The sequence below is a fragment of the Aythya marila genome (genome assembly GCF_965140915.1).
Source record: "Aythya marila genome assembly, chromosome: Z".
In the NCBI taxonomy this organism is placed as follows: Eukaryota; Metazoa; Chordata; class Aves; order Anseriformes; family Anatidae; genus Aythya; species Aythya marila.
The window spans coordinates 27956214-28074980 of record NC_139080.1 but is presented as its reverse complement, the minus strand read 5'-3'; the positions used below and the strand labels follow the sequence as shown (position 1 = coordinate 28074980).

The following is a 118767-nucleotide window of genomic DNA, read 5'->3' as shown; positions in this document are numbered from 1 at the left end:
CGATCTCTGTGAGTATCTTCCAAATTCTGTGATTCTAAGATATATCACAGGTTATTTAACATGCAGGAAAGTCAGAACAGGCAATCATATAGCTATCTTTTTTGACCATAAGAACATATGTCTTTTTTTTTTCTTTTCTTTTCTTTTCTTTTCTTTTCTTTTCTTTTCTTTTCTTTTCTTTTCTTTTCTTTTCTTTTCTTTTCTTTTCTTTTCTTTTCTTTTCTTTTCTTTTCTTTTCTTTTTTTTTTTTTTTTTTTTTTTTTTTTCCCTTTACCTATCAACATTTTTTAAGAATTGAATTCTATAATTTTGACTGTAAAATTGTCCTGGTTTCAGTTAGAACAGAGTTAATTTTCTTCCTAGTAGCTGGTAGAATGCTATGTTTTGGCTTAGGATGAGAAGAGTGCTGATAACACCCGGATGTTTTAATTGTAGCAGAGCAGTGCTTATACCAAGCCAAGGACATCTCAGCTTCTTGCTCTGTCCTGCCAACAGGCAGGCTGGGGGTGCAGTAAGAGCTGGGAGGGGACAGACCCAGGACAGGTGACCCAAACTAGCCAAAGGGGTATTCCATACCATCTGACGTCATGCTAAACAATATATAGGGGTGGCTAGCCATGGGAGGTGCCCCGGACTGCTTGGGGTTAGGCTGGGCATTGGTCAGCGGGTGGTGAGCAATTGCATTGTGCATCACTTGTTTGTACACATTATTATTAGTAGTACTATTGTTATAATAGTATTATTATTATTATTATTATTATTATTATTATTATTATTATTATTATTATTATTATTATTATTATTATTATTATTATTATTTTGTCTTATTAAACTGTCTTTATCTCAACTCACGGGCTTCACTTTCCATTTCTCTCCCCCATCCCAGAGAGGGAGGGGGGAGGGGGAGCGAACGGCTGCGTGGTGTTTAGCTGCTGGCCAGGTTAAACTATGACAAAAATACATAAATTACAGTCGTCTGAAAAACAAATACTGACAGGTTCATGGGGTGTCTGACATCAGTGTTCCATGTTGCATCTATTAGCTACGGGGGAAAGGAAAAAAAATGGTTTTACTGTGAAAAAATACACTACATAATTCACAGTAGCCAATTCAGAGTAAGCACTACAATACGACTAACCAGAACTCCAAATCTCTTCATCCCTGTGTTCCCCAGGAGTGGTGGGAGCCCTGTGTTCCCCAGGAGTGGTGGGAGGAGTAGTATCTGCTCCCGTGCCCCGCTCGGGTCGGTAAGGAAGCCCACCACCTCATTTTAATCAGAAGGTGCCGCATCACTTTGCATTTCTGCTGAAACTGATCTTGGCCGCTTCCTACCCTCCTGTCTGTTGGGTGAACTGTTTTCTTACCTGGTCCTCACAGTCTTTATGTTACAAAAGACCTCATGATGCAGAGTGTGATGGAGGGGATGAGAGGTGGGAGGAGAACGGATTCCGGCTCTTTTGCTAACACAGCATGGGCAGCTGTGTTTTCCTATTGCTCTGGTTGAGTATGTCAGAACACCCATTCCCAGAACTTTGTTATTCAGCCCAATAAAATGGGCTTACAGTCCACCCGCTGAGGAACACCATGTGCCCCCCCCAGCTGGAGGGGTGCTGCCTGCTCCCAAAACACACCATGCTCACACGGGTGGGCACTGGCTGTGGCACCGGGCTGCCAGGGCCTGTGCTTCTTACTGCCACCGACTGGTGTTACCCTCCTTCTTCCACATGTGCCCCAGGATGCTGGGCCTGGGTGGGACTGAGCCCTGTCCATGCCTTGGGCTGTCACCCAAAGCCTGGGCCTTGTCCACTCACAGATCTGCAGCCAAGAAAGGCAGGCTGAGCCTCAGTGCCAGAAGAAGGAGCTTGCACGTTTTCTGTAGTCACTTTAATGGGACTTTCAGTCTTTCTACACACACAGAGAGACGTGGGGCAGTTTCACGAGGCCCTTGGGCCTTGCAGTGGCACTACTTTTCTTAGTGAAGCAACTTGCTCCTTCTTCTCCGGAGGTGGAAAGAGACCGCCCATCTGCCTCAGTCACCCTTAGCTGAGGAGTCAGATGAACCTCTGTACATCATAAACCAACAACATTCATCATCGGGGAGCAGCACCGGTTGCTGTGCAATGCAGCGGCCGTCAAACATTTTCCTGTAAAGGCCAAAATGCCGCTGCGTGACAGGGCACCTCTCGTTGTGAGGGCTGCTCCGGCCTTTTGGAACCTGGTTTGGGAACCTCATGTGCAAGAGGAGCAGCACAGAGCTAGGAAATCAAGTGTGTTTGTGAAACTGAGCTTTTTAATGTCATTCGCTATGATTTACATCGTTGAAGACTTAGAAAAAAAAAAACTTTCTCCATGGGGGGGGGTAGGAAGGTTGGGGGAGGGGAGCGTTTTTGAAGATTATACAGACCAAAGAAAATAAAATATGGCAGAAAACTAGTATTTGCTGTCATCTACTGGTAACACTTATTTTAGCAACTATTTGAGCTTAGCTGCAGCAATGTTCCTATGTTTTCTCATACAGGGTTCTAAAGCTGATCTTGGATTTACTGTCTTTTTCAGGCAGTAAAGGTGAGGGGGAGAAAGCCTACGTCTTTTTAGTGGTAATTATTATCATTATTTTTTTCTTATTAAATGCTTTCCTCTTGTTATGGTTTAAATCCAAAACACAACACCATACCTCTACTAGGAGGAAAATGAACTCTATCCTAGCCAAAACCAGGATACCGCTGTCTTGTAAAACTATGAGAATTCTGACCAGTTTTTTGATGAGCAACTTTACTGACCTTATTGCAAGAACCTCTGACTGCATCAAAGGTGCCTGAGAAGCTAAGCTTTAGCTTACTAACATGAGCACCAACAGAGGAGGGATAACTTTAATCACAACTAAAAAGAACTGGTCGATATTGTGAAGAATTTAAAAGCAATATTTTCTCAGTACAATTGAACTCATTCCCCCCCTCCTCCTGAAAGGAAGGAAGGAAGGAAGGAAGGAAGGAAGGAAGGAAGGAAGGAAGGAAGGAAGGAAGGAAGGAAGGAAGGAAGGAAGGAAGGGAGGAAGGAAGGAGGGAGATGTATCCAAAACAAAACAAACAAAACCCTCTATCTAAAACCAAGCAATTGCATGGGTAATGTTTATATCATACCACGAAAAGATTAGGACTTTTTGAATATATAATTCCTAAGGAGGCTTCTAGGTGATATTCTTGCTGCTACTGGGTGGATGCCGCTGTGTGAATTCCTGAGGGATCACTCGCATCTATTACATGCCATGGATGGCGTGCTGAGTTACAGCTGCTCTTCCTTGCTTTAGCTCTGTAGGTACTAATCAATAGCAATTTGTACTCTTTGAGGAACTGCCAGATCAGGCAGCCCTGCTTCACATCACTGGCAGACATTTGTGCTGAAGGCTGCTAGACAACACATGCTCTGAATGAGGCAGTCCAATAACATAGCAGAAAAACAGGAAAATCATGGATGTTAAATGTGTGAAGTTGCATTTTGTCCTTGTTTAAGCGTGCAGGAAATGATGTACACATCACTGCTGGGAAAGGGCAGGATGGAAGACAAAAGAGACTATTCTGCAATACACCCTTGATTAAGAGACACCACTAAGAAGAAGGGGTGCGGTGTCCACAGGCACCACTTCCGAGTTTGTCCTAACCTCTTTTTAACTATCTGTATTTTAACATTGTGTGTTGTGAAGGGGAAGGATAATTTGTCATGTTTTCAAGTATGCTTCCAGTCCTTTTCACTCAAATGTGATTCTGTGAATAAAAAGTCATTGCCGTGGGGCTGAGGCTGAGAGAGAAATGCTTGTGAACTATGGTTGAATATTTTTGTATTAGGTCAAGACTGGCTGAAGAAAAGCTAAAATATTCAAAGTCCAGAAACCCCAGGACACCAACACTTTGGTAGGACATTTACTTGTTAATTATCTGCAAGAGAAGCTGGAAGGGAAGTAGCATCAAAGACAATGGGATTCAAATTAGAGCCTTATGCGAGCAAGTCAAAACAGCTTAGTATGCACACACAGACCTTCACTTCTGTGCAAGGGGAGCCTCCCAGGAAAATGAACTTGTAGCTCTAGAATGAAGAAATTAAGCAGCATGTTACTTCTTTAAAAAAGCTTCATGGACTAAATAAGACAAACTTGCTCAAGGCAGATTTATTTCTGAAACATTAGGCTCTGAAGACCTCAATCCAGACCTAGACTGCTTGCATAAAATGAATTGTTTTATGTTTAACAGGAATTAAAGGAATTATCCCCCATGGTCGCACAAAGGTCACCTGTATCACCCTGCTTACAATTTAAGCTGATAATTTATGGTCTGTTGCTCTATTACGTGGAAACATGTTCATTTCTTTCCTTAAGTGCTCAGAGATCCTCAAACAGGAAACAGAACAGCTGAGTAGTTTACAGCCCAATAAAAATAACAATTCAGCCTTCCAGTTGTTTGGAAAGAGAAATTTTATTATTTTATTCTCTCTGTGCCTCTACAACCACAGAAACACTAGGTACATTAACTCAGTGCCTTGGAAATCTGCAGGGAAACTACCTATTAAACACCTGCAATTGATACTTCGCTTATATTAGTATTTTAGTTTACTTTGTATCGCAATTGCCAACCACAGACTCGTTTTCCAAAGTGCATCAAATATTGATTCCACTTGTGCTTGCAAAGCATCTAGACAAGAAAATCTGAAGTGACCCTGGATTCATCTGAGGCCAAATGAAAGGGCAGGGAAGACCGGGAGGGAAGAGGCAGTGCAATGGAAAAGCTAGCTTTTCTGACTGCAAGCGCCCGGAGGCGCTCCTCCAAGCGGGGATGCCCAGCAAAGCACCCTGCCGGGCTTGCGGGAGTCTCGGGGACAAGCAGCAGGACGTGGCAGGCTAAGGAAGGGGAAAATAAAGCAGCTTTTCCTGCGGAAAAACGGGCTGTTGAGGAGCAGACACAGGGAACGACTGCAGAAGGAGGCGCTGCTCGATCAGTTTGCGCATCACTGCTAAAAGCTGGCTGGGGTTCTCAGGTCTCGAGCAGCTCCATGTATGTCTGAAGCACCTCGGAATTACGCCTTTGACTCGGTTCTGTCTGATTTTTCTGGAGTGTAAGGTCGGTTCAGAACTTAAACTCAGCATTTTTTTTGTCTGGATTATTTTAATCCCTTTAAGGTACTGCTTTTATGTCTATCTAAGCTTGTTAGTGGTCAAAGAAACAGTCAGAGCCACCTGAGTTCAGAGAAGCTGTGTAACAGACACAGCACATTACCATAAGACATTTCTCTTCTTGCCACCAGTTATAGTGGCAGATAATATAAACGACAGATGATAAAATACATTTGCTGTGAAAATCTGTCTGTGAGCTAGAATTTAGAGTATTTATGCTGAAAACTTTCTTGATCCTTGAGACGAAAGAGAGGGAAATTCATAAAAAGAGAAAAATCTCCCATGCTTTAACCAGTAATATTACCTGGAATGGCAGGGCCAGAAGCAGCAGACAGTGAAAAGTGAAGTTAACAATGTCGTTTTCACTAGGTTCAAAGAGGAGCAGAGAAATTCTTTAATCAACTATACAAAGTGATCTAACCATGATATTGATACTTTTTAAGGAATTGATGGAATTCTGCCTGGGACCCTTCCTGAAAATATACCTAGGGTGGCTTTCTAATCCCAAGGTCTTGAAGAGCTTTCTAAAGCATGTGAACTGAGGGACTTAAACAAATGTGACTTTACCCAAAACTCAGAAAGTAAACTTGGTATTATTTCCCCCCCCCTCCCCTCATTCCGAGGAGCTGGTTTTCCATGTTGCTTTCTCCTTCCATCTCTGTTTCATTCCTGAATAGTTTTCAAGTCTTGAGCCCTTGTCAGAGAGACTGTGACTTGGAGCAGAGATGACAACCCCTTCTTTGCTTTTCCTACCTTGATACCTTGTTGTGGAAGCCAGCGTATATACAACAAGGAGTCCCTGAACCAAACAGTCGTAATATTGTGTATCTCCCTTCAAAGGTGTTTGCTTTCAGAATGGCTGAGGAAGAGTCTTTCCTGCTGTGCATTTTTCAGCTTTATATATGCTTTCACTACAAGTTAAAAATTCCAGAACTTTTTAATTGTGTGGGCAGCAGATCTGTACTATAACTGGTGTCTCAGCTTTGTACACCAATCTGCCAGAACAGTGAGAAAACCAGTGTTTTCTCTGTTAACATTATTAATCAGCATCTCTGGTGCTGGTGGCTCAAAAAGATAGCCAGAATATATATCAGAATGTACATTTCACTTCTCTGTTATCACCGCCCAGCTCCCAGTATCAAACTGCTGGTCCTCAGGTGAGATTTTGGTTAGTTTTGTTTCATTTTACTCAGCAATTCCATTGAAAAGCATCAGCATACATAGAGAATATGCTAGCTTGTAAGGAGCAAACTCTGGGCCATGAAGCAATTTATCTGCCAGGTTTCTGAAGTGCAAAAGTGGGAAACGATGGTGAAGAGGCCATCCAGTTGGCAGTATCTGTGCGGATTATTTGGTAACAGTTATAGAACATGATGTCATAGCATAACAGCTTGGTCTCATGTCATTCTCATTGGTTGCAGTGATAGTACCTATTTCTTGCACCTTGGAACATCGGACCTGAAATCTGCAAGTCTTGCAGTCAGAGCAGTTTGCAGGTGGTGCTTTATTCTTTGAATGTCACCTGCCAGAATGTCAATCCTATGCATGAATTTTTCACTCGTAACTTGTGACACAAATGGTAAATAGCCATAAATGGAAGTGGAAGGCTTCCACAGCATATACGGAGTAAGCTCTTGCTAAATCAGGACTTAACGGCATGTTGCTTACTTGGCAACACAAACAGTTTCTTAAACAGAATATAAGGATCTTTACTACACAGGCTAACAAGATTGTGGTGATTGCACATGTAATCTTACATGTAGAAGGATTAATTAACTTACTTATTTGTGTTAGAAAGACTACAAATCTCTTAACAGTGGGCAAAACTAAGAGTATGAAGCATTGCTCCATATTAAGCACTTCCAGAAGGAAAAGACATATTCCTACAGAAACAAATATAGGAAGAGTTTCTGCTGGACTCAGAGAATCTGTCACTTCCTGAACAAGAATTTAATTAGGTAATTGCAAAATGTTAACATTTGATGACATTAGTGTTTTAGATAGTTTAAATACATTTCCAGATTCTGTGACTAACTTCCAGAAGATCCATGTCAGAAGTCCTTCTTTGGTTTGCATGTGGGCTTTGTTCATTCTGGGCACTGACTGCCCTGAAGCATTTTTATGGGGTAGTAGGAAGGACTTGTACTGCACAGTGCCTTCTCTCAAGTGCCCTCTCCTGCTGAAAAGAAGGAGACCACTGTTCTGCACAGATCTTTCTTGTCCCTAGCCTTTCTCTTCCCTATCCCCATCACAGCTCTCTCTACCCTTGAATCAAGTGACTTCCCATCTGTATTTAATTAAAGGACAAGAACAAACATTGAATATGTTGATGGTTCATCATTTCATGCTGAATTTTTTGGTATACATTCATTTTTAATTCCCACACAGAGAAGAATAATCTCACATCTCTACATAAACCCCAGCACGAACTCAAGTTAAGAATACTGAAATGTTCCCAGAAGATGTCCTCTGCAGATGTCCAGACTCCTAATGTTGGTAGCTAGTGTGTGCACAAAGAGTTATACACATTTTAGAGCTTACTTGAATGATTGAATCTAGCAGCTGTTAAACAGGAGTTATTGAACAATACTGAGAAAAACTTGAACAGTATATTACTTTCAGTCTTATTATCAACACAGCATTTATTCCACCCCTTTTTCCTGGGTGTATGAGCCCAGCCAGGCTGCCTAATGAGAAGCTGTAATTTGTTCAGAAACATATCCACTACATCCTGATTTCAGACATCTAGCCAAATCGTCTGTATGGCAGCACTTGTTTTGGACTAGACAGCAAACCTAGCATGTATGCAGACCAAGACTTGAATACATTTTAATTCTTTTAATGTACATGGAGTGCATAATAGTTGATGACCTAAGAAGGCAGTGTAAGTAAGTATAATGGTGTTCTTGCAATACATGCATAGCATGGCAATACATGCACAGAAGCTTTGCATGTCCCCTTGCAGGACTGGAGAGGGCTTACTTCGACTCCCAGGCATTGTATTTTGTTTCCTCTCCCATGCTGGTGAGTCACATTCCACGTCCCTGTTAAGGTAATAGGAGAATTAGTTTCAGCTGCTTCTCCTGCTTGCTCCAGTCCTGACAGCAATGGAGCTTGTGAGCTGTGGCAGAGTGGGGACAAAGAAAGTTGCTTGGGCCGACATTCAGGTTCTGCCTCTTCCCCAGACTAGCAAGGGCTGAATGGGTAAATGCCCTTACTTTTCCATGACTCATGGACTAGAATTCAATGTGCATGCCTGAGTGTTTATGGATTTATTTATTGAAAATATGAATAACTGATTGGTCTATTCATAGTACTGGAAAAAGAAAAATTGCTAGTGATGCCAAGATACTCAGAGAATTGAAAGCTCTAATTTGAGTAGGCATATTGTTATAGTTTTGAAATGGATGCTTATCCTGATTTTCTCAGTTATCCACAAAAATATTTAAATAAACTTTCCACATTTGAGGGGATGTTATTTTTACAAAAGTTTCTTTCTCTGTTACGTTAATGATAAGTGATCTTCCTTCCTCACTCCCTTGCTTCCTTGTTTTTCCTAATTTGATGCTTAGTGATGGGCAATTTTTTAAGTCATACCTGGTCTATACAACATTGTGAGTTGCTGACATAGCAGTAAAGTAGTTGCCAGTTATGAGAATTATTTTTTTTTAGGGAACTTTTTCTGTGTGGACTCTGTAAATCAATTTGCATGTGAGTTTGTGTGAAAATGTCCCTTAGAACAATAGCCCTGTTTCATAATAATTAGAAGCTTACAGCTGTGGTGAAATATAGCCTTTTCCGGTGATTAAGAGTAATTTCCAGAAAACAACTTCACTGAGTTGTGATATCCACACTATTATAAATACAATTTCTCAATAAAGTTCTGCTACAAGGGAACTCGTTTTCCTACACGTCTATAAAAATACACTTTTTGACCTTTTCTAAACAGTTTGTAGCAGGGCTTACATAGAAAATCTTCCATTTGTGAACTCATTTTCATTGTTTATTGTGAAAGAAAGGACAGCTCAAGCTACTTAAAAATCTTTCATTTTGATTTACTCTTTTATTTTTTTTTAACTCCAAAGTGACTTACATTTTGAAATGAGGTCATTAAAGCCAAAGAAAATGAAGTACTCAGAAGAATAAAATGCCTCATCTAGAAGCACTGTGTTTTAAAAATTGTTTTTGCTTTTATTTGCAAAACAGTACACAGATTGGAATTAACTATTTTCTTTCTATGTTTTGATTTTGATGTGCCAACATTTTATGATGACTTTTCTGCAAAATGTTTTTTTTTTTATATGTCAGATTAGCATTTTTCATTTGATAATAAGAAAACTGTATACTGTTCTTCAGATGATCACTGCACTTTAACAGTAATTGGAAAATCCAGCTGCATGCTAGAATAAGAATTTGAAATGCAAAATATGGCACCTTGGTGCATGGCTTAATTTTGAGTATCTAACTGCATTTCTATCACAAGCACGTACTGCATGGAACTGTTGTAAAAGTATGTTTCTGTCCAAAACTTAGGTATGCAAGCACTGAATTACAACTAGTAATGCAAATGAAGGAGCAAAACTTGTTTGCTAAGGGTACTAACAGTTCTGCTGCTGAAGCAACGTTTGCAAGTCAATAAAAAAGAATATTCTTTTTTTTAACAGGAAATAAGCATCAGGTCCATAGCAATTTTTTTGTATATTTGCATCAAATCACATCTGGGCTGGGCTTCACTAACCAGCCTTTAAGCAGATTCCTTTGCAGTTTCTGTTGTCTTGCAGAGGGGACACTTACGTTCACCAGGCCACTGACGCAGAAGTAATTACATGGCTACAGAGGACTTCTGTGGGAGTGATTTCTTTCCTGTGAGTCAACCAGACAAGAACCCAGTGTCCAGCTAAGTCGATGAAAAAATTGGAGCTGAAGGCACAAGAACAGACATCAGTATAATGCTGGAAAAAAATAACGAAATGTAAAAATTACGTCTCTTACAACATTGACTCATTTAATTGCAGAACACAAGTGAGTTATTGTAAACATTATAAGGCCCAGAAATTAACAAGTGTTAATCACATTAAAGGTTGAAAATGCTCCTGAGCTGGATAATGTATGTCAAAGCCAGCCTCCAAAGTTGGCAGTCAGAAAGCTAATTGTTTTACTTGGAAATGGAGCAAACTGAGCATGTATTCTATCACTCCATTAAGTTGTTTCTCATTTTACCACCATTTAGAGACTAAATCACAACACACTATGGTAATTCTAAGAATATATTTAGCTGTTGTTTTCCTTGAAGGCATTCCAAGGATTTAATATCATTCCATACTGATAGTTGTTCCTTTGTTAAGAGATACGTAACAGTACACTTAATGTACTGCAACAGAGGTCATTTACAGAGACCTCCACTTTTGAATGAAATTTGCTGAGAGCAGAGCCACTTGTGGGACTCACATTGCTATAAAAGAGAATTTGAAGAGCTTTCCCAGGTATAAATACACCAACGAAATGCTAATCCAGGTGCTTGAAAAAATTAGGAACTTATATATAAAAAAGGCTCCTTTTAGTCAGTTCTTGTGCTAGAATGTTTTCTAGTTCTATACATTCTCTAGTTCTCTGGGCTGGTGAGTTTTTTAATTTAAAAAACAACAACAACAACTGAGCTTCTCAGGAAACAGTATGACTTCAGGAACTTGAGTTTTGCAAATTATTAAAGGAATCACAGGGATCATGAAGACTTTTGCCTGAAGATACTTTTCTAGGAGAGACTGACTTTGAATTTAAAAATTTACAGTGCTCTTTATAATCCATTATACTCTTGGTAGAGACAATGTCAAGGTGATACCTGAAAAAAAAACAAAAACAAAACAAACAAACAAAAAACCTCCAAAACACTATTTTTCTTTATTTTTTAACATTGTTTATGTAGAGGAAATGACTGAAGACAAACACTTCTGGGAAACTGTCACTAGCAGTGCCTCTAAAACATGTATATTCTGGGAATTTCAGTGTTTGTGGCATTCTTCAAATTGATGTATTTTTTTTTTCCAAACGGTGAATGCATTTCCCCTACAAGTACAAAATGTGCCGTCATTTCCCTGTTTTGGAGACTAGTACTTTGCTTCTTACTTTGATCCTGTGTATTCCTTTATTTGATATTTGGAACTTATCATCCATTGTTTCTAACACTTTCTACCTTTGTTGCTGTTTCCTCTTTGAGTTGTTGCTGTGATAAATGTCAGTTACCTGATTCAATTTCAGTTCTCACTATTGCAGCCTATATATTGTGGCTGCATTAGTGGTAATGCCCAAAATTATTTAAGGTGTAACCACCTCATCTATAACTGTGCCTTGTTTACATTAGGGGTGTGAGAACTGGCATTTCTATACTTTCCTTTTGCTATTTAACATGCATTCTGATTGGAACAGACAGCCATAAATGTCACTATTTTCTGCGGAATTAGTATTTCTAAGAAATACTGGATACATTTACTTTTCTTTTAGTTTTTCTTCCATTGATTTCTGAATTCAAAACAAACAAACAAACAAACAAAACCAACCAACCAACCATTAACCTAGTTCACAGGCTTAAACGCGTGGATGACCCTCTGGAAATATATTATTACCGCATTTCTACTGTTGTTCCAGAGCACGGGAGCACTAGAATTTCTCAAGCACTGGTATATTTAGGACTTTTCTTAAGGAAAAACATTTTCTCCTTCTTCCCTTTCAGAAATGATTTATCTATTAAATCACCCACTGTCACAAAAAGGCCAGCACATGGGCTCATCTAAACAGGGAGATCCCTGCAATACTGGCTTTGCTGACATAGCTGTACTATAGACTGCAGTACATAAGCTCTAGGAGATCTAACAGAGAACAGATGACTGCTTCCTTCTATCTGTTCTGCAGTACTGGCCCTCTGCCAGAATGTAAGTGACCCTTCAAGAGAGCTAAAATTCCTACCTGCTTCAGTGGGTAAGTTTATTTAAACTGTTAGGCCTTGCCTACTGTGGCATGGAGAGCATTCTGCTGTGAAGGTGGCGATCACTCACAATGGCATGGATGAGTAGTAGACAATCATATTTTAAAAATGCCATACACTGTCTGCCTGATCCACCAAGAGGTCTGCAGAGATGGCTCAAAAGTGTGACTGAGTTACTGCAGTTCCCATTCATCAGGTGAGTCTCCCTGAGTCTTACTCTCATGAGTCTCACTTCATGAGCACTTAGACTATGTAATAGACAGAAGTATTTTACTCCTTGTTCACCTGGTCACCTCTTGTAGTGCTGCTAGCATGTCTTGTTGAGCCTTGACACTCCGTCAAGTTTCTGAGCAGTTTCTGAGCAGCCTCTTTAGCGGAGACCTTGAGAATACTTCCATGAAAGTGAGCCCAGTAAACTACAATTTTTTTTTTATCTGCTCAGGTGCACTTACCCAGGGATTTCATAAGCACAAGAATGACATTTAGGTTGCATGTCTCTCTCTCTCTTTTTTTTTTTTTTTTTTTAATTATTTTTATTATTATTTTTTAACAGTTCTTCAGCCAACAGAGCTGCCCTGGCAAGAACAACAAAACGAAACAAAACACACACACACACAACACTGTTGTGTGGACCTAGTGTGAAGCAAGCATTTGGATGGAAAATTTCATCTGATGTTTGACAGCCATAGGCATCTGTAAACACTGCTTTTATACTGGGAAATGTCAGACATCCCTGCAATAGTTCTAGCACCTCTGCATTTATTTTAAGCAGAATGAACACTCACGTGAATGGAGCGAGTCAATGAACATCCCTAGGAAATGCATAATATCTGACATTTTTTTTCAAAGTGAAAGACTGTTTCAGAGGGATGCTTAGCCTCACAGGAAAGATGCCTGGATGGAAACTTGCATGCTCGGTTATCTTTCTGTCAGACCAGACTCTTTCTGTGGTACTCAACTCCTGCTGTGAAAACAAACAAAAGAAAACCCTTCTGTGAACTTTCTTATTACACAAAAAACTTGTTCGTGAGTAACACGGGGGAAAAAATCCCTTCGCCTCACTTCAGGCGCTGCAGAGACAGAAGGTTTTCATGCGTTAATTCCTCCTTGCTCCTCTCTTTTCTCGCCCGTAAAACGGGGCACCACCACCTCCAGCGGGCTGGGGCTCAGATGCAGGTGCTCCTGGCACCCGCAGCGGGCTGTGCTCCCCCGGGCCGGCTGCCGGGGGTGCCTCCCGGGGCTACCCGTGCCTGCCGGGGCCGGCTGCGGCGCTGACAGAGCGTGATCCCCCCGCGCAAGTGTGCCGCGCTGGCCGCCCCTCTGCCCCCCCAGCCTCCAGTTACAGCCCTGGCAGGAGGCGGCGGCGCCTTGCAGGGCTATTTTTGGCCGGCGGCAGAGGTGCCGCGGGGGCCCCGAGCCCGCCTCCGCCCCGGGGGGCCGGCCGTGAGGGAGCCCGACCCCGCGGCCGCCCGGGGGAGCGGCACCAGCCCGGACGCCAGAGGCTGCCGCTCGCCAGCCGAGCCACAGCCGGGCGGGCGGCGGCGGCGGCGGCGGGGCGCCGGCATGGAGAGGACCCCGATCCCGGTGCTGACCGTGCAGACGGCGCCCTACGAGGACCAGCGGCCGACGGGCGGCGGGGGGCTGCGGCGCCCCACGGGGCTGTTCGAGAGCCAGCGCAACTACCTGCCCAACTTCGTGCAGAGCCTCCTCTCCTCCGTCGACCTCCGCGACCGCCAGGGCTGCACCATGGTGGTGGGCAGCGACGGCAGGTACTTCAGCCGGGCGGCCATCGAGATCGTCGTCCAGATGGCGGCGGCCAACGGGGTAAGAACAGCGAGCCTCTCTCTGCGCGGAGGGCTCGGGCTCGGCGCCGTTCAGCCCCGGGCTGTGTCGGCCCCTAAGGCTGCGGTGCCCCCGGGTGTAGCCGAGGGGTCCCTGAGAGCCCCGGGGGGCGGCCGGCCCCGCTTGACGCCTCGCCCCGCACGGGAGCAGGAGAACGCGTTTGACCCCGCGGCAGGGAAATGCGGCGGGATTAGAAATATACTTGTGTGGGAAACGGAGGTGTCAGGCGTGTGCTCGCGGTCTTCTAGAGACATAGCGGGAAAATGTTGCCGAAACGGGAGAAATTCAGCACCTTGGGTGCATTTTAGCAAAAAATGTTCTTCACTGTTCACCTACTGAACAAATCACGAAATGTGAGAAGACAACAGTGGCAGATAATTGTAATCTGATGGGTTACAGCTTTTTTGGTTCAGTTTTGAAAATAAGTAAGAGAACTGATATCTTCTGATAGCACACACTCAATTTGTATGTATTTGTACTTATTTCCAGCTTTCTAGCTGGAAATATCAGCTAACATAGGCTCCAAGTTTTCACTTCAAAGCAGAGTTAAACTGCTGTCTCTTTGTTAGGATGGCCAATTTGATTCTTCAGGTCAGGAAAAAGAAGAAATATAATGCTATTGCATTTTTTTTTAGTGAATTGATTTTTATTTTTATTTTTTTAATTACCCCAGAGGTCTTTACTTCAGTCCAGTTTCACAACCAGAAGGTCTTCCAACATCAAATTTCCAGGTGTCTGAATCTTCCCTTCTCATTACTGTCAAGTGCGAGCTGTGTGGTGTAGCCAGCCCAGTGCAAACAAAGAACACTTTTAATTTATCCCTAAATCATGGTCTCGCCAGTGCAATGCTGCCAAACACATGCTGAGCAGCACCTGAGGTTCCAGGGAGCCTGGCTGCCTTGCGTATCAGGTGCCTTTGTAAGCTTGCTGTTCACGCAGGGCTTGGCACGGGACAGAGCCTCAGTGGCACCGGGCGTGAGGAAGGCTCTCAGGGCACTCGCCGCGGTATGTGGCACAGGGAGCGAGCACCGGCTGTGGGGAGCAGCAGGGTGTTGCAGCTTGATGCTGGGAGGCCCAGAGGAGCCCTTTCCCCTGGCCCCTCTCCCAGCTGGCTCAGCGAGGGAAGCCGCTGGAATTGTCTGCTGACAGGGCAGGGTAAAGCGCAGTGAAAGCTAAAGTGGCAGCCCTACAGCGAGAGCTGCTTTGCCGGTCCTGAGGTCGTGCGTGTCCCTTGTGCGGACAGTGTGAGTTAGGGCTGCAAGGTGACCACAAGGACTGAAGTGCTGAGGGAGGCAAGAAGTTGAGGGCTTAGGAGAGCAGGGGGTTCTCAGCCAGACTGTGCTGTATTCCAGACTCCTTCCTGGCTAATTTTCCTGTCAGCTTGCCTCCTTCCAACTTCTGTCACATTCCCCATTCCCCTGCAGATTAAGCCTTTTTGACCTGAGGAGGTTTCCAGTTTGACAGATCGCTGGCACTTTGCTGTAATAGTACTTCCTCTTTTCTTAAGTTACTGCAACTTTCTTGGAAACAGTTTCTCCTGACTGTTTTCTGAAGCCAAGAAACAAAGTTTTTGTGCTCAACAGTTCCCACAATATGTGAATTAAAGCATGATACTCTTACTAATGATACAGTCCTTAGAGATTCAGGAAGCTGGTTGGTGGGGTGACACTGACATTGAAAAGTCTTCCTGTTTCTGTGTGCTCCATCCCCTCTCTGCCAACCCCACCTTGTGCACCCTCTTCCTTGTCTCTACAGCACACTGTAAGTGCATAAGCCTCTTTTTTTTTTTTTTTTTTTTTTTTTTTTTTTTTTCTGTTTTAAATTTCTTTTCCTCAGTGAATACTAATTGCACATTTTATTCTTTGACTGTTAAAATGTTACAGCTGGGAAATTATCTGAACCTCCCTTAAACGTATTGTTCAGTGCTGTGCTGTATAACGGGAGGGAGAGAGAGGGAATACTCCTGAGGGCAAATATCTTTCCCTTTGGGTGAGGTGAAATGTCACTAAAAGGAGTGTGGCCAATATCACAGGGGGAAACAAAGTGAGCTGGCATAGACAGGATGATATGAAATGTGTGGAAGCCTTGAAGCTGTGCTTAAAACCTTTACCTGCAGCAGAATTCCAGCAGAGTGATGGCCAAATAGTGCTCAGAAACTGAACCTGAGTCTCTGTCCTGCAAGACATGTACTGAGATGTATGGTTAGTTGTGCCTGCTGAGTATAAAAATAAAGGGGATTTTCCATTATCAACTGTAAATGTATTGCCCTTTAGAGTCACTAGGTTCCCCTTGTTCTAATTCGGTGACTCACCCCGCATTCTCCCTGTGTTAGCAGCCGAGCACAGTTGGCATCGGCCCCAGGACAAGGAATGAGCTGAGGCCCCCTGCCCAGTCAGCTGCCACTGCTTGCCCTGCCTCCCTGTCATCGGTGGGCCCTCGCGCTCACACCCTCCAAGTTGGGGTTGCAGGTATACACTCCACAGCTGCAGCTTGTTGGCAACAGCTACAGGGTGGTCTGTGCCATGCAACTGTAGTCTGCACACAGTTCACCGCATCTTTCTGTTCAGAAAAATGGGTATAGACTAGCTGGAAGCGGTCGCCCGTTGATGGAGTGCACGGATGGGTTTGCAGCAAACTCATTTAGGTAAGGGACTGCATGTCACAGGAGCGTGGGGGAGTATAAAGAAAGCCAGATAGGTCCTGTCTTATTCCAGGCTGCAGTAGCCACTTTTGCAAAGTGAGATTGTAGGAGAATATCTGAGGTTCTTTCTTCCTTTTTACCCGTGTCCTGACAGTAGCAGTATCTGTGTGTCTTATCAGAAAGAACTGAGGCAGAAAACTCCATGACACGTAACACAGTTCCACTACAAATTCAATGCAAATATTCCATTAGACCCATCAACTGCATGTGCACTTTATTTTTGGTGCAAAACTTAGGATAAATTTAAATGCAAAACAATTATATCAGGGTCTGATCAGAAGCAGATGAACTGATGATCATAATTTGTCTATGGAAAGTCATAGCAACATTGCAGAGAAATCACAGAGTACTGCTAATAACTCTGTGAAGGTTTGAAGTGGCAAAGAATTTTCCAGTTGTCTTTATAATATCATGTTGTTTGTATTTCCCATGGTCTTCTGTGCAAATCTTGCCTTTCCTCCCTGCACCTGTATGACTGACATATTTGCTTCTTTGTTGAGCCTGGCAGTCAGTTATCACTGAGATATTATACTGAAAGATAGGACAGCATTGCCCCATGCTGTTCAGGATATAATCTACTCTCTTATATTCTTTCAAGTTTAATTGACTGCGGCATGTGAGGGAGAGATTACTGGAAAAAGAAATAATAAAAAAGCATTAAGTGACTCCATGTTGATCTACTGAATTGTCTGCAAATGCACAGCTGCACGTGGTGATATTGCATAAAAATGTTCCTGTAAAGTACTTGTTAGGGTGACTATTCTTGTGGCCATTTGAGTTTGCTGAGGATCATGGTCTTTGTTGCTGCTGTTGCCACTAAAAGCAGAGTGACAAAATAGAATGTGGCGTGGGGCACAGTATTAGAAGAGCCATTACATGCCTGTGATCTTGTAGCCATGCAAGTTTTTGAATTCCAAAGATAGTATTTCCCTGCTATGAAACTGTCCAAGATTTTCAGAAGGATATTGCTGGAACTTTAATTGTGAGTCAGTATACAGACACTATTTCATTTCTGTTCTAGCCCAGCTTGTGTGAAGTCTGTAAATCTGAGTCCATTACTTAAAATTAATTAGATGTCAGTTTAATATTTGATTCAGAGACAAAATGAACAGCAACTGGGCCAAGAGTGGATGAGGCTGTGCATTCCTGCCACCAAAATGAAGAGAAGAGAGGAAGATGTGTACACTTAGAAGGAGTGTCTTCAGGGAATTTCACAGAAACACTGAAGACATTCATATAGACTGAAGCTCTTTGCAACAGTCACCACAAAAAAAAAAATCTGTGTACTATAACATATAATTTCACTTTCATCTTTAAATTACAATCCTAAATATTACAGTATTTTTACAGTATGGAATTCAGTCTAATGAATAACATTTCTAATTAGAATACGCACAATAACATTGTGACAAATGCTGAAGGAAAAGCAAAGTAGTCCTGTTCATATTAATTTGTGGCATCCAGAAAAATGAGAAAGATAGTTTCTGTTGAACAGGAAAAAATGGAGATACAGTGAAGAGAGAGTGCCAGGTAATTTGTGCATTCTGAATACTCTACATATTTTGCGTACTTCAAAACAGTAGTTTCTGTGTGCTTGAAAGCACAAATCTAAACCTTGCCTAGAAGTACAGAACAATTCATGATATACCCTATTTTCAAATATAAATGCATTTGTACTTGAATACCTCAACATGGATTCAGCTCTGTTGTTTTCAAACATTTTTCAAAATATAATTCTTGTCCTTTTGCTTACCCATATACAATTCTGTTCTAAGAGTTGGCACCCATTTCTGACAGCTGTATTTGGAAGATTGAGTCATTGCTCTAGTGTTCTACATGCTTCATGGTTTAAAAAAGGGACAGAAAATGTTCAAAACATTTTTTTTTCTTTCAATATTTATTTTCATTATGCTTTCCTTCTCATAATAAATGTACTGGTATAGTCTGGAAGAATGTTTGTTAAAGCCTGTTAACTAATGTTCTGTGTTTTTTCCAAAGCTTTGGTACAATTGGCAATAATGGTTAAATGACAGTACTAACACAGCAATCTTGCAAGAAATGACATCTTGTCCAAAAGCTGCTTCATAGACTGAAAAAGAACCCATAAAAGGACACTTTCAAATTCAAAGTAATTTGAAAAAAATCTGTATTTCTCTTTCAAATTACTTACATGGCACTGGTATAAATAAAACAGTAAGTAATGTGGCTAACTGGAAGTTTTCTGTCTTGAGCTTTATTTTGAAAGTGCCTCAAGGCATGTGCTTGAGCTGCTAGTTATTTCAGTGCCCCTCCTGGAGGAGTTTTGAAGGTGTTTTACCCTATGTGTTTTCTGAGGCTGACCCATCAAAGTCAGCCCACAACAACTAGAAACACTTCTGCTTTACAAAAAAGAGTCTTCCTCGTTCCACAACATTTCTGCAGTAACAAGTAGCATTGTATAGAAAGTATTTTAGAAGTAGTTCAGTATTCAAAACAGTTGAACAAAGGAAATGCAAATGTAACATTGGGAGATTTAAAGTAGTTGTAAGAGATGGTAATAACATTACATGCATGCTATGTTGTCTAATCAGTAAGAGAGATACCAGTTTTGTTCTGTAATCAGTGAAATAACGTTTAATCAGCCACTTCACTAAGCCTGGGGATAGAAGCAGAAGAAAGATACCTTTATTGTTGCTCCTAAGATCTGTAAATTGTGATAAATTGAGAGATTGACAAATACATGTACTGTAAATTGCTGTTTAGTTTTACCTGCAGGGAGAAGCATGAGTGGGAAGGCCGGAGAGCCAGAGAGCCAGGAGCAAATGCTGTCACAGTGCACTAGCATAACATTTAGTCTGTTCTCCAGGGAAAGCTAATCACTACTGTGTTTTGTTCTTTTTCCACGAATAATCATATGTTGGCCTCAGGTTCTGCAAATAGGAAGACAGTATTGTTCTTAATCATTCAATCTTAGGCTAATGAAACCATATTATGAGTCTTGAATAAGAAATAAGATTGTTCAATACCACTGAACTGAGCAAAAATGAGGTTCAGCCATCTGGTACATGTGTTAACCATGTGTATGCTCCACCCTGACCAATTGACCATGGCTATGGAATAATGAATTAGAAAAAAATATCTCTTGAAACACAAAATGTGGATTTTGTTATTTGGATAATTTTTCCCCCACAGCATACATGTTTCCCTGGAAAATATTGTAATTAAAGTAGGATAATGAGAAACCATATTTTTTGGTTTCTTACATTTATTTCTTATCGTTTCCTTCATAATTGCCCCTACTGGGGATAAAAAAAGGCAGTGAGACAAAACATTTTCCTAGTAGTAGCAACAGTGAATCAAATGAACCCTGAAGGTTTTCAATTAACTTTACTTATGATTTAGATAGCTTTCCTGTTTTCTAGCAAAAAGATCCAAAAGCATCAACATTATCTGCAAAAACTGTGAAAAGAGATCAGGGTGGATAAACACATCATCCTAACATCAGATCTTGAGATAGAAATCTCAGTTAATATTTTTTCATATTTGAAAACAGGTCTTGTCATTCTCAGTTGAAGAGAAATAGCTAACCGTAGTTCTGTGTTTTGTGAGAGTTAGAAAAAACAACAACTTATTTTTCATTTAGAAGCTGATTGTTTCAATTTGGAAGTCTTTCTTAATTATTAAAATGGTTAACAGTAACAGGCTTAATAAATTGTCTATCCTTTGCTTTCCTGAAATTATTTGGAATCCCACCTGTAAATAACTGTTAAAGGTCTCAAACAAATGCTGGACCCAGAAGAAGATCATCTATGTAGGGAACAGATCTTTCTACAGAGGAGTCAGGTAGTGACATCTCATGTGCCGTTGCTTTTCCACACAGACTGTAAAGCCATCAAATCTCCCTTAAAGTAGAACAAGAAATCTGAGGTTGAACTCCCTGTTTTTAGGTAGTGAGTGTGAAGTATTTGGAATTCTCCCTCTTTCCCTCCTTCTTTCCCCCCTTTCTGTTTTTAACCTTCCTGAACTGTTACAGAATAGTTTTTGTTTGTTTGTTTGTTTTGCTTTGTTTTGTTTTGGTAAGGCTATTAAAATATTTTGCAGTATCTTCTTAAGCTCTATATAGAGCTGCCTCAGTTCTCATCTTTAATATTAACCTTCCCCTCTCATCAATGTTTTTTTTTACTTGCCTGTTTCACAGGAACTAGAACCTTTCCGTATTTCTTTGTAAGTAAATTTCTGGTCGGCTCCTAGTTTATTTATGTTGAGTTGAAACTGCAGTATGTGTAGGTGATGAAGGCAAGGTTTTGAAATTGGAACCACACAGTAGGGCTGCACATAATACCAAACACATTGAGTCAGTGTTTAATAACACCACCTGAAAGCATTTTTTTTTTTTAGTTTAAGAATGGTGAGAACTTCTGCTCAGCTCTGCCCTGGGAAATGCAGCCTGTTCATCTGGAAAGAGTAAATAATGACTGAAGAAGAAATCGTATTTTCTATGGGGCAGGACATCTAAGGGTATTTGGGTTACAGAGATGTGATTTAGAGATTACAAGTTTTAGTATGTTCAGTGTTTGTGATTGCACTGAAAGGCTCCTCCATGAAAGGCAAGTTGCTTGCTGTTCTCTCTTAGCTTGTTGAAGCTCCAGCCCTGTACACACTGTATCCACACAGTCAGCCCTAAACTATAATGATATTTGAAGGTCTTTGCTGATTCATAGGGGTATCTTGAAAAGTCTGATAGCAGGATTGTGCCCTGGTACTGTGCTTGGAAGCTTTGCAAATCACTGTTGTGCCTATGCTCATGCTTGCTGCACTGGGGCTACAAGATACAATGTTTGTTCACACTCCAGAGTAGCATCCAACCAACCCGTGTATGTGTTTTTTTCTGCAAGAGAATAGGTTCCATAGCAGGAATTTAAATTTCCATCTTAGCCAGTGTATACATCTATACTGTGTGTGTATATCGTGTGTGTTTGTGTTTGCTTATTAATGTTCAAGAATTTAGTACCATTCAGAATATTTTAACTTCTTTTTTCACCTAGATTGGCAGATTGGTTATTGGGCAGAATGGTATCTTATCCACACCTGCTGTTTCATGTATTATTCGAAAGATCAAAGCAGCTGGAGGTATTATTCTAACAGCTAGCCACAGTCCTGGGGGACCTGGAGGAGAATTTGGAGTCAAGTTTGAGGTTGCTAATGGAGGTGGGTCTTCTTTTATTAATGTGTTTACCACATTGCATCTCAGTTTGATGAAACTAGAGTCCAACTGATTTTAACTGTGAGTGCTTTTGGTTATTCTGTTAGAACTATAAGGAACACTATATATTTTATTTTTTTTCCTCATGGGTAGGAGTGTCTTTGTTAGCATGCGTATGTACAATAAGTATTAAGCATTCATTAAAGTCGTTGCAATATTGGTAAGATTTCTACAATGGAGGTTTACTGTCATATTTTTATTACATTTTACTTAGTCTGCCAGACCATTGTAACAATTTTCTTCCTTTTATAAAGATGCCTTTGAAGGAACTTTGTTTTGCTTGTATTTCTGTATTGCTTGTCTTGGCATTTACTTTAAAGCTTTTAATTTCAGAAGTGCTGTAAGCAGCAAAACTTAATGTCTTATATAGAAGAAAGAACTTCTCATGTTTACCCAGAAAATAACTGCATTTATCAAAGGAGAGTTGTACCACTTTAGTTAACTATTGTTTAACACTATTGTTAAATAGTTAAAATTTCACTCTTGAATAATTTAATTTGTATATACAACTGATGTCTCATTTTCTGAAATCCACAAGTTGACACATGTAGTTATGTTACACATTGTATATGTTTTATGTTGTAGATCTGTGCACACGCATAAAGCACCACAGTGACAATTGCTGATATAATGTATAATTCATAAACATAGAGTGCGTTCCTTTTGAAAATCTCAAAGTGCCCTTAAAATAGTGTTTTCTTGCCTATTTTGAAGCTGGGAAGACTTGACAAAGGGATACTTCTCCCTTGTATGTTGTTTGACTGAAAAACATGCATAGTTAAACCAGTGGGATTTTATAAACAGAACAGGCTTGAATCCTAGAGAGATTAAAGGGACTATGTAAGGGCAGGCAGTGAGAAAGCCAGGGGCAGAGCATGAACACACCAGAACCAAACTGTTAAATGCTTTAGCACTCTGTGAACTTCAAAATACCATGTACCACCTAAAATCTGTTTGATAAGTAAGTAGAAGTTGATGGGGCATTTTTTTGTGGTGTATTTTGCCTTTTTAAAGAAAATTCAAACAGGCTATTAAACTTTAAATGTAAACCTTTATAAGTATATAAATATATATACCTGTATATATACCTCAAGCACAGGTCACAGGGTTCAATTATTTATGATAATCTGTGAGGACAAAATGAAAAGTAGTTGGTTTAAGTTGCCATTGAGAAAATGTGAGTTAAGCACCAGGCAAGACTTTTTGTCTCAGAGAATAGCTGAGCACCACAACAAGCTCCTAGGGGAGGCTACTGTTGCTCAGTGTTCTCATGCAGTCTATTTTGCAGATCCTGGCTAGGCAAACAGGCTTATTTCTGTAGTTGTAGGAGAGAATGCAGAGCGATACTATGGGATTGCCTTAGCTGGAAATATTACTAGATGAAATATCCATTCATTGAGAATGATCTAGAGTGAATTAAACCCTATGGGTAGGTTTGGAATAGACCAATAAGAAATCATTTTCTAAGCCAAGTAAAGAGTTAAGTGACTGTTACTTGTATTGCCCTGGACTGTCTGATGTACTGGATCTGAGATGTGGCAAGGCAATTCATGTGGCAAAACTGCATTGAATACAGCAGCATTGCTAGAGGAGGTGGGAATTTAGTGGTGAAAAGACTGAGACATTGGATCAGGAGAGAGTGAACATAAAAGAGAGTATAGGAAGTCATTTTCACAGTGGAAGTGTAGGAGAAGAAGAGTCAGATAAGCCAGAATGGTCTTTTGTTGTAACTTTGACTGAAATCTTGCATTACATGCAAGATTTTTTTTATTACCATTTATATGGTAATAAATTTTTCAAACCTGTAATTTTTATCAGATTGTCAGTAAATTTTGTAAAATACAGTCAATCTTCAGGATTTGGTAATAAAAGTGCTTCACGAGTAAGATGTGATTTCTCTTTTTCAATTACCTACCTGTAGCAGGTCAGAATTGCTTGTCAAGCGATTAAGTTATTTTGAATTCTAACAAAGATACATGTATATTTCATTAAGCCATTGGAGGAAAGCTGCAAGAGAATAACACTGTTAATCTGGTAAAGTATTCATTAATGATAATCTATGCCTAATGAAATTAAGTGGAATCTCCTTCTCTGGAGATATTCAAGAGCCATCTGGATGCCTACCTGTGCAACCTGCTCTAGGGAACATACCTTGGCAGCGGGGTTGTACCCAATCATCTCTGGAGGTCTGTTCCAACCCCTACAATTCTGTGATTCTGTGAAGTGTAACATGAAACTACCTTAGCTTCACAGGTGTGCATTTACAAAAAGCCCTACAAAATACCAGAAACTGCTTCTGGCAGTTTGTCCATTAATGTATATGTTGAGATTTGTTGTAGAAGAAAAAATGTCAAAATCTTTGAGCAATAAAGCCAAGGGAAGTTGGCTGTAATTGCTGTAATTGTTTTTCCCTGGGTAATTATTGACTTAAGTAAGTTTTATTAATGTATTGAGTGAGATTATACTGTATTTCCTTTTTTTTTTTTTTTTTTTAAGATGTGTTAAATGTGTTACAGTGTAAGAGAAGACCGTATCTTACTGCAATGTCCTTTTTTGGGGCTTATTCTTCAATAATGCTGATACAATATTGAATTTATTTTTAATGTAGTACATTTTTTTTTGGTAAATCTTAAGATTTGAAAAAAAAAAAAAAAAAAACACATTTTCTTTTCTTACAGGACCTGCTCCAGATGCAGTTTCAGACAAAATTTATCAAATCAGCAAAACCTTGGAGGAATATACCATTTGTCCTGATCTCAGAGTTGATTTATCTCGCTTAGGAAGACAGGAGTTTGATCTGGAGAACAAATTCAAACCTTTCCGAGGTATAGGCATAGGCTTTTATGCATGCTACATTTGTTTATTCTAGATACTGCAGTTGCTGCAGAATGCTTATTGGTAACTATTTAAACAAATCTTAATTTCTTCAGAATGCTTTACTACTAGCAGTTCTCAAAATATTAAGCAGTACAGGTAAGTGTTGCATTTATTTTGCACACAAGGGAGCTGAGGCATGGACTGCAAGTGCATTGGGACTTACCATTTAGTCAAATACCTTTGCGGAATATATGCGCTAATGGTTAAACTAGCTAACTAGTGGTTAAACACAAAGCACATTTTTGGGCTAGGAATAATTTGCTCATGTAAATCTTATTGGCAGAACAGTTCATGAGAATCTTTACTCATTCTTTGCTCATGCTTCCTTTCTGAAAAGTTGTGAGATGCAGAAGGAGTAACTTAAAATGTGAAGTAACATGAAGCACATGTTTAATTTTAAGCATATTAATAATTTTACGCCTATGTTTAATTTAAAATGAGATAACACTGCCATTTTGTTCTGAAGGAGTCAAAAGCAAAGGAAGAACTCCAGAAGAGGAATATTCCAAATAGCGTAAAACTTCTGTGTGGCCTTGGGAACTATTCCTCATTCTTGATGGTCTAGAATTAAAGCCACTTGCTTTTCCAGAAAACATTTTCAGAGGGAAAGTACATTTTGATAGATGAAGTTTGTGATTTAAATACAAATTTTAATTTTTTTTTTTGTTTGTTTCTGTTGTCCTTTAAAATAACATGTTCTTTTTGGCTTCTATGGCAAACAAAAAGCAAAGAAAATTCATCTCTTAACACCACTCTAGAGTCATATTAGATTGCTAAATTTTGACTTTCCAGTATTTTAGTCTCTCCAAATTGTATTTTTCAAAATGAAAATTAAAAGAAACACACTACAAAATACATGACAAGTAGCATAAAAATAGATTAAAAATAACTTTAATTTTATTGAATTTTCTTCTGAGGAAAAATTGTTTCCCAATCATCTCTCCCCAGAATGCATCATTCTGGGACAATATAGCTGCCAGAGAACCCTCCTGCAATTGGCCTACAGGTACATGAATAAATATAATTTACACAGGTCTGAATGCAAAATCAAATTGCAGAAAGAATGAAAATAATTTAAGAAGTATTTTAAGATTTTATCTGATGTATTTCGAACTTCTCATTACTCAGTTGTATGAACTAACTCCTGCAAATCAAGGCTACAGAGGTGTTGAAACAACTGAGAATAAGTCAGTTGGATTCGGCAGGAATGAAAATAATTTTTAGATTTTAAACTTACATGCACCTTACCTTAATATGTGTAAGCAGTTCCATGAATTTGAGGCATTTGTTCATTTGTGGGAAGCTTAGATCCTACATATGCTTTATTAGGAGCAGGGCTAAGAAGGTATACAAAACTGTCTTTTAGTGAATTTTTGAGAATGTAACTTTATACCACAGAATTGACTCTTTTTCAAATAGGCTTTACAGATTACTTTTCAGCCTTGGGAACTTTTTTTTTTTTTTTTTTTTTTTTTTGGTTCGTTTCTCAGTTCAAGTGTATTTTCCTAATCTATTCTAAGCTTTTTTCTTAGGCACAAAAATATCTGTGTCATTTTCATGTTACGCTGAAGAAGAGCAGTGGGGTGAGGTCAGTGTTTCTGAGGAAAACTGGCTGATATTCTAAGTAATAATTTAACTTGTAACTAAATTATTTCAAGATACTCATTTAACCAGATAAAAAGGCATTTGTATAACATATGCTTTTTAATTTAATTAGGAAAAGTAATATGTTCCAAGATGACTGAAAAGCATGGCTTTTGACAGGTGCTTGATAACTGCTTTGATTATGACAGACTTACTTTCATTAATTCATTTTAGTTTGATCTGTTTTACATCTGACAGAACTAGAAAAATTGTATCTCTGTGCCTTTATGAATTCACAATTCAGATTAGCAAGACCTTAGCAAAAAAACAGATGTTGTGTTTGAACCTAACTTTCCCGAATCAGTAAGATATAAAATGCAAAAGTATAGTAGTGAATTGACAACAATCTGGAGATAGATTTTCTAGGTGCCAAAAAAATGAGAAGAACAGTCTGTATGTCTCTCCTGATAGGGTGATACAGATACTGCTGTCAGACAATAGAAACTGTGACTTTATATCCACACAGACATCTTCCATCTTCTGCAGTCCTTTAGTAGGTAAAGCTGCTAACCTGTGCAAGGCTTAAAGCCTGATGGAAGCCACACTGAAATCAGTAGAAATCTTTTTCTTTGCCTCTGTGGACTTCAGAGCAAATCTATATAATATTAGAGGTTGCACGCTCCAATTGTTGTTCAGGTGCATGGGTTGTGAAACTGTTCTGGGAGATGTGTTCCCATATGTGAATTGTACAGTTTTTTAACCTTATTTTTTCCAGTGGAAATTGTTGATTCTGTGGATATCTACCTCAATCTCCTCCGAAATATATTTGACTTCAATGCAATCAGAAATTTGCTGACTGGACCCAACCAGATTAAAATAAGGATTGATGCCATGAATGGAGGTATGAATTTAAGTTACTGTCACGACAAAACTGTGAGTACACTGCAGTGGTTTGCCAATAAAGGTACAGTGTATAATAGTCAGTCTTTTTAGAAAAACAACTTGAAGTAATAAGACAGGATTTGAGCATTAGGCTAGTGACAAAGGCAATCTTAGCAACTGGTTAGGCTCCTTACTAGGTGAGGAGGTAGATATTTCTTGATAAGAATTAAAGGCATATGTATCCAATAATATATATATATATATATGTATAATATATATGTATATATATATATATTTTTAATTTTATTTTTTTTTTCTTTTCTCTCTGCATTTGGAAACAAGCAGGATGAGCTAATCTTGCTATGAAAGGGTGATGAAGTATTTGCAGTGTATAGTTACCAAGGATGTTGCAGGACAGTCTCTACTGTCCTGCAGGTAAATGGTATAAAATTATTTAAACATGAACAAATTGAACCCAAGAGTCCTCAAAGAGTTGGATGAGCAATAAAGAATGGAATGCTTCGTGTCATATACATTTTTGGAGAGAATGTTATTGAAATAGTTTGTAGAGCTCTGATGCCCACATCTATTATAGAGTACTGAAAAATGGAAATGGTGTCCAAAAAGATGCATGATCTGGCTAAGGGTTAGAAAAACTGATTAATCATAAGAAATATAAAGGACGAGGTTTGTTCACTTTGTTTACAAGGTTGTAAGGTAATAAGAACTTATGACTTTGTATTGTGTTGGAGAAGTAGCCATAATATAAATACACCGTACACATGCGGTAGCATATACAAGAAGTTTGTGCAACAGAATTTTTTTTTTTCTCATTTTTGTTCAGCAAAATCATGACTCTTTCCAAATACCAAGAAGAATCAGCAGTAGAAATCTGAGGCCAAACAAATTCAATTTGAAATGTAGCACACATGTTTGTGGGTTATGGTGGTTAATCACTGGAATCAAAGGAGTTGGGATTTGTCATTTTTGGTGGCAACCCATCAATACTCCTTCCTGCATGAAGTGCATTAGCCAAAAGTGAAACACCAACCATAATAGAGTTACAAACTATAAAAGAGTTAGTTACAAACTAAAAGCTAGTTACAAACTAAAAGCTAGTTACAAACTAGCTCTTCAACTCTGGAATATGCTTTTATGCATGTAGAGATTGGTAGTTTAACATTGGCATAGAAAAGAATAATCTATCATGAGTCTACTCTTGATAAGAACCTGAATCATCATCATTTATAGTATGTTTATGGAACTGGCATCTAAATTTTCTTGAACACAAATTTCTTGCAATAATGTGTGTCATGTGTGGAGAAAGAGGAAGCAAGAGCAAGTGAGCAAGCAGTCGCTTGTGTTTTTTTTTTACCTCTGTGTGACCTGTGTGACCTGTTCACACTTGCACCAGGAATGCAGAGAGCTCAATCAGTTGTTGGTGTCTGTTCAGCCATTGAATGCTCTAGTGTAGATTTCAGACACAACTAACATTACAGTTTCTCCACAGAAGAAAAGATTTAATTGTGGGATGGACTAATATTTCATACAATTTGATAATGACTGCATTTCAAGGTGCATGTGTGTTTAGGTTCCTTTTATTTCTGGGCTGAAATGATAGACATTTACTATTAAAGGTTATAAAATATTCCTTCTAGTTATTTAAGATGAAGACTCATGGGTTGAAGAATGTAAATTTATATGCTTTTGTTCAGTAAGTAAAATTAGGATGGGTAAGTCCTACTAGGGAATTAAGAAAAGACATGAGATTTTAATGTGGAATGTAGGAGAAATAAAAAGCTGTTCCAAAATGAAACTCGGTGTTGCTTTTGGATAGTCCACAGTATTACATATACTAATTATGATATAATCTCATGAACTGGGGTCTTATTTGGCTATATAGTAAAAATAGAGGAGTTATTTTGAAGTTAGTTGAAAGAAAACTTTCATTTATTATCTACATGAGAGTAGAAAAAATGTGGTAGAATTCATTGGTGGACAAATCTGTTGTAATTTCAATTAGAATTAGAAACCTTTGAGGAGCTTATTCCCCATTTGTATTCCCCTATTGTTTGCTTTCTTTGCTAGTATGTTTGTTAATTTGTTACTTGCATTCTGGGACACCCAAAATAGCATCTCATTTTTATTTTAGTAAGGAATGCCCCTAAATGTATATGATAATTTCTTTCCCTAATAATAGCTAAATAAAACTTTGATCTTTCACTCTTCAGTAGATTACTTTCTCACTTTCACTAGTGGGGCAGTGTGTTTTTGATGCTGACTTGCCAATTGATCATTTACTGTGGGGATGATCACATACTTTTATATGAAATAATAGTTTGTCTTCTGTTGGTAAGACAAACTTCTGTTGGTAAGATGTATAGAGTTTCTGAAAGTATGTTTTGTATGAAGTCTCCACGGTACTGTGAAAAATTTAAATGTCAAGCATATGCGCTTGCGATTGCATGGCAGATTTCTGTTTTTACAGTTATGGGACCGTATGTGAGAAGAATCCTGTGTGATGAATTAGGAGCTCCTGCAAATTCTGCCATAAACTGTGTTCCTCTGGAGGATTTTGGTGGACAGCGTCCTGATCCCAATTTAACATATGCAACTGCCTTGCTGGAGGCTATGAGAGGTGGAGAGTATGGATTTGGAGCTGCTTTTGATGCTGATGGAGTAAGTATTTTAATCCATTTGGAGGTTTCACCGAAGTTGTTGTTTTATCTGGGGTCAGATATGGGACATGTAAGTGTAATTTATTTGCTTTTCAGTAAGTCCTCAAAATGGAGTGATGATACCTAAAAGCAAAGATTATAGTATTTGTACTCATAAATCAGACACATATGGGGTAATTTGGCCCTGCAGATGTTTGCAAACTGAACAGGATGTGAGTCCAGAATGAGAATTCTTTATTTATTTTTTATTTTATTTTTTTTCTGTATTAGTGTAAAACTTCCTCAGGTGAGAAAAGGCAGCATATACAGATAATATTGACTAGTCACAGTTAAGTAGTAACTAAGTAACTAAATGAAGTCAGTTTTGGTTAACATTGCAAACTGAAGATTTTTTAGCTAAATAAAGCACTTAATCCTAATCTTTTTATTTTTATTTTTATTTTATTTTTTTTTTTTTTATGCCATATAATCAGCCTACCAACAAAGTGTTACAGAAACAGCTTTCTGACCTGACAGGATGTGGGAATGATGAAAAGGCTGTGAAGAACAGAAGCTGTTATTTGTTGTCCTTATACACAAAATCTCCTCCTACTCCCTGTATAGTGCATGACATTGGCAGAAAGATTCTCCTACACAAGCATTCCCTGGCAGGAACAGATCTACTAAAGTATCGTGTAGGAGGCTGATGCTAGGGACTGATTTGGAACTTTTGTTTGTAGGGCTTGAGAGAATTATGGTGTGATAGTGAAATTATAAAGCTTTCAGGACAATGCCAATAAATTATTCTGCCCAAACAGGGGTCCAGGTAACCCAAACCCTGTTCCTTTTTTACTGTATCTACAGTGGATCTAAGAGAAGAAATTATCTTTCCCCAAAACGTAAGATTTAAGACACTCTTTTGTATCTCTTGTCTTCTTCAGGACCGCTACATGATTCTTGGCCAAAATGGTTTCTTTGTTAACGCATCTGATTCGTTGGCAATTATTGCTGCCAATCTGTCTTGCATTCCATACTTCTGTCAGATGGGTGTCCGAGGATTTGGTAGGAGCATGCCCACCAGCACAGCCCTGGACAAGTAAGACAAAACATCTATCTCTATCACCTTGGTCATTTCATTAGTTATCTCTCTGTTTTGTATTATATAGCAATACCAAAATTATTAACTCTTTTGATTAGAGCTTCTAATTTTCACAACCTCGATGTGCTTGATTGTTTTAACTAGTTTCAAGGATGTCTTGATCTTACCTAGATTAATATTACCTTTACTTGAATGAAGAAAGTTTAATACAATGTGAAAAGGAAATAAGTCGGTAAAATCTTTCTGAAAGTATGAACACTGAGTAGTAATTCATTTTCCAAATAACTTCACTGTTTTTCATAATAAATAATGGTTTACAGCCTAATCAAGGCCAGTTGAAAGTATACTTAAGCTATTTCTGGTAAGGCCAATCTGCTCCAAAAAAAACCTGCTGAAGGTGTATCCTATGTTAGCAGCTCGATTTTAAACAAGTCTCATCCAGGCCTAAATTTTCTATAAATCTCCTCCTTAGAGGATTAAGCTAAATGTTATTGCCTTAGATTTTCCGTGTGTAAAGTGTTCACAGTGATAATTGTGTCTCAGTATTAATCTGGCTGCATAGCTTTACTAACAGAATGATCTGTTGCTCCTATTAAATTTGTCTAATCAGGAAACAGTCATTTTAAAATGAAATGTAACTTACATGAAGAGATTGATCACTGTTGTTTGAAAAGCAAGAATATTAGGGTGCTTCCCTATTTGGAAAATTTTGAAAATTTACTAAATTGAAAGGTTCATATAAGGCTTCATATAATGATTGTCTGAATCTTCAAGGAAATATTCCTTACTTGTAGGAAGATGGTCTGTTTTAAGAAAATACCATTAGGATGGGGTTTGCTGTATTTTACCTTATCCATTTAGCAATCTGAAAATATCATTTTTTAAGTGAAAGCTACTATTATATTAAGATACTACATGAAATAAATAGAGGTTCATTTTGGTTCTACAACCCAGAGTATGTACATTCTTGGAAGACTTGAAGACTCTGTGACTTTTAAATATGTTTGTCTTTCTTAAAGCTGGTAAATACGTCAGAAAGTATGAATGTACTGAAGTCCCCTTCAATAACACTGTGACTACTTGACATATGTTCTTGACAATGTTTATTTGACCTTCTGGAGTACAGATTGTCTCCTAGTCATTACTGCCTTTTTTAGTTCGATGGAACTAAGTCTTATTATTAAATAAAACTGAGCAATTGATAATGATGGGAGGATGTAAATATTGTCCTAGTCATTCTTAGAAATATTTATTATATTATAATGACGTTTGCTGCTTGTATCCAGGACACTTTTGTTTTTTCTTTTCTCATTTGTTTTGAGGTTGTCTGTATTTTCCTGAGGATCTAAAAGCTGCATCTTTTCAAAGATGGTTACTTTTGTTTTGTGACTCTTCATTTAGATTCATGACAATCCAAAATACCTGAATTCTGAAGTTTCTTTAATAATGCCATAATGATATCCAGATATTCACATGCTTTGGTGGCCAAAATTCTGTAAGTTGCTTAACTTCCATGTGCCAGTGCTGAACTCAGCCCTTGAAGAGCCCAGCAGCCCAGCTTAGTCATGAAATCACACACAGTAGATAATCTTAAGCAAGTCACTTTTTCTATATATGGGCTGGCTACATGTATTGACATACAATAAGCAATATTATAAATACCTTCCTCAAAGGTCAGCTAGAAGAATTATTGAACCACCATGCCTTCCAGGATTCCTATTGGAGCCCACCTTAGGGAACTGCTTAACATCCAGGAAAAATTGTTGTCTATAAGAGCTATTTTCCCCCAAAATTGTAGAATGTCATTGTCTGAAATCCAGTATATTGTCTAAAGGAGTTTCATGTTGAATTGGATTCTGATTTCATATATCTCTATACATAAGGGACAGTTTTACTGGTGCCAGTGAAATCTTTGTATGGGATACTGGATATAAAATAAAATGCTTAAAGCATTTATGATTCCATTCTCATGGACTAAAAAGCTAACTTACAAGAAAAAATAAATAAATGTATATTTTGTGAGTTGTACTTTTGAAGGACAAGAATATGTTCCCACTGCACTGAGGCAAAAAGAAAAAAGCAAGACCAAGCAGTTCCATGTAGAATTAGCACACTAGTATAGTGTTTAGTATTAGAAACCTGGACGCTCCACAAAGGAAAGGCAAATCTTTTATCTTCAAGATTATGACAGCTGATAACAGACAGCATGTTGTTTAGTGTGAGTGACACTACCATCTCTGTTTTCTGCTGTGTATCTCATCTCTGATATAATTAAGTCAATGTGGAAAATATTTTGTGTTCTCAGTAGAACATTCAGAAAAGAAAATATAACACTGCTTCTTTAAATTCTGGAGTAGGTTTCAAGTTGCTACTTACTTGTGCATGCTTTTAATCTATTGTCTTTTTTGTTTCTTGATCCTTTTTATTCCTTTTTGATAAGACTGTCTTCTGTGCTCCAGGGACAATTGTCATAGAAGTCCATTCTATATCTGCCCATACAGCTCATGCTGCAACCATGGACTGGAAAGAAACCACTGAAAATTAAGTGTACTGTGAATATTAATCCTGACAGAAAAGAAGGAAGTAATCATGGCATAGTTGAGGCTGAAAAGGATGCCTGGACATCCTTTAGTTTAATACCCCCGTTCAAATCAGGATCAACTAGAGTGTGTTGCTAAGAGACATGTCCACTGGGCTTTGAGTGCCCCTGAGAATAAGAGACTCTTCAGCCTTTCTGGACAACCTCTTCCTGTGTCTCACCACTCTCACATTAAACGTTTATTTTTTGTACTGAAACAAAATTTCCTGTATTTCCGTTTGTGCCCATTGACTCCTGGCCTGTCACAGGGCACCACTAGAAGAGTCTGTCTCCATCTTCATTCCTCCCTTTCATCAGGTGTTTATGCACATTGGTAAGGTTCCCTCCTGAACCTTCTCTCCTCAAGGTTTAAAAATTCCATTTCTCTCAGCCTCTCCTAGTATGACAAAAGCTCCAATTCCATAGACTTCTTTGTGGCCCTTTGCTAGAACTACTCTAGTACGTCTGTATTTTTCTTGTCCTGGAGAGCCCAGAAGTGGAGACAGGATCACAAATCCTGCTGCACCAGTACTAAGTAGTGAGGAAGACTCACTTGATCTGCTGGCAGTGCTTTTTCTAATGCTGCCTAGCATGTTATTGGTCTTCTTTGACACAAAGGCTTATTGCTGGTATGTGGTCAAGTCATCATCCAATAGGACCCCAGGTCCTTTTCTGCAGAGTTGCTTTTCAGCTCTTTGGCCCCCAGTATGTACTGGAGTGCCTGGGATTATTCCTGCCCTTGTACAGGGTTTGGCATTGCCCTGTGTTGACCCTTATGGGGTTCCTGTTTGCCAGTATCTCAAGCCTGTTAAGGTCCCTTGGAGTGGCTGCATAGCCACCTGGTATATTATCCACTCCTTTGAGTGTTGTATCATCTGCAGGCTTGTGGAGGGTACACTCTACCCAGTTGTCCAGGTCATAAATAAAGCCATGATATAGACCCCTGGGGGACACCCCTAGGTCTTCAGATGGAATTTGTGCTGCTGATCACATCTGCTTGAGCTTTTTTTTTTCTGCCAGTTTTCAATCTGCTTCACTGTCAAGTTATCTGCTGTGTGTTTCATCATTTTGTCTATGAAGATATTAAGGGAGAGAGAGTTGAAAGCGTTGCTGAAGTCTATATAGACAAAATCTGCTATTCTTCCCTCATCCAGTGAGCTAGTCACCTAACTGTAGAAGGCTAACTGATTGATTAGGCATGATTTCCTCTTTATAAATTTGTGTTGATTTCTTGCAGTCACCTTCTTGTCCTTCATAGGTTTGGAAGTGATTTCCAGACTAGGTACTCCATCTACCTTCCAGGGATTAAGGTGAGGCTGACTGGTCTGTACTTCTCTAGATCATTTTTGTTGTCCCTCTTGAACCTAGGATTGATATTTGCTTGCTTTCTGTCCACCAAAGGCTCCCCCAGTTGCCATGACCTTTTGAATATAACTGAGAGTAGCCTGTCAATGACATTGGCTGGCTCTCTCAGGATCTGAGGTCTCATGTACTTGTGCATGTCTTGTTTAAATGTTCCCTGTTGTGCTTCCCCTCTACTGAAGGAAAGTATTCCTTGCTTAAGAATTTTTCACTCATCCCTCATCTTATATTTGTCCTTAGAAAAAGGCTCTTGTGTTACATAGTTATAGTTACAGTAGAAAGTGTGAATTGTTAAGGTGAGTGAAAGGTCTGACAGATAAAGCTTTAACTGAAGTATTGGTTAAAATGGACTTGCTGAATTAAATCCTAATAAACTTCCAAATAATGATTTTAATGAAAACTGTAAAAGTTTTGAATGTCACAGTTCTTCGTCTGATGTTAGCTGTAATCTGTCTTGTTTGCCTAACTTTCCAAAACTGCTTGGCTTTTGCCTTTCTTCTAGCTATTAACTATTTGCTGTTATGCTAGTACTAAATATTTTGTTTGTTTCTAAAATGGACATCAAAATATGCATCAATTTTTTTATGGTGGGTCTTGACCTTGGCAGCTAATAAACGCTCATACAGCTGCTTTCTCCCTATCCTCAACAGAATGGGCAGAGAAAATAGGATGAAAGAGCTCATGGGTCAAACTAAAGACAGGGAGATCTCTTACCAATTATGGGCAAAACACACTTGACTTGGGGAAATTTATTGCCAATCAAAACAGATTCGGGTAGTGAGAAACAAAAAACCCACAAATATTAAAACAATACCTTCCTCCTACATCCCACTTTTTTTGGAGGCTTAACTTTACTCCTTTGTTCTCAACTCTTTGACCTTTTTCTCTCAAGCAGCACAAGGGGATGGGGAGTAGAGATTGCAGTCAGTTCATGGCAGCTCATTTCTGGCACTCCTTTTTTCTTACACTTCTGCCCTAAAGTAGCATGGGGTCTCCATATGGGCTGTAGTCCTTCAGGAAAAAGTTTGTCCCGTGTGGGCTCTCCACACATGGCAGTCCTTGTCAGGGAATATCCACTGGTTTATGGCACGGGGTTACCCACAGCATGCACTATGGATATTCCTTCACTGTTGTTTTCTCTGTGGTCTGTGGGGGAATCTCCTCCCAATCCTTCTTCACAGACCTTGGTGTTTGTAGAGTTGTTTTTTGGGCTTTATATTCCCAAGCCCTCATTGCTGGGCAGCATTTTACGCTTTCAAATGTTTGTTTCATCTGAATTGCCACCACCTGCTGGTCTTAGCTGTGCCCTGTGCTTTGTCCTTTTTGGAGCTGTTTGAAACTATCTGGGTCCAGCGTGAGGACCCATGCTCTTGCTGCCAACACCTGCATGGCTACACCCAGTGTAACCACTAAAACAAATCCCTTAAACGCCTAAATATTTCACTCACATCTAGACTGTCATTCATTCAAGTTTGCATGTATTCCATTTGAAATAGTTGAACCTAGAGCAGATCTTATAGACAAAGATTAAGTAGTAAATTTTTTTCCTATTCATACCAGTTTAATAAGTTGCTTAGACGTCTCACCTTGCTAGATTTAATCTTGAAGTTTGATAACTTGAATTAGTCATAATTTGGCTTTGAATGCATGTCTTTGAATGCATGTATTTAAAAATACTTTCAAAAGTCTTTTTTTGTTACTAAATTAGAAAAAACAAATAAAGGAAAAGGAAAATCAGGGCCAACTGTAATCTACAACGTGATAGTATGTACAGCAGCCTATGCTTGAAAAAGTCATAAAGTTACCGATTTCATTTTCTTGAGGAGAATAAGAATATGACTTCATTGACGAAGGAGGAAGAGCACAGTTAATAAACTGAGTACTTAGAAAACACTTCTACTGTGATGTTGAATGCTGATATTCCTGATTTTTTTATATTTTGACATTCTGATACTAAAAAATGAGAAACAATGTTAAAAAATATTACTGAAAAGGAAATGGCAGTATTTTTAATGCTACGTGCAGTAGGTTAGAAGAAATAGCACATAGAAATGAAGCAAAACTCGTTTCCTACTTGCTATGTCTCAGTCTTCCTGAAGAAGTTAGGAAATGCTAACTGCAAGCGTATCTATGTGGGATTTAAAAATGCAGTCACTACTCCATAAAAAAATAAAACACATGGAAATGTTTTCCCAGTTGATGTTACAAGTAAGAAAATGGGAGCTAATGATGGTCAGAAGGATGTGAACATTATTATTATTTTTTTTTTTTATGAGACACAGATGGATTCTGCTAGGCATGCTTTTGATGTATTTGATATATTTGATGTATCATGTATTTGATGGTGTAACTATGTCTCTGAAAGAGCACTTAGGTTTTCAGAGCCCCACTAATGACTGAAAGGTATGATTTGATCTGTGTCTACAAAATGAATTAGTTTATTGTTGTGTAACCCAACTGTCTTTTTGGGCCTGCTTCTGGATCTCAGTGCTAACAGTGGTTCTCTCACAGGAGAGAATTGGCTCAATAGAACTACTGTCTTATGAGGTCATGGGAACTCTCTTACCTGGAATCTTATCTGTAAAGCAAAGAAAAAACACGTCTTCTTATGGTGCATCCATATTATGTGGTCATTGTATAGACTAAAATTATATTAGAGCTTTTAATAGCTTCAGCTATTAAAAATGCCATGCATAGTACTTGAAAGAAAATATATATAAAATCTAGTAGTTTGTTCATTTTTATGTATGATGATGTGTTGTTTAATAGTTTTTCAGTGTGCATTTAATGGAAGCAATAATCTAGAGGACTTAAATGTTGCTTAGGAATACACCAATAGCAGATGAAGCAGTGGATTACAAGAGAATTCACTTGAGATGTCTAACATTTACATGTGTTTCCTTGAAGTGACTGCTGGGGTATACTTGTATGTACTGTAGGAAGAGTATAGCATTTGACAGGAAACATCTGCTTTAATATGCTCCAACATCAACAGGATTGTGGCGGTCGGTCGCCAGACTTCAATTCTCTGGCAATACATAACCTTAGGCTGGTATTCTTTTTCTTGTGGGGAATGTGAAGCTGTGTACACTGTTGAAGAAACTATTCTTTTTCATATCCTTGTATTCTGGTTTATCTGATGTCTGCTTAACAGAAAAGGAAATGGAATACTGAGATGTTAGCTAATGGTCTACAAAATGGGAATCACAAGAGTGAGCAAAAGTTGTTTCTGTAGGAATTATGAAGTTGGGTGGGTGTGGAAAATAACAATCAAGTTGGTACAGGAAGAGAGGATTGTTTAGAGAGTTCTTTTATGGCTAACATTATCTAATACCTTGTTTCTATGGCCAGGTCCATATAACAACATTTAGTTGCTCAGATTATATTTATCCTGAACAGAACTAGTCACCTCAGTGTCTGCTGTACATCTGATAGTCCATCTTTTAATGCAGTTCTGACACCTTAGTTTTCTGTATGCTGATTGTCCGTTTACTGGCTGGTTGGCTAGAAGCAGGTTTTGAGGGGGCCTACAGTGGTAGTGACTGTTCTGACTTAAATATCCGCATGCAGCAAGGGGTAGAGATGTGATGGCTCTGAATAAATTATGTTGGGTGCAGGAGGAGGCAATTCCTGTTAGCAAGAAACTCTTAAATTCATAGTGCTGACGATGATTTGAAGGGGGATTGGTTTTGTCCAAAGCTCAGCAAAAAGGTTTGCTGAAATGGCTCTGCCTGTTTTGTTCCTGTAGGACAGAAGCACCCAACATTACAACGTTGTTTCCACTAGCAAATATTGAACATTTTTCTTTGGCATTGAAAACAGTTGTAATAGAAAGAAACCACGAAGGCATAATGAAGTTTGAATGATGACTTAGTGCTTACTGTGTTATGTCAGAGTCAAACTATGCACAAAAATTGATACAGGCTGATGAGATGGCCAAGAAAGAAGGACTGAATGTTCCCCTGAATGTGATTCCCAGCAAGGACAGAGCTACTGGGAGGCAGTGCTCTAAACCCAAGTCTCAGCTGGAGGATACAGCCCTATGCAGACCTACTTTCCCCTTGAAACACTGGACTCTCTCTGTACATTTTTCGTGGGAGAGTATTGTCCACTGTAAAGTGCCTGTGCTGCTTCTTGTCCCCTGCTTCCCATCCTCCAGTTCCCTGACACAGCAGGAAACTGTCAGGGAAACAAATAAAAATTTAAATAGTGTCTTCCTCAGAAATCTGTGCTGCATATGTATTCTTTCCTGCTGTGCTATAATCATTCCATTATATGTAGGATTTAGTATTCCTGAGGACAATTAATGTACGTGTGCAACAGAGTGCATGCATTGTTAGTTCCTGAATCCTGAAAGCAAGTAGGAATACAGGAGATCACAGAGCCTGCTGAAAATAGATGTTATTTCATCTCTGGACAACTCTAAATAGTTACATAAATAATCTCATAAACTTGAAAAAGTTAAGAAGCTGACTTTTCCAACCAGAGAGTGTGATTGCTTTTGATAATAGCTCTGTGGGTACGTTCTTTGTTGACTGAATAGTATCTAGTAGCGTAGCCACTAAGTATGTGTCTTTACAGAAAAGTGTACATATGAAGGAATGGATTTAAGTACAGAGCATAATCAGCTGAGACACCATTTGCAGCAGATCACAGACTGAATAGGTGAAAATAGGCACTATGCTGTAAGAATTATTTTGAAGGAGTAAGGGACTCAGGCCTTCAACTAGTGCCTAATGCACAAGTCTTAACTAGGCTGGAGTGAGGAGGGTCTCTCTAAGTTCTGCCACTTCTCCTGAATCTAACTGAGTCAGTTGAAGGATCTCTACTCAAGCAAGCTTAAAAAGGCCCCATCTGTATGATTACAGCTACTCATAAAATTGGACTATAGCATATTCCCTTGACTCTGTTACTACGTGGTTTCAATCTGCAGTTTAACTTCAGGCTTTTCTAACTAAAAGAATTTCTGTAGTGTCTGATCTCTGAAAGAGAATCTATTCCAACATGTTTGCTATTAAAAGCCATTGTGCAATTTGCCTATCAACACTCAGGTAGGTATAACTCAAACAGGTTTAGTGACACTGTTCACATCTTCAGTGTGAAGATCTTGAATACTTCACAGACACAAAGGCATTGATCAAACCTCAGCCCTTCTTGTATGATTTCATAGGGACAAATACGGTCTTGCAATAAGCAAGTGAAGAGAGAAATTGCTTATGTAATCAGGAAATAGGCTCCCAACAAGTTCATTATAAATAAGTTATTGTAGACCAGGAAATTAAAGGCTGTTTTTTTTCAAAAGTGGTCTCCAGCTTGGAGACTATCAGCTTTTCTTTTCCTTGTCTGATCTTTCAAAGGATTCTGAGAACTGGTTGTTTCCATTGATAGCTTTTACATTGTAAGTTTGACCTTGGCCATTTGACTGTTAGTCTTTTTTAATTATATACCATGTTTGAAAAAATTAAGTCTAAATGATGTATGTAAGTTAAGATGAGTCTACCGTGAAGCAGAGACTTAAGGTTTCCTGTGCTTTAATCATAGACCAAGGTTAAAGTTCCCTACGTAAACACCAAAAAAAACCAACACATTTTTGGATGCTAATGCATGTGGCCTTTTATTGCTGTTTATCAGGCAGTAGCAATTAAAGAAACATGCAACTCTTAGTTGCCATGGAGAACAACGTACCAAATTCTACTTGTGCCTTTGTATTTCCCCGAGTTCTTCATTTACAAATATTGTATGAATTTTGTTGAAGTTTTTGTAACTTTTTTATGAAGTTTCTGTAACATAGTATCTTGTTTCATTGCAACCACATGCTTTACATCTGTATTCTTGATGATTTGTTTTAATGACAAAATTTGTGAAAGAAGCAGGATAGGTACCCTGCATTCCTTTCCCCACATGGATGTCCTTCACTCTTGAGTTCTAAGGGATTCTTCCAAAATAATGACTTCTCCAAGTTATAAATACAGCCTTCTACTTGGTTGATGGAGCATTCACTTGCTGTAACTGTGATTTGTTTAAGTTCTGCCAGTTGTGACACTGCTCTTTTTATCTTCCTTCAGTGGGATAAGTCAGTCTCACTTTCTCTTATCTGGAATAGGCTTGTAGATTTTTTAAAACACCTCTGTCAAGCTGAATCCATGTCACATGTAAGCAGTTTTTAAATTAGACGAAGCAGAAGGACAAGTTTAAGGTCTGTTCTGGAATGCTGCAGAAGAACAACTGCATAAAACCTTCATAAATATAATTTAACATGTTAGAAGTATAATACAGATTTGTTGAGCACTGTGTTATGGGAAATTTGTTCAGGATTTGCAACTTTTTAAACAACACTGCAATAAAAATGTCTGTATATGTCCTTTGTGTGCTTGTGTATCTGGTAAAGAATAGCGTTTTTTCCCTTCTAACTTTCAAATATATTATGCAGCTAAATGTTTTATTTATATAAATATGCCATGATTCAAAAGCTTTGTGGAGGAAAAAACAGCAATTATTGTTACAAGGCACTGCAATCCTTTCATTAGTTCTGCCTTAGTTTCATTTCTACAATGCACTTGTAATCTAACTGTTACCCTCAATGTATTGTGTATTTTTGAACTTTCCGGGACAGAATGAATTGTGTTTTTGTGTTTCTCAGTGGCTGCATTTCATTTCTTGGAAAGAAGCGTACAGAAAGCATGTCTGTGTACTAGGAAATATCTGTAGGAAACCCTGTGTTGTCCTCTATGGCTGAAAGGTCCTGTGGCTTACATCTTTACTTTGCACACAGCTTAGATTTTGAATCTGAAAGAGATTCACTGGCCAATTCTGACCCTGAGGCAACCGACCCTACTAAGAATGGTGGGTTGCAGTTATGCAGTTAGTTGCCTTCTGGCCTGTGCTTGAAGTGGGCAGCTATGGCCCTGAGCCTGGAACGAACAGGTTCATTGGTTGTACAGTGAACAGTTTTCAGGACTGAGTGCAGAAAGTTGTATTGAAAACTCTCGACATTTATCGATGAAAAGATGAGTTGAAAGCTTTACTGTGCTCTGTTTCCAGCTTAAGTTATGACTGTAAATTAGGTCTACTTGTATAGCTTGTCTGCCAAACTTAGAGAGAACAAGATTTTGTGCTTGGTGGGACATAAACATATTCTGTAACTGTGACTGATTTATTAAGAAATAAGTTTATCTGGAGTCTTAACAAACAAACTTTTGTCTGGACTTCCTCTGCCACATCTGAAAACTACCTGAAGCAAAAACACAATTTTTTGCAAATCATTTTGAGCAGGTCTTGCACTTTGCAATGGACAGATGTTGGGAAATAGTCCAGAGTTGCCCTAGTAAAGTCCACAGTAAAGTCCAGTCTTCTTAGTGACACATCTGTCTTATATCTGAAAATGTATGTAAATATGAATAAGCAACAAGAATTTATACAAATGTCTTGATAAAAAAGTCCAAAAGCATTCTAATTAAAACAATCTGAGGCATTGCTCAGCAAGTCACTTGAAGACTTTGTGACTACTAAAAAAGAGTTTAAAATAAAGTCCCCTTTTACTTTCAAGAATTTATGTAGTCTTATTTTTGGCTTTAACCTTGAAAGGCTCCCATGTGGATTAGCATGTCTGAACAAGTTTCATCTGTATCAGGCAGCACAGCTGGTATCAGCCCAAGAGTGACCTCTCCCATCAAAGGATTTTTGTAAATTGGTGACCTTCATGGAGAAGGCTTCCTGCTGATATCAAAGAAAACCTTTCTGGCACAGAATTTCAGAACAGTATGTTTAAAATTCTATTTCTTATAAGTATTTTTTAAAGTGTGATCTTCTGGTAAATTAATAGATTAGATTGTTTACAAATTAAGAAGACAGAAAATTGTTCTTTACATTCTGTTGGTTTGGAAGAAGTTCTCTGTAGAACTGTGATAGAGCCATGGTACTTTACACCCTTCAGAGAAATACAGGATTCCTGTAAGAACAGATCTTACTTTAAGACTTAGTCGCTTGAATTGTCAGATTTATTTTGGAGGAGCAGAAACATTGTCTTCCGCTTCCTTTTGTGGAGTAATGAAAGAGGCCTATGATCTTTCCAGAATCAGAATAAGGAGGTGAAAGTTATGTGTGTGTGAGAGAGAGTGCTCTTAGGAGAACCTAGTATTAATGGAGAATGGAGGTTCCCTTTCTTAATAGTCTTCTAAGTTACCATTGAAGCTCTGTTTTTAGTATGAGTCTGAGAAATCACTTAATTTCACATAGTACACTGCAGTCAAAACTTAATTAAATTCTTTCTATAAGCAGAATATATGAAAAGTGCTGGAATACTCTGGTAATTTCTACTATAAGAATATTCCAGATTCCAGATAGAAAGAAAATCCAGTATCCAAATCCAGTATTCCAAATATAAAGAAGACAGAGCTGGGTTCTTTCCAGTGGTGCCCAGTGACAGGACAAGAGGCAGTGGGTACAGACTGAAATAAAAATAGAAGGATAGTGCAGGAGTCTACCTGTGACCTGTCCTGTATATATGTTTATCAGTGATCAGGAGAAGGGGATGGAGGGCACTCTAACCAAGTTTGCAGATGATACCAAATTGGAAAGCGGTCTGTTGTTATGCCAGAAGGTATCAGAGGGGCCTGGACAGCTGGGAAGGACAGACATGGACCTGATGAAGTTCTGCAAGGACAAGTGATGAATCCTGTCCCTAAAATGGCAGAGCCCTGCAGTGATGCAGGCTACAGGCAGAGGAGCTGTAGAGCAGCTCTGTGAAGACCTGCTCTTGGGTCCTGGTGTGCAGTGAGCTGGATGAGGGCCACCTGTGTATCCCAGAATCAACAGCAGTCTTGGATGTATGAATGAGAGCATGGCCCAGAGCCAGTTGGAATCAATTATTCTCAGCACTTTTGAAAACACTTCCACATACTGTGTCTGGACCAGGGATCCCCAACACAGGAAAGATCTCAAGCTGGAATGAATTCAGTGAAGGGTCGCCAAGACAGCTGGGGGTTGGAGCACAGGCCCTTAAATAAGTGTTGGGAGCTGTGGGTTTGTTCAGCCTGGAGAAGGGATGTGTTTGTCAAGACATAATAGCAGCCACCTGTAGTATCCACCTATATAAATGTTGTCAGGATGGAGCATGTCACAGCTATGTATGGTTAGAGGACAAGAGACAACACATAGTTTGGAACAAGGGTGTTGTTCCAAACCCATCTGGATAAAATAATGAGCAACCTAGTCTTATCTCATATTTGACCCTGACTTGGTCAGGAGGTTGGACTAGAGACCTCCCATGATACCTTACAGTCTGAACTTTTTTTTTATTGTGCTGTGGCCCTATGAAGAAACCATTGCTGGAACATTCTGGTGCTGCAGGATTGTTAAGATTGCCAGCATTCTTGCAGTCCGGTAATTAACATGATTATCAGCAAAGTGATGTACAGAAAACTTCTTAGTTTCACTTCTTTCACTTTTTGTTCTCTTTTAAATCAAAGAGATTCGCCAGCTGTAGAAGCTGCACTTTTTTTCCCTTTTTTTTCTTTTTTTTTTTTCCTTTTTTTTTTTTTTTTTTTTCTCCTGATAATTGTCTGAGCTATCCTGCTGACTCTGAGAGGATGTGTGCAGTATTACAGTAGTTGGGAAGTGAGGAAGAAAAGGCTGTGGAATTAGCCAGTAACTTCTGACAAGTACCTAAGACTGTTGTTTCTCTGTTACTTGGACAATTCAAAGTACTGAAACTCCATCCTGAATAGCTGTCAAAGCACAGTTTGGTGTCACAGGTTGTAGTTATATTAATATCTGTTTTGTATCTTTATTAATGAGCATAGGCACAGTGCCTTTTTTAACAGCTGACCTCACTGTAATAGGCCTAAACAGGCTAAATATCATTGGTCACATGTGTACTCCAAATTACTGAAGAGTCTTTTCCCTGTAGTTGATTCATAGGATTCTTGATTTTTTTTGGTAAAAGGTCACGGGTCTTGCCAATTGTTAATGATGTCCTTACTGAGACTCACCTACGGGCATGAACATATGGACAACAACCTCAGTAAGGATTTTCAGAATAATGTGAGACATGTGCCCCTCTACGCCTCTCATGAGAAAGCTGTAGGCTACGAAATTTTATTTCCTTTCCCTGTAGCATGCATATCTTATGGGTCCTATTGACATTTCATTTTTATACTCAGTATGAAATTCTTGCCAAATCCTTAAATAGGCAAAGTCCAGTACTGATATTAAAGACCACCTAGTTCCAATCCCCCTGCCATGGGCAGGGACACCTCCCACGACACCAGGCTGCTCAAAGCCTCATCCAGCTGGGCCTTGAACACCTCCAGGGATGAGGCATCCACATCGTCTCTGGGCAACCTGTTCCAGTGCCTCACCACCACCTGAGTGAAGAATTTCCTCTTATCATCTAATCCAAATCTCTCCTCTTTTAGTTTAAAAGCATTCTCCCTTGTCCTGTCATTATCTGCCTTAGCAAAAAGTTTCTCTCCGTCTTTTTTATAAGCCCTCCTTAAATATTGAAAAGACGCAATGACATCACCTTGGAGCCTTCTCTTCAGGCTGAATATCCCCATCTCTCTCAGCCTTTCTTCATAGGAGAGGTGCTCCAGCCCTCAGATAAATTTCTTAACCCTCCTCTGGACCCACTCTAACAGCCCCACATCCTTCCTGTACTGGAAACCCCAGACCTGCAGGCAGCACTCCTGGTTGGGCCTCACAAGGGCAGAGCAGAGGGTGACAATCCCCTCCCTCAACCTGCTGGCCACTCCTCCGCCGATGCAGCCCATGATGCAGTTGGCCTTTTGGGCTGCAAGTGTGCACTGCTGGCTCATGATGAGCTTTTTGTCCACCAGAACCCCCAAGTCCTTCTCTGCAGGGCTGCTCTCAATGAGTTCTTCTCCCAGTCTGTGCTCATGTCTGGAACTGCCTCGACCCAAGTGCAGCACCTTGCTGTTAGACTTGTTGAACCTCATGCAATTCACATGGGCCCACTTCTCATGCTTGTCCAGGTCCCTTCTGAAGGCATCTTTTCCTTCTGGCCTATTAACTGTACCACTCAGCTACGTATCATCTGCAAACTTGCCAGGGGTGCACTCAGTCCCACTGTCTGCATCACTGTTGAAGATATTAAACAGCAGTGGTCCCAAGACTTGAGGGACGCCAGTCATCACCAGCATCCACCTGGACAGTCATTGACCACCACTGTCTGGGTGTGGCTTTCAAGTCAGTCCTTCAATCCAGTGAATGGCCCACCCTTGAAATCTATTTTTCTCCAGTTTGGAGATCAGGATATCATGTAGGACTGTGTCAAAGGCCTTGCAGAAGTCCAGGTAAATGACATTGGTCAGGCTTGCTTTGACAACTGATGCAGTCACTCCAACATAGAAGGTCACCAGATGGGTCAGGCACTGTTTTCCCTTGGTAAAACCATGCTGGCTGTCTTGGATCACCTCCTTTTCCTGCATGTGCCTTGACATTGCTTCCAGGAGGATTTGTTCCGTGCTCTTGCCAGGCACAGAGGTGACACTCACTGATCTGTAGTTCTCTGGGACTTCCTTTCTACCCTTTTTAAAAATTGGAGTGATGTTTCCCCTTTCCCAGTCACCGGGGACTTCACCTGAGTGCCAGGACTTTTCAAATATGCTGGAGAGAGGCTTGGCATCTCCATCAGCCAGTTCCCTCAGGACCCTGGGATACATGGCATTGGGTCCCATAGGCTTGTACCTGTTCAGTTTCATCAGGTGGTCTCAAATGTGCTCTTTGCTTATAGTTGGAGGGACTTTGCTCTCCCAGCCCTCGCATAGAGGGTGAGGGACTTGAGAGATGTGGGAAGCCTGACTGGCAGTGAAGACTGATGCAAAGAACTTGTTGAGGACCTCAGCCTTCTCCATGTCTTAACTAGATATGTACATATATAGATGTTAAACATATATATGCATATGAATGCAGAAATAGTAATGAAAAGTGATTTTTTGTGTCTCAGCAAGGAAGGGCATGAATAACGTTAAGTATTACTGCAATACATCTGGAGAACGTGGTCACATGCTTACCAGATGGTTGGACTTTTCAGTCATCGGTACTATGAACCCTCTGCCATCAAACCTCGGATTCTGTGTGGATCTACAGCATGTGTGAGCAATTTCACCTCACAGAGACTCTGAGCAATGTGCCAACTGGTTTTATTATGTGAAAGACAAAATTCTGTTAGCTTATGTTGCTGCCAAAGCACATCTCTCTCTTATTATATACTCACACAAATGCTTGTATTTGCAAGTTGATTTTACCAGAGCAACTTTCATCTCTTGCTTTATCCTTGCTTTTAGCATATGTGTATTTAGATACTGTATATATGAACAGCTGTTTCTAGTGATTCTATTAGAGTTGGTATGAAGGGGACAATGAAGTTTTCACATGGCAGGGAGTCACAGGCTCTCTGTCCTGAAGGTTATACTTCCTTTGGGAGCTGACTCTTAAAACATTTATGAAAGAGGGTGCGAAGTTACACATTTTGGATTTGAATCTCAAACTGATGACTAAAGCAACATGAGAACAGCATCTGGTATGGAACATTATGATGGGTACACCTGTTAGCATCCCACACAATGAAGAAAACAAATCCATAATAGAGTTACACAGACTGCTTCATATGAAAAGCTTTCCAATACATTTGTAACCAAGAGAAACAGACAGAAACAGCATTAGTTACTGTAATACTGTTTGTCAGAAGTTTTCAAACTCAAAAGTTTGAGTTCATGGAAATATTGCACAGTTTAATGTCAGAATGATGACATTTTCATGTAGAATCATAGAGTTATTAAGGTTGGAAGACACCTCCAAGATCATCTGGTCCAACCATTCCCCTATGACCAGTATCACCCACTAAACCATGTCCCTAAGCAACATGTCCAACTTTCCTTTAAACAACTCCCGGGGATGGTGACTCCTCCACCTCCCTGGGCAACCGTTCCAAGGCCTGACTACTGTTTCTGAGAAGAAATGTCTCCTCATTTCCAACCTGAACCTCCCCTGGCGCAACTTGAGGCCTTTCCCTCTAGTCCTATCACTGGTTATCTGCCAGAAGAGGCTGACACTCAGCTCCCCACACCTTCCTTTCAGGAAGTTCACCAGCTTCGTAGCCCTTCTCTGGACATGCTCCAGGGCCTCGATGTCCTTCTGGTACTGAGGGGCCCAAAGCTGAACTTGGTATTCAGGGTGCAGCCTTACCAGAGCTGAGTACAGGGGCTGATCACCTCCCTGGTCCTGCTGGATACACTGTTTCTGATCCAAGCCAGGATGCCGTTGGCCTTCTTGGCCACCTGGGCACACTGCCGGCTCATGTTCAGGTGAGCATCAACCAGGACCCCCAGATCCCTTTCCTCTACACAGCTTTCCAGCCATTCTGCCCCAGGCCTGTAGCGTTGCATGGGATTGTTGTGGCCAAAGTGCAGGACCTGGCACTTAGCTGTGTTAAGCCTCATCCCAGACATCATACATATATATGCATATATAAAGAGGAATAGTTTCCTATATATGTAGCTGACTACTGTAATGCATAAATAATGTTTACCCTAGCTGATTTGCCTGTGAGACCAGTACGAAGTTTCATGTTTTTATCATTATATTGCTTGTATTACTCATTTGATATTCTGAGAAGTATGGACTTTGTTGTTGATGAACCCACATTAATATTGGTGTTTTTATTAAGGTTTTGGTGTAGCAGTAGTGTTTATTGTCACTAAAACAACATCTTGAAGTTGCCAAGATGTTACAGTGTGAACTAAATCACAGCCCATAGATTTCCTTTAAGGATTGCTCCATTCTGTTTCTTTTGCTTGGTACTGTGGATCTCAGATGTGGCATGCATACAACTACAGTACCATAAGAGCCTGTGCTGCATCTGTGTGTGCTCTAGAAAGCTTTTATATCAAATTGGCATTTATTTCCCTCTCCAACTAGCAAAGTTCATCAGTACCTTCCTGCTACTCCACTATGCCCTTTTACTCAAATGACATAAACATAACTAATCTTTATAGCTAATATAGGTTAAGAGACATCTGTAATCATTGTAATTCACATTCTTTATGGGATTTTCAGGAATTGTTTTTTGCTCCATGCTTCAATTTTCTTCACATTTTTCATATTTTCTTGTTACTGTGTACTTCTACTGTGTACTTTTTGTCTAGGAAGAGTGAGAGAGCAACTCCACACTTTGTGTGTTTTCTGCCACAAATTGCCACTACAAATATTGTGACCCTAGACAGTAAAATTATCCTCTCCTCTCCCTCCTTGAAACTGACAGAATGTAGTCTCTACGGATACACTTGGAGTGTATCTACAGATACACTCCAAGGTACAAGGTGGCATACTAAAGGTATCATTCCATACCTTTTTTCCCCAGTAACTCTTAATGTTTTTTAGAGATGTAGACTCACAGCATGCTACATGTCTCCTGTAGTATGCCAGAGAGCCTCCTTGCTTGAAGTCAATGTCCAGACATCACAGGCGGTTTGTCTGGCCTGCAGAATCTTTCTGTGATTCTGGGGAGTGACCAAATACCTATGTAGCAAGTGTCTCTGGACATTTATTGCTGGGTTGTGTGAAATGAGCTTGGTCATAGATCTATTTGTAAATTGGAGAATTAGTGTTCTTTTGCAGCTGTAGCAAACTGGCTGATCATTAGTGCTAGGGTAGTTTGCTGAATTGTTTTACCTCTGCAGTAATTCCATGTCATATTTTTTCAGTCTCTTTTTTTTCCCATGTGAATATTGACTTCTTAGGGAAGATTGGGCATGATGCAATCCTAAGGATTGCTCTCCTGTGGGCCAGACAGCATTGATTGTCCACACCAGCTCTTGGTTCTTGAGTCTTCTGGAACTGAGAGCTAATTCTATACCCCTCCTTGCTATTTGAATCTTACTTAGATAGTTCTACAGAAGCACAAGAAATTTTGGTCTAACACCATATTAGTCTATGAGTTCACGGCAAGCATGCCATGATCTGATGCAACAGTAACATTGCTTCTTATTCAAATGAGTCAGGTACATCAAAAGATCTCAATTTCTTTTTGTCAAACTTCCGTACAAACGTAATTTGTTTTGTTCTTTCTCCCATAATTTAGCAATGTTTAAGGCCTGATTCATGCTTGCCTTTGCCAATTCTAGGATCTTACTGAGTTTGTTACCATTTTGAGCTGTGTGCTCATCATACAGTTTACATCTGACTACTTCTCTGCTTTGCAAAAATTGGCTTTGCAGTGGGTATCACTCAGACAGTATAATTAGAGAGACTGAACTGAGGTTTCTATAACTCACTGGCTTGAAGTGTTGGTAGAATGTCATGCTGAGCTTACCATAACAATGTTTAACTGTAGCTTAGACTAACCCATCAGACTCTTCCTTTTCTATTCTTATAGCCACCATCAAATGCAGGAAGAATCAAGCTCCACATATCGTATGTTTTCAGAGTAACATTTTGTTACTCGTACCAGATGAATCCATTCTTTGTGGTACTGAAGAACGTTGTGGAAAGCCTTGCAGTATCTTCTTAGAAATTCTTCAGAAGGATCATTCAGCACATTACAGTTTGTTAATCATGAATGGCTGAGAGTCCCTGTAACGCTTCAGTATGCCTCAGAGTATTTCCATACCTGAGATAAAATAGGCAAGGGGTCTATTTAATTCCTCCTGTGCCCATTGCTCATGTCCCAATTTAAGGACAGCCCCTTATTTATACACCCTTTATTTAACCTGCTATCTTTAGGATCTTTTAAACATCACCCTTTAACTTGGGAGACTGCTCCAAGCTATAATAAGTGAGGCAAATCCATGTGGGCAGAGACTGAGAGGACTAAAATAACTTATTAACATTAATTAAGTGTTCATTCTAGAATGTTTTCTTTCCCCATGTGGATGTGATGAGATGCCCTTCCTCCCTCAAACTCTGGAGTCTGTTCATGCCTGATTGGTATCAGGCATGAAAATGAGGGACCTGCAGGGTCTAGGCAGGAGGAACGCATGCAATATCTAGTCTCAGCACAGACAAATATCTCAACTCTTTCCAGTAACACTAAAGAATTGCTGGGGTTCCTTATAGGGTGTGTGTTCACAGTATCCTGTTTTTCTATATAGATGTACACAATGAGGAGAAATCAGGAGCAAGAGGATGAACACAACCATTTTTGTGCATTAGAAGTACCTCTTCCCTCCCCTTAAAATAATAAACCTTTGAACTTATCTTTATTTACACAGACCTATCCACCTTGGCATAATTTTTTTTTTTTTTTTCTCTTCATAAGGAACAGTATTTCTATCTGCAAGGTGCTGGATTTGTTAGCAGATTTCTTGGAAGCAGGCTTTACAGTGCAAGTAACTAGTCTTGATTTTTAGTGGGTGCTTAATACTCAATAAAGGAAAATAGTTGACTTTTGCCTTTTGGCACCAGTTCAGCAAAATACTTAAGCATACACTTAACTTTCAGGCTTGTGAGAAACCCCAGAGATTTGAATGGAAATATGAAAGACCTTTTTAATAGTTTATTTAAAAAAAAATAAAAATAGAGAATTAAAAAAAAAATCACAAAGCACTCTTTTTTCCATGACTTCAATGTTTTTATCTTTTCCTCCATTTTATTATGTGCTATCCTTGTTACTTTTTGGCTCTGAGCCTTTCTATAAAACACTTGTTGTTCTGTATAGTAGAAGCTGCAGTTGTACCGTGACCGGGTCAGCATTCTCTTAGCATAAGCCTCCCAGATTGCTTCTCTTCATAAATCTCAGCATGGGTGGCACACTCAAGCAGGGCTGAGAAGACATAAGAAGACATGGAAATGGTGTGGAACACAACTCAGAAAGCTGGGTTGCTTGTTCACAGACAGTATTCTAGTTTGAAAGCATATAAAATCTGTGAAGTTTCTCCATCTCAGGGAAGAGTGCCTGTATCATGCCTACATCACTCAGTGCAGTGTTTTTTTTCTGGAAGCCTAAGTAAGCCCATATGTCTATATGGTATAATACAGAGCAGTGCAGAGACACTAGCGGGAGTCCCACTGCATGTATGTTTGTGCTAGCAAGGCACCAGGAGACCAACCAGCAGAAGAACAGTGCCCTACTGATGAGACCAGACTGCTTCCTGCCTAACAGAGAAGCTTCTTCACAGTGAGGTTAGTAATCCCTGAACCATGCTGTGTTGCACAGTATGACATACTTTACTATCTATCACTTGCACCTTCAGAGCAGGATGGCTTTGTGGAGGTGAACCTGAGAAGTGCAGTAGACTTATTTCTTGTCCTTTTTTCTTGTTTCTTGTCCAGCCATGACTATGTTTTCTTTCATACACAGCAGAAAAGAACACCAGTATAAATTCTAAGACCAACACTTTCTATTAGCAAACTCAGTGCAGATATAGACATTAGGGCTGATGGTCAGTCTGCATTTAAACACAGTAGATTCATTTTGGCTTGTAACATTCAATGGGAGAGAAATGGAAGAGAAGTTGGTCATGTGAGGAACCCAACACAGGTAAAATTCTTAGTAGTTTGGAAACAGGATTTTCCATTTATCTAATTCCTAACAAAAAGTATCTGAGAATCATTTCTAGCAGTTAGATGTGAATTCACATAAGGTCTGGTTCCCCCACCTGTAATAACAGCAAAAATATTTATTTTGTAGTGAATTATAATTATAATTAAATTAATTTGTATTTTAAACAATTGGATGATTATTTTTTTTCTCTTGACCTTTGAACATGCTTATTATTGGAGTATTCTAATTTTAAATGCAGTTTCAAGAAAGTGCTTCTTAATTACTCTGCTTGTAGAAAACACAACCAAGTCAGTATTTATCTGGTTCTATTTTAGTATTATTGTGCAAAAGTCTAGCATCTAGCAGTTGTGTCTGTTTATGATTTTTTTCTGAACATGCTAAAATTTGTCAAAGTGTTGAGAATTTTTTTAAAAGGCTGATGGAGGAGATTTGGGGAGGGATTCTGGAGACTGCAAAGAATTGTGTGTTTTGTACTCTGAGCTACACTGATTTGTTGCTGACAGCACTGTCCATACCATGATAGCCTGGATGAGCAGAAACAGATGTTGTAGGTTCATTGGCTGGTTTCCTGTCTGAAGGACGGGTTTCTAACAAAGTTCAGTTTTACTTGGTAGGATTTCTTTAATGCTCTATTTACTTGAAAAGAAGGAAACTTAGGTAGATAACATATGCACAAACTTCAGTTAAATTGAATTAAACACGTAACTCTTCAGAGAACTTTTGTCTCCCATAGAGTCTCATTACTAGGACGCTTTGATATCATCCAAACTTTACAGGGGAACTTATTAACCAAAGCTGTATTTAAAGGCCTTAAAACCTAAGCCTATCAGGTCTCCCTTAGGGCAACTTCTTAAAAGTGATTTAACTTCTCGGAAAGAGATACTTTAATGCCTCATAATCCCCTTAGCCACAAATTGGAGATGGTAACAATCTCACTGCGATAATATGCATGTAACTACTGTTTGGTAGTTTTAACATTGGCAGTAATTTCATATCTCAATAGCTACAACAATAATGAAGTTGCAGCACATGCAAATGTGGGGTGAAAAATTTCATCTTTGAATGCTCTCTATTTTATTCATTAAAAGTGCATTTACCGTGCCTAGTCACCAGTTAATGGCATTTCATTCTAGAGCAAATTAGGGAGGCTGGTCTGAAGTATGGTATCCATAAAAAGTGTAGTTACACAGTGGACAGGAGTATCCTGTCAGTTCTGAAGGCAAAAGCATACACCATAAGGAGCTCTGCTGGCCATTTTCCCTTTTATCACTTACTCCCTGAAAAGTGAAGAAGAGGAAGAGGCTTTCTGCAGCCTTTTGGCAGAGTTTGCAAGTAGAGCTGTGCTGCATCTCTGCATCTGCTGTCCTGCTTAGAAACATGTTTCAGTTTGGCAGTGCTCCACAGCTGGCTATGAAGCTGACACAGAAATTTACTTCTACCGCCTGTGACTGAATCACGAAGTTGCCTGTTGCGCTTGGGACACAAATTAGTTTAACACTGTTTTGTAAAGTGTCTCATGTACTTCAGAAATTGCTGTCTTTCTGTCTTTTTGTTTGTCTTTATTTATTTATTTATTTTTCACAAGGGGCTTGTAAAATTTGACTGAGGTGTTACAGAATGTATGCAAGAAAACTGGGCAGTGTGAAACATTGAACTGTGTGTTCACACCATGGCCTACAGGTGGCAACAAGCAAAGTAAGTTATGCCAAGGCCCCACTGTGTGCATGTTTTTGATCCTGAGTTCCCTTCTCAACTCTCCTCAAGTCTGCTCCTACAGGAGTCATGGAATCATAGTCACAGAATGGTTTGGGTTGGAACGGACCTTAAAGATCAGCCAGTGATTGTAGCTCACCAACCCCCCTGCCATGGGCAGGGATACCTCCCTCCAGAACAGGCTGCTCAAAGCCACATCTAGCCTGGCCTTGAGCACTTCCAGGGATGGGGCATCCACAGCTTCACTGGGCGAACTGTTCCAGTGCCTCATCACCCTCCGAGTGAAGAATTTCTTTCCAATATATAACCTAAATCTACTTTACCTAAATCTACTTTTTTTTTTTTTTTTTTTTTTTTTTTAAGTTTAAAGACATTACTCCTTGTCCTATCACTATGCTCCCTGACAAAGAGTCCTTCTTTTTATTTAAAATAAATAAATAAATAAATAAAATAAAAAATCCAGTGAACTTCAAAGGCCCAGGGGAGATATTAATTTTTTAAATAATTTGTTTTAGGAATTTATTGCCAAGGTGCTTATCTTGCATGCAATACTTCATGTCCATGCAGTATAGTGGTGAAAATGAACATGTTTCATGTAGATCAAATAAGTTTCTGGTATGTATGGTTGCTGTGTGTTACAAGGCATGTCTCCCACAGTATTCTCCTGGAGAAGCTGGCAGCCCATGGCTTGGACAGGCACATGCTTTCCTAAATTAAAAAGTGATTGGACAGCCAGGCCCAGAGAGGGGTGGTGAATGTAGCTAAATCCAGATGACACCAGTGGTGTTCCCCAAGGGTCAGTGTTGGGAAATTAATCTCTTTAATATCTTTATTGATGACGTGGATGAGGGAATTCAGACCACCCTCAGTACATTTGCAGATGACACCAAGTTGAGGGGAAGTGTCAATCTGTCAGAGGGCAGGAAGGCCCTGCAGAGGGACCTGGGCAGATTGTATCGATGGGCAGAAGCCAATGGGATGAGGTTCAACATGGCTAAGTGCCGGGTCCTGTACTTTGGCCACAACAACCCCATGCAACGCTACAGGCCTGGGGCAGAGTGGCTGAAAAGCTGTGCAGAGGAAAAAGATCTGGGGGAGTTGGTTGATGCTCACCTCAATGTGAGCTGGCAGTGTGCCCAGGTGGCCAAGAAGGCCAACGGCATCCTGGCTTGGATCAGGAATAGTGTATCCAGTAGGACCAGGGAGGTGATTGTCCCCTTGTACTCAGGTCTGGTGAGGCCGCACCTTGAGTGCTGTGTTCAGCTTTGGGCCCCTCAGTACCAGAAGGACATCGAGGCCCTGGAGCATGTCCAGAGAAGGGCTACGAAGCTGGTGAAGGGCTTGGAGCATAAGTCCTGTGAGGAGCGGCTGAGGGCACTGGGGTTGTTTAGTCTGGAGAAGAGGAGGCTTAGGGGAGACATTATTGGTCTGTACAACTGCCTAAAAGGAAGCTGTGGGGAGCTGGGGGTCAGCCTCTTTTCACAGGTAACTAGTGATAGGACTAGAGGGAATGGCCTCAAGTTGCACCAGGGAAGGTTCAGGTTGGAGATGAAGAGACATTTCTGCTCAGAAGGAGCAGTCAGGCATTGGGATGGGTTGCCTAGGGAGGTGGTGGAGTCACCATCCCTGGGGGTGTTCAAGGAAAGGTTGGACGTGGTGCTTAGGGACATGGTTTAGTGGGTGACACTGGTGATAGGGGAATGGTTGGACTAGATGATCTTGGAGATCTTTTCCAACCATAATGATTCTGTGATTCTATGATTCTATGAAAGTAGGTAGTGTTTATATGACTTTCCGTTTCAGCTGGGATAATTTTTAGTTTGTGTTGCTGAAAGCAATTAAACACAGGGAAAGGCCAATGTGAGACTAAGAAACAGAAGAGATTATTAGAACAGTGAGTTGGCACCACGCTTAATGCTGCACGAGTGCCAGGAGACTCCATTGATAGAAAGGGAATTCAAACTGTCTTGAATAAAATTTAGCAGTAATAGGATTTCTGCAGTTATCAGCAATTTGTAACCATACTCAGAACTGTGGCCAGGTGAAAAAAATCACCTGAAGTTGCCAATTTTCAAGACAGAAACTACCTTGAACACCTGATATTGATTTAGTGCACTTATAGTCTACCCACAGAAGCATCTTAGAGTTAAAACTTTGAAGGGGGTGGGGAGGTGGCAAAAACAAAAAAAGCCAAACATTTTTAGATCCTTTGTAGTTAAAGTGTCTTCAGGTGCTTTTTGTTTATCAGTTTCAGTTACTGTAATCTTTCTCTGTGAGATGCAGCATACTTGAAAGCAGAAAGAAAATTAACTTGAAAATTAATTTGCTGTCTTGTAAGTACTTTTTTTTTTTTTTTTTTTTCCCCTGCCTTGTGCTCCTGACAGCCTCTCTGCCAACCATAGCAGTTTACATCTTATCTTAGTGACATGTCCTGGTTATCTGTGTTGTGTGTGAGCACTTAGCATTCCACTGCTTTTTGCTTAATAAATTAAAGCCTGGGAGGGAGTAACACTGTAATACTTGACCGTATAAGGGAGGTGACTGTTGTTTTAGTTCTGCTCCTTGCACAATATGCAGTTGAAGCCTTTTAAGGGAAGGTGGTTCAGACAGAGTGAAAACATCCAGAAGCAGAACATCTATTTCACATTATAGTTGGTGCCAGTGCTGGTGCTGTCATTGCTACTGCTGTGAATTTCTCACAGGCTGATACGAGTTTCAGAGCTGAAGAGGAAAGGGGGAGACTTGCAGATCAGACTGCAGAAGAAAGTTAAAACTGTTTAGTTCATGGCTCCAGCAGCTTGAGAAATAATAATGAAGAGGAAGCTGACCAGAGACGAGCAGAATTAGACTTCCAGAGTTGAGAAACAAAGCAGCAAGGAGTTCTGCAGCATCAATGAGAAGAGAACACTTACGTGTAAACATCATGCAGTGAGAATGGAATAGGGACTCTGTGGCTGAAAACACAATGAATATTTTGCCTAAATTTTCAAGGAAGTTTAAAAAAAAATCCTTAACAAAGGGATTTAGAAAGTTGGAGAGGGAGTGAACTAACTAATGCAAAAATTGGATGGAGAAGAAAGTGTGGCAGCATGATAGGAGTTCAATTCTGGATGTCATCTCAGTACTCCAGACAAATGAGATTTTAGGTCTGGTTGAAGGAAACTTAAGTAAGCCTGTGAAGGCAAAGGCTGTACGATGTGGCTAAAAAACGGTAAAACAGGATCTCTAAGAAAGGATCAGAAAAATTGATGTAGACAAACATAAGTCAGTTATTATGATCACAGAAGTGTCCAGGGAGTTACAAACATTTTGAAGCATCTGAGTAAATAAAATATCAAATAAAATACAGCATTTGTGCAGCAAGGTTTGACTGTGCCAGAAGACTTTATTTCAGCTAGAGAAATGATTTTCTTGATAAAGCATATGCAGATCCTTACCTGAGATATTTTTTGTGCTTTGTGTGAAAAAAGACTACAGAAGTGGGAAGAAAAACTATCTTTCTTAGCTTCAGTTAAACCATAGTCTTTACTTTAAAATAAAATACACTTTAGGCGTTAAATGAAATGAGGTTTTTAATCAGCTGGAGATCAGATAATGCAGAGTATATTTCAGTGGCTAAAATAGAGGTTTAGAAGACTCATTGTGAACCATTCTTCTTTTTTAGCCAGCAACTCTGAAAGAAGATCTTACAGGTATCCTTTGAGAAATGCCACTACCACACGCTTCCCTGCAATGACCCGTATGCCTGCCTCTCAGATTCTTTCTATTCCAGTTGACTTTGTTAGGGCTTTGAGGGTGCTTACCCTCCTGCAGAATGGGGCTCTTTGCTGCCTAAGTTATAGCACCTTGTCTACCTCAGCACTGGCTCCACAGAGGGGAATAGGCTTGAAAAAAATATGTCCGTGAAATGCAAGTCTGTATTTTCATGTCTGCTCACCCAAGTGTCTGTGAGCGTACTTCAGATGTGCAGCTGACACCTGTAGGTGCTGGAAGATGAGAGGAAGACATGTAATAGTTACTTCTTTAGTAATTATTTTATTGAAATCTTTTTTTTTTTTTTTTTTTTTTTTTCTTCCTCCAGGTTAAGACTACAGAATGAATGCAACACTAGCGAGCATTTACCCTAGCGAGCATTAAACCTACAATGCAAAACTCTAGCCAGTTATTTAGACCAGTTCATGAGGCCTGTCAAAGAAAGCCCTTCCTCCAGTATTGTGACCTTTATCTTTGCAGTGAACAGACATTATGACTCTGGCAGGATAATTTTGTTTGATTGACTGATCTATTCTCAGAAGTTATAAACGTTTCACCATGCACAAGAAAGTCAGCTTGCCCCAGGCCATTTGCTGTATCTGAATGATGTGTGTTCATCAGGTCTTTCTGTGGCATTGTAGAGAATAGGTTGGAGTAAACCGTCTAACTTTTGTGAACATATGGATAATTCTGCTTAAACCAGTGGTGTTAGTGCAAAACCACAGTAACTGAGAGGTACCCTCAAGGACCACATTGCCTTGTTTGGACATTTGTGAAAAGTAGTTCATTGTCTTCACTGGATGGGAAACTGAAAGAACAGTCTCACAAGGTTATTCCTTTAACTTTTTGAAATAAAAGAATTTATTTATCTATCTGTTTATTTATTTATTTATTTTCTTCGCAATGGAGAGGTACCTTTTTACACAGTTTAAGCAGGATAGCATTTTTACTGCTGTGCCAAGGAAAATGATTTGGACTATGGAGAGTCCTGTATCCACTGTTTTCATAGTTAGATGATCTGCATATGGTTAATGAAGTACAAGGAAGATCTGGGACATTCAGATGTTCAACTGTAAGATGATTTATCCACTTGCCTGGTGCAGAACAGGCAAATTTTCCACATTTGTTTCTCAAGGCTTTCAGAAGCAATTTGAACAATTAGCTATTAATTCTTTTTTCCTGACAGAAAATTTTCAGAAGTCCTGATCTTCCTTATGAAGCCTGTTACTATGTTCATTATTACCTTCTTTACGAACTAGCCAGGTCATTCTTTGGTGAGCTGTACTGTAGAGCTTAAGAATTGGCTTAACAGTTCTTGGTTGGTACTAAACTTTTCAGTAATTCTGCTTTTCATTGATGAAATAACTCAAGCTACTTCTTATAGTTGAATTGTGTGCATTTTTATGTTTTAATTAAAAATGGATGGCAAGTATAGGTAGTGTGGGAATAGATCCTGAAAATAAAAATGAGAATCGAGTTGTGCAGTAGAAGGGTAAATGTTGCTACATAGCCTTACAGTAATTACGTTCTTATTGTAACTCACTTTATTATCTCCCCTTATAAAAACAGTAAAAACAGGTTTTTTTTGTTTTTTGTTTTTTTTTTTAATTTACAAAGCACACATAGTTCTAAATAGTATGTATAACTGTAAAAAGTACAGTCTACTATTTCTTGGAATTTTTCCTTTGTATTTCAGCATACTGCGACCCTAAATGTCTTTAGCTCTGATATGGGCAGAATAACTGAAGTGACTGCCTTACAATATAGGTGGAAGTGTAAATGCCCTATGTCCCAGTCTAGCTAGAGCTACTTAGTGCGACACACAGACACAAGAAACTTTACTGCGTAATCTCATTGATGTAGTGAGCTTTTACGCTGAGAGAAGGCAAGCATGAATACTCTTTGAAGTCAGTCCCATTAAATGTCTGAGGTGAGAAGAACCAGAATGCCCGGGGTTTTCTGTATTCCTTCCACATAGTTCATACTCACAGAACATATAAACACAGGTATATCAACTGTGTGGTTAGACATAAATAGAAAGCCTTTGCTTCAAACAGACTAGGAAAATAAACCTATTCATATGGCATGTTTTCTTCCAGATTTTCTTTTGAATTGCTCTGGAGATACATTCCAACCATTGAGTCAGAACTCTTGACAGTTGACACTTACACCCAGAGAACTCAGAGGGTTAGGTACTGTCCTTACAGAAGCACCACTGCATCAGTATCTTGGTGATGATTCATCATTCAAATGTAAATAATAACATACAAAATTTCCTCAGAAGAGTGGGACAGTGTGTCCATGACCTCTACAAGTTATAATCTCTTTGCAGCAGCAGTTCCAAAACTTATTTTCTGAGAGAAATAGTATTCTGTCTGACCATGAGATCTTATGTAGACAGCAAAAACTTAGTAATCACCTGTCTAACTCCCCAAAATTTAGGGATTCAAGAACTCAGACTCCAGTTTAAATATGCAGAAAGAAGAAGAAAAACTTTAAAAGCTGCATATACGTGTACGTAGACTTGTTTGAACTGTCCTGTAAAGGTGCATTGCTAAAAACATCATAGATTGATTGTTATTTTGGATCTGTGATCGAGTACAATTACTATGACCAATTGTTCTTGCAGAATTACACGTTCCAGGAATCTTCATCATAAGCTTTTTTTTTGCCTAGTGGAATAAATGTCTTAGTGTTTTTTAAACTTGTCATGAAGTCTTATGCTGTATGAGAGAGTGCTGGAATCTTCATTAGTTTGTAGAAACTAACTGCCAAATTTTGGACCACAAGAAATGCAATGCTTATTTTCAGATGGCACTTCTTTTTTATGTATCTGGCTTTGCAGTGACTGAAAGCTCTGATTTTGTCATGTCTACAAGAAAGCAGTTTGGCTGAAAAAAAATTTGGTTTATGGAAGATATATTATTTTATTTTATTTTATTTTATTTTATTTTATTTTATTTTATTTTATTTTATTTTATTTTATTTTATTTTATTTTATTTTATTTTATTTTATTTTATTTTATTTTATTTTATTTTATTTTGTTAACACTCGTGTGATACCTGTCTTGCTTCTTGTTTCAAATGATGTAGATGTACTGAAAATCCCTCCTCCTCCACCACCATTCAATCTCTATTTTCCATGGTTTCGAAGATTTAGTAATTTCCCAATTACAAAATATTTTTTTCCATCTTCTGAGAGTTATTTTCCTATAGCTTGTGTTATTTTTTGTTTGATCTGACACAATACATTATTGCTCTTAATCTGCAGTTTTGAGAATTTTGTTCATCTTCCTGTGGAAAATCATCTATATTTTCCACAGTGGTCATCGGCTGAAAATGTCTCTAGGTAGCACAAAGGCACATGCTCTATTTATTGGGACTTCCACTTTATTTCAGTAAACTGAAAAAATGACGCTCTATTTTTTTAGTGTGCTTTTAATAGCTCTCATCTTCAGTGTTTAGTGATGTCACATATTTAGTATGGGAAATTTAAGCATTTTGTGTAGAATTTATAAATACAGAAAACTCATTGAATTGATCTGTCCTTCCTTTGCTCACTGATATTTATGCTATGCTGCCAATAACTGTGACTGGTAGATACTGATTTTTTAAAGTTGTCATATTTAAAGTGTACATTCTCCTCAGATTCCTGACCATAGGCACAGATTTATGGGCAAGGCAGGGATAATCTTGGGCTGGGGACAGTAAGAATAGCCTTATATTTTTCCAGTTTGTACCCTCTAGTCATTGTAACACCCCTACACTGAGGATGGGGCTCTTTGCAGTGCTGCTTTGATGAGATGCCAGTCTTGTCAGATATTATAATAATTGCATGTTAATTCAGACAGACTGTTGGTTTATTAAATAGTACTGCTTTTCTGAGGCTTGGAGGTCAAAGAAATATTTTTATGAAGGTTATTGTGGTTTGGGTTACTCAGCTGGGACTGAAGCCTTTTGTTTATTCAGAGCTTTGAAAACAGTACTAGTCCTTGCTCAAAAAGTGACAGTCTAAATGCGGAAAACAGACAGAGAGAGGAAAGCGAATCTCCTCTGTACACAAATTATAGCAGAAATCATTTTGGTTTAGAATATCATATATTGTTGAGTACCTTATTTACTAGATCTTTTGTTTGTTGCATAATATAATGTAACTGTCTTCCCTACAGCACTACTGAACAGTAGTACCTAAAGGTGGCCTGAATTTGCTGCTTCTAACTATTTACTCTGTTAAAGTCTAACTGTTTACTCTGTTTAAGTCTGTGAGAATAAAGAACAAACAAAAAATAATTGCTAGAAACTGTCTCATATTTCACTATAAACTTTATACACATGTATTTATATTTATATTACATTTGTTTGTTTGAAAGACATAGTCTAAATTAAACCCAATACCATAATGATTTCATTATCTGCCTTTTCAGAGCTGGCCTAGTAAACAGAAAACTTTCAACAAGCATAACAGTCTCTGGAAGACTCTCATGCTCATCAAGATAGGTCTATCTGAGGCTGTTTGTCCCCAGACTAGAGGAATACAGAAAAGTGAAAGGGAAGAGATTTTCTTCTCTATTAACAGTACCAGGATATTGGAACATTTCTGCAAACAGAAATATTCCTGGTGTATTATTAGGCTACCTCAAGAGTATTAGTTTTGCTCTTCCAGCATGTTAGTCATTGTTTTCTGTTTGATTGTTTTCTACTTTTTGGCAGGATTGTCCCGTTCCCAGCCTGCAGTTATTGTCACACAGAGATTAAATCCTTTTATGTTTTTTATTTTCTGCAGAGCCAGCTAGAACCCTTTTCAGCTCTGCACTGTATAACATCTATTATGCAGTGATATATCTAAGGGTCAGTAATACAGCTAGTGCTGTATAAACACAAGAGGTATACTTGCCTCTAACTCTACGCAGACATGAAAGCCAAGTTTAAGATAAAACATTCTGATAATTCTTCTTACTCCAAGTACCTCTCTAGCTCTTTTCAAATAAGCATCAGCAACTCTTACTTGATCTCATTTATAAACACCCTTTTTAAGGTGTAACATATAGATACAAAAATAAACACCTGTTCCTAGAATACATGAAAATACTACAGTGTAAACATACTTGTGTCCTGACTGAGACTGGTTTCTGAGACAAGGATCAGTTCTGAATGGTGCTGTTGGTCTGCCATGTTGTATTTTCCTTCATAGTCTAACTGTCAGGAGACAGTGAAACCTACAGTATTCCTCAACTTAAGAAGTTGCCAGCAGGTCAAGGAGGTGATCCTCCCCCTCTGCTCAGCCCTGGTGAGGCCACACCTGGAGTATTGTGTCCATTTCTGGGCTCACTCTTAAAAGAGGGAGATAGAGCGATTGAGTTCAGAGTAGGGCTATGAAGATGATTAGGGAACCGGAGCACCAGTCATACGAGGACAGGCTGAGAGAGCTGGGCCTGTCTAGTCTGGAAAAGAGAAGAATGAGGAGAGACCTCATCAATGTGTATAAATATCTGAGGGGAGAGTGTCAAGAGGATGGAGCCAGTCTCTTTTCAGTTGTGCCTAGTGAGAGGATGAGAGGCAAAGGGCACAGACTGATGCACAGGAGGTTCCAGCTGAATATGTGAGGACACTTCCTTACTGTGAAGGTGACAGAGCACTGGCACAAGTTGCCAAGAGAGGTTGTGGAGTCTCCTTCTCTGGAGATATTCAAAACACTCCTCGATGCCATCCTGCACAATGTGCTCTAGGTGATCTTGCTTGGCAGCGGGGTTGGACCAGATGAACTTCAGAGATCCCTTCCAACCTAAACCATTCTGTGATTCTGTGATTCTGTGATCTCAAGCCATATATGAAAAAAAAAAAAAAACAAAAAAAACAAAACAAAACAAAACAAAACAAAGCACTGTCTTAATTGTTGGTGTTTTATTCTGTCTTCTATAGAGTGGCAAAAGTAATGAAGGTTCCTGTGTATGAAACACCAACAGGATGGAGATATTTTTCCAATCTCATGGATTCTGGACGTTGTTCACTCTGTGGAGAGGAAAGCTTTGGCACCGGTAAGTAATACATAATCAAAGATTTCCACAGACTTTTAATGACAATATTTTTTCAAAGTTAAATGAGTCAAAGCCAAAAAAATCATCAAATTAACTCGATATTGTGCTTGAACAGAGGACTGTCAGATGTTGTATCTTGAACATCTTCTTGCAATCTCTGGTGTTCATCTGCTTTTGGAGTAAGAAACATGTGAAAGATGGACATTGTGAAGCCATAGGCAATCCTATCACTGCCCAGACAGTTTTCAGAGGTGTCTGCCACTCTTCTGACTTGAACGTTATGTGGAAGGATCTCATTGGTCACACTATAATAGTATTTTTCACAGACTGCAACAACCTTTTGAGGAATGTTGCCTGCATGCACATGGTTCTTGTGGACTTGTGGATGAGTCTACAAAGCATGAAGATCGGTATGTCTAATGGCATATCTAGCATACCTGTTCCAAACATCCCATGTTTAGAACATCACAATTACTGGAAAGTCAGATGAAGATAAAATCATCCCTAGAATAAATTCAGCTGCATGTCAGCACCTGTTTTCCCTAAGTATTTGTCTCTCATCTGTCCCAAGACCAGTCAACAACAGAGTGCAGAACTCAAGACAAATCTGAGCAGTCCTCAAGAATTCAGTACTGATGGGATTCAGTCAGAGCAAACCAGTAGAGTCTTTACTCTGTAAATCTACACAAACATAGTTTTGGATTATGAGGGAAACTGAATACATTTTACAGTGTTTGGTTTTTCTTTTCTAGATTCTGCCACATAATTTTTTTCTACTTCGTATTAGTAGGGTTATGTTGTAAATGTTTTTGAATAATCACATATCAGAATTACTTGACTTATTCCCTGGCTAATTTTTTCTGTATTTTGATGTGAGTTCCATGGAGTTTGATTTTTTGGTTTGTAATTCATTGGCTACAGCTTTTCACAGAAAATTATTTGTCATGCACTGAAGTTTGGTTTACAAATTTCATGTCACTTTGATTTAGATGACTCTAGTATTTAGTATTAGTTGAGGTTAATTAGAGCAGAATGCTGCTTGTTTAAAAATGAAGACTTCTTTAAGCCATACACATGTCACTTTATACAGTAGACTGTCATTAACTTTCCTGTAGGTATCTGGATTATGATAGAGAAAAAAAATAATAAAATGTTAGGTTTCTTTGGGTGCCTGTCTGTAGGAAGTAAAAGAAATTAAATGAACAATGAATGTGTATTTTGCTTTCTGTTCTGAATGTGAATGACTGTCCCAAGATAGGACACCTAGCTGCCTTGTCTTAACTTCTGTGAGGAGCAGAGATTTGTATTGCCTTGGGTGTATCTTTTGAATGGATATTTTCTAATGGTCTTTTGCAGGGTCATTGAGTGACAGTTCTAGCTTGGAGAGAAGGGTGTTTCTAGAAGTAGGGAGGTCCTGTTCTTTTCGGAATGTACTGTCATTTGCTGCCATATGCTTTTAGACCACATCTCCATTTACCTATGAGAGGTCTTTACTGGGCAATGGTGTTGATTATGATTCTTGTAGATGTTTCTTTTCTCAGGGAGAAGAGAGGAATCTTTGCTTGCTTAATAGAGACTGGCTTCAAAGGACAATTGTCAGGAAAAAATTATGGTTCAGTGTCATTGTTTTATTCAGGTGGGCAGCTGAGCTCCATCACATCCTTTCTTTCACTGCCCCTCCTCAAAAGAAAAGGGGAAGAAAATACAATGCAAAGGGCTCAGGGGCTAAGATAAGGATGGGGAGATTGCTCAATAACTATCATGACGGGCAAAACAGTCTCAGCATAGGGAGATTAGAGAAATTTATTGCCTATTACTAATAATCTAGAGAAGTGGGAAACAAAGGAAAGAAACCGAAAACACCTTCCCCCATCTACCCTCCTCCTCCCTCCCCAAGTGGCACAGGGGAATGGGCAAATGGGTCTGCAGTCAGTCTTCAGCACTTCGTCTCCACCACTCCTTCACAGTCACTCTTTTCCCCTGCTCCCTGTGGGGTCCCTCCCATGGGATGCCATCCTTCCCGAACTGATCCTGTGGGGGCTGCCCACAGGCAGCAGCTTTCCAAGCACTGCTCCCACACGGCTCCATCCCATGGGGTCCATCCATCCCCCAGGAGCAAACTGCTCCAGCACGGGTCCCCCATGGGTGGGCAGCAGCTCCCCCCAGACCCCTGCTCCTGCATGGGTTCCTCTCCACGGGCTGCAGCTCCGGCCCGGGGCCTGCTCCTGCAGGGGCTCTCCATGGGCCGCAGCCTCCTCCAGGCCACATCCACCTGCTCCACCGGGGGCTCCTCCACCCATGGGGGGGCTGCAGCGTGGAGATCTGCTCCATGTGGGACCCATGGGCTGCAGGGGGACAGCCTGCTCCACCAGGGGCCTCTCCCTGCACAGGCCACAGGGGAAGTGCTGCTGCCTGCCTGGAGCACCTCCTGCCCTCCTGCTGCATTCAGCTGGGGGGATTCAGGGCTGCTTCTCACTCATCTCTCCCAGCTGCTGTTCCCCAGAAGTTTTTTCTTCCTTTCTTAAACCTGTTCTCACGGAGGTGCAAACAGCATTACTTATTAGCTTGGCTCTGGCCAGTGGTGGGGTCCTTAACATGGAACAGCTTCTTGATTCTTCTCTCAGAAGCCACCCCTATGGCCCCACGCTACCAAAATCGTGCCACGTAAACCCACTACAAGCCATTGTGAAAAAGACCAAACACCAAATTTCCCTGGCACCTTGAAAAGGCATGGCCTATATCCATGTTCAGGTCTTCCTAAGTAGGCTCTCTGAAGAGTTGATGGACTTCAAGCCTGCAGATCACTTTTATAGAAATTAGAAGAAGTGGTTTCAGGGCTTGATCTACTGAAGCACTAAGGGCATTATGCTTTGTGTTGGCCTAACTTCTTTATTACCCAGAGTTAGCAGTTGCTTGTTGAGATTGGGAAAGAGGGGCAGTTGTCTAACAGAGATAAAGGGCCTTTGGGTTTTGCCTGTACTTCAGGGTGGGCAAGATAGTTACAATTCCTCTCTATCCCTGCACCTGACTTCTTTTCCTTCACTAGGGTTTTGCTGTAGGGCACTAAAACAATTGTGTTTTGTACAACAGCCTCTCTTCTAATTTTGAAGCTTGCATCTCCTAACCTCACACCAGCTCTGCATTCCTAACACTCTCTGTGTTCCTGTCTGAATCTGTTTCTCCTATCCTGTCATTAATTCTTCACATTTCTGATAAATTCTGTCTCTTGTGAGTTTTAAGATTCCTTGACCAACACATTTCTGGCCAGTATGGAGAGCTGCTCTACAGCAGCACTCAACCTATGCATCTCAGGCCATTCTGGTCAGATGGGCTTCCAGTTTTGACAATGCCATCTAAATGCTGGTATAAACTGTCAGGATTGAAGCCCATGGGCATTCAGACAACTTGGAGCACTGGATCAGTGTGTAGGTAGTTGCTGTGTAAATGGATTGTGACAGTGCCTACAGGGCACTTACAGTGATGTCTAAAGTTTGTTTTATTCCCTGCCTCAGTTTTCTTATCATCTTTCAGTTCAGTGCAGCTGTCTGAAAATATCTCATATGCCAGGAGGTTTATTTGTAAAACACAGGCTGGTCTGTAGATGACCAACACGTTAGCGATGTGAGCTGTTTTTAGCAATAAATATTTACCTTATTGCGAACCTTTTGCTAATGTCCTAAGCTGCATGACCTTCACAAGTTTCTGCCACTATTGGGCATTTGAATCAATTTTACATCTTTCCCCTCCATCGTACCTATTTAGGGAACTGAAACTTAGTACTTTTTTAGCTTTCAGTGTGGGATTTTTCAAGAAATGTGCCATACAGCACATTACATCACAGAGTGGTAAAATTGTTGTTCTGTGCAAGAGAATGGAGTTTTATAGATCCTTGTTCTATTGTCAAACTAACTGAACAGCATTGGAGATTGATTGGTTGTGTACCCAGGTAATCCAGCCCAGCTGGAATTTCCAAACAATACAGAGCCCTAGTTTTATAATATAAGGGATTTTGCACTGGCAAGTAAATAAAAGCAAAAATTTCTGCTATAAAAGGAAAAAAGGTTTTGAAAACATCCCATATGGCTGTGTTTCCCAGACTTGTTTTTTGGCAGCTGATCTTGGAGCTCAACCAATGCTTTAAAAACTTCTTCCATTTTTGTAGCAGTGTGGGGAGCTTGTCAGATGAGGTTAGTAGCTTTCTGGTTCTGTGACTAATGCCCAGGACACAGTTCAGAGAAGGGCGTCAGCAGCAGCAATTAGTTTCTAAGTTTCATCAGCAAACTATTAATCAGGATTAGGAGAGCTGTGTGGTTGATTTATCTTTCTGCAGTTTAAGCCCCTTCAGTAATTGCTGCATCTTTCATAAACTTGCACGCTTCATCTCCAAATTTTCAGATGCCATTAACACCAACTGTCTTATCCTGCAAGATAATGTGAAAGAACTAGTGGAGAATATAAAGGTGGTCTGGTGTTGGAAATAATGAAAGCCTTAAAAAACCCATATGGTGGTATCTATGACAGTAACACAAATCTGAAATAATCCTGTTAACTTGAGTAAAAGAACAGATCAGAATGTCCCTAAATCTCCATTTGCCTAAAATATCACCAGAATTCAGATTCCTGGATGATAAGTCTGTAAGACTAGAACTGTGTGCAAACAAAAAATGTTGTACTATGAGTTTGTGAACTTGCCTCAATCTTATTTTTGCTTTGAAAATGTATTTACAAAATACAATACGCTAGACAGAGTTAGCTAGTCTAGGGAAAAGCAAATATGTTGTCTTCATGCATATGTCCCTCAGGGCTCACTCTCTCAATCAAAATTGCAAGTCATTTCAGATAAAGAACAGATGAGACATATAAATGCTTGCATGCCCAACAGCTTTACAACATCAGAAAAATCATAATATGAACATATTTTCTATGATCTTACTTTGTCTCTCAAGCTACTGACTCTCAAGTCTTTACTTCAGTTTAAGCCTGTCTAAGCTGAGTACTTATTTCTGAATGGGAACATGCTCTGACAGTTTTTCCCAGATTGTTTACTCTGAGTCTGGCCTTAGCAATTAACTGTTACAGTAGTAAAAGAAAAACCTTTTGCTACTATTATGTGGAGAAATACGTGACAAATTAATTCAAAAAATAAACTGTGAAAGTACTTGTTCTTATAATTTTCCTTAACAATGTCAAAATAGATATAATGGGATAATTGGAAAAATATTTATTGACTCCACTGTTCTTTCTGCTTCAGCTCCTTACACAGGGCCTGGAATTCATTAATGTGTTGGTTTTTCAGTAAAAAGTATAGCTCAGGATTATCCTGAGATTGATAAATTCCCTCAGCAAGACAGGACAACTGTTAGTATTGTAATTCCAGGAATACATAGTTGTGAATCATCTTGATCACTTTGTACAGACCAGCTCTGCCTCTGCAAATCCACAAGAGATACTGGATATATAAACAAAAAACTGTTAGCTGAGCTGAGGCAGAACTAGCTTCCTGCCTAATCTTTCTAACATGTAAGTGGAGAGGTAGAAATAAAAGAGGGAAAAAAGCAAAGACATGTACAAACAAAGGTGCAGCAGGTGAAAACCAGAGTTGTCTGAGTTGTGGCAGTGAATTTTAATCTGCTAAAAGAAATAAAGGCAATACATTCACACATAGGTGCAAATAGTAGCTCAACTGATGGATATACTGGTATAATAAAAGAGGTGGAATAAAGAAGTTCTGAGAAATCCCAGTTGCCAATTTTCCTTCTAGTAAGAACAATGAACTGAGACGTTTCATGGACACACAGGATTATTGTTGCTATATCCACATTAGGCTAGCATTTTTAATCAGTGATTTTTAATTCTGGAATTGTTGTGTGGTTTCCAGGTTTCTCCATCAAGACTTTTGCCTCTGGGTTGCTTTTTTTTCAACGCTTTCTCTTTCCAGAGAAATATCAGTCTGTCTGTTGTTCTGAAGGACACACAAGGACACAGCACATGCCAAAGCTGCTAAATGGATCTGATACATGTGTACACTCATCCTTCTTCATAGAGATTTATAAGCTTAAGTCATGCCAGAACAAGGCTTGGAGCATGACACAGACCTTTCCAAAAATTCTTCTCTCCATGTTTCACTGGACCATTTTGGTTCAATGAAACATGCTCAAACCGTTTGTTAAATCAAAATGCATCTCTTCTTTGGTGTTTATTTCAGACGTTTGCACAGAAGTCTTGATATATTGACCATTTTGCTGACTGAATAATTTATTTTTCACTGCATGATTTGATGGCTTGTAGTCTGCAGAGTGTTATACAATCAGAGAATAAATGATTGCTTATATTAGAACTAATTGTCCAGGTGTTTAGTTTAATTCTGTGTCTCCACTTGTTGTTAGTATCTGTGGAGATACGTAAGCAAGTTAAGTTACTGGTAATAGCAGCAGTAGTGATAATTTTTTAGGCAAAATTGACTTTTCCAGTGTTAAGGATGAATGACTAAAAGAAGAGCCAGGAAGGTTAAGAAGGAAAGGAGCAGCCATGGTGGGGCATGCTCACGACTGCTAGGGCCATGCCCAGCCTCTCAGGGCTCCCCGGCCCTGCCCAACACCTAGGACCCCGTATCAGCCCCTGCCCCAGCAACACCACAGTAGGGCTGGTCTCCAGCTCCCTATGCTCCTGTCCTGCCCAGACGTTGGCCCTGACAAGCTGCTTCTGGTCCCCAGGGAGCCCCCAGTCCCTGTGGTGACCCAACAGCTGGTGACATGACAAGGAATGCAGACACTGGAGGGAAGTGACAGGTCTCTTCCAGATCTCCCTTTTGGTGGTACTGGCAGAAACCTGCACTGGCAGCATTATCTGGAACAGACTCTTGGCTAAAGTAAAAATGATCACGACCATGCCATCTGCTTTTCATATGAGCAAAGATGACTTTATTATCTGTAGGTCTTAATGTTGGAGTTTCTGTGGAAGGCATCCTTCAGCTGACCTAGTGTGTTATCATAACAAGGGAGTAGAAGAGCTGAGGACCTGATTATCTGAAGGGCTGATTTCCTGTGGAGGGACATTTGTTTTCCTTTTTTATCTGAAGCTATTTGCAAAGCTCTGAGAGCTCATAAATAACCCTGCCCTTTTTCTTCTGATTAGTCGGCACTCCATACTTTGATAGCGCCCGGAGGCTCTGAACCAGGGAACACAGTAAGCTCTTGCTGTTTTTATAGCAGCTGCTCGAGGACCATCCGATTGCTCTAGGCATTGTATTAGGAGACTGTTCTTGTTGCAGAGAGCTCACAGGCTGCAGACCAAGGCAGATAAAAAGAGGAGAAAAGACATATTCTCAGTATCATGACAGCTACTTTGCAAACATGAAGGAATATTACTGCCTGTCTCAGTTTTTAAATCCATCTGTGCTATTCAGTGTCCCTGTTTTCTATGTTACCAAACTCACAGACACAAGCATTATCTTCATATGGCTTGTTTGTTATGCTTTCTAGAAACATATTTTTCCTTAAAAACTCTTCAATAATTTTATACAGCTCTAGTATTGTGCTGAAATAGTCATTTACATGTAGTTAACTTTGTGGTCTTTGTTGTTGTTGTTGTTGTTGTTGTGTGTTAGATTCAGGGGGCTGAGGGTCTACACCCCAGGGGTGAATGAAAGCAAAGGAGCCTAAGCGGCAGACAGAGTTGTGGCAAGCCCAGAATGATGGGCTCTTAGCAAATTTGTAAGAATAGCATCTGTTAGCCTGACTGCTGCTGTCTCTCAAGAAGAGGGACTGCAAGTTGAAGACAGCAGCAGTGACTGTCAAGAGTGGAACCCAGGAACCATGGTGGCTCCAGGCAGGTCTTACTGTTTTCCTTATATGTCTTTAATTTTCTGTTGACTTTTCACAGGATTAATAGCTTCAGTGTATCGATTTATATTATGGGATCCACGTTTGCTGCCAGTAGGAATACACAGCCATTTTAACAAATGAGTGTACAGAACTTTCAGGCTATTCTGCACAACAAGGTTTTTGTGTTTGATGAAGGAGGATATGTCAGGCAGCAGGTTTTGAAGCTAATTATGTTTAGATTTCTCTGTGGATTATTCTTGCTAAGTAATTTCAAGGAGCATGGATAGTCCAGCTGGTTGCCACTGATTTGATAGTAATTGATGGAGGAAACAAAACTTGTGATTTAATGTATTTATTTTGTACCTAGGGTTTCTGTATTTTGTGACTAGATAAAAAATGGTAACAGTACAGCTAACAAACTTCAGCCAAATCTAGTATTATTGTGCTAGAATAATGGCCACAGATTTAACCTATCAAGTTTTTTGAGTTTATTAGCTTAAGTAGTAATCTTCCATATCTACTGAGCGTCAGGTGTATGAGATCTTACTTTATATTAATTATTAGTAATCCATGCTTTGTTATGAATTTTTATCATCTGAATTAAGTACAGATTGCCTCAAAATTTTGCTGTAAATTATCCAAAAGTAGAGGGCACTAGCTGAAGTGGCCAAGACCTTTCCTATGAAATACTCCTTTGTTAGAAAATGCTGATTATTGAAACTTTATGCATTCTTGTTTTAACAGGCAGAGTTTAGCTTCATAGAAATGTTTCTAGTCAAGGTATGATATATGTTACATGTCTATTGCAGAGCAGGCCATTACTCGAAGTTGGCATTTTGGTTTTGGACATGGGAAATGCAAGTCCATGCTTGTTTGAATTCAGACAGTAGACTTGAACTTGTGCCTCCTGCATCTCAGAGTATGTGCTAAATCCTTTGGGGGTAGTCCAAAATAGTTCTCAGTCCCCACTGTTGTATCAATTTCTGTCTTCATAAATAAAAAGCTAGGAAAGGACTTAGATATGAACATTCAAACAGTTTTATCACTGAGAAGTACAGAGAAATGCAGAAAGGGGAAAAGTGAAGTGTTATTTTCTACTTTTTTCGCCAGACTTATCATGCTCATCATAGTTTTTTTTTTTTCTTTTTTTTTTTTTTTTTGGTCATGAACATTCTGGAAATCTTCATTTTTTTATGAAATGGGAAAATTCTTTCTCCACAGCTTGATGGATGAACGTCTGTGCAAATAAGGAGATGCAGTTGAACTTGACTCGTATAACTCAGAACATTCTGCTTCATGGCCAAGAGGTTGCATATCTGGCCCAGTTCTAGGAAAGGGTACCAGAGGTGTGAAAATACCCTGCATGGCTGTGAGCGGGAGCAATGATTAAAAATGTTTTACTGCTACTACTACTTTTATCCAAGTACTTGAGTATCTTTTTTATTTAACCGTAGAAGTACAGACTTTGTCATATGTAAATGAATCACATTTTAAACATTAGTTCTGCTTGTCTGTCTAGGAGCTACCATAGTTGTGGAGATTACTACCTTACAGATTACTGTTAGGTGACGTACAAGTTGAATAAGCCCAGCCTCCTTACCTTGTTTTCTGATATGCAGGAATAGCAAATAATGTGCTTTACATATCTCTCCTTAGGGTCTGATCACCTGCGAGAGAAAGATGGATTATGGGCAGTGCTAGTCTGGCTGTCAATCCTAGCAGCTCGAAAGCAAAGTGTCGAGGAGATTGTCAGGGATCATTGGGCAAAATTTGGCCGGCACTACTACTGCAGGTGGGTGTTTGCTATGTCTGCACAATGAAAATCTGCTACAGATTGCCATTGTTCTGCACGCAGTTTTTTTATGTTGAGAATTTACTTACTTACTGAAGGAGCAGTGTGTTTATGTCACTTACAGTGTATGGATAATTGATTTTTCTGACATCAAATGCAGAAATGTTCAAATCACTTACACGTGGAATCCATGGGAGTAGTTAGCTACATGGTATTGAAAAAAATCAAAATCTCAGCACAAGTTACTCATGTATTTGTTTCTGTCTGTGCTTCCGCATGAAAATGTTTTTGTGAGAACTTGGACTATGTCTACTTTTAAGTCAGAAGAACTCTTCCAAAGATCTAGATGTTTACTCATTTTTATTAAGGTCTGGGAAAGGTGAATTCTAACTGGTGTTTCCATGATACATACCTTATCTTAGTCTCTGTCTCTCTCTCTCTCTTTTTTTTTTTTTTTTTTTTTTTCCCAGAATATACTTAATCCAGAGGAGCTAACATATCTGTAACATCTTCTGCCCACAGCTGTTCCTCAAAAATTTTAGCAAAAATTCATCTATTTCAGTTTCTTTTGAGCACTGGGCTGATTGTGTTCTTAATTTCAGAAAGCTGTCAGTGTATTGATTATGTTTTCTGTATTACTTTAGAAACCATGCATTTTCTAAATGGGGTTTCTCTTGCCTCAGAGCTAAGTGGCCAGTGTAGAACTGTGGTACTCGCACATCACGGGCAGGTTGCACAGAACTGCATGTATGTGCTAGTTCGATTTGCAATGAAGTACTTCAACGGTCCACCTCTAATTTTTGAAGTAAGCAGTAAATTGCTAACTGTGCACATAGTGAGCTTATTTATTTATTTATTTATTTTTCCCTAAGCTGTTCAGGACTTACTTTTTACTTCTACTTTTCTTATATATATGAAAGGTTTGATTATGAAGCATTGGAGCCCAGAACAGCGTATTTCATAATGAGAGACCTCGAAGCTTTGATCACTGACAAATCATTCAGCCATCAGCAGTTTGCTGTGGGCAACAATATCTACAGTGTGGAAAGAACAGACAGCTTTGAGTACATAGATCCTGTGGATGGCACTGTGACCAAAAGACAGGTATGGCTGTAGTGATGGAGTAGCAATGTTTTGGAGCTTTCAACATGTCTCTTAAAATGTTGTTTCTAACATTCAGGTGACAAGCCTCACCATTTATTTATTGGATGGTGATTTCTTTGCTCTGATAGACACCACATTTCCTACTTAAGATTAGCTCAGACAGGATAAGATAATATACCTCTGGTTTAGCTTGCCCTTGCTGTGCGTAGATGGAGGCCAGCTGTAGTGTCACTGGGAATGTGGGAAGGTATGGAGTCCCTGTTGACAGCAATGCAAGTATAGTGAGGGTTCCCTTTCCTGAACAATGGAAAGTGTCCTGTAGAAAGAGAGTCTTTGCTTTTCCTATTTTCTATCTGAAATCTACACCTTAAAAAAAGAAAAAAAAGGTCAAATTTTCTTGCTTTCAGTGGTGTACAGTATTTGCATTATTAAGGCACATTATTCTCTTGTGGCCAACAGCATGCAGAAGACTTAAGTAGATTGTACCATATGTGGGCATGTTTGACTTCTCTAGCCAAAATGACTGCTTCTTTGGTCCTTCTCGGCTGACTGTAGTCTGTGTCAGTAAGATTCCTTGGCTATCAAGTTTTGCAACTCAAACTGAGCCTTCAGTGTTTCATGATGTACTCAAAACTAACGATGTACTGGTTAAATGTTTATTAAAACATCTTGAATATGAACTATGGTTCATATTTAAATGTGTTCTGATTTTATGCTGTTTATTTTTATTGTCCCAGTTTCTGTGGTTTGTAAATTACTTGACCTGACCAGACCCTTACAAATGATATTACGAGCCATTAAAACTATTGTCATGCCATTCTGCTCAGCATATTTATAGTTTCCATTTATCATTGCATCCAGATAATATAAGCAGCCCACCTGCCAGTGAGCTATTCTCTTTGTGCTTTTTGCTGTTGAAACAATACATGAGGATATTGTCATATCCAAGTCCACTGGAAAATTACAGGCACAGCAGGCTTATGGCCCTTGTCCTTTTAAAAAATAGCTAGTAAATGTTTAGTGTATTTTTCTTTCCCTTACTTTGCATCCAAAGCCCTGTCCTAAATTGGAACATAATTGCTAATCAAATCACAATGTAACACAAATAGAGAAGCATGACTTGGACTGTTTTTAGATGGACTCTGAGTCCATAAAACCAGAAAGCATATGTTTTCATAGGCAAAAGCACTCAGTTATTGAGAGTACAGTTCAACCAGATTGTCTTCATACAAGGTTACATTCCTATCTCTGTGTATCTGCAGCCTCAGTGGGATTCTCCAAGCACAATAAAATAAGAAAGGCCACTAACCTGGACAAATGAAACAACAGTTCCTGCTGCCATTTCCCTCAGGTAGCTTTCTCTTGTGTAAATACAGATGCCTCATTATGACTGTTATGAGTTTCATGTAGATTTTCAAGCTATGTTTTCAGGAACCCGTTCAAAGTTTTGTTCCAAAGCAGTATGTGGATAGACATTTACATTCAGAGTAACTAAGCAACTTCTCATGAATGAGAAGCTGGCCTCATACTAACAAATCAGTGTTAATAAACAGCAAGAACAGACACAGCAACAGAAAACAAACACAGCAACAACAAAACACGCAGATAACAATACACCCAGACTGTACGTTCTAATTTATTCTGACTATTGAAACCCATGAATATTGTTTATCACAGTGCAATAAGGTATAAAATTAAACATTCTGCTGTTCTTGAAGACTGTTTTCATTTCTGAAGTCTTATTGTGCTAGCTTTTGCACAAACATTAGCACATAACAGTGATGCTCCTGAGGATCCTGCAATCTAGAAACAGGACCATTTGCATTTGTCTATGGAATTTGAATTAGAAGGACCAGAAATTGACCATTGTAAGACCTATCATATTCTGAGATTCACAGAATAAAACTCCTGAGCTTTATTATTTAAATTTTAACGTTTTCTTGCTCCTTTTTTTAGATTTAAGATTCAAGAGGCTCTGCATATGGTCTGGTGGCTTTTTGGTTTTGTTTCTTTTTTTTTTTTAGTTTAAGCAAGAGTCAGGAAAAAGGCATTGGACAAGCTGGAAGAAAGTTTTTTCATATAACTCCAGAGATAAGGCAAAAATTCTTTTCTATTCAGAACGATTGTTTCAATCCTGTACAAGCAATAAGGTATTTCCTGTCAGAACAGTGGTCTGCTATGCCTTGGAGACACTCAAGGGTCCATAGAGGGATGAATAGAAATTATGATAACCACAGTATTATGAAGAAAGATGTAGCTATTTTACATGTACTTAATTTATGTACGTGTCTCTGTTTAATATATTACTGATAGGCTATATTTTCTACTGGTATTGCATACTCTGCTGCTATACTTTAATAATGGTTTTCAAAATCCTAAGCCATTTTGCTTTAAGTTGGCTATGTAGCCTTGTTCATCCTAACTTACTATGCTGGTTAATTCCTACTCATTTAAATATGAAAATGTTAACTGAAAAAAAAAAAAAAAAAAAAAAAACACACAACAAAACTGCTAGAAACCAAATTTGCATAGTACAATATGCATTAAGTTTAGTTTTCTGGGTGCTTCACAGATCCTAGTAAATTTGCAGCTTAACCAGATTATAATGCAGAAGGGAGAAATCCCTGTGAAGCTCTGTCTGTCATACTACCTCCCAAGCCAGTGAGTTAACCATGGAACAGAATTTTCAGAGTTTCCACACAACTCATTAATATCCATTAGCAGGCCTAATTTGCCTAGCATAAATATCTGCAGATGTCCAGTGTGGGAGCTGTACAGAACATTCTCATATGCTTTCTCCTGGAAAAACGACTTATCAGTTCCCACAAGAAAATATGTTTGTGACAAATAGTGTGCCCTGTCTTATTAAAAGTGCAAGTTTCTCTCCTGTGTACTTGTCAGTGTGCTACTCTTTCTTTTTTTCCCTACCATACAATTTCTGCCTGGCACTTAGGAGATTATTGTTTTTAATGGGTACAGCCTCTGTGTTTCTGTAATTCCCTTTTGCCAGACTATTGTAAGTTGTATGGCAGGACTTGTAGTCTTATAGACAAATATCAGCTGTCATCACTCTTGTGTAAAAATCAATACCGTTGGTCACGTGTCCCTGAGAAATGTGAAATGGAGAAAATAACAAGCTCAGAAATAGTACAGTGAACTGTCTGAATGCTGGTTGTGTGTGTGTGTATGTTACACAAAAATCCCATGTACCATAAAACCATCAAAGTGGCTACAGATGCTGTAGTTTGGTAGAATATTTTGGCATCATAAAGTTGAAGGCAGAGTTATGGGGAGTGTTTATAAGGCTTTTTTGTTCCAAAAGACCTTAAGTTAGTGAGTGATGAGATTTCAGAATCTAATATTCTAGGAGAAGTAGCAATGTGTTATTGTTATTATTGACAGATAAACAGGGAGTATGCAGAAGAGTGTTCAAGTTGGTGCTGCTAGTCATGTCGTTGCGGGGGTGGTTTGGCCTACCAGGAACATACAGAATGTCCACTTCGTAATTGAATAGGAAGACAAGCTCATGCTCATGCTCATGATAGTTATGGTTTCATTTTGTGCATGTTATACTCCCTTCCTTCTTAAACCTGTTTGACGTTAATGTTACATACTTGAGATGCTGGTCCTATGTTTGATTACCATTCAAAGTGTTGGTGCATGTTAAAATTAATTTGTATTACTCTCATACCAGTGAAATAGAGGTTCATGTTATCACCAAAGTTAGAGATGGATAATATTTCTTAGGCCATCTGATCCAACCCTTTATCCATGTGTGATATTTTCGTATTTCCTAGTGTTAATGGATAGTATCATCCAGACAGTTCTTTACTCAGGGCTGAAGATATTTTGACGTCTACCTGAGAAAACAAAGGTTTTCCACCTGTATTTCAGAATGCTGAAGCACTGTGTCAATAACAGAGTCTTCTCAAGCTGCTGATAAAAATGGAAGAATAAAATACTTCTCCCTTAATTCTCTTCTCTCATTTTTGAATAGTTTGCTGCCCATTAAAATTAGCAAGGATCTCAATTTATGCACTAGGCATTTTTCAACAGCAGGACTAAAATGGGAAATAAAGTTCAGTAGTAGAACAGGGGTGGCATTTGGCCTAGGAGTGCTATTTACAGAAAGGGAACTAGGATGTGTGTTAGTGCAGAATTAGTAGAGTATTAAACACTGCAACTATTTAACTGTTCAATTTAGTCCTTTAGTTTTAATGGGAGCAAGTTTATCTGTCTGACCTTCTTGCTTACTTTATGGCCTCCCTGTACAGAAAATCTGTTGACTGTGGAACTGGGTACATTGACTGTAGTCTGTGGAAGAATGTGTTCATACATACAGTATGAAAGCAGGAAGGAGTAAAGAAAAAGAGATGAAGATGGAGGCAAAAAGCAAATTCCAGTTTAATAATAATAAATCATTTTTATTCTACATGCATTTATTGTGTGTTAATTAGTATATTGAAATTAACTCCATAGGTTAAGTTCCTGAATTGTTTCACATACTTGTTGAAATCTTTGTAATCAAATCTATATGTGTGGTCTATAAGAGAACTGATGCTGTCTTTTGTTCTCACTACCAACAACGTTTTTTTGCTTCTGTAGTTGCTTCTAACACTTTGCTGATCTCATAAATATTTCTCAGGCCATTGATTTTTTGCTCTAACAAACAGAACAAGAACAAATCATTGAAAGAAATTAAAAACAACAGTAAAAAAAGCCCTTGTTACGAGTGGGAGGGAAAAGACAAGATCATTTCTGGTCTTGAGAAGGGAAGAAGGTAATAAATGAGTTGTCCAAAGTTATAGAGAAAGTGGAATTGCATCCAAATGACTCTTCCTTTTGTGTTTTATTTTAGGGCAGTAAGCTGTGATTTGTTGTGGTGGTTATACTCAGGTGGGCAGCTGAGTTCCACCACAGCCACTCTCTCACTTCCTGTTCCCAAAGGGAAAGGGGGAGAAAATACAATACAAGGGCTCAAGGGGAGATTGCTCAACAATCTTTTTGTCACGGGCAAAACAGATTCAGCACAGGGAGATTAGGGAAATGTATTGCCTATTATAAACAAGCTGGAGAAGTGAGAAACAAAACAAACTTCAAACACCTTCCCCCCATCCACACTCTCTACCTCCTCCTGACAAGTGGCACAGGAGGATGGGGAATGGTGGCTGTGTCCCTAATGCTTTGTCTCTGTCACTCCTTCACAGTAACATCCACCTGCTCCACTGGGGGCTCCTCCACCCATGGGGGGGCTGCAGTGTGGAGATCTGCTCCATGTGGGACCCATGGGCTGCAGGGGGACAGCCTGCTCCACCAGGGGCCTCTCCCTGCACAGGCCACAGGGGAAGTGCTGCTGCCTGCCTGGAGCACCTCCTGCCCTCCTGCTGCACTCACCTGGGGGGCTGCAGGGCAGCTTCTCACTCCTCTCTCCCAGCTGCTAATGCCCAGTGTTTTTTGTTTTTTCCCCTTTCTTAAATCTGCTCTCACAGAGGCATAAACATCACTTACTGGCTCAGTTCTGGCCAGCACTGGGTCCCTTTGGAGCTGGATGAAACCGACCCTTATCTAACATGGAACATGTTCTGGACTCTTCTCACAGAAGTCCCCTGCTACTGAAACCTTGCCAAGTAAACACAGTACATCTGTAAAAGGTATTGCCAACTTACATATATGCCACTTATTATTCTCCCATAGGGCCTGCGGATTATTTTTTCAGATGCTTCCAGGCTTATCTTCAGAATGAGTGCTTCTAGCCATGTGAGAGCTACTCTCCGGATCTATGCAGAGAGTTATGAGAAGGATCCTAGCCAACACAATAAGGAACCACAGGTAATGTAATAACATTGTATTAAGACCTGTAAAAATCAGCCATTTGTAATTGTCTGGAAGTCAGATTTCAGCAGATGCTCTTAGCCTGAAATACACTATCAGTATTGTTTTGTGAAGTGCTAAACGTAGAATACCTGAGCGCCGTGCCAAAACTGCTAAAAGTGCTCAGGAAGCATCACTAGATCTGTGCTTGGTTTGGGAAAGCTGCTTCTTGATCTTGGAAAGGAAATATCAGGGATACAATAAGAGGCTGAAGAATTTACATTAGTTAGAATGATGTGGATTGAAAGTGTAAAAGGATGTTTTGAAAATAGGATAATTTGCAAAGAAGATAATTTGGAAATCATCAATTCAGTGAGGAACATTGAAGCAGAGAGCCAAAGGGTAAAAAGGAAAGAAGTGCTATGTGAATATTCATGCATTCAGTCAATCAGTCCAGACAACACTAGAAAATATCACACCCAGAGAAAGCCCATTTTTTGTATAAAATGCAGATGTTAGTGGTGTAAGTGGAATGCCAGAAAGACAGTGACATCTAAAGCACCAAATATTGCCTTAACTTTGAAGGGTATGTTGGCTTTGTTCAAGTTTTTTTAACGCTATCTTTTCACATCTATGGAATTTACTAGACTCATAAGGAGTCCTGGATTAGTCCTGGCTTTTACTATATACTGTCACTTGTGCTAGCATGACTAGACACTCATTCATGGCCTGTGGAAGAAGCACAGAGGGTGTCCTTTTTACTCTGGAAGGTTTTGCAGGCCTACTTAGTTGCATTGCAACCAGTGATAGGCTGCTCACATCTGGAAATGGTCAAGAAAAAGAATAAGCAGGTTGGGACGATGAATAAGACTGATTTACTGGGACATGAAGCAGAGCTGCAGATGTAACTGCCAAGTCGGTTCCTAGCAAGTGATTGTTAGATACTTGAATATGTGCTGTGGAAGGGTTGCTTTATACTCGTTCTGTTCCTGTACTCTTTCTCTAAGTATCCAGTGTGCCACTCTCAGACAGGATACTGGTTTAGATGCAGCCATTTTATGCTGGTGGGAATAGTAGTGAAGCTTCAGGTACCTCGAGTGCAGTTTCAGGGCTCTTGGAGAGGAGAGGGCATGTGTTCTGCATCTCAGCTTTTTCCTTGACAACTACTTGTTTTCATACAATTCCAAACAATTTCATGCATCACCTCAGCCTGTAGAACTGGATGTGCCTTGCTTCCTGTGTAGCTCCTCTGGTGTGAGGTCCATCTTCCAGATAAAGAAGCGTTAATCCAGCATTTACAGATTTTCTGTCCAAGAAAAGCTTCTATCCAAGTGCCTCCTGGCTTGAACTAGAACTTGTTGCTGTGGTCCTGTTGGCAATCACTGGACCTGACTTGTGGATTGAATTCCCAGTTTGACCTTGGACCTGTCTCATTGCCATGAGCTTGTCTGTTGATCTGGACTGTTAGTTGAACCTTGGTACAATTTCTGTGTCTGTCATGCTTGCCTGACTTGGGTAATGTGGACCTTAGCCCTGCCCTGCCAGCCTATGTTGCAGTCCCTGGCACTGAGGGAGCAGCCAGCCTTGCAACCTCCTGACAGTATCTGTCTTGTTTGCGATGCTTCCATCTCCTTCTGTCACCCCCAGCTTGACTCTTCCATAGTCTTCTTTCAGCCCTGCCATATGGGTAATCAATCTATGCCCGATTCTACCCTAGGTGCAGCTCTCTGAATCCATTGGGACATTAGGGATACTTCTTTGCAGTACGGGCTGAAGATTAGTTTTATCATGGGTGCTGTCAGAGCAAACTGATGACCTTCTGACAGGCTTCTGGAGAGGACAGTCCCCCTCTGCTCATAACTGCTGGAATGGGGAAGAAGAAACTTTACACATTGCATTAATGGAATGGTTTTTTTTTTTTTTTTTTTTAAATATATATTTAATTCATTTGAAGTGAGTGTATATGTAACACGCTTCCCAACTATAGCAATCACCACAGATTTTCATCCTGAATCACAAGGAACACTCAACACTCCAACCTCTGTTTTTTGTGCTTGTGGATAATTTTCCTAAGTGTGTGACAACATTCCGAGGCAGGACTAGCAGTTTTAGTACATGTTTATGTAATATCTAACACAACAGGAATGTCAAGGGCTGAGATGTCTGAGTGATAAGAGCTGCAGAATAAGTTGTAGTCCTTCAAGAGATTTTTTATTTTTTCACTCAGATTTTGTAAATGTTGTATTCTGAGTTTTTAAACTATATTTTAAAAATGTAATTAATTTTCAGGCAGGTTGTCTGGTGATCGCTTACTTAGGGTATACCAGCGATTCTTTGTGATGAGAGTAAACTTAGGAAGCATGGATGCCTGAGTCTAAACAGTGTAGGGATTCCTTGTAAGGGAAAGACTTTCAGCTGTCCAAGAATTATCTTACATCATAACCAGACACTTTCCTAGGAAGACAGAAGGTTGTGAATAAGTTACAGTACAATTCAGAAGACAGATAAACCAATTAATAATATAAATTATATATCCACCTCTAAGGTTTTTCCATCTCAAACACATGTTGTGAAATAAAACAAGAGAGGGCTAAGGATGTTCAATGGAAGAATGGATAAGCATTTCATTTGTAATAAATAAACCCCCTGTATTTTTGTATATGTAGTTTTGTATTCATGAGTAGAATGCAAATGCAAATTTCACCAAACAGAAGTGTATCCCTGCTTATGGCAGTGAAGTTGGAGTTAGATGATCTGTAAGGTTCCTTCCAACCCAAGCCATTCCATGATTCTATGATAAGTGTTGTGAAATAATTTTGAACCCTAGGGGAATGTTTCACATTGTTTCTTCATCAAATTCCTACCATAAATTTAGTGAGTTTATTTTTATGTTATTAAACAATTGTCTATCAGACTTGTAAAAGTGCTTCAGTTTCCCCAGAAATTTTGCAGATCCAGAGATGGGTCTGGAGCTGCGCACATCCATGGAGTTGCTCAGGCAGGAACTAGCACCACTGGAGTGAGCTGAAATGGGCCTTGTGTGCCCATGGAAAGGGTACAGGGGAAGTCCTCAGGGGAGATGGTCAGGACCAGTAAGCCTTATCAGGGTCCTCAGGGATTTTAGAGTCTGGTCTTCTTTTTTTCAAAACATCAAAAGTGTCTGTTACTCCTAGAAACAGAAAAAAGGCTGTACGTCTTTTTATATACATGTGCCAGAGATTTTCTGATTGTTATATTTCTGTCTGTTTATCCAAGATATTCACTAGTGTAATTGTGATAGTGATATTCACTAGTGTAGGTAATTCCAGGGGAAGAAATGGCATTATCTTGAAACTTGCTGCAGGAACTTTACTGCACAGTGAAGACAGGTAGGTGTTTTAACATTCGGACAGCCTTAAGAAATAAGTCTTGTAGACATCCTTCTTATCTCTTGCCATGTGCAAAACGCAGGGACAGATGGTCATTTCAGATTGATTAATGCAATGAATTCTTCATCTAGTTTCCTATTGTATATAGCACAGTTCCCACTACTCCTCTTTCCTTTCCCTCTGGTTACATTGCCGCCAGCAGTGGGACATTATGAACTTCAGGGTCATAGGTTGTATCCCACAGGCATATAGAATCGCGAATATATAGAATATATTTGCTATATAGAATCATAGAACTGTAGAATCATTAAGTTTCGAAAAGACATCTAAGATGATCTAGTCCAACCTTTATCCTTGCACTGCCAAGTCCATCATTAAACCATGTCATTAAGCTCTACATCTCATCTTGTCATAAAATTAAAAGGAATTATTACAGAATCACAGAACAGTTGAGGTTGGAAGGGACCTCCAAAGGTCATCAAGTACATCCACATGTTTTTTGAAGACCTCAAGGACTCAACTACTTTTGTGGGCAGCCTGTTCCAATACTTCACAACACTTTCAGTGAAGAAATATTTCCTAATATCCAACCTAAACCTCCCCTGGTGCAACCTAAGGTCATTTCGTCTTGTCTTATCATTTGGTGCTTGGGAGAAGAGACTGATCCCCACCTCGCTATAGCCTCCTTTCAGGTAACTGTAGAGCATGATAAGGTCTCTCCCGAGCCTCTTTTTCTTCAGGCTAAACAATCCCAGCTCTCTCAGCTCCTCAGCTGCTCCTCATAAGACCTGTTCTCTAGACCCCTCACCAGCCTTGTTGCTCTTCTTTAGACATACTCCAGCACCTCGATGTCCTTCTTGTAGTGAGGGGCCCAACACTGAGCACAGTGCTCAAGGTGAGACCTCACCAGAGCCAAGTACAGAGGGACAATCACTTCTCTAGTCCTGCTGGACACACTATTTCTGATACAAGCCAGGATGCTGTTGGCCTTCTTGGCCACCTGAGCACACTGCTGGCTCATGTTCAGCTGACTATCAACAAATACCCCTGGGTTCCTTTCTGCCAGGCAGCTTTCCAGCGACTCTTTGCCCAGCCTACAGCATTGTGTGGGGTTGTTGTGCCTCAGGTGCAGGACCCGGCACTTGGCTTTGTTGAACTTCATACAGTTGGCCTCAGCCCATTGGTTCAGCCTATCCAGATCCTCCTGCAGAGCCTTCCTACCCTTAAGCAGATCAACACATGCACCTAACTTGGTGTTGTCTTCAAACTTACCGAGGGTGCACTCGATCACCTTTTTGCCTGTTGAAAATTCCAGTTGATTCTACTTCTTTGGATAATCATAATTCCTGGGATACTATTCAGTTTTCATTTGACTACAGCAAACAAGCAAATTAATCAAAATTTTCAAAAATAGGATTGTAACATCAGGTTGCTAACCTCTCCCCCCCCCCCCCCCCAAGTTTCAGTTGCTATTACAGATAAAAACAAAAGTACAACTTCCAAGTGCTGGTATTTTTCTGTAAGAGAAAGTATCTGTGAAAGTCTTATTCAGTGTTCACTGATATGTTATCCTTAGAGTGAGTCTGTATAGTGAAACTGTTCTGAGGGTACTCAGATCCCACTAAAACTGATGTTCAAACATGGACACTTACTACTGACTTGACAAAACTTGAATTGGTGAAATCTGCTGTGGGATGTAGAGCAACATAAAAGTATTTAATATGTTTTTACAAGAACTAGGCATTTTTATTGCCCAATAATTAAGATACACAAATCTTTATATCCAACAAATAATTTAGTATGAATTAGTACTTTCTCTTCAGCTTGACATTTGCTTTTTTTAGATCAGTAATTTAACACATTTTAGTAACTGACAGTGTCAAAAGAAAAGCAGGCTTTCCTGTGAAATTGTTATACTGTATTGTTAGAGTGAGATTAATCTCAGTTAACTGTATTCATCTAATTTAGTCTTTAGTACTCTGTCCCCAGTGAGTGAAAGCATCTCTAGAAGACAGTTCTACATATCCTTCAGTATCTAACCTTACATAGCCCCCTGTGTTAGACTGAGACAAATTGCTCCCTTTAAGTGGTTTTATCTCCACTGCCACTAGGAGGGGGTGGAAGGAGGTAACTCAAAACAGATGCTATATTTTATGGAGAGATGAATCTCACCTTTATTTTCATGTTCCAGGGAGAGTATCATCTCACTTCTCTTAAAATAAAAAACCCATGCATTAAAACTATAACCCATTAAAACTATAACTCATTTTAGGACAGTTTGCAGTTCTTTGGGTATGTGACAATCTGTTTCATGCTATGCAACACATATGCATTTCAACTAATTGTCTCAAATAACAGTGCCATTTTATGGCCTCTTCTTTCAAGTCTGAGTTTCTTCCACCTGAATCTAAACATGTTGAATACAAACATAAGCTCAGTCTTGATTCTGAATCAGCTGGGAAGAAATAAAAATGTTTTCTGTATCAGCAGTATTTCTCAATTAATTATTTTAATTGTTTTTAGTTATAATTACACTGTACTGATTAAAGAGCGAGGGGATTTTTAAAATTAAAGAATGCGGTAGAAATCTGGCAACAGATCAAGCTTTGTGACAATTCAAGTTTTTTAGTCAATGTCAGGTTTGCCTTACTGTTCTGGGCTCTGCCCACAGTAACTGTGTTTAGGACCAGCTCTGCTGGCCAGGTGATGGAGAAGTTACATGGTTCTCTGAACTAAAACCAAACCTCTGTGAAATTGCTGAGTTTTGCCCTTGTGTGGTTCTGATGTTTGAGTGTTAATTTACCATGTATATCTGATCTTAAAATTATTGTTCAAAAATCCGGCAAGCTCAAGCAGAAATCTTTTCTTGTTTTTTGTAAGTTGATTTTCACAAATCAACTAGGTGCGTGTGTCGATCTGCTTGAGGGTAGGAAGGCTCTGCAGGAGGATCTGGATAGGCTGCACCGATGGGCTGAGGTCAACTGCATGAAGTTCAACAAGGCCAAGTGCCGGGTCCTGCACCTGGGGCGCAATAACCCCAAGCAGAGCTATAGGCTGGGAGATGAGTGGTTGGAGAGCTGCCAGGCAGAGAAGGACCTGGGAGTGATGGTTGATAGTCAGCTGAATATGAGCCAGCAGTGTGCTCAGGTGGCCAAGAAGGCCAACGGCATCCTGGCTTGCATAAGAAACAGTGTGACCAGGGGGGCTAGGGAGGTGATCGTCCCCCTGTACTCGGCTCTGGTGAGGCCGCACCTCGAGTACTGTGTTCAGTTTTGGGCCCCTCGCTACAAGAAGGACATCGAGGTGCTTGAGCGGGTGCAGAGAAGGGCGACGAAGCTGGTGAGGGGCCTGGAGAACAAGTCCTACGAGGAGCGGCTGAGGGTGCTGGGCTTGTTCAGCCTGGAGAAGAGGAGGCTCAGGGGCGACCTTATCGCTCTCTATAGGTACCTCAAGGGAGGCTGTAGCGAGGTGGGGGTTGGCCTGTTCTCCCACCTGCCTGGTGACAGGACGAGGGGGAATGTGCTTAAGTTGAGCCAGGGGAGTTTTAGGTTAGATGTTAGGAAGAACTTCTTTACTGAAAGGGTTGTGAGGCATTGGAACAGGCTGCCCAGGGAAGTGGTGGAGTCACCATCCCTGGAAGTCTTCAAAAGACATTTAGATGTAGAGCTTAGGGATATGGTTTAGTGGGGACTGCTAGCGTTAGGTCAGAGGTTGGACTCGATGATCTTGAGGTCTCTTCCAACCTAGAAATTCTGTGATTCTGTAAGAAATGCCCTTCATAAGCAAGGTGGCTATCCACAGGGTGTGATTGAAAACATTCCCATGTTTAGTATAAATTGTTTCTCTAAATGTGAATGAAATCACCCATATTTAGTACATCTGCACCATTACAATTGAATTTATTTTTCTTTGTAATTTTAAAAGTCAAATAATGGGAATTTGGGAAAACTTCTCAAAAAAAAAAAAAAAAGAAACCTCTTCTGTGAACTTTTTCTCAGTTCTTATTGTGAAAGTAGGATATGATTTATGCCATAAAATCAACAAGCTTGTTAAACTTTTAGGACAGCTCAGTAGCCTTACTTATTCAGCCAAGTATAATGATTCTGTGTGCGAAATGTTAGAAGATTGTGCATGAAAAAGTTTTATATGCTTTTCTTGGTGTGTTTGTTCATATCTTCTGAATGAAGGCAGGGGGCAGACCTAGTTACCTCACATTTCATCTGATTTCTTGGGTAGACAAATTTGCAATTTGGACAGACTAGAATATTCAGTTCTAGGTGTAGAATCAGCAGTAAATAGAAATGCTTGTGATGTTTTAGCATAACCTTGTATATACATGGTATATAGCTAACCAGTCATAGCATTGCTTGAATGTCTTTGTTCTCATTCCACTGTGACTCTTTTTCCCTCATTTGCAGTACCTATCATTTGCTTGTGGAGCAGCCATTGCTGCATAAGAAGCAAGGGTGCTGTATGAGCAACACTTGTCCGGAATACAATTTGAAAAAAGGGTATTGTATCTTGATGATATCAAGTTGAATCTTGAATCTTGATGATATCAAGATTCAACTTGATATCATCAAGATTCAACTAATTGGAGAGTGCCAGAATGTGTTTGGTTTCAAAACCTGACATACTCTGAAGTACTGTTTAGGATGCTTGAACTTGTGACTTTTGTTTGGCACAATTTTTGCACCATGGGGCCACTTTAATGACTTGTGCTCAAGTGAGGCTTTCTTCATACCTCATTGTGCTTCAATTCTATCTATGTCTCCACGACTCTCAGACTAAGAGCTGATTTTCAGGTCTCATGGCCTGTAAGTGTTTACTTTCCACCCTCAGAGCTTCTGTAAGAGCATTCTTGTAACTAGAGAGAAGCAAGGCTCATAAGGGCCTTTTGTTCCAATTCATGTGTGGGCCAAACAGTAGCTATTAATGAATGTAAGGGTCACCCAAATGTTATTTTAGTAGCATCTTCATACAATTAATTGGTTAATACTTTCCACCTTGGAACAAATAAAGCATAGCCAACTGCTTGATCAACAACATAAAAGTCCAAGGGAAAGTAGTAAAACATGCTAGTGATTAGAAGTCCAAAGTCATGGGTAAGTGTGAATAGCTGTGGTCACTGCCTGCTCTATGATCAGTTCAAGGAAATTGGCAGGAGCAGCTTTATGATCACCTGGGAATTAAGGAGTGGTTACTCCATTTCCATGACTAGTTCAGTTCCTCCTACAAGCCAGTATCAACAGGAATAAAAATCAGGAGTGATTAATGGTAAATGACTATCAAGTTCTGTGCAAAAGTACATTAAAAGCAATTTGCTGTCAGCATTTTAAAATCACAGTTTATAATTATGATGGCATCTGGTTCTATGCGGGCTAAAACCAAGTATTTAAAACAATGCCCAACACTTTTCTAAAATGTGAATGCTCACCTTAAAATGGAATAACAGTCTGTTGCTGCTTCTTATCACTGGTGATGCACTACATCACTGTACATTAGAAGGCTGCTTTCTAGCTACCTTGGAACATATTCTTAAAAAAGATGATTTCGTGGGCTGTCATCAGTCAAATAGGCATTCAACTAACAATTTCTGGAGTTTTATTGCTTTATAATACACAACAAACTTCTTTATGTAAAGTCTTGGACCTTTATGCATTGGAATAGTTCTTTGTATAAATTTAATAGAGTTAATAGCTATGCTAAATCAAACACAGATGAAAAATCTAGAGATGAATAGATGAATGGGCACAAAGAATTAAAATATGAGGTTTTTGACCTTTAAATTCATTTATAGCTTTGCTTTACAGATCAACTAGTTGTTCCCGATTTATGGATCCCAACAGATGGTTAATATCTACTTGTCCTTTTTCTAGCCACCTGGATACATTATTGAACTTGGATAAAATCCAAACAGGAAGATTCATATACAAAGACCAAAAATGAAATGACTCATTATGCAGAATTGCTTTCAGTTGTTTTATTCGTGAAAACAGTGTTCTCTCCAACAACATGATTTTGCTGTTGTTGCAGGCTAAACATCTCGGAAGGAGTGTAGTGAATAATTTGGATTGTTCTATGTATTAACTAACCAGCTTTGTTTACAGTATGTTATTATTCATTACTTGAATTGCAATAGAAATAAATAGGTGTTGTCATACATCCATTCAGTCCATATGAAGTACTCCTTAACTGGGATACAGTGAATCACAAATGCTACAATTACTATAGCCAGAGTCTGTTGAATTAGGTGCAAGTTACCTAAAGAATCAGTAGATTAACAGCAACCACACAGTGATTTTGGAGCAAGAGTTGTTTCATTGTGCTTTGTCCAAAAAGACATGCCAACTAAAAAAGTCATTGACATAAAAAGTTTCTTCACCATCAAAGACTGAATTTCTGAAAAAATTTTTGAATAGCAAATAGGAGAGGAAAACAGAAACTCATTTTCAGGTGGACCTTTGTAAGGACCTATATAAAAAAATTGGGATTATGTATGATTATATATATGTGGTGATTGTATAAAGGGATTGTTTATCACTCAGAAACCTAAGTTTGTCTCAGAGCATGGAACTGGAATCAATAACGTGGAAGCCCTTTTGCTCAATATTATTTAACAGAGATAAATTGAAAAGTTTCTATATGGTTCTATCAAAATGTTCTTAACAACGCCTTTGCACAAGTGCAGTTTACTAGAGAGTTATTGCCTCTTCATTTATTTTTGAAGCATTGGGTCTTTTAACATGCCTCTGGTTGGCTATTAAATGTACAGTATGGGTCAAAGAGTTCATATAAAGTTTTGCTTTTACTGTTCATAGATTTTCTTTGAAGGAATGTGGGAAGTGGAGATTTCTATCAGTTTGATCAAAATTCTTTGTGTATGCTATTCAAATAATTTAACGTCAAGTTCTGCCTGAAGCTTTAGAGTGAACAACATTCACTCTAAGTTGGAACTAGAAGGGGTAGTTTGTTTTCATGTTATCTTGGAAAAATAAATCATGTGATAGTAATAATAAAATATTTCCTGAATCAAGGAAATGAGTTCATTAAACCTAAGCTTCAATCTGAGCTCTTTGGATATGCTAGAAAAGAACCGATCTGTTGCAAACATACATATTTCCAAGCACCACTCAGGATACGTTTTCCTCCTGTCTTTTTCATGCCTCATGCATGCCCTCCTCTACTGCCCGGGGCAGAACAGCTGGCCTCTTGGCCCTTTCTGTTGCTTTATTTGAGTTAGCAAGCAGTAGTTAGTAGTCAGTAGAAGTAGTTAGTTAGAGATGGCAGTTCCCTTTTCCCATATCACATGTAGCTTCATTGTAATGAGATGACCACGACCAGTGCTGTGGATGTTAGAGACCCAGTCAGCCTGTTCCATGATTAACCAGGTTATCCACATTGCTTAGATCTTCTAAGAATGGTGGCTGTAGCATAAACTTTTCCAAATAATTCTGCTTTTTTTTTGCAATACAAGACCCAACAGCTATCTGTCCACCAGGCAGGCATTCTGAGATGAGCTGTGTATTTACCCCATATGCAGGATATACAATATGGTGCCAGGCTATGTGGTTAGTGCTGAGTGCTTGCTAATGCTGAGCTCACTTTGCAGCTGTTTTAGTCCATTCCATATGTCTCTTCCGTCACTTAAGTGTTGCTTTGTAAGCATATTGGTTTGATTTTCAAAATACATTACAGCCAAAGGAAAAGATCCTTCTGGCAAGTAAGGCCATCAAAACATGTTTGGGGGATTCCCCACTCTCTTCTGCCTTTCTTTTTCTCTTCCCTAAGTTCAAGTAAGACTGATTTTGCTGCCCCAGGTTGAAAAGGGGTAACAGCAGCTGTAAGCAGTCACATGAAACAAGGGAAATGACATGGGAGCAGGGACAGGTGAAAAAGGAAGGAGTTATTTCATAATTCCTCTGTGTCCTTGTTCTTGGACTTAGAGCTATTTCAGTTACCCTGATCTCTGAGCTGTCTTCTGTATAATGTGTAACTGATGAGAAGGACTTAGAATGAATTTAAGTGTTATAAGTAAAAAGGATTCCTATGAAGCTTCAAGGTTTACCATAATTTATAAAACAATAACAGCAACACCTAGCAAGAACAGCTTTTGGTGACTTCAAAACAATCTGCAAGCATGTTTTTCTGAATGCTACCTTGAGGAATTAGAAAACTACTTTAATTGATATCAAATCTGATAGACAAGCAGCTGAAGAGGTAGAATTTTGGATTTGACAGCAGTTTTTAGAAAGGGAGAATGCAAAGATGGAAAACACTTGGCACATCTGCTATCTTGGCAGAGCTCCAAATGTTAAACTATAGCCCTTCTTTGATGACTTCATACTGTACTGACTTGTTTAAATCTCTTTAATTTTGAGGCATTAAAAATTGTTCCAGGAAAGTGAATTCTTTTTGTGCCAGTTCTGCTTAGAAATCTGTAGCAAGGCATGAGCATTTGTTTTGAAATAATTACTGTCCAGAGTGTCCTTTTGGTTATTAGTAATTCAGGTGCCTAAATGCTTATACATGTATACCATGTAATAGTCACACAAGGATTAGCTGATTGATGCTGGATCTTTGCCTCCAGCAGGGCATTCTTTTAATGAGTGGCTAATTCAAGTGGCTTTCCATTATCTCTCTCTGTGGTCCCAGAATATAAGGAACAAATGGGATAGTGCTTCATGTTTTACAAATGCCAATATGTAAACAAATAACTCTACCCCATGTTTTTATTATTACACCTTGCTTATTTGCTTGGGTACGTTTAAAGCTGAGAGAGCCCAAAATAATGCTGATAGACATGATGCTGTGTGCAAAATGCAGATCAATGCAGGAAGAGAAGACATAGCAAAAATTTGAGAACCATCAAAGAGAGTTGTAGTTACTTGTGTTCATTAAAATGCTTTGGGTCCTGCTGAGATTATTACCATTCTCTGAGCGTTTTCTGCTTTATTTTTCACAGATAGGTTCTGCAGAATTCTTTTAACTGATACAACTGCTCAGGCAACTTGTTTTTGAGACTTGTAGTGGATTGACAAATGTGATTTTAAGACCTTACGGAAAATGTCCATGCCTAGACTATGTAAAACTCATCTATACGTGGTTTTCCCTAGCAAGACTGAAATTCAGCACAGACTAAGCAAGAGACTTGAGAGAAAAGACTTGTGAGCTTTCCAGGCAAAGTCTGAACAGATTATGAATTTGGCATCAGAACTGCATGATTTTTTGATGAAAGTTGGCAAGTTGTAACATGTGCTACAAAGGTTTTAACAAGGTGTTTCTTGATGCTTGACCACACTGAGAAATTTTTTTGTCTAAAGCCAAAGTCCAGGCACCTGCTGACCTTTTAGCATGCAATCAGGTACACTTCAGCCCTGCCTGAGCTTTTAATAAACTAGCTGCATCATGGGACAAATCTTATCTAGTTTGACTACGAGAAAGGTAGTTGAACAGAATTTTTTTACAAGGTCACAGAGAGCTAAAATACTGCATCAGCCAAGCAGGAATAACACACCTCACACAGTCCTGCTGCTGCCTATTCCCATGCAAAATGCTTTGAATAATGTTTTGCCTTACGTTAGATAGCTGCATGTTTGAAGCATTTTCTCATATGAATAATTATCCTTAATTATCCTAGTTACTTTTTTTAAAAGGTATAACTTCTATTTGTTCTTACAAAACAAAAATTTTTTTTTTTTTTTTTTTTTTTTTCTGATTAAAGTCACTAGTTCTGCTAATTTGCAGTTCTCTTCTTAAATATTACATAGAGGATGACATGAGGATGACATTTTATACCTTACAAATAGTTTATAAAGAATAAATATGTTCTAAAGTTAGAGAGTGATTGCAATTGCAAGTTGACCTGATAACAGAAAGGTTTTAGAACTTCTCAAGTAAAATGAGCATTTGGAAAGTATTTTAAAATCAAGATCTCTTTAAGATAGTACCTTTAAGAAGTCTTTATAGGTTAATATTAACTATAAATGACTGCTGTCTGAGATTTATATTTTGCAACTGAAATGTAAACTGGTCATTGCAGAGATAAGGAGTTTTTAAAAGGCATATACAGCTCTTCTTCCTTGTTCTGCTCTGCTTTTGGTATTCCAAAAAGAATGCACTTTTTTAACATCTGCAGGATGAAGAAAGTGTAGCTAAATTAAGTATGAGAGGACAAAACTAAAATAGGCTTTTCTCTTTTGACAAGTGTGATATAAGAAACAGAATATTTTAATGGTAATTGGAACCACTTGGCAAAACAACAGCAGCTAAAATGTTTATGTAAATGGGTGTCACATAAACTGATTTGATTTTTTTTTTTTTTTTTTTTGTTCAAAGCACTGGGTAGAGCTTTGTTTTTCTTCTTGTTTCTTCAGAGTGAATTAGTTGATTGAGACATGAGAGTCAAGTAAAGCTAGTTCAGTAGGTTTTTTTGTTAAATTTTCCCATGCTTTTTAGTATAGATATGGAAGAAGGTTCTCAGGAGAGTGCCAGAGTGTTCAGATGCTTCATTCTTTCAGTTTTCCTTAATTCATGGTGCAAGAAAGAAGGAATAACATGATCCAGACCCTATACGTTGGCACATTTTACTATTTATTTCTGCATGATTTGTCCACGAGGCAAATTCATGCTCCATGTGTTAAACTGTCTAAGCAAGTTTGAGTTTAATGGGCTTGTATATTGTTTAATAATTTTTCAGTTGATAGATATCTACAAATGTGGAGGTTGTTGAATAATAACGTCAGACCACTCACACTTGTACACAAATAAGTTTGATCATCAACTCTCTTGATAATGGCATGGTTGGTGTTGTATCATGACTCTGCCTGCACACTTAGTTTGTCTCCCCACTACCATTTAACCATCTGATCATTTGCATCAATAAAGCAAATCATACTATCAGAAATTGTTAGGTGAAAAACTGATTTAAAGAATTAATTATATTAAGCTTGCAAAAAGATATCTGTTAAGCTCTTCAGAGCCACAGATTTGATTTGATTTTTAAACCTGAACGTAGTTTATTTGAGACAGGGGAAAAATGATTTTTGAGGGTCAGAAAATTAAAATCCTAGTTCAGCAATAAAATGTATTATTCTCTTAAAATATGTTTTTGTACAAAACTCAGCTCTGCCAAAACTCAGCTCTTTAACTTTCCATACCATATAATTAACTGAGAGAAGATTCAGTTGTCATTTGAAAAATTGTATTTTACTTGGTTTTCATATTGTACTATCACAGCTGTTATCTGCACTTACTCATATGGGCAGTTTCATACATAAAGCCATTTAGTAAGGTCAGTAGCCTGAAACTTGAGAGTTCATGCTGCTTCTGTGGCTTTTATCCTGTTTAATACATCACTCGTCAGAACAGAAATAATTCAACATATGTTATTTCTAAACTGTTTTGTACAGCAGATTTCAGAAGAGCTCCAAGATTCCTGTCACACTGAGACATTGCCATTTTGGTATATATACTGGTTTCTCTTTTATGCGCCTCTTAGGTATTTACAGTGTAACACTTCACTAAATGACATGATATTGTGGTGTATCAAGTACAACACAGAGTAAATGCATAAGGTTTTTTGTTATAATTGCACTTAATAATTTACTATTATATAATGTTACAGTAAAGAGGGGAATGCATAAATACAAGTTGTCTCTTGATATTTCTTCTCTATGTAATCCATTGCATTTCTTCCTCTTCAGGCTGTGCTGAGTCCTCTTATAGCAATCGCACTGAAAATATCTCAGATTCATGAGAGGACAGGGCGAAAGGGACCCACTGTCATCACCTGAAGCCACAGAGGATTGTTAAACCAGGGCCAAAGGAGGAACAGCAAGGAAGAGACGGGACCTTGCTGAAACATTTTAGCTGTTTGTGCCTTGTATGATTTTAAAACTTTTTGTGGGGATAGAGGGAGGTGGGAAGAAAAAATCAATATGATATTGAGCATATTCAGTTGCATCGATCTCCAAAGACAGTCGTGTATTGACTTCTTTGTTTTACCTGCAATATCTTTATTTCAGATAGCAATATAACCACAGAAAAGGCCTTAACTCTCAAATGTTGCCAGCAATGTTACAGAAAAGACAAACTGCTTATTTTTGAATGCTATTGTAAAGGTTGGGGGAATTTCAGTTAAGGAGAGAGGAGGAGAGGTTGCAAAGCACAGACATGTTTGGTGAATATTGTTTGTGAACCTTGTCATCTTATGGTTGCTTTATGGAGACATACAAAGCAAGTCTGGGGCTTAAGAGCTTTATATTAAACTTTGCAAAGGGTGTGTTTACTAACCTGACACCACTTCTCCTCACCAGTCTCTCCCATTGCTCACAAATACACGCTGGCAGCAGTGCTGTGTACACACTTGCACATGCTCCTAAAGAAAGGGTCATCCTATATATTTTTTTACCCTTCTTTTAAAGCATATCAATGTGACCTGTGCCTTTACATCCTCCTGAATTTTGAGACTCTTTTTTTACCTCCAGAGGGAGGCAGTTGTGCTATGGAAGCTGATTGTGTCCTTCCAGCAATATGTTGGGTGTGGAATTTTGGCTGTCTTTTGCAGTATTCCTCATGTCAGCAGATGATATTGGTGCTTACTGTTTTTGAAAGATAAACATTGAAAGTTCAGCAGTTTTTCATGAAGAAGTTATTACGGAAGTTTTTTAAGTCTTTGGAGCAGTGACATTCTACTTACCACAAAGTGGTAAGTCAATCGTGTAGTGAAGAGGAAATGAAAACAAACACTAATGAATTAAATAGAAATAACTTGTTTGATACACCAGCTGGACTCAGCTTTTGTTAGATTCTGTGTTCCAGTGGATTATGAAATAAAATGTTGGGGAGCACAAAGAGAGAAGAGATGACCTGGCATAAATCTGAGAAGGACACTGGGGATACAGACATCAGCATTTTTCTGCTTGTGAAGTGATATGGCAGTTCTAGCTACAGTACTGTTCTCTGAATAAGAACACAAACACTTTATGCATGTGACTTGTTTGAAAGCTTTGCTTCCTTGGGAACAGTGTGGTCACTTGTATCATTTGTCAAGGTGGCTTTGTGCAACTTGCCTCTTTGCAGTGTGTTTCAATTCATTGTGGTTGTCAAATTTTAGTGCAATTTATATGACATTGCAGCAAATGAAATTGTTTTGATTTCTTTCAACACTTCTGTCAAAAAATTTCTATGACACTGAGTACACAATAAAGAGGTATGCTGTATTTCTGTCTTAATATGCAATTGTTAACAAGACACACTGCACTTTCAAGCATCCTAATAAAACTGTCTTTAATACAAATATGCTATCTACTTAATTGACTCTAAACAGATGAGGCACTCATGTTTTCACAAAGCATCTCACCTTACTATTAAGCGTTCCGATAAGCCAAAAGAAATTGTAAGGCTTCAGTTCTTTTTCTACAGACCTTTTTTTGGAGAAGACCATGGCATTCTCACATACTTTGGACATCTTTTGAATGTAAGAATCGTCATCGTTAGAGAAGAATTGTTTAACTATTCTTTCAGTTTTCCTATAAATCAAAATCCTCTAGGTGTGGGCTAGTGAGTTCCTAACTGTAGTGTATTACAGGTGGTCAAGCATAGACATACTCAAGATTATGACACTTAAATTCAAATTACTGTGCTGTGTGGATGGATGTTCTGACAGGGACAGTCCAAGAACTTCTAAAATCTCTTACATGTTCTCTGAAAATGTAATCATTTTTGATCACATGGTGGTCTGATCATACTTATGCTTTTATCAGAAAGTTACTGGAGCACTAGCTGCAGTAGATGGCAGTCTGCTTTTGTGAAGGCTGCCTTTGTGAACAAAGGGTATGTTTCAAAAGTTCAGTACTGACTTTGTTCTGAAACAGTTTTGCCTCAGTACTGAAATGGAGAAAAAGACTGTGTGTGACTTGGAATAACTGTTGAGCAAAACCAGCCTAACCCCAAATCCACTCACCGCCCCTTTTTAATGATGATTGGCAATGTTGATAAAATGTAACAAATTGCTTTTCTGGGCAAGAAGATGCATAAAACTTTGTAAGGTTGAAGTACAGTGTATATCTTTAATGTCTCTGGGGAAGGACTGTAGCCATTATCTCAAAGTGTGCTGTGTTTGCTCAGGTCTTTTACTTATTCATGTAAGAGATGAATGGTTGGATGTTGTTATGAGGAAAAGGAGCAACATACATGTGTTTATACAAAGATGCAAGGCTCCTAAAACAGTATACATGTATAAATCTAGTAGAAAGAAAACTATTATTAATAATATCTGCCTTATCACAGTGTCTGAGGTTTTTGATGGAGACCTAGACCCCTCTGTTGCTATTATTGAATTAGCAGTTTTATCAGGTCTGGAAATTGCAAGGTTTCCATGTTGTTTGACTGTGATTGTGTTAGCACTGACGTACAGTAATTCAGTCTTCAAAAACAAGATTTTTTCTGTATCCATTGATAGGAAGATATACTGGCAACACAATAGAGAGGGAGGAGTTCACAGACATCAGTGAGAAAAACTATTTCAAGGTATATTAGTAGAGGGCTAACCAAGATGGGGCTTGGGTGGGTCCCATGAATAAAGAGGCAGCAGGTAGAAGGAGAGGACTAAGAAAGCACAGATTGCTGGATTCCACTGAAAACAGAGAGATGATGAAAAATGTTAATAGCACAACAATGGGCTTGAGGGATGGAAAGAGAGAGAAAGGGAATAGATACAAGGGAGCATAATTTAAGAATTATATAATAATATACAATATTAAAGAAAATTGTCTGTAATCTCATCCATTTATTGACAGTGTATTGTAGTAATTACTGTCATGATCTATGATAAATAGTCTACGGGGGGGGAAATAAAGCCAACCTTGGAACAGTATAAAATGGTGGCTGACATAACTTTAACAGTTTACAAATCACAATAGCTAAGAATGAATTACTGAAAACAATAGGAGAGTGTAGTGCACATGTGACTGGAAGCAACAGATTGTTTCGAGCAGTTTCAAGGGATGAGCACGGTCGTAGCTGTTTGCTGTACATACTACTAGCATCTGCTCTTCAGCATCATGTGGTATGAGCTAAGTCATAAAATACAAGCAGATTTACTACCTAGCACGGCTGAATGGTTGTTGCATTTTTCCTTGGGAGCAATGTAAAAGTTAGTGGCAGGATGAAAAGCACGTGGTGTTCAGAGACAACTTGGATGGCAGCAGTGCTCATTAGACTCACAGAATCATTGAGGTTGGTAGGGACTATCAAGTCCATCAGAACTAGGATCACCCACTCCACCCCTTGGCTCAGCACAGGGCCAGGAGGAGCAGGTTGCCCAGAGCTGTGTCCAGTCCAGTGTTGACTGTCTCCAAAGGAGGAGACTCCACAACCTCTCTTGGCAAGCTGTTCAAGTGTTTGACCACTGCCACAGTAAAACAGGCAAACAGAAACTTTCTTGACTGTTGTGATGGAGTTCTGTGTGTTTTAATTTGTGACTATTGCTTCATGCTGTCACCAGGCATCGCTGAGAAGAGCTCCATTTTCTTCGTCTCCCATCAGGTACTTATAAGTATCGACAAGATCCCCCTAAACTTTCTCCAGGCTGAACACTCCCAGCTCACTCAGTCTCTCTTCATAAGACAAATGCTCCAATCTCTTAATGATATTTGTGGCCTTTTTGCTGGATATACTCCAGTACGTCCATGTTTCCATTGCACTGAGGAGCCCATCTGGATCTAGCACTCCGGGATGTGTCTCATCAGTGCTGAGCAGAGAGGAAAGGTCACTAACCTTGACCTGCTGGTGATGCTTTTCCTAATGCTGCTCAGAGTGCCATTGGTCATCCTTGCTATGAGGGTGAATTACTGATGAGTGGTCAACTTGTCCATCATGACCCACAGGTCTGTAAAGCTGCATTGCAGTCCACTGGCCCCAGCATGTACTGGTGCCAGGGATCATTCTTCGCTAAAGGCAGGACTTTGAATTTCCCTTCACGGAAGTTCTTGAGGTTTCTGTCAGGCCAGTTCTCCAGCCTGTCCATTTCTGAAGGCAGGAGTGACCTTTGATCTCTTCCAGTCCTCAGGAAGCTCTCCCAGCCACCACAACCTTCTGAAAGATAACAAAGACTGGCCTTGTAAAGGCATGGCCCAACTTTTTCAGCACAGTACATACATCCCATGATCAGACAGCATTTCTTATTCCATGTGGTTACCTGTCCCTGCTTCCACCTCTTGTGCACTTCCTTTTAGTGTCTGAGTTTTTATAGGATGTAAACTGAATGTCGGACTGACTTTATCAAGGTCACTTGACACATGACACCCTCACTCCAGATGTTTTGGAAATAACATGCAGTGTTCTAGCTTTTACTGTGCTGTGCAGCTTCTCAGTAACTTTGCAAAGTCTCTACATAATGATAGAATTTTTTGTCTGCTTTTATCTATCTCAGAGACTATTTAAAAATATCTGTTTGTTTTAACACATTCCTTTTCCTCCACGTGCCTTGCATGGATTTTCCTCTCCCTGCAGTTTCTCCACATCATTTTGTCCTGATTTCCTTTCTCCTTACATCAAGTGGAGGTTTACAGGCCCTTCCCATAAGAGATGAAGTTCTTTGGAAGAAAAAATTCCTCACTTCTCTGGACTTAGCCATTATCACCACCACCAACATGGTTTGCATTTCTAATATAAATGCAAACATAATGTTAAACTTCTTATCTTGTGGCATCCGGGCATCTGGAAGCTCTTCTGATTTGCTGCTTTTGCAACCAAAAACAAGGCTCTGGTTATAGTCACTGTTGAAGGTCCAAATGGGTGAACCTCTGTAACATTTTTCTTGTATCTGGCATTACAGACTACAGCGGACTGGATGCAAGCTTTTGTCTGTGATTTTGCGGAAGGAAGGAACCATGTAGCAGAGGAAGGATGAGTCCAAGCCTGTCCTCTATCCGGTACTCTTTTTCTAACCACAAGGCCACTTTTATCAGAAACAGGATACAGGACCCTCTTTCTAGCTCTCTCAGCTCTTGAGTAAGCAGCAGTGGAAGCAACTGTGTTTAGAGACAGCTCAGAGGAATGAGCCTGAACAGATTTTCCTGCCACAACTGTCCATTCCATTTGAGGAGCTGTGGGCGTAATGAGTGTTGTCCCTGTAGCAGTTAGGATGTGTACTAAGGTTTCCTACTGTGTGGTTTTCTTGAACCATGAACACCTTGTATCTTATAGGCAAATACATGACATTGTTAGTTTTAAATACAAAATTTATTCATGAATTCAGTAGTAAAATACCTGCTATTATTACCTAGAAATAAAACAAGTAGCTTCAAAGACATATGCTACAAAAATACTCAATTACTGCAAATGTTAAACATTCCAGACAAAAGCTCAGGAGTTAATACATTTTGCAAGTCAGCTAATGTTATAAAAACACAGATGAGGACTTTCAGCCAAAACTCCTTGTGAGGCAGAAGACATTTTAAGATTGATAGCAGCACAAAGCTCCATCACTAGCACCCACCTAGCAGCATAGGAAATGACTTGTATTACCTGTGAGGTTGACTTTTCTAAGATACAGTGCAACAGTTTCTATCTCAAGACTACCTCTGTTGTTTGAGAGGCAGAAAAACATTAGGACTTTTTATGAAAATGGCAATTGCTAGTTGGGCTTTTCATTTCTGGCCATTTAAAAAAAATAGTAAGCAGTGGGATCTTTATTTATTTATTTATGTATTTATTTATTTTCCTGTTGAGTATGATTCTCAATGGAGCAACACAGTATATCATTTGATTTTGTAAGTTTAGTAGTCTTGCATGCATAGTTCTGTATCAGGCTGAAAATATCAGACATCAGAGATTCATCAGCAAAGCCCATTGTGCCTTTTGGGTAGAACTGCTTTGGTATCAAGCTTTAAAACGGCACTGTTATTAAAACGGCACTGTTATGAAACCGACAGATGATTTCCAACTGACCTTTACAGGGACAAACTCTGGCTCTCAGACCCATTTACTGTTACATTTCTTCCCAAAGAATCTGCAATTTCACGCAGCATTTTAAGGCACAGATCATCAGAGCTGCAAACCCTCATGCCTAGGGGGAGGGATGGGGTCTCTCCTTGATGCACCAGGGGAGCAGCAGCCCCCAGCAGAGGCTTCCCTCAGGCTGTGCAGTAACAGTGAACACAACTCTCATGTGCACCTTATTGCCTGGTTTTCTGAATGCTGTGGACAGCTTGTTTGCTCTTATAAGCGCTGTGGCAGCTCTGAGTCCTGCAGGCAGGCCGAGTGGCCACACAGGGCATCATGCTCTGGTGTCTGTTCCCAGCTGAATGAGCACCATGACCATGACAGGAGGCACCTCCTCACTCAGCAAACCCCTGCAGGACAGAGACCCTCCTGCTGCTTTGAAACCCCTCCAAATTCACCCAAACACCAGGATGGATGGTCAGCGCTTTTCCGGGGCAGCTTTGTGGTATGGTGTCAGGCAGCACCAACACATAGCTCTGTCCAGGTTTTCCCCGCTCTCTCCAAGGTCCCTTGGCAGCTTCCACGCTGTCAGCAAACACATTCTTGTGTTGGTGCACCAGGATTTGGCTCCCTCCCTGGGCTCGAGTCCTGGCCAGCAGCCAATTCATAGGGTGGGGGCTGCTCTCCCTCGATATTTTCACTGGAGGATGCTGCACTGCACTCGCTGTACAGCGGCGGGGGGATGTTGATGACTTCTTGCTCCTTAGGAGTGGGGACTGCTGGCAACGGGAAGGTCTGCTTTGCAGGATCTGTGCTGTCCTCATAGGACGGGGGGTAGAAGTCCGGCCTGAAAACACAGCAAGCCAACATGAAGTACACTGAGGTGAAACACGATTTGTCTCAGGGAGCTTGGTGAGGTCTGCCATATTTCCAGAGTTTAGCTGAAGCTTAAGCTGTAAGTAGAAACCTAAGCAGGGCTGGATCAGTGCAATATGTAAGCACAAAAGAGCTGGGGTCATTACCTATGTCCTTCTCCAAAATCTTTTATTAAAGCACAAAATTTAGAGAAAGAAGAACCTTCACCATGCGAGTTCCCACCCCTGGCATACAGACTCTTACACACGTAAGTATTTCAGCAAGTGCCAGAGAAAAGCTTGATTCGGAAAAAAAAAATAGAAAAAAAAAAAAAAAAAAAAAAGAGGTCACTGTCTGGAGTAGGTTAAATTAGTAACTTATTTATTATTACAATAATCATTGTTTTCCACACTTTTAAAGTATGCATTGTGTGTTCCTGCTTATCTCACCAAAATGTGCCAAATGTTGTACCCTGAGTGCTTTCAGAGCACCCATTGCCAGTGTTTCTGATGTGGTTTCCACAACAGTCTGGGGAAAGTAATGTGTATGCAGTGACCCTGTTAAAAACTTTGTCAGGCCTCACACCAACCAGTTTAAGAAACTCTCTCTCTCAGAGCACCAGACTCTGCTCAGAAATAGCAGGGACAGTTATGCAAGAAAACATTAGCTGGGGCCATATGGGGAGCTTGTTGCACACACCATGGAGCAATGTGGCTGGAACAAGCACTGTGAGAACACAGCCTGCAGCAGCACATCCTGAGCTGTCTCGTGGGGTGAAACTAGAGATGCTCCCGCAGGCTCTCCACAGATGTCAATGCAGTTGCACCTGCTCTCCCCATGAACGGATTTGCACCATGCTGGGCAACCTGTCCTGTTTTCAAAAATAAGCTTTACATTATGCACTGGTGTGTATTATACAGATTGATGTCTGTTAAAAAAAAAAAAAAAAAAAAAAAAAAGCAAAGTAAAATTGCCCTCAATGGATTTTTTTTAATTATTATTATTTTGGATGAAAACTTTGTATTGTAACACATGTAACACATACCTGTCTATGGTGCTGACACGGAGGTCTCTAAGGCTGGGATTTCTCATGAAGATGCTGCTGAGGCCCCTGTATTTCATGGCTTCATGGACTGTGCTCCAGAAAACACCAGCCACGAGGAGCAAGAGCCCCACAGCTAGCAGGAAATAAACAACCAGCTTGTTGTTCCCGCATCTGCACACAGAGGAACTGGTGTAAATGCAAAGGACTCCCAGACAAATGATGGAGAAACTGAGCAAAAGCACAGAAACACGAATGAAGCAAAAAACGAACTTCATCTTTGCCCACAGACACAGCACTGAGCTCCTGTATGTTGTTTGTTTGCTGGCTGTCTCAGCTCTGCTTCTCATCTTCACGCATCAGTGTTTTATACACTTCAGGATCAATTGGCCTTTGGACAATTACAAGAAGCAGACAATTTTAAGATACTCATTAACTCTTTAAGATACTCATAATCTCTTTTGAGATTAATTTGTTATCTGAAACCTACTAACAGGAAAGAAACAGAAACTTCCAGCACCACTTCTTTGCCACTGTTATCTCTGGAGCGCTTACTGGACTGCTGCGTTCATTACATGCTACAATTTGCAGTGGTTTATACACTTTGCTGGCTTATGAAGGACAACCTCCGTATCCATCTGTCCTAATGAAGAAGAAAGCAACACAAAACTCTGCTCATAACTTCACCTTAAAAGTTTGAAGGGAAAACATACTTCTTTCATAATCATGCATTTTCATATCCCAGTGGAATTTGATCTTTTTTTTTTTTTTTTTTTGTCTTTGACAGGTTATTCAACTGCCTTGATATTTTTAGCAGTCCTTTGAAAAAAGGATAGATTTCTAGTTTGCAACCTGATATCATCAATGAATTTATCATATAAAATGAAAATAGAAAAAAACAGACTGTATAATGTAAAAAAATGACATAGGCATACAGAAAATCTCATACTTTGTTTGTAATTTAAATCATAAGATCATTCCTTTTCATTGGCTTGTCTTCTTTCTTCCATCAATTTTTATTGACTTTCTAACTGATTTTCAAAATGTTCCGTTCTTAAACCTGTACAGAAACACCTAGACTTATTTTCTGAGTATAATTAAACATCTAAAATTCATAGAGATGCTTACTGATATATATATATACATATACATGTATATGTATATATGTGTATATGTGTGTGTGTGTATATATATATATATATATATGTCAGAAATGCCAACACAGATTTTAGGTCTAAGTACTGCTACCTCCAATACAAAAATTAGTTTTTGGAATTAGCCGAATCCATGGATTCTCCCCTGGAGAGTATACTTACTAATTTTTGACAGGAAATAACAAACTCCATAATCAGAACCTCACTCGTCTATTAATGCTACCTTAGTTGTAACATTATCAATTATCATTTTAAATATTTTCCTCGGTGGAGAGATTAATCTGACCACGCCCAGCTGTGTAGTAAAATCTCTATTGCAGTCAGTGAGCAAAGCAGAGCAGAGGACTGGTCCAAAAAAATAGTCTCAGACTAAAATCTTTATGGTATTACTGAGTTTAATGCAAGACCTGCTGCATGATAAACCGTGCAACAGGTTATGTATGGGTAATGAAAGCTAATTACAAGAATTTTGTCAAGACAAGAAGGGCTCCAGCTCCTGCTGCTGGTGAGATTCCTGCAGGTCTGGTGGGGGAGCTCTTCACAGGCTCTTCCAGGGGGGCACTCAAGATCCCTTTCTTCTACTGGCCAGGAGGAGACTGGCCTCTGAGGATATTTCTGTCCATCCAGGAGTTCTGGAAATACCCGGTCATCTTTGTCTCACCATGGCACGAAGCCTCACATTACCTCTCATAAAAGCTCTACGGTATCTCATGTGGCATTTCATGTCTACTCTACTAGCACTGCAATTTTCTACCCTAGCTTTGTCCAAATGTCATTTACAACAAACCACAAGGAACAGCAGCTGGTGCAAAGCTGCCATGCATTCTGATAAGTTGCAGTTAATTAGAGCTCCAACTACCATCAGTGTTTCTTTAGTTTTCAGAAGGTCTGTGAAGACTTTCTAGCTTGAGGGTCTATCAAAAGGTCAACACAAAGAACGAACCCTGTAAAAAAGTCATCACTGGACAGGATTTTTCTGGGGTGGACCACTCTTAAATCACAACAAAAGTGAAAAGTCACTTGGGGCAGCCTTCCTTTCAGAGCACAGCTGTGCCAAAGCTGAAATAATCCCATACCCTGGACAGCGTGCTGCAGCCACCTGCACAGCTCTGGAAAAGAGCAGTGCCTCCTCCAAAGCCAATAAGGGCATGAGCAAGTGCCAACGATCCTGGGGCTGATGTGATAAACCAGGTGAAGTGAGCCAAGTGCTTCCCACTCTCCAGTGCCTTCTCACAAGTCCTTCTGGATATATTTTCTATTGCCAGTTGATTTTTTTTTTTTATGATCTGGGTGTTCAAAACTCATTTTTGCACATAGTTTCCTGAAACTCATGGCCACACATAGTTTCATGTACTGTGTTTTCTCTGTTTAATTATGCTGACAAGGAAATTATTTCCCCAGTGATTTATTAGGCTGATAATGCTCTTTCGAATCTCTGGTGTGAGGACATCACAGACTAATATCTCAGGATCAGCTTATGCAGTAGCAATTCACAGACGTGCTCAAATGCACCAAATCTCCAGAGTGCCTTGAATGCACAAAACTGTTGTACAGTTCCACCTAGGTATCTTGAGCCTCTGATCTCTATCTGTACAATGTTAAATCTTTCCTTCTTATATTTTAATTTAATGCAATTCAGGAATCAGATATTGTTTGTCTGCTTATCTCTCTGGCTTCGGTTATCTTGCAAGAAAACTTCTGGTATTTTGGGAAATTAATTGTCTTGCCTGCTCATGGATGGATAGAAATGATAACTGCTCAGTAAAGCTCCCTCTCTGAAGCTTGTGCTTCATTCAGTGCCACTGCTGCAGGTTTCTAGTAATTCCTTTCAGCTGGGGAAGTGGTTAGCAGATTTTGTATAGCAATAGCAACCTGGTTCTCAGTGCTGCATGCTTGGCATGTCCCTGAAAGGTCAAACTAAGATCCTGTTGCCTCTCCAGGAATGCACTTGTCCTCACCCAGTTGTCCCGGATCCAAGGCTGTGTCACCGTGCTGGTCAGGAGCTCTGATCCTGCTTCAAAACTGGCAGCTTGCTCCAGCCTCCACCTGCCCTTAGTGATCCGCACCTGCTATGGCTAAAATCCCCGCCTGTGGATGTAAAGTCTGCATCTTTTCTCATCCATTATCTTATCCTATCCTTTTCCTATCTTATCCCACGTTCCTGGGAACACAGTAAGGACAGAGATCCACCCTACAGCTCACAGCAAGGCCCTTCATCGTGTTGGGGCAGCATTTTAGCAGAACACTGATAGATACACAGGGGAGCTGTGCCTGTGCATTCATCTAAGGGGTTCTGCACTGTGTGCTAGCCCTTGCTGAGCTATTCTGTAATAATAATAATAATAGTAATTCCATTTTCCACATACTCTCTGTTCATCTGCCTGCACCACTGTGGGGAGGCTCCCCAGCCCCTCACCATCCATGCTGTGAGCCGGCACAGTTTCTGGAAGCTGTGTTCCAGCAGCCCTTGGAGATAAACTCACAAGCCTGATCTTAAAGTTTTTTCAAAGCTAGGATGGGCATACACAGATGGAACTGAGCTTGGCAAGGGATGCAATGAATAACAAGAAGGGTTTCTATAGGTACAATGCTCAGAAAAGAAGGACCAAGGAGAGTGTCCCCCCTCTGACAGATTAGAAGTGTGAACTGGTAATGACAGACATGGAGAACACTAGAAAAAGGGAAATATCACTCCCATTTTTAAAAAGTGTAAAGTGTAGAAAGGAGGAGCCAGAGAACTAAAGACCAGTGAGCCTTGCCTCTGTGCCTGGCAAGGGCATGGAATGAATCCTCCTGGAGGCAATGTTAAGGCACATGCAGGACAAGGGGGTGATCCAAGACAGCCAGCATGGCTTCACCGTGGGTAAACAGTGCCTGACCAATCTGGTAACCTTCTATGATGGAGTGACTGCTTCAGGTGTCAAGGTAAGACCAACCGATGTCATCTACCTGGACTTCTGCAAGGTCTTTAATGACGTCCTGATCTCCAAATTGGGGAGATATGGATTTGATGGGTGGGCCATTAGCTGGATAAGGAATTGGCTTGGGGGTTCACACCCAAAGAGTAGCAGTCAATGACTGTTGAGGTGGAAGCTGGTGACAAGTGGTGTCCCTCAGGGTTCTGTCCTGGGACGGTTACTGTTTAATATTTTCATCAACAATATAGACCATAGGATCATGTACACCCTCAGCAAGTTTACAGATGACACCAAGCTGAGTGGAGCAGTTGGTAAAACAGAAGGAAGGGATGCTATCTAAAGGGAGCTGGATGAGCTGCATAACTGGGCCCATGTGAACCTAATGAGGTTTAACAAGGCCAAGTGCAAGGTGCTGCACCGTGGTCGGGTCAATCCCAGCCATGAGCACAGATGGGGAGAAGAACTCACTGAGAGCTGCCCTGCGGAGAAGCACCTGGGTGTTCTGGTGGATGAAAAGCTCGACATGAGCCAGCAGTGTGTGCTTGCAGCCCAGAAGGCCAGCTGCATCCTGGGTTGCACTAACGGAGGGGTGGCCAGAAGGTTGAGGGAGGGAATTGCACCCCTCTGCTCTGCCCTTGTGAGGCCCCACCTGCAGTGCTGCACCCAGGTCTGGGGTCCCCAGTACAAGAAGGTTGTGGGGTGTTAGAGTGGGTCCAGAGGAGGGCCACAAAGATGATCAGAAGTTGGAGCACCTCTCCTGTGAAAAAAGGCTGAGAAAGTTGGGACTGTCTAGCCTAAAGAAGAGAAGGCTCAGGGGTGACCTCATTGCAGCTTTTCAGTACTTAAAAGGGGCTTATCAAAAAGATAGAGAGTAACTTTTTGCTCCTTAAGATATTAAAGGAGAATGGTTTTAAACTAAAAGAGGGGAGATTTAGATCAGATGTTAGGAGGAAATTATTCACTCAGAAGGTGGTGAGGCACTGGAACAAGTTGCCAGAGAAGCTGTGGATGCCCCATCCTTGGGGGTGCCCAAGACCATGTTGGACAAGGTCCTGAGCAACCTGGCCTAGTGGAAGGTGTCCCTGCCTATGGCAGGGGGATAGGAACTAAATTATCTTTAAGGACCCTTCCAGCCCAAGCCATTCTTTAATTCCATGATAGAGAGGTTGTGTGACAGATCCATATCTGGACATACTCATGCCATATTTATCCAGACTTTGACATGAGAGGGAAATGGACATTCCGAGACAACACCTGCTGCACTCTGTTCTGTCTGCGGAGCTACACAAAGAGAAGCTATCACCTTGCTTGCTGCCTTGGTCTTATCAAGACAAGGCGACACTGAAGGATGTCATGGAGTTGCTGTGGTTTGTCAAACTGACAGCACATAGGGATGGAGAAGCTAACTGAGCACCTGTATGCTCTGTGTTTCTACTACAGGTCTGAGCATCTCCTCGAACTGGTACACCAGGAGGAAAGGGTGGGTTACGCAAGCATGCATTGCTTGCAGCTGCATGCTCAGCTGGGAGGTGGTGCCTAGATAACTTGCACAGATGTGTGCACCTTTCACATTCAGCCATGTGCCCAGGCAGGAGTTGCCATCACGTAAGACTCAAGAACTACTGACTTGATGTCTTTCTGCAGACACATCTGGCTAGGATTTGTAAGGTGAAAGCTTATCCCTGCTCCAGTTGCTTTCAGAAGACTGTGCCTCCCTTGCAGAGCTGTCAGTGCCCACCACCACAGCCACAGTTATCACACAGGTACTCTCTCGTGGCTGTGAAAGTTGGTTCACACTGTGTGGGGAAGGACAAGAAAGTTCCACTGCAATGTGGTAAAAACTTCACGAAATGAACATCATGTTCAGGATGCAGTACTTTATATCAAGCAGTAAGATAGAAGCTATTGCATCAGTGTTGTTATCTGTCCCAGCTAATAAACCACCTTAAAAAAATTTCCAGAGACGTGGCCTCTATTTTGAAAGGGTATATAAAAGGCTGAACAATCAAGAATTTGTATCATTTCAATCTTCATTTTAGTTATTTTCTTTCATGAGAGCATAATTTTCAATAAAATTGGAGCTTAGGATTCTAGACACCTTTCATCTATAAAAGAAACTGAGCCATTTGTTGTTGCAAGGTTAATTATATAATCCAGTTGTTTAATTAAACACTTTAATTAATTAAACATCTTATTTAGGCAATTAAACACCTTCAAAACATAATAGATATGTGTCATGGTGCTTTGCTGTGCTTCACTAGTGAAACTATTGAGGTAATGCTTCATCCTTAAGGCTCAGCATCGTAATGGAGACAAAAACTAGGCTCTCCATCTTTAGAGCTCTTCATTTGTATCTTTCTTTTTCAGCCACTGGTTGTACAGACTCAATTCTCCCAAAGGCATTCCAGCAGTTGTGACAGATGAAAGCAGAGGTCGCCTCGCCCAGGAGGGGCCAAACCATGCTCAGGGCCATTTCCCGGACCGCCTTTACTTCGTACTTCCTTGTTCCAAATACTAATGGATGTTCTTCCTTCAATTTGTTTTCCCCCACAGGCTAGCAGATCCAGATGAATTTACAATGGTATTTTTCGAGTATAATTTTTACTTTCTCCCAATGTGTTAAACACACTTTGCAAAATCATCATCCTTACTTTTGTTGTTTTTTGAAATTTCAGATCTTGCAGACTATCCACATGTAGAAACACTTAGCTATTCATGATTGCTATCCAAAGCTTATGTAATTACTGCAATTCATATCTTCTGTAACACTTTCTTTCATCTTCCACATAGTACACACTGAAATAACTGTTGATGAAAACAGCCCTTACTTCTTGCTTTTTTTTTTTTTTTTTTTTTAATCTGTATGTTTTAATTTTATAACTTGAGCACGATAGCATCTTATCTGTGTGGACATAAGCTAGGTTAATTGCTATAGAAAAAGCTGGTCAAGAAGTAATACTCTGGCTCTATATGAAGCCTGTTAAGAGTTCAGATATATGCCCTTTCTATACTAGAGTCAAGAAGAAATATTCTGAAAGATGTCTAATGAAGAAGTTACAAAGGTTAAAATAATCTCTATAGCTGCCAAAAGAACCAAAGGCAGGGGCTAATCTATGCACATTGCACAGAGGGGAAGAACTGCTTTGCTTGATAAACTTGGAGCAGCAGGGAAAGGAGGAGTAGTAAAGGAGCTCTTGGCCAGGGGAATCTGCAGATCCGCCAGTTGTTCCACATTTACAGGTCTTCATATTTTTGCAAGCTGTAGAAGTTCGGAGGTTTCTGCAAGGGATCAGTCAACTCAGTGTCTGCAAGCTGTGGCTATCTTGTCCCTGAACATAACACTGTACTCCAAAGTACTGCATCTTACATAGCAGGCATATAAGGAAGAAGGAAGAGAGGATGAGAGGCTGGAATTTATGCATATAAGTTTAATAGTCAGTGTTCTGTTATATTTTCTAATTTTCTGTCACTTGAAATTTTCTTCTATGTTGTTCTTGGTCTTTTTCTATTCCCCTACTGTTTTGCAGCTAGGCTGTTTTATTGGCAATGAGTACCTTAGGCTGCATCAGGCTGGATGAACAGATTTCCTTTTTCTCTTACAAAACAGGAAGAAAGTTGCTGTTAATGAGGGTCAGGTGGGAAAAGGGAATAACTAACACAGCATAAAGGTTGCAGAGTAGAACTGGCTGAAGACCAAGGTCAAAAGGTAGCAGTCCACACACAGAAAAAGCATTTCTTAGGAAGTCCAACTGAGAATGAACTTAATGGATGTTCCACTGGGCGGTTTGACCACTGTGTCTGTTTTGCAATCAGTATTTCACTTGAAAGGTCAATGCTTATCCTGTATCCTGTTGAAACCTGTAAGGCAGTTTTCACATAAACCAGTTGCTAGAATTGTGCTACTCAAAAAGAAAGTTATGAAATCATACAGATTTTAATAAAACTTGTGTAACACGAACATAATTGTTATTAATATTCTTAAATGGACATTCTTTATAACAGAAATTTTTAAAAGGAAAACTTATATGGAAATTTTAATTGAAATATGTAGAATACAGCAGAAGCAGTTGTATATGAAATGATACTGTATGATAAAAATACTTCATGATAAATGGCTTATCAGAGTCAAACATCTACCTTTTTCAGAGCCCTGCTAACGACTTTTGCTAAGACAGTTTTGCAAAGTTGTGAGTATTTAATAAGGCAACAGATATAGCAGATTGAAAATTACTGTTGATAAATAAATACATTACTACAATAGTGCTGATATATGATAATAACACTAGAAAAATGCTGTCCTGGGTACTCCTTACCAAAAAGTGAAGGCACAAAGCTTACCAAGAAGGTATCTCTGTCTTGGTGGAGGATAAAGAGCACAGAGCATTAGCTGTGTCTTCTAGGTCTCAAATTTATTCTTTCTACCCCCCATTCTTCTTTTTTTCTAATTCTCTTTTCCTAACACTAACAGTTTCTACACTTTCCTCTTTTCCTTTATATCCTAGCCTTTTCTGTTCCCTCCCATTGTGTAGCATTTATCTTGATTTGGGTGGAGAGTTGAGAACTATAGTCATATGTTTAGCATGTGCTTCACTAAGCTCATTATCTTAGAATCGTGGAATCATAGAATCATAGAATGGCCTGGTTTGGAAGACACCCTAAGGTCTTTCTAGAGATGAGCAGGAGAAAGCTGCTCAACTCCCCCTTTGCCCAAGGCTGATGATTATCAGTGACACTAACAACTCTGACTATTCTCCACAAAGATAATATCACATTACAAGTCACGTATAGTGCTGCTAGTAAATAGTGATATTTTACCAGAAACTTCAAAACTATCAGTTTTGTTCTAGTCTTAAATGTGTTATTTTTTATGAAGTGAAAGCTCAGAATTCAAACCAGTTTTATTCTTCCCCTTCTATTAACCTTGGCTGACATGATGTATTGGTAAGGAATGACTCAAGGAACATTGCACATCCTTATCAGTAATTCAGTGCAATTTTGCCAATAGACCTTTATTTATCAGTTCTAGTTTTGATTAAAATTTACATTTTAGGGCATGGGAAATGACTTCAACCTCTGCAGATGCTGTCTCCTTTCCAAATCATACCTGCAACTAATTACAATGGCTTTGAGAACATATGAAAGTTTAAGAGTGAATGAGAGCAGAGGCAATTCGAACGTCAAAATCAGATTTCACAGACCTGTTCCTAGCCTGTGAATTTGATGATATCTGTGCAAACCTAGAATTGTGAACCCAATCAGGGCTACTTTTTTTCTTTGAAGATATTGTAGCCTTATGAGATCGAGATGTTAATCATGAACATATGACTGAACTGAAGTAATTGAGTTAAATTTATTCTACAAAAAATCTAAAGAAGCAGGCATGAAATGATTTGATTGAGAGTAGCAAGTGCAGGATTTTTACTGAGAAATTTCCTAAAACTGTTGAAAATAGCCTACACCAGAATGGGGCAGAACAATAGGGTGACTAATAAGCAGAAGTTAGACACAAAGTTTTAAGACACCGAGAAATCTTGAGTTTTAACTTATACTCCATTTTTTTTGTTGTTGTTATTTTCTTGTAACTCATGTATTTAGATTTTCCAGATATTCTTCCCAAATTTTACGGTCAGAAATTCTGTTTTGATTATTTACCGAAAGAATGAAAATTGAGATTACTTACCTACTTACCAGACTCCAAATCCTGTGGAAGAATTGGTGCAAAAATTTCAAGCAATACATAGTTGTGATAACATTTTAATAGTTTACAGTGTTGTTTTGGGGTGCTTAGTCAGGAAGATCACACACAAGAGGAGATAGTTTCCTAAATAATGTGAAAGTATCTCTGCCTTAACTCACTGTTAATAAATTTAGCAAAATTTCTTTAAAAAAAGAAGAGAAGAGAAGAGAAGAGAAGAGAAGAGAAGAGAAGAGAAGAGAAGAGAAGAGAAGAGAAGAGAAGAGAAGAGAAGAGAAGAGAAGAGAAGAGAAGAGAAGAGAAGAGAAGAGAAGAGAAGAGAAGAGAAGAGAAGAGAAGAGAAGAGAAGAGAAGAGAAGAGGACTTCTCAGCCTATGTGGTGGTTTCTTTTTCCATTTATTGCTGCCAAAAAAAACCCACAAAACTCGACTTCCATATACATATATAGTATGTTAAAGTAATAAATATATACATATATATATATATATACACATACATACAGAAGTATATATATAAAGATAATATGTAGGTTTATGTTCTTCTGTCAGGAAAAATTACAAAGAAAGAATGTACCAGTGGAAATACAGGCATGCTGTGTTTGTCCAATGTTCACGTCTTTAAAATATCACATCTTCCATGATACCCAAGAGCCTGGGAAAGCTGTGAACAGCATACACACTATTATCAAGCCAGAGATATCATGTCCCTTTCTGTAGAATTAAGGGTTAAAAATTGTCACATGCACACTAAAAAGGAAAGCTTATAAAACACCAAGACCTCACCAAACTCAGGGCTACAGCCACAGGTAAAATGGTGACTGAACGTGTGGTGTGAGTCAAAGGGTTTGTAGAGCGACCATTTCCATTTTGATCTTTACCAACTCTGCTACATCATGGCGTCCTGGGGGCAGCACTTGCATGTCTTCTTAGTAGGAAACTCTTTTACAGCTCTGCTTAACAAAGATCCATGGCATGGGAGAGAAGCTTCCTCTTCTTCATGTGGTGAAACCAGAGATGGTATGCCAACTGACAGGTTTGTCTCAAGGATTCATCATTACATACACAAGATATGGCTGACCTCTAATCAGGTATTGATAGGTAATCAACAGGTAAGAAAAGAAAGCAGTACTATCACATATAATTAGCTGATTATTGTTTCATGACACTTCAAAACAACACAGAGATAAAATGTTCTAGGGGAGAAAAAGTGAAAACATTATTTTTCCTTTCAAAGCCTATATTCAATTTAAAAAAAAAAAAAAAAAAAAATTCCACTCCTACTACATAATTTTATTCACACAGAAAACAGCTTTCTTAAGGTTAAGCTTCCTTGCTTTAAATTGAGATTTAAATATGTTTTTGAGCAAGGAATTAAAGCAAGACATATGCCTTGACACAAGTCCTTCAAAACAAGGCTCAGACATATGATGTATGACATAGTCTGTGTGAAAGGTGTTGCACTCCTTCAGTAAAAGTGAGGATTACTCTGTTCACTTGTGTAATTTACCTTTTTCTAAATCTTTAATTTTATGCTGAGGAAGACAGGGAAGCACATTGTGTTCCCACAGATGCTTACTAGTCATTGGCAGCAGGAGCAAAGTCAGGTCTTCAGGCTTGGCTGTAAGACTTCATCAGTTTTATCAAAAGCAATTTAAAAGTGAACTTTAGAGGAACAGCTGAGACCTCTTGTTCTAACAAAGCACAAAGAGCTTACAACCAGCTGTTTGTCTATGCTGGAAAGTTTAATATTAAAGCAAGAGTTCCTATTTGCTTTCAAATGAGGTTAAATATTACAACGTGATTAGCATGAACCTCCTGAAATCCTTCTCATTTGACGTCATTCAAACAGATTGGCTAAGCTCTACAATTTAATGTCAGAAAGAAACAGGTCATTAGAAATTAATTGTTATAACTGTGACTTTTTAGAATTTTAAGTAATCTTAACTTGCCCTAGAAATGATGAAAATATTCTGAGTTTCAGAAAAACAGCAAATGGTCCTAGGTACAAAACCTTCAAAACATTTGTAGTAATCATTTTCAAGAGTGAACATGGTCTCAGAAATGACAATTATCTATGTTTGTTTTCATAACTACAGTCCATGTTTTGATGTGTACGTTTGTTTGAAATGGTTCTGTATTGGATATCTCTGTATTGAATCGATTGGATTCTTAGGAGTTTGAGGAAGGAATGACTGTCTGTCATTTATGAAGGAGCAGATTTTCAACACTTGGTGCATCCTTGATTTGACAAAGCAAATGTAAGATGTGAAAAATCACAAGAAAATATAAAATTGTTGCAGATCCACAAGCTTGGAGATGAAGGAGGTTTGATTAGTTGAAGAGGTTATGAAGAATATTAGCCACAATGGAATGACTTGTGATGAGACACCTACAAAAGAAGAACAAGAAGTGGTATTGTTAATAGCTCTTTATCTCTATCTGTGGTCTAGAATAGTATACTGAAAAATTCCAAACCACATGAAGCTAGCTGAAGAGAAATATGCATACAGATTTCCTGGCCGTGGGGGAACCTCAACCTTTTGATCCAAGCCATTTCAATGGAAGGAGGTACAGGTAAAAGCAAGACTGCTACCTCAGAGAGTTGTCAGGAAGGACTGAGAGCAGGTTAGTGGATAATTCATAGGATAATCTGTGAATTCACATATAATCCACAATGGATAATCTGTGTACTGACATTTGCAATTAGTGAAATCAATGCTATCAAAAGTCAGAGCAAGAGTTTGCTCTATGTTCTTTTCAGAAAGCATGAAAAGAAGGGGAGCTTAAGGAAAAAAAAATAAAATAAAATAATAAAAAAAAATAAACAGTGATGGCTCCTATATGAGAAAATGGAATACAAGTTCTGGTATACTCTTGAATTTTGAAGGAGAAATGTCTTAGCTGACTGCAGGATCTGAAATGCACCACAAGCAGATGCACATGATGGATGCACATGTTGGATGATGCTCCAACTGCAAAAGCCAGCTAACCCCATGCCTGCAGGAAGGATTGCCCTTCTCTTTGCAGGCTGATACAGAATGTTATACTGGCATCACTTATCATAATTTGATGCTCTCACATATGTAGGATGCAGTAACATCTCCAGTGCCACTGAATTCACATGCAAACTCTACCTCCTTTGTAGACCACAGATGCTAACTTAGAGAAGATTAATGAGCACTTTGCACCATGTATAATGTATGATGCAAAGGGGTCAGTTAAAATGGTCACCACTGTCTGCAGGAAAGAGGTGGGGCTGTTTTGTAAGCATTGGCTGAACTCTTCCATCACTTGTGGGAGAGAAGCTAGATAACAAGTGAATACTGTCTCTGGAAAGGGAGATGGTACAGACTGATCTACGCATATCTAAGATACAACCTGTTATGCAACAGCATGGAGGTGCAGGTATGTCATAGGGTTGAAATGGATCACTAACTCCAGTTGCTATTTCTTTGACCTTGATGACTTTCTAGACAGGTAGCAACTGTGCTTGTGGTCCAGCAGCCCTCTGCTTTCCTCTTCCACCATTGTTCTTTTGGAGATAAAATTCCTGTAGATTTTAAACAGTATAGCTGATGAGCCTACTACTAGAAAACCTGGGTAGGATCAGAGCTCTTTGTGATGATGAAAGTAGAACCAGTAGCAGTGAGACCATAACGTGTTACACAATTTATTTATTCATTTATTTATTTATTTGGGGGAAGGCAGGAAGAGGGGAGAATTTTTTCAAGGTGTTGATCTTGTGGATGATACAATGATGCTCAAGAACAAGGTTAGAGAGCCACTACTTTTGATTGAGAACACAATCACAGAAAGAAGTAGCAACAGAAAATGGGGAAGAAAGAGTGAGTTAAGGAAAAGGAGCTTTTATGGGAAAATAAATCTCTACCAAAAGCAATGCCTGGATGAGACAACAATGACTCCACCTTGACCTTATGATTTAAAAGGAACTAAAGAGTAAATACAGACAGTATCAAAAAGTGCTTTTAGTGGGGAGCAGAAGAGGCAAGGAATGTGTTGTACTGAATGTGTTGTCTCAAGTTTTCTGAATGTGTTGTCTCAAGGAAGTAACAGCTCTATACAGGACAAGATAAACAATTCAAAGAGAATATATATGGCTTCACCAGAGGGGAGGGAATAAACCTGGGGTACTGGTGAAGATAGTCATAGAATGGTGGTACAGCCACAATACAAACAAGATAGGACTGTAGGAGGCATCAGGAAAGATCTCTCCTGCAGGGGCAGAAAAGCATTAACATGTGTACTTAAAGGCAATAATGGCCTCAACTATAATACCATTTATATCTTACATTATCCCAGTCATGTATCCTTTGAGCCTGGAGTAGGTGCACAGATGCATTTCTAAACAAATAGGAGACTCAAGAGCCCATTGCACAGGAAGCAAATGGAAGTGCTGGACATATTGTACTTGCCAAAATGAAGGCTGAGAGGCAACATCATTGCTGTCTATTAATCATCATCAAGTGAGAACTAAGGGGGAATAAAGGACAAATAAAGCTATAAGTGATGGAAACACAAGAAAAAAATACACAAAAATAGACAGGAAGAAATTAGTCTGGAAATGGGTAGGCTTAGACGAGGGAAATCCCATATTAATTTCACAATCAGAAGCGGGGAAAAAAAAAGTAACAGTCATTAAAGTATCTTAAAAGGGAGGGAATGCTCATCCGCAGTGACTAGTTTCCATGTCCAGTATTCCCAAGACAGTTTGTGTAAATAATTAGGAAGTTCACTCATTGGTATTAATAGATGAACCCAAACTACAGTTTACTGTCTTGTAAACTCATATAATGTACTCTAAATAAAACAAGTGTTGTCTTTGAGAAAAATAATGTCCATTTTCCTCTTTCCTTCTCAGCAAGTTTCCTCCAAAGCAGGAAGATGAGAAGCTTTATTAGAAGAATTTTACCTGAAAAGTTTAAGGTGAACCTGGTTTCCAACTCATTGTGTCAGAATTTTCATTCTCTTTTGCTGAGAAAAATACAGGCCTGTAGCTGTATACTTGCATAACTCTTCCCATGAGCTTCCCAGATAATGCTTCCTTTTCCCAGCTAACTTGGGAGCTCTGTCCCCAGTTCCCTCTCCCCAGATGACAATGCCAGCTAGCACCCTTCTCCAGAACCGATAACAGTTTTTATCCATCTGACCTGTCCTAGGTCGTTTAAGTAGGTTGTCCTTGACACCTGACATGTTACCTTTACTATCATATCCCAATCCATTCATTCACATTCTTCAAAAGCTGCCTCGACA

At 39.5% G+C, this 118767-nt stretch overlaps 2 protein-coding genes across 2 annotated transcripts; one reads left to right on the top strand and one right to left on the bottom strand.

The window, feature by feature from the left end:
• Positions 1-13565: 13565 nt before the first annotated feature.
• Positions 13566-97107, top strand: PGM5 (phosphoglucomutase 5). The gene is made up of 11 exons (XM_082783589.1): positions 13566-13964; positions 21708-21870; positions 24604-24750; positions 27162-27287; positions 29757-29947; positions 30867-31021; positions 63871-63986; positions 73466-73601; positions 74522-74705; positions 80400-80534; positions 95590-97107. The coding sequence occupies exons 1-11, from the start codon at positions 13704-13706 to the stop codon at positions 95677-95679; spliced, it is 1704 nt and encodes a 567-aa protein (XP_082639715.1). The 5' UTR covers positions 13566-13703; the 3' UTR covers positions 95680-97107.
• Positions 97108-97322: 215 nt separating this feature from the next.
• On the bottom strand, positions 97323-104610 carry TMEM252 (transmembrane protein 252). Its single transcript, XM_082783590.1, has 2 exons — positions 103734-104610; positions 97323-102680 (listed from the first exon to the last, which is right to left on the bottom strand). Exons 1-2 carry the CDS (start codon positions 104078-104080, stop codon positions 102422-102424), a joined length of 606 nt encoding a protein of 201 aa, XP_082639716.1. The 5' UTR covers positions 104081-104610; the 3' UTR covers positions 97323-102421.
• Positions 104611-118767: the final 14157 nt, after the last annotated feature.

Coding starts and splice junctions, on each gene's coding strand:
- TMEM252 (XM_082783590.1), bottom strand. CDS start 104,080: ATGAGAAGCAGAGCTGAGACAGCCAGCAAACAAACAACATACAGGAGC. Junction 102,681..103,733: donor CGTGTCAGCACCATAGACAG/GTATGTGTTACA, acceptor CTGTGTTTTCAG/GCCGGACTTCTACCCCCCGT.
- PGM5 (XM_082783589.1), top strand. CDS start 13,704: ATGGAGAGGACCCCGATCCCGGTGCTGACCGTGCAGACGGCGCCCTAC. Junction 73,602..74,521: donor GGCCGGCACTACTACTGCAG/GTGGGTGTTTGC, acceptor TATATATGAAAG/GTTTGATTATGAAGCATTGG. Junction 74,706..80,399: donor GCACTGTGACCAAAAGACAG/GTATGGCTGTAG, acceptor ATTCTCCCATAG/GGCCTGCGGATTATTTTTTC.